The sequence below is a fragment of the Mchenga conophoros genome, linkage group LG19 (genome assembly GCF_057382185.1).
Source record: "Mchenga conophoros isolate Kocher_MC1m ecotype Shallow Benthic linkage group LG19, M_conophoros_male_GT1.1, whole genome shotgun sequence".
In the NCBI taxonomy this organism is placed as follows: domain Eukaryota; kingdom Metazoa; phylum Chordata; class Actinopteri; order Cichliformes; family Cichlidae; genus Mchenga; species Mchenga conophoros.
This window is the reverse complement of record NC_140544.1, coordinates 7,881,166-8,024,970: the sequence shown is the minus strand read 5'-3', so window position 1 is coordinate 8,024,970 and position 143,805 is coordinate 7,881,166. Positions and strand designations below refer to the sequence as shown.

The 143,805-nt window shown below is 40.2% G+C and overlaps 8 protein-coding genes across 15 annotated transcripts in view; 2 read left to right on the top strand and 6 right to left on the bottom strand.

Moving 5' to 3' along the window:
* The window catches only part of loxl3b (lysyl oxidase-like 3b), a 32,457-nt gene extending 31,959 nt beyond the window's left edge, over positions 1-498 (bottom strand). The window contains exon 1 of one of the 4 annotated variants that reach the window (XM_085257777.1): positions 29-498. The gene's annotated coding sequence lies outside the window, so the exon portion shown is untranslated. The remainder of the gene's footprint in view (positions 1-28) is intronic. The other 3 variants (XM_085257776.1, XM_085257778.1, XM_085257779.1) reach the window with 3 other exon arrangements.
* Positions 499-1,796: 1,298 nt separating this feature from the next.
* Positions 1,797-7,749, bottom strand: pank2 (pantothenate kinase 2). Its single transcript, XM_085257781.1, has 7 exons — positions 7,355-7,749; positions 6,472-6,824; positions 5,676-5,929; positions 4,728-4,904; positions 4,251-4,374; positions 3,548-3,673; positions 1,797-3,452 (listed from the first exon to the last, which is right to left on the bottom strand). The coding sequence occupies exons 1-7, from the start codon at positions 7,569-7,571 to the stop codon at positions 3,402-3,404; spliced, it is 1,302 nt and encodes a 433-aa protein (XP_085113907.1). The 5' UTR covers positions 7,572-7,749; the 3' UTR covers positions 1,797-3,401.
* A 661-nt stretch (positions 7,750-8,410) lies between these two features.
* mavs (mitochondrial antiviral signaling protein) lies at positions 8,411-17,646 on the bottom strand. The gene is made up of 5 exons (XM_085257780.1): positions 17,553-17,646; positions 14,841-14,963; positions 14,133-14,313; positions 12,326-13,059; positions 8,411-11,332 (listed from the first exon to the last, which is right to left on the bottom strand). Exons 2-5 carry the CDS (start codon positions 14,961-14,963, stop codon positions 10,712-10,714), a joined length of 1,659 nt encoding a protein of 552 aa, XP_085113906.1. The 5' UTR covers positions 17,553-17,646; the 3' UTR covers positions 8,411-10,711.
* A 17,204-nt stretch (positions 17,647-34,850) lies between these two features.
* Positions 34,851-38,941, bottom strand: LOC146551595 (G protein-coupled receptor 151). The gene has a single exon (XM_085257985.1). It carries the CDS (start codon positions 38,648-38,650, stop codon positions 37,517-37,519), a length of 1,134 nt encoding a protein of 377 aa, XP_085114111.1. The 5' UTR covers positions 38,651-38,941; the 3' UTR covers positions 34,851-37,516.
* A 27,680-nt stretch (positions 38,942-66,621) lies between these two features.
* On the top strand, positions 66,622-97,329 carry rab11fip5a (RAB11 family interacting protein 5a (class I)). Of its 2 annotated transcripts, none has more exons than XM_085256514.1 (6): positions 66,622-67,517; positions 82,757-83,268; positions 83,731-84,316; positions 89,271-91,433; positions 92,824-92,968; positions 94,375-97,329. In XM_085256514.1, the coding sequence occupies exons 1-6, from the start codon at positions 67,141-67,143 to the stop codon at positions 94,630-94,632; spliced, it is 4,041 nt and encodes a 1,346-aa protein (XP_085112640.1). In that variant the 5' UTR covers positions 66,622-67,140; the 3' UTR covers positions 94,633-97,329. The 2 variants fall into 2 exon arrangements, with proteins under 2 accessions (XP_085112640.1, XP_085112639.1); XM_085256513.1 differs by having other exon boundaries at positions 88,998-91,433.
* A 986-nt stretch (positions 97,330-98,315) lies between these two features.
* Positions 98,316-120,592, top strand: sfxn5a (sideroflexin 5a). The gene is made up of 14 exons (XM_085257189.1): positions 98,316-98,458; positions 101,333-101,401; positions 102,439-102,516; positions 103,253-103,279; positions 106,016-106,070; positions 106,577-106,602; positions 106,770-106,823; positions 107,295-107,351; positions 107,472-107,537; positions 108,829-108,919; positions 112,511-112,626; positions 112,854-112,939; positions 116,794-116,911; positions 118,833-120,592. The coding sequence occupies exons 1-14, from the start codon at positions 98,411-98,413 to the stop codon at positions 118,908-118,910; spliced, it is 969 nt and encodes a 322-aa protein (XP_085113315.1). The 5' UTR covers positions 98,316-98,410; the 3' UTR covers positions 118,911-120,592.
* A 1,664-nt stretch (positions 120,593-122,256) lies between these two features.
* emx1 (empty spiracles homeobox 1) lies at positions 122,257-132,048 on the bottom strand. 4 transcript variants are annotated; one of them, XM_085257190.1, is made up of 6 exons: positions 131,896-132,048; positions 131,587-131,717; positions 131,384-131,481; positions 127,573-127,924; positions 125,733-125,917; positions 122,257-123,420 (listed from the first exon to the last, which is right to left on the bottom strand). In XM_085257190.1, the coding sequence occupies exons 3-6, from the start codon at positions 131,462-131,464 to the stop codon at positions 123,253-123,255; spliced, it is 786 nt and encodes a 261-aa protein (XP_085113316.1). In that variant the 5' UTR covers positions 131,465-131,481; positions 131,587-131,717; positions 131,896-132,048; the 3' UTR covers positions 122,257-123,252. The 4 variants fall into 4 exon arrangements, with proteins under 4 accessions (XP_085113316.1, XP_085113317.1, XP_085113319.1 ...); XM_085257191.1 differs by lacking the exon at positions 131,587-131,717; XM_085257193.1 differs by lacking the exons at positions 131,384-131,481; positions 131,587-131,717 and having other exon boundaries at positions 127,573-127,986.
* Positions 132,049-135,249: 3,201 nt separating this feature from the next.
* Positions 135,250-136,251, bottom strand: noto (notochord homeobox). Its single transcript, XM_085257826.1, has 3 exons — positions 135,873-136,251; positions 135,579-135,766; positions 135,250-135,456 (listed from the first exon to the last, which is right to left on the bottom strand). The coding sequence occupies exons 1-3, from the start codon at positions 136,249-136,251 to the stop codon at positions 135,250-135,252; spliced, it is 774 nt and encodes a 257-aa protein (XP_085113952.1).
* Between the last annotated feature and the right edge of the window lie 7,554 nt (positions 136,252-143,805).

Below are 143,805 nucleotides of genomic sequence, written 5' to 3'. Positions count from 1 at the left end.
AATCTGACTAATCATGAAGTAGTCTTACCTTATAATGCCACGGCGGAAAGGTTACAGCGGGTCTATTGGAGAGAGGGAGATGTGTCCTGAAGTTTATTAACTGAACCCAAAGTCAGAGGAAGCATAAAATCCCAGTTCTTGTGCTAAATCGCCCCCTCCATCAGACACAGGTTTCATTTGTAGGGCAGTGGTCCACCTTCTTCAAACGTTGTTGTCCGTAAATTGGCAGCTGCCCTCACCCGAGGAGGAGGAGGAGGAGGAGGGTACGGGACTGAAGGGGGCTGGATTTTTTTTTTCCCCTGGAAAGACACAGACTCTTTCATGGATGGTTCTGTAACAGACTGTCTTGCCTTTCGTAACTTCAAAAAAAAAGAAAAGAAAAAAAATCACTTCGCCAATTTCACTCAGAGCCTACGTGTCTGTTAAAGCGCACAACGTGTCAGCTGCAGATTTACAACCGGGGTTAAAAATGTGCGACCACATCGACAGTTCCAGCTGTAATGCCTCTGCTAATGGTTTTTGCAATCCACTTGATGTTACCAGTAGTGCTGGCCAAGTAGTACTTGGTACATTAAATCCTCCTCCGATTATATCTTGAAAAGAAACTGACCAAACTGCATAGACTGTCTGTGCCAAATGGAATAAAGATACACTTTAAGATTTTATATCAACCAAGATGAGACAGACATTTCTGTCAAGTTAAAGGAGGCGGGTGCGTTTTGGTAGGTTTAAACCAGCCAAGACAAAAATAAATAAATAAACAAAATAAATTATGTATTAAATATTTTCAGTGGTAAATCACTAAAATACTGGAATTTGTTCTGTTGGAAATTTTGGTATCGATCCCCAGTATTGCTGATACCAACACTGATAGTTTTAACCTTTAAAAACAGCGTATGCAGTAGAGATTAGTAAGTCATGATTTATATGATGAATCAGCATAAATTCACACATTTTGGACACATTTTAATGACCACAAATTTATCACTGTGATTCTTTTTATTTTTACACAGCTTTCAGCTTTTCATGTATTTTGAACCTGGCATCTTTGGAGACCTGGAAAGTTGGTTAAATGTGCTATAAGATATACATAAAATAGCCGTGACAGTCAAGACAACAAATGTTCAGACATTTTTCAAAGTGCTTGTTTGAGGTGCATTTTTATTAGCAATCCCATACCAATGCGATCACTGGTATCGATTCTATCAATATTTTTGATCGATCTGCCCAGCTCTATAAAACATGCATTCACTTACCTGAGGGGAAGTTGTTCCTTAGTGCCACGCCAGTGACTCTTTAAAATTTTCTACACTTATTGTATCCCACTATTTGGCACTTGTCAGGTTAAGTAATAGAAAAACATAACATCCCACAAACGCAACTTATGCAAAGTCCCAGAAACAGCTAGAAGACCAACTAGCTTATAGAGCAACTAGATGTAGCTTATTGTTAGCTTAGCATGAACAGTAGAAAGCAAAAACCTGGCTATGGCCAAGCATGAAATTTACCCACAACCTCATTAGTTTTTAAGCTGTGCAACACACTATAGCATAATATACTGCAGTATAACAAGTGCCATTTTAAAGAGTAGCTGTTTAGTAGCCAAGCTAATCTGAATCTGTAAGCACATAATTTCCTTAAAGTAACCTGATTTTCATTATTCTGAAGTGGCTGGTTGAACCTTTTAGCTTAGCTACAAACTCAGCCATCTCCAAGTAAAAATACATTTTAAAAACGAACAACTTGTCATTTAAATATCCCCAAATGATATGTCCACGTGTAGTTAGAAACATGAAGAGTTTGCCAAGTTGGTATTTAATTAGGGAAATTCAATAAGAAACGTGACATTATTCTATTACAAAAAAAGTACAAAGTTTTCTTTGTATAAGCAAAAGGAGAGAGAGCTTGAAAAACACAAGTTTTAATTTTAAAAATCGCATGGCTGAATACTACTGTATTTGGTACAAAAACATGTGAGGCACTTCATTTAAAATCAGCTTAGTGTATCTACAACTTGCTCATAGATCTCTAATAACTGACACCTGAAAAACCGTGTCTGCAGCTATTTACCAAGTCGTCTCTTCACTGCTTAGATTAATTTTATTGACCCATAATCGATGGATGGACTGTTACTAAACAGAAAACAATAAAACCGGACGGATAATGAAATTCTAACAGTGTTTCAGTTTTCTCAGTTCAACTTTGATATAACCTTAATATTTATGTGAATGATGCCACGACTATTACCTGTACTTCACATGCTCATTCATCAATATTTGTCTAATCAATTGCTCTGATTTCTCTGTAGGAATAGACTGGTTCAAGAACAGTTGACACCCAGCAGTGCAGATATCCTAATACACAACACCGTTTTTGATTACCAGCACTGAAATCTCAACTGGGAAGAGCATTTTAAGAGTGCTATATCACTCTTCACTGAGGCAGAAATCATATAGAAATGTTATATAATCTATAACAGTAACAGATCTGCTTAAAATAGTGGCCTGAAATGTATTTTTCTTTTCTGTTAAATATTTTCATTTCAAATCCAACAGTGACATTGAAATGTTACATAATAAAACAGACAGAAAAGAAAAAACAAAAAGTAAATGGTTGTAATTTTTTGCAGTGTTAAAGCTTATCAAGGCCACCAGGTGGATGGGAGTTCCATCAGGTTAATAACAGAAACACTAAACTCAATTCATTATGAATTCATCATTTATTACATTACAGTTTTAGAGAGCAGTTACTAACTCCTAAGGTAAAGCTGATACTTTCTTTTTCTAAGAATAACCAGCAGTTGTTTCCATTCAAAACTGTAAAAAAGCTCAATTTTTCTAATGCCAGAGAAAGCATTTAAAATACATTGTGTCTGAAATTAAGTTGGTGATTTTATAGTCATTTTCTAAAATTTAAGCCACATCACACTGACGAATTATACTTTCATTACTTCTTCCATCCACCTGGTCCCACCTTGGGTAACATACAGTTAAAAATGATAGCAAATATTTGGACAAGAACCTGATACCCACTGAGGGGTAAAGAAAGTCAACATGACAGGACTGCCTGCTGAAAAGTACTTTTTAAATGAAGTGTTTCAGGCAACCCCGGTGAATTTCTTTGAGGTGCTTCAGACTAAACGTGGCTCATTTCTGCAGAGTCCTGCATACAATAACTGTCAGCTTTGCTGTGTACAACTTCATGGCAGGAAACCGGTTTATTTCATCTACTGACCAAAATAGCAGATGTGTAGAAAAACCTAGAAGTGAATTTCACCACTTAACAAACTTTACCAGCAACTGGTTGGTGGCTGGAATAACATCTCACACTGGAACTAACTGGTAACAGTCTAAAGTGCTAATGGTCTTTGCAGCAGATTGACAGGTACTTCTTTGGGTGGATTAGGACGGATGCAGAAGCTCTAACAGGGCTCCAACTGCACCAAAGTAACCCTAAAAACAGCAACAAATGGCACAAGGTGGCAGTTAGAAGTTAGAAGATACTATACATGTGGTCTTTGATGGGAGTAAGGGGTAAACTTACTAACCTCATGGCGAAGGAAGAGTGCCTTGAGCTGACCTTTAGACCAGTAGTCCATGGCATAAGCCAACAGCTTCATAGAGAGGGTGTTCACTCTTAGGAAGTTCCCAACAAACAACACAGTCTCGATGTTCTTTACAAAAAAAAAAAACAACAAGAATAGGAATGTAAACTATTAGTGCCTAAACAACTGATGAGAGACACCAGAGTTTTAGAATAACTGATATCACACTAGAAAAACAAGGGAAATAATGTAACTCATTCATAGCTCAAGGAAAGAAGATCCACAATGCAGTTTACCTCCTCTACGCCTTCATAGCCCTGTACAATGCTGCTTGATCAAGACGGCACAAGGCAGCACCGTAAAGAGGCTGAACGCAAAGAGGAAACAGACAGTAGGAACTGCAGGGGGCAGACTGTTCAACAGAGGAAGACAAAAAAACCTCCTCAAACCTTTTTATAGTTGTGCAACTGGGAACACAAATCCTAATTCCTTGCAGTCTCTGAATGAACAATGAGGTAGATGGTAGCATATATACTCTGTAAGTGTAGCTGATTTGATCATTTAGAGGCTACACAGCATCCTCCATCCATCTAGGTGGCTCACCTGACAGTTTTACATCATATATATCTGCAATCGCGGCATTAAGACTCACAGTGCAACAAATGCACACTTAAGGTGTGGCTGTTACATTGTCATCACTACTAACCTCATTCAGAGCACACATTCTGGTGATGGAGCCGATGTTATTGGTGATGGTGACCAGTGTTGCCCTGGCCAGGTCCTCTTTAGAAACAGACTCCCTCTTATCTTTAGACATCATGTTGCCGAAACTGCCAAAGCAAGGCAAGATTTATGTTTGGAAGGTCGCTCAATTTTAGAAGCTGAGCAATTATAATTCTGCCTTTGACGTACAGCAATACTGAACATCTTATAAACAACACCAAAGCGGACAGAATACGTCAAAGTACATTCGTTTTTAAGACAGATATAGCTAAACATTGAAAGCTGCAGTGATGGATCTGTAATTTAGAGCTTACTTTTTTACTAAATTTCAATTGTGAGATTCAAAATTAAGTAAACTTAGCACAGTCCTGGTTCCTTGAATCATCTACTTATGCTGGAACATATCACAAACAGGGTTGTGATATAAAGAATGAACAAAGGCAGCAGCTTTAAAACGCACCTTGAGGCCACAGCCCAGCCTGGCAGCCCAAACCTCTCATAGTCCCCTCCATAGATGTCTCGCACCAGCTTGTCCACACGCGTGCTCTCCCCCTGAGAAGCCATTTCTAAGGCTTCCTCAAATGTAGAGCAGCCGGTCAGCAGGCAACACAGGCCAAGGAAGGTCCCACCACCAAGGCTGTGAACACATGCAAAGTGACATGTAAGGCGTATGTAAATCAAGACATCTTAGAGTAAAATAAAGTGTTTAGGTTCTGAAATTACAGGGGAAAGACACGTCTATGCATTAGAGACTGCTCATTCAAATACATGAGTTCTTTCCCAGTACAGAGGACAGAGGGCCATTATGTGGAGAAAGAAACAAGCATTCATGAGTCCCTTTCAAAGCCAGCAGACAGAAAAACCACATGTGAAAACAAACTAGAGGGCAGACTACAAAGGATTTTTTTCTCCCTCTACCTAAAGAAAAAAAAAAAAGACTATAATTGACCATTTTAAATGTACGGACTAAATCCAGAACAAATGAATTATTTTTTGTCAAGAAAGCAGTTTGTAATGAAAGTGGAAGGTAACGGGAACGTCACACAAAGGCACCGACTCGACTGGACTGCACCTTCCTGAATCACATTAGTCTGGTGTCACAATGCTCTTCTCTAATTCATCTTCCTCTCTTAGGACCAAGGGCTGAAACTAAAAAAAAAGAAGGATGAAACGTAGGAAAACCCAGCCGGTGCCCATGCTAGTCATGGCCTTTTAGACCTCAAAAGTTGCACTTCACCTAACCTGTAATATCCAAACGTAACCCAAGATTATCAAATTACATTTAATACACAAGTTCGCTTTAAGGTTACTAAATGTAGGCGAATGCTATTTTCCACTTCACTCCTACTCACTTCCCAATAGCACAGAACCTGTTAAGCATCTCATCTGCCATCCAGCTCATCATTACCTGGTCCCAGTGACTCGTTTGTAGTTGTTCTCAGAGTAGACTGCCAGGATACTGACCCCAGACCCTATATTGACCAGCAGCAGAGGATAAGGATTCTCCAGTGTACATGGCTTCTGGACACAGTGGTCTGGGTCTGCAGGATTTTCAAAGTAGTAACACTCTGAGGGACCGCTAGACATCACCGAGTCGAGGTACAGCACCCCCCGAATCAAACAGTCCAGCTCATCCAGCTTGTGAAGCTCCAGGTCAGCCATCTTTGTTTTTCCCCCGAAAGGAGAGAGGGAAAAAAAAGAAGTGGGAGAAGGAGCAGAGATAACATCAGAAAAGTGATGTGGTCTGGAGAATACAGAAGCAGGAAAGTGGATGATGGGGAGGGGATAGGGACAAAGATCAGTGAGCAGGCATTTTTATTATAATATAATAAAAATAATTTAATTTGTCCAATTAAATCAGTTCATTGGAAAGTGAGTATGTGTGTGTGTACATGTTTGCTCAACTTCCAACACATTTGTGCTTAGATGAAGCCAAAAACAGTGCTACAGTTCATGGCTCATCTCATGATCTTTACTGACCCTAGACTGCCAGCCCCACCCAGCAGAAGTAGCATGTTCTCGGTCTCACCAATCTCTCCAGTGTTTCCAATGGATATTGTTTGCGCCGTCTCTATGCTCATCTCATTTGCCTGCCCCCCACCCCTCCTGATCGACCAAGGCAAATAGCTTTTATTCCAATCTATACCCAACGCCCTACAAGATAACCCCCCACCCCCCAAAACAGAGCACAACAGCAGACCCACCATACGGAAATCAGACTCAAACTTGTACGCCCCCCCTCCGGTGGCGCACAGGGTGGTGTGAAGGCTGGAGAAGTGCTTGTCGCGGCCCATCTGCAGGAAGGCTGGGAGGTCGTGCGTGGGAAAGCGAATAAAGTGCAGGTTGCCCTTCCTGCCGCACAGCGTCAGGTCCTGCAGCTCCAGGTGAACGTCCCTGATGCCAGTCTTGCCATAGGCGGTGTTGGAGGTCAGGTAGCGCCGGATGCTCTTCAGATTCTCCACCTCTTCTTGCTCCTCTTCCGCTGTGATGTCTTTGGGCTCAAAGTAAACGAGCTTCACCAGAGTGCCTCCGATGTCCATCCCAAACCAGGGGAATGCTACATTATGTGAGATAACACATGCAAAACTGATGTTCACCCTCGTTTTTGTAAATAAAAATATTTTGCACATTGATGAAAAATACATACATCTACAAATATAAAATATTTATGGTAAATGGCACATATAAAGCTGAGTTTTCAGCGTTCACCCAGATGATGGCAAAGCTGCTTCATCCATAGATGCAACAGTACAGTGTGTACCGCTAACGCCATCTTGTTGCAAAAAGGAAAAAAAAAAGATTCTGGCTATGTGCTGCCACTACAGCCCACCAATAATAAATACATCGGATGCCAAATTAGTCACACATTTGCTATAAACCAAGTACAGTGGAAGGCCAGTGCAAATATACATTTTTTTAATTTATGTGACCAACTGCGGGGTTTTCTTGCCAAACCTATATTATCAACAGCGACTGTCTTTAATGGGGAACGCCTCTGATTTTTTTTTTATTTTTTATTGTAGACATACAGCAGCCCCCTTTTCCCAGTAAATACACCAAGCCCACGCTGCCAACATTAACACATACGCGGCCTCGTTTTCTTCACAGAGTCGTGTCGATGCCTCGTCGCCGACTGGGAAGTCCGCCGGTCGGATGTGGCCCTTCCTGCGGTAGTGGCACTCTCACTGTTGGGCTCGTTTCTGAAATGAACGGGCATCTCCTTGTCGGACCGCGGCTGCTTCGAGGGCGTTTCGTTTTCGTCAATAATATCATCGTCGTCTCGCTGGTGGCCATTGAACGCCATTGAAATGACTAATTAGCTACATATAGGCTGACTGCTCGGTCAAATGAAACCAAATGATTTATGAGGACAATGAATTTTGAAGCTCAACGAGGTAGCTAATTAGGTAGCTAAGTAGCTAACAGTCCTTTGAAAAGGCTGGGCTACATGTCCTTTTTGTGTTCGCTGTCAAGACAGAGGTGGGCGGGGCTAACGTGTTAGTGAAGGACGCAACGACCAATCAAACGGCGACATTGACAGTCGGGAAAACGGTTTATAAAAAGAGGCTGATGTCACTTTTTTTCTTCATAGTATGAAAAACGTGATGTCTGGGAGTAGAAAATAGGTTAAATATACACAAGTCAAACTTTGTATTGTTCTGTTGTCTCTTATTCAAAACTCTTATTTAAATAGCGCAAATTAAAAAAATAGGAAAAAATAAACTTGAACTTTGAAAACTAAAGTAATATATAGAACAAATAACCGTAGTTTTAGTATTCAGTTATATTATAAAATATAAAATATAAAACTAAGACGAAACTAATAAAAAAATAAACTAAAACATTTAAACAACAGACTGAAAAAAGCAAACCAACTGAAACTAAGATGAAATAAAAACAAAGTCAAAACGAAAGGGAAAAAATTACAAATTACATAACTATCTTATATTACAGACACATTGACAGAAGCATAGTTTTAGAGGCATTACTAGTAACACAATTTCATGAAATACAGTAAATATAATGAGACAATCTGAATTTTATTTCATGGCCTATTATGCCTGATTATATGCAACTATTTCCTAAAGGAATTCAGTGGTTACAGTTTAAAAAACAAAAAATAAAACAAAACAAAAACATACATCTTTTCAGAAATTCAAGTTTATTGATGTGAATATAAATTTTAGGAACTTTTACATTTTTACAGATTACATAACCACATGAACTGTAATTATGTCATCACCTCAGCAGCTCAAAAAGGCTCTTAAAAAGTGCAAAAGATTTTCCTTAAAATTTCATTATTGACATAACTATGTACAATAAAACCTCTCAACTTACAGAACAAACCTAAACAGGTTTTTATTTAAAGGAGAAAAATCATCTATTGACGACTTAAATGTTGAATCAAACATTTGCACCATATAAGACAACCTTAGGATTAAATTGTGCCAATTGTTGCAAAAGTAGGTGCCAGTTGCAAAATATAGTTGACATTTTCTAACCGTAAAATAACATTGATTAAATTTAAACACACATTTAGATACATGAAAGCAGAAGAGGACACGTGTCAAACGCCATAGACAAACACCCAGGTTATGATACAACTATCACTGCCATGATACGAAAACACTTACCTGCTGTTTAAAAAAAAAAAAAATTATGCAGGGATTAGCTGACTGACTGCTTGATTGCTGAGTGTTTGTTTTTTTTTATGTTAACAGCACATCAATCTTTCTTAAAATAAGTAATTAGGTATCTATATAGGACTTGGAGAAGGCATTCGACCGTGTCCCTCGGGGTGTCCTGTGGGAGGTGCTGCGGGAGTATGGGGTGTCTGGCCCATTGCTACGGGCCATTCGATCCCTGTACAACCGTTGCAGGAGCTTGGTTCGCAATGCCAGCAGTAAGTCTGACTCGTTCCCGGTGGGTGATGGGCTCCGCCAGGGTTGCCCTTTGTCACCGATTTTGTTCATCATTTTTATGGACAGGATTTCTAGGCGCAGCCAAGTGGCGGAGGGCTTTCACTTTGGTGGCCTCAGAATCTCATCTCTGCTCTTCGCAGATGATGTGGTTCTGTTGGCTTCATCGGGTGAGGGCCTACAGCTCGCACTGGAACGGTTCGCAGCAGAGCGTGAAGCAGCGGGAATGAGGATCAGCACCTCCAAATCTGAGGCCATGGTTCTCAGCCGGAAAAGGGTGGAGTGCCCACTCCGGGTCGGGGACGAGTTCCTGCCCCAAGTGGAGGAGTTCAAGTATCTCGGGGTCTTGTTCGCGAGTGATGGGAGAAGGGAGCCGGAGATCGACAGACGGATTGGGGCTGCAGCTGCAGTGATGCGGGAGCTGCACCGGTCCGTCGTGGTGAAGAGGGAGCTGAGTGTAAAAGCGAAGCTCTCAATTTACCGGTCAATCTACGTCCCTACCCTCACCTATGGCCATGAGCTGTGGGTAGTGACCGAAAGAACGAGATCGCGGATACAAGCGGCAGGATTGAGCTTCCTCCGAAGGGTGGCTGGCCTCTCCCTTAGAGATAGGGTGAGAAGTTCGGCCATCCAGGAGGGGCTCAGAGTAGAGCCGCTGCTCCTCCACATCGAAAGGAGCCAGCTGAGGTGGTTCGGGCATCTGACAAGGATGCCCCCTGGGCGCCTCCTGGGTGAGGTGTTCCAGGCATGTCCCACCGGGAGTAGGCCCCGGGGCAGACCCAGGACACACTGGAGAGATTATATCTCTCGGCTGGCCTGGGAACGCCTTGGTGTTCCCCCGGATAAACTGGAGGAGGTGGCTGGGGAGAGGGAGGTCTGGGCCTCTCTGCTTAGGCTGCTACCCCCGCGACCCGGCCTCGGATAAAGCGGATGAAGATGGATGGTATCTATATAGCACATATATATATATAAATATTTACAAATAAATACATTTAAAGCCATATTTCCCCACTATGAATAGGGGAAAACAAAGAATTTACACTGTGGTGAACTACTGGTACTCCTGCCTCCACAGTCCCCAGCAAGCCAAACTCAGGTCCTTGATTCATTAACTCGTGCTGGATGACAGCCAACAGTCTTATCTAGCTTGTCAGAGAACATGCAAACAATGATTAATACACGCCTTTAAAAAAAACACACATTTGCATCGCACAAGTGCATAAATAACCTGAGATTGTAACCCAGTTCTATGAAGTGACCCGACTAGAATAGTAAGGGTAGACTTAGTTTTTGTTCCCTATAGTCAACCTCACTCAATAATAAAGACATAAAATGTCAAACTTAAGAGCAGAATGGTCATTAGTGACGTGATCAAAGGTCTGCAGAGCCAGCTGTAATTACTGTAGGTAATTATTAAACTGCTGCCTCATGCCAACCCATGGCAGTGATTTCATTAAGGCACCTAAAATCCTTTTCAAAAGCCTTAAAGTCTAATCTTCTCTTTCATTCCAGGTATTATATCCCCTTATTTGTTAAACCTCCACACCATCAGCATTGCACAGGCACCCACTCCTGCAGCGGCCAGAATGTACTTTGCGTTAGGTGATTGGCTGAGACAGGTCCACGGAGCTGAAGTATCTGCTAGCTCTTCTCCTGCTTTGAAGGTGGTGTTTAAACTCCCAGAATCAGCAGCAGCATGTGGGAATGACGGTGGTGCCGAGGAGATTTCTTTGGCCGTTTCACTATTGACGTCTAGGTTAGGGATAGATGGCTCACCGGACGCATGTATCACCAGCTCCTGTGTTTCAAAGCTTTGACACGGCGACTCAAACTGGTTCTCCTCAGGTTCGTTATGGTTGAGATTAGCGAAGCCGGTCTCCTGGCATGGCAGTGGCGTGACTGTAGTAACTGTGGAGTCGAAAGAGGACACGTCATCCGGTGGAGCTTCACTTATTTCCAGACGCTCAGTGTTGCCCGAGTAGGGCTGCGGCTCTGAGCTGGACGCGAGGATGGTAGGACTGGGTTGATTTTGCGGTTGGATGCTGACGAGTTGCCCTGGCTTGCTCAGACAAACATCATCATTAAGAGAGGCCTCCATCACTGGAGTACCAGGCCTGGGGGAGGCTTCAGCTGCAGTTTCAACAATCTGGGGGGGAAATTCATAACAGAGGTCAATTTTATTGCCAAACTGCAATTTTTCAATGTCCTAACTTTCAGGTATGTGTAAAAGCTTATAGGTTCGTTAAAAGCACCTATATGGAGGTCTGGTAATAACACTAATACATACTACTGTCAAAAATGCTAACTTAAGTTTCCATTAAATATATTACATGTCATACAGGAGAACTTTTATACCGGATTTTCTCACTTGTACACGTTTAATTGTATTCTAGAATATTTTCCTCTCTGACATTTTGAATGAACTCATCATTACCAAAAGTTTACAAATAAATGTGCAGGATGGGTTTTATGAAAAGATGCCTTGTGAAAGATTAGGCCTATAAGACTGCTAGAAATTGTTTTTGTGTGTGTGCCTTCCAGTTTTTTTGTATACCCTGCAGTAATGTGAGCATGTGGCTTAATGGCACACGTCCAGTGGTGTTATGCCCTTCCAGTGACTGTCAGCTGGAGACTTTTACTCGCCAGAAAATACAGTAATGTCCCAACAAAGGTCGAACTAGCAAGGCCCTTTAAAAAATTACACATTTTTCAACATACTTTTTAGGGTTCAAGGATATACACAATATACAGTAGTTGGATCATTAAAAAAAGTTACTTACTTACAAAAAGAAGAAAAGGCTACAATCGTACTACAATACTATTAGCAAAGGTTATTTTTGTATGTATTTGGAAACAATTGTAGCAACCCTTTGCATGTTCTCTGTCCACAGATTACTGTTCTTAGTATAATTAATTTAATGTAACTTTATATTTATAGAAATGAAATTTCTCTAGAAAAGAGAGAAAAAAAATGCCGAGTATACCACCCAAAGAAACCACAGAGGTAAAGCTTCTCATTTTGAACGAAATGCTGCCTAAGGTGGTTTAAGCACCAAGCTAAGTTAAGTGAATATCAGACAGCACTGTTGCAGGAGGTGCCATTATTCAAGTCTTAAAATGATCATATTTTAGTAATCACCTGTGTAGAAGGAGGCCCAGAAATCTCTTCAGGCTGTGAGACAGCATCAGGATTTTTGTTCAATGGAGGAGTGCTGTCCTGGACCGGAGGCTTCTCTGGGGTCCTTGTGTAGAAAGAGGGTCCATCAGTCACATCAGAGTTGATCTGGGCTTCAGGTGGACTCTCTGGCTCCTTGTTCTTTTTGGTAATCCTGCTTCTGAGAGGATCGGCTTCATGGTGTTCAGTTGGATGTGGTGGTGGAGGAGTGGTTTCCCTGTTGACAGTAATGGCACCATCTCCAGAGCCCACCTGAGCTCCAGCAGCAATATTTTGGATATCTGATTCAGAGTTTTCCTCTGGCTCCTTGCGAAAATTAATTCCTCTCTCTGTGGATGTCACCCGAATGCGTGTGGTCTTGGGGGAAGCAGGAGGTGTTGATGGAGGATGTGCCACTTCAATCTGTGTTGACTTTGGAGGCTCAGGGACAGGCTCAGGTGGGGAAACAACTTTGGGACCTGGGTCTGCAGCACTCTGGGGGGTTTGTGGCAGTGTTGGAATTTTCGGAGAGGGTGGGGCCTGGATAGCTGGCTCTGGGGGAGCTGGAGGAGCTGAAGGAGCTGCAGGAGCTACAGCTGGCAGAGCTAGAGCATCCCGACTGTTATCACCACTCTCTGGAATGGGCAGATGACCGGCAGATGGTGCCGGGTGGACGTGTGCCGTGACAACAGACGTTGGAGAGGAGCTGGGGTTGGAATCTAGGGCAAAGGAAACAGTTCTGCTATTTAAATCTCTCATGACATCCTATCAGTAAATCTCTGTGAAATCCTGAAGGACTACCTAAATGTGAAACTATACAGAAATGAATTTGTCATGAACTCTGCGATGCTGCATATACACATATATATACATTTTCATTTTAAAAATGAAAATGTATATATTTATTCTATATGCAACACGCTCTGCATAGTGTTCTTCAAAAAGGAATCCATTTAAATTGTAACAGTTTTCCAAGCAGTGTTTACAAATGATGAATCCAATTTACTTTAGTCTTGGATCTAAACAAACAGAGTAATGTTTGTTGTATAATAATGTATATATAATCACTTTTCTGAGCGACTGTAAACATGTTTGGGTTGAAACATATTTGCATTATCTGCACAAGCTGTTTATGTTTCGGAGAAGGTTGAGTTCAAACTGTCATTTCCAGCACGCTGAGTAATCCAACAAACCAGGACATAAAAAAAAAATAATAATCTGGTCTAGATTAGCAAAAACACAGGATGTATTACAGCATGTCATTACTTATTTGATAAAAATGGTGCCAACAATGGAGAAATTGCTTGTGAAAACATTTTGCAGAAATAACTTCTATTACTTTCTGTATGACTATCAGTCTCTCACATTGTTCTTCCACCCTTCTTCACAGCGTCACTTCAGTTTACTGCGGTTTGCAGGCATTCAACTTTTCAGTTTTCTACTTGTCAATAGGTGTTTTCACTGAAGAACTTCAGAAATGACTTTGAACCGTTCCCATACTGTTGGACAGGAACAGGATCATTGCTGATGTCTTTCCTCTGGGGAACTGGTTACATACCTGAATGCTTCAGATTTAAAAATGGCCTTTATCAACTGCTTTTGTAGAGGTTTTCACACTTGCTACTTAGTAATTCACACATTACCTCTGCTCTATAGCTTAGTTTTTGTTATATAAATACTGACAAGTGTGCTTTGTCATGTCAAAAGTGTGTACCAAGACTGTATCCGTTACTGCTTGCATAAACTTCAACACTATCATGTACGGTGCTGGGTAAATTATTTGGCAACTTACTGTTAACATCTGTTAGAGCGTTGTATTCTGCTCTGATGTCCGCTGCAATGGTTCTCTTCTCACATGCCTCAAGCGCCTCAATGAACTGCTCGGGCCAGTTTTCTCTTCTTTTCAGGCAGTCCAAAAGAAGCATCATGCCTTGATAATTCCCACTTGTCTCAGTTTTTGCCTCAATGACGTCCTAAGATTTGTTAAAAAATAGATCAAGTGAGAAAACAAACTCAGTTTAATAGATAACAGACAAATCATCAGTAGTTTAGTCTTTAAAATATGCCTTTACCAGTGCTAATGCCCTTTACTGTTCGGTTACCAATAAACAACCAACCAATCAACCACAAAGCTAATTTAATCAGTGACACTAGTGTGTTTACCAAAACAACAAATGTAATTTTTACAGTGAGAGTCGTGCAAGGAATAGCAAAATAGTTTGAGGCCTTTTTTGGGGTTGCCTAACTAACAAGGCTTGTACTGCTCAATGTGTTTCCATAGGAGCATTAAATAGTCATTAAAGACAGCAAATAATAGGTTGGTTTAAATGAACACTTTCTGATTTAAATAAAGAAATGCAGGCTACTGTATTTAAACACAGTTCACATGTAGCTATACAACATGGTAATATACAGAAAAGAAGGTATCAGACTGAGTATACTTGGGGTGCATCTAAACAGAACAACAAAATTCTTAGTCTGAGAGCTTTCTGAAACATACCCTGTCGTAAGCAGTCAGGCAAGGCAGATGCATCATTATTTCTCTCGGTTTCACCTTGGAAACGATGATTGCCATATTCCGCCGTATGTATCCATCGTACAGTTTGTCACCGGCGAACGACATCTGGAAAAGTCAAAGGGCAAAAATATTACAAATGTTTACTTTTGTTATCAACTCTCAGATTCTACAGCTATTTACAGCTGCACACCCAGATAAACACTTTACTACATTTCAAAATGTCAGATAACACCATTTTATATTTTATTTTTTTAGCCTCACAACAAATGATGTGTGAAAGTACCCTAAAAGTGAAACCATGAAACCGGATTGAAAAGCACAGTGAGGGGATTCTTTTCCAATGAAAGTGAAAGTGAAAGAGAAAATGCAAGCAAAGGGCAGCAAAGGAGGGAAATTGCTTTTCTTTCATTTAGAAACCTCTTTTTTCCTTTTAGTCTTGACAAAGCCAAAAATCACCTCCCAAAGGGAATAATACACTCGTAGTATCAAGGTTGCAGCCGCCTGGAGTAAGAAGAAAGAAAGCAGGCTCCACTAATCACTGATTAATCATCTGCAGGATTTAATACCTGACTTTCCAATGTGCAGTATTAAGCCCCTGTTCTAAAACACGGTTGCATATTTTTAGGGTCAAATGAAGGCTTGGGATCACTTATTTGTGTTGAATACACTTTAAGCCCTTTCATTTGTTTTTACCTAAACAGCTAGATTAGCATCTGCTATGAGGGGGGAGTCATTTTCACAGAATATCAGTGTCACTGCCAGAGATGGGCAGTAACGCGTTACTGTAATCTGATTACTTTTTTCGAGTAACGAGTAAAGTAAGGGATTACTATTGCAAAAACGGTAATTAGATTACCGTTACTTTCCCGTAGGAACGCTGCGTTACTGCGTTACTAAAACCGTGATTTTTTTGCGAGAATGTCTCATGACAGTGACGTAAGCGAGTGCGCTGTTAGTGACAACAGCTGTGTGCAGATCAACAATGGATCACATATCGATTGTGGGAGAGAGTATGAGCGTGCAGCGTTTAAAGCGTGGAAGTACTGACCTTACTTTGAGTTTGATTCCATAAAAAGTGACAAAAACATTAGTGTCCATCGTGCGTAGGAAGAAAACTTCCCTAAACTTCCAAACAAGCACCGAGTGCGCAACGACGTAATGGGAAACTCACAGAGAAACTCGCGGATTCTTCAACTGACCGCGGCACACCTGCACCAGGGTAAACCTCCGCCTACCGCAGTCCTGCTTTGCAGGTGAAAATAGAGCAACAGGACCGCTAGTCTTTGACTTTATTTATTTTCTGCTGTGTTTTACTTGCATCTATTTGAAAGAGTGAGTGTAAACACAAGAAATATTTTATTTTATGTGCTGGAATGTGCAGAAAATAGGTTTACATGTTAAACTAATTTATTCAAGTCAGAGAATGTTGCATATAATTAAATTTTTGCTTGATGCATAAAGTTAAAAGATTAAAACTAATAAAACAAGTTTTAAAAAGAGACTTTTCCATTTGATTACATTTTGTATGATGGATTATGTAGAAAAAGTAGAATTGGGCTGAAAGATCTATCGCTTTATCACCTCTTCAGGTTGTAAATCGTGTTTTTAAAAAGTAACTAAGTAATTAATTACTTTTGAAAATAAGTAATCAGTAAAGTAACGGGATTACTTTTTGTGGAAGTAATCGGTAATTAGTTACTGATTACTTTTTTCAAGTAACTTGACCAACACTGGTCACTGCTAGCTTTAAAAAAATAAAAAAAAAGATATGGGACTCTAAAGTTCTGAATAAATGTGGGACATCAGCAAAAGCAGTCTGCCTGTGGCTCAAAACGGAAGTGATGTCAGGGGGAGCAAACAAAGAGCAAAGTCTTCCTGGCTGTCTTAATAGCCCACAGAGGACATAGTTTACCTGACAGGTAGACAAAGTGTTGAACCTTAAGATTAAACAGGAAGAAGTTTTGAGAGTGTGCATTATTTCCAAGCTGGCGTCTAAGTATAAAGCGAGGAAAGATTGTAGATTAACAAGACAAGGAAGGACACAAAAATGCACCTTGACACAAGGACAGATTCTGAACAGCTGAGCCCAATGAATGACCTCTAATGTGGCAGGTCATTTCTTGCCAATATCCAAGTCTCAGGATCAAGTTTCATAGACAGTTCTGGTCCAGTAAGATATTACCACCGCAGCTATTTTAGTCCAATAAAAACTCTCAAGACAAAAAGAGGTCACAAGAAAGAAAGAAAGACATTGAGACGTTTGTTGGGTAATAACTGCTCCAACCCGTTTTGGAGGAAAACACCCAAAGAAGGTCAGGAAGGAGGAAATAGGGTGCACACAAACTACACGTACGACCGCGTGTCAGCTACTGCAATATCACGTTAAACTTTCAAATCTACTTTGGGGGTCAAACAATTCGCGACACGAAGTTTGCAAATAAATTTAAAAAGGCTACACAGCCACATCACACAGAAAGGACTGACACCTGCCTGTAAATGATCGAAACCTGTCTGAAATAACCGAGTATGTGCTAACTAAATGGAAATAACAGTCAACTGCTGCCAACAAGAAATTAGATAGACACGACACTCTCCAGCTAAAATGAATTGCTAACATTAGAGCTAAAACATCGTGTTGAGCAGCACGATTAATTTAGCTTCATAAATCGTAATGTTACATAATGTAGTGCTCACCTTTACTTTTTCGTGTCCCTGCAGCTCGTCACTCCCTTTCTACAGCAATTCCTGCACTCAGTAAAAACCTGCGTCCTCTTCGTCTTCTCACACACACATCTGCTCAGCGGTTTCCCCCCACGAGGGCTCCCTCCTGCTCTCCTATTGGAAAACAGCGCCATCAATCAAATATTGGGCCAATAGAAACTGCAATGAAGATGTAATGAAGGCGTGGCTTGCTTATACTTGACCCTAACCCTGACCTTTCTTCTGCTGTGATGGACGGCAGCCGTATTACATTGGATCTCGATTTCTGGTTTACATCTGTCCCTAATCCTTGATCCTAATCTGTGCACTCACTCACACACACACGCTGCTGTTTTCAATAGCATTTTAAAGCTGCTGCTGAATAGGGTCCAGCGTGTGGCAAGGAGAAAGCCATTGTTAACAGAAAACCATAAGAAGCCCCGTTTGCAGTATGCCATAAGCCATGTGGAAGAAGCTGCTCTGGTCAGACGAGACCAAAATGGAACTTTTTGGCCATAATGCAAATGCTATGTGTGGCAGAAAACTAACACTGCACATCACTCTGAACACACCATCCCCACTGTCAAATATGGTGGTGGCAGCATCATGCTCTCGGGGTGCTTCTCTTCAGCAGGGACAGGGAAGCTGGTCAGAGTTGATGGGAAGATGGATGGAGCCAAATACAGGGCAGTCTTGGAAGAAAACCTCTTGGAGTCTGCAAAAGACTTGAGACTGGGACAGAGCTCACCTTCCAGCAGGACAACGACCCTAAACATAAAGCCAGGGCAACAATGGAATGGTTTAAAACAAAACATATCCATGTGTTAGACTGGCCCAGTCAAAGTCCAGATCTAAATCCAATCGAGAATCTGTGGCAAGATCTGAAAACTGCTGTTCACAAACGCTGTCCATCTAATCTGACTGAGCTGGAGCTGTTTTGCAAAGAAGAATGGGCAAAGATTTCAGTCTGTAGATGTGCAAAGCTGGTAGAGACATACACTAAAAGACTGGCAGCTGTAACTGCAGCAAAAGGTGGTTCTACAAAGTATTGACTAAGGGGGCTGAATAATTACGCACACCCCACTTTGCAGTTATTTATTTGTAAAAAAAAAGTTTGGGATCATGTATGATTTTCGTTCCACTTCTCACGTGTGCACCACTTTGTGTTGGTCTTTCACGTGGAATTCCAATAACATTGATTCATGTTTGTGGCTGTAATGTGACAAAATGTGGAAAAGCTCAAGGGGGCCGAATACTTTTGCAAGCCACTGTACATATCAGAAATGGTCTCAGTGGAAGGGTGGCCTTCAAAAAGCCATTTTAAGGTAAGAAAACAGGGAGAGGCAGAGTTATTACAAATTACACAAGAACTGGACTGAAATTCAGTGGCAACAGATTTATGGAATGAATCAATATTGGATTTTTAAAAATTCAAATCATTGTCAGTGTGTATGCAGGAGGTTGGAGAGTGGTACAACAGTCAGCGTTGTACCATGTAAAACATGCTGGCGACTCTGTTATAGTTTGGGGCGGTATTTTAGTCAGTGGTGTTGGGGATCTTGCCAAAATTAATGGCATTTAATTACCACTGGATTTGGATCCACATACAATACTATCTTGAAAACATCCAACTGGCAACAATTTAATAAAAGCATACGATACAATAAAAACACAAGAGCATGAACCTCAGCATTACTGAAGCAGTGTGGGATCCTCTTGATAGAGAACAGAACAAAAGCAGCCAAAATCCAATGAAGAGCTTTGAATGCCCTTTAAGAAGCCCGGAGAAACATTTCTAAACACTCAAGCTCGTTAGAATTGCACAAACTCTGCTTTTGTCCTATTTTTCTAGAGGCTAAAGCTAAAGCGGAGAGAAAGCTTTCACTTGTTTTGCTACATGCAGGGCAATGAACTGCTGAAAGAGCTGCAGTTGCAATAATCCATTTTCTTGAGTGAGTTTGAAGTCCATTGTTGCACCTATACCTGCACTTTTATAGTTATATCTCAGCTAAATAAACTGTAGTTCTCACACTATTTTCACACCAAACTTAAGTTTGTCAAAGGATAATAAGAAAGTGAAAGCAGCAAACAGGTTTGTTAGAGTCATAAAAAATAAAACAGTTTTAGCACAGAAGAAGCAAAATCAAAGCAAGTCAAACTTAAATCTTGGCATATGCTTATTTTAAACCAGAAGGTGGAGCTAGTTGCTCACTCTCAGAGGCTTACTGCTTATTTAAGGTCCCGAGGGATGTGTTTAAAGATAAGGTCGCCCTTAGCGTGACAGTATCGTGTCATGAACATGTTTCTCTGTGTTAAAAACATTAAAAGTGATACAAATTACCGGAGGAATTTGAACATTTGTAACATTAACTAGTTTATAAGACACTTACTGCACTACAACAAAGGTTTTATAGTATAAATGTTTTAAAACTGCAGTAAGTGAAAGTACATTCCACAGATGATGCTTCATTGTAACTGCGCTCGCAGCTTTGAGTTGATATCTCTCAAAGTACGTGAGGAAAAAAAACGTTTCGTTGTCTTGGCACATTCATTTCCTGCAAATATATATTAACTTTTTTTCAGTTTTCCTTATTAAACTGCAACTACAGGAACTCCAGCTTTCTAATTTCACACATTACGATTAGTTTTCTCTCCACAGGGGGAATCATTACTCTGCCAGTGAAACACTATTCTATTGTCTTCCACTACTCTCAGGGGAACTTTGTCAAGTCTGGAGTCACAAATGTAATTTCTCTCAGCATGGGGTCAGAGGTCACACATTTATTTTAAAACCTGGAATAACAGTTTTTTGTTGTTGTTTTTGTATCCACTCGGGGGCAGTCGAAATAAACTGTGAACACGAGACAAGAAAAAGACTGAAAATATCTGCTTGTTACAATCAGAAGAATGAGAAATGTGTGTATAAAGAACCTTGAAGCTGCAATGACACATTTCACATTATCATTAGAAAATGGATTTCCTTCTGTTGTTTCTTCCTCCTCATTTACACTATATATAACCCAGGGTTATGGGTGGAAATATTCAATAAGTCAAATCCAAGTCAAATGTACAGATCATTCATTCCAAGCAGAAAATATAAAATTACAGTTTTGGAAAGTCCAGCTGAGAAAGCAATTATTATTTTTCTTTTGCAGAAACATTTGCAGATGTTCGTGGGATCACTGTCCTGTTGCATGGCCTCACATTTGACTCCAGAAGATGAGATTCTTACTTTGTACTAATCACTGTATGATTTGTGTAGCATCAGTGGGTGGAGCCAGCCTGTGATGTCTTTCAGTACATTCCTTTTAGATGTTTCTGCAAATGTGGTGGCGCTCTTTGTCTGTTCATCGCTATTTAAAGTGTTCGTTTTGAACTACTGGACTGTGAATGAAAAAACAGGTCACAGCCAGGCAATCCCAGGAGAGACAAAGAGAGGCTGAAACACAGTTGTGTTCAATCAGCTGGAGCATGAAGAAATCCAGATGTGTTGTATGAAATTGAGACAGGTTATTATTATAATTAGACAATACTCCTCCTCACTTTGGGCCTAGAGAGCATGGTTTAGCATGAAAAATATCTATGAAAGCAAATTGGATGTTTCATTCCTTTGTAATCCTTTTAATCCTCTGTTAATGACTCACAAATAATCTAAAGTAGTGAAAATCACCTCCTTAAAAGCCTAACTGTTTGGTAACATGTAGGATTATAATTGTGAAAAATCTGGTATTTACTGTAAGAAATTTACTGTTTTATTGGACAAACCCTCCGTAGCAGGAGGAGGACACAGAAAGGCAAATAAAGCCACAGTATGAGCCCAAGGCAACATCACCAGCCCATCACAGTTGAATAGGGGGGCAGCATGTACATCTAAATAAAAGAGAAGGACTGTACTCTTGTCACAGCCCCTTGGCTGTTAAAAAAAAACAAACACAAAGTACAGCATCTTGCATGACAGGCATGTTGAAAAGAATGGCTATGTCAGACTTCAGTCATTGAGACTGAAAAATGAAGCTAAAGCGAATGAAGCTGCAAATGACAACTTACTGCTCCAGCATGTCAACAATGAAGGTTCAAAATGTGTCATCAGAGACCAGAGGGTGAAATCACAGTGGCTCTGTCCATTTTACATGAAATATATGATTCCATGTAAAAAAAAAAAAAAAAAAAAAAATGGGGGCAATATACCCCCCACAAAAAAGCCCAAGAAGACAAAAATTCAAGTCATAACGTTAAAGGTTTCACAGAATTAACCTTTAAGGACCATTCCTGACTTCCTAAGCCTTGGAGATGATGAACCTGGGGTGAACCCTTGTGGCTCTGTGGAGCCATAATTAGACAACTGCAGGATTAGCCCCACATGGAAAAGAGCCAAGAAATCTGTGAACCAGGTTAATGACTACGGTTTCTTTTTTGTTCAAATACAGCTGCATCCTTCAGAGGGGACAAGGAAACAGGAAGGAGGCAGACGTGGCTTTTTGCTGAGAACTCCAACCTGATTATCCACTAAGTGGTTAGAGATTATGAATGCCTTAACCGTATGTGCTTCTGATCTGCATCCTGAAAAGCTCAGACATGCACTTACATCACCAGGGTCATAAGTTGGATCTCTGCTATAAAAGAGAGACATAAAGGCAAATTGTTACATAAACAAAAATGGTTATGCAGTTAGTTGGGGCAGAAAATGCCCCGGTGAAAAACTGATCCCCCTTAATAAAGCCACATGGACATTAAATCCTAGCCAAATCAACAATAGGAAAAAAAAGGAGCATAATGCGATCAGCAGATTTGTAAGCATTAGATAAATGTAATGTTGTAAAGGCCAAACTGTAGCCCTGCATGAAATGATTGGCTATGAGTCAGCGGACTAAAATCGTCATTACCTGGATCGTTAGGTTGAGTTCTGCTGACTGTAGGGAGCGCTGCAATCACAACTGAAATGTTTAATCAAACAAGCATGAAGGAATATAAAAGTAAATGTAAAAACTGTCAAATAAACTCTAATTTTCATGTTCTTCTTTTTTGTCCCTTTACAAACTGTTTTCTAAATTACTCCTGTTGGCCCAAATAATGAGCCATAAATCGTAGCTGTAATGAAAAAAATTGTTGTTGTTTTTTCATTTCTTAGGGTCTGGGGAGCATTACAGTGAACTTTACCACCCTGCTGCTTGTTTACTAAAATATAAATGTCCTGGGCAGTGTTTTTATTCTAGGATTAAATGAAAATCTGCTATTACCCTCAGAGATGTTGGAACTGCCTGCCAGATGTGATGCAACACTAGCCTCGTTTTAAAAGAGTCCTGTAAAGCCACTGATAAGGCTGATAAGGCTCTCTCTCCTTCTCTTTTTCAGATCGATAGATAGATCAAGGGTGTCAAACCTAAGGCCCGGGGGCCGGAACTGGTTCGGCAAATACTCCAATCCAGCCCAACTGGTTCAAAATATGATAAGGGGACTTTGGACTTTCAACTGTATTTTCATAGGTTTTGCAGCTTTTCCTACTAAAAAAGACCTGTCCAATCATATTCATATGAATTTAGTAATAAATAATTGGTTAAATGATAAAAAAACATAGGTCAAAAAAAAAAAAGGAAAAAGAAAAGAAGGAAAGCAAGCAAGAAACTTTCTGTGAATTAGAAAAGAAGTTTCTGGCCAGTAAGAAATCACATGTTTTTCTGTAATCATACACATTTATTACTTACAATTTCAATTCTTTATCATGTAGGAAAACTGTAATGAACAGTGCATCCTGTAACTATTCACAGCATTGTACTTGTTCCATATTTTGTCATGTCACAGCCTTTTTGTATTAAATTCATTTTTCACCTAAACATTCTATACACAGTACCCCATAATAACAAAGTGCAAAATGTTTACTTGAAATTCTCAAAAATGTATTAAAATTAAACTGACTAGAGTGATTGGACATGATTTGCAAAAGCACTCACATGTCTATATAAGGCACCATAGTTGACAATGCGTGTTAGAGCACAAGCCCAGCCATGAGGTCCAAGGAATGCTCTTTAGACCTCAGAGACAGGAATGCACTGAGAAACAGATCTGGGGGAAAACTTCTGCTGCACTGAGGATCCCAATAATGACCTCGTTGGCCTCCATGATCTGCAAATGGAAGACATTTACAACCACCTGGACTCTTACGTGGCAGCCTGGGCAACCTGAGGAATCAGGGTAGAATCAGGCTTCAATCAATCCACCAATTGGGCTTGTTTGGTATAGTGGCCAGTCCTCAATAAAAGGCATACGACAGCCAGCCACATGTTTGACAAAGGAACCCGCTTTGAATTTCTGCTAATAATGCCCTTTGTATGGATTGATAACATCTGAAGCGGGTGGGCAAAGGACACCTGAAAGCCTCTGAGACTACGGGAAACAAAATTCTCTGGGGTGATGAAACAAAGATTTACGTTTTTTTGCTTGAATGCCAAGTGTCACATCTGGAGTAAACCAGCCAGTGCTCATAACCTGGCATCACTACAGTGAAGCATGGTGAGGGCAGCATTATACTGGGGGGAAAAGTAATGCAGCAATGTACAGAGACATCCTATATGATAACGTGCTCCAGGACTTCAACGGGACAACAACCCCAAGCACACAGTCAAGATAACAAAAAAGTGGTTTGGGGAGCACTCTGTGAGCGCCCCGCCAGAGCCCAGACTTACATCTCATTTGTAACACTCAAGCATGAACAACATTTACTCTATGAAAAGGTCCCATATTTTACAATAATGATTACTTTGAGTGCATTAGATTAAGTAGTTTACATAGGTTTAAGCAGTAGTTAATTAGTAAAATCTTATAAAACATACACCCTTTAATTAACACAGGAGAAAAAAGAATTTACATAAAATGAGGGAATAATGCTGCACATATCTCTATCAAAACTGACTGACTGACAAAAAAAGGTCTGTTATTTGGTTTAGTATCCTAGGATGTTGAAAACCCCTAAAAATAAAGTGAATATAAAACCAAATGACCCAGGGGCAGACATTAGGAGACATGGTCTACTGCCAATGAATAAATTATGTGCAAGAGCACAAGCATACTGAAGAGCTTTAGAGGCTCATTTTTTTCCCTCTTCAACCTGTAACCTTTCTTTTCACTCAGGCAGACTAAAATGTCAAATTTGCCGGGGCGTTGGAGCCACAGGCGGCCTCTGCTTTACTGGTAAACACACAGATGACTAAAAGCAGGTTTCTTTTCACAACCACTCAAAGGTTAGACTGTTGACGCAACTGATGTGGGTTAATGGTGGTGCTGGTGACCACCTGACTATCCACATCCATCTCTACTAAGCTGTAATAATCTGTCAAGAAATTCTAATTATTATTTAAATATAAAAAGCATATATATACATCCTTGCATTTGAGTTTTGAAACTGTTTTTATTGTGCCACATTTTTATTTATTTGTTCTTTATCTTTTGCAATTCTCTATTTAGTCTTATTTAGTTTTGGCACAAGGGTTTAAATTTTTGTGTTGGACAGCTGCAAGCCCAGACTGTCTTCTTTCCCTTCAGATGCTCATATGGCTCAGCATCAGTGGCAGATGGTAGGATGGTAGCAAAATGGGGAGAGAGAGGGAGCTCTGGCATCAGGCAGTACCAACTCTTGGTCTAAGAGCTTGAACTGATACAGCTCAGGTCCATGATACTCCTCCGCTACCATAATTACTGCTTCAGGGGATACTACAGGAGAAGAGCAGAGACCTCAAAAGATGTGACAGAAGTTCCGTCTGATTATTTCTCTGGCCTGACGATTGCTGAGTAATTTGTGCCTCTACATTTAGATCTCTTCTCATACCCCCTAATAGTCACCATTTCATTGAATAACCAGAAACTACTTTGTAGCCAAAAGGATTTACACCCTAATGAACTTGACCGACCCTCCGTTTTTAATCCATAGGGTTTAATGTGATGTTGGTCAAACATTTGCAGCTATAAAGGCTTCAGCTCTTTTGGAAAGGCTTTCCACAAGGCTAAGGAGCGTTTATGTTTGACCGTTCTTCCAGAAATGCATTTGTGAGGACAGAGACTGATATTGGATGAGAAGACGTGATTCACAGTCTCCACTATAATCCATTCTAAATGTGTTCTACAGCTCTCTCCACAACAGCACAGATACAGGTCGGTTCTTTGAAGCAGGTGTTTATTGCTCGAGTCTTTCTCTGATACTTCTGTACTACAAAACACATTAGGAACATCACACAGTTCTCAGCATGTATGCACATGAAATAAAGCACAAGACAATTGTACCCAAAAAATAGCAAAATGCTTCATTCCCGCTTGATTTGCAAAGAGGCCATTAAACTTTGTCTGACTGAAAATGTAAACCTTTAATACAACATAGCAGAGCTGACCTGCAGTCCATGAGGGAGTGTCACGGTCTGCGGAGACCGAGTGAAGGTGTGTGTGGACCCAGGCGTGGACACAGGCAAGGAGACGGAAATAACTTTAAACAAGGGCGAGCCTTTTATTATGGCTGAATAACAGAAAAGAAAGCAAGGCAGTAAGGACAGGGGCGAAACTTAAACTGGAACCTAAACTGGGGAAACTAAAAACTGTGACGACTATGAACAAGACTGTGCTAGAACATGAAAGAATATGAAACACATACAAGAACAAGCAACATGAACATTACATGAAGGGTGGAACACAGACGACGCAACACTGACAAAGAGAAACACGGGACTTAAATACACTGAGGGATAACGGGGGGAATGAGACAGAAGGAGAGCACACCTGAGAGTAATCTGACAAGACCAAGAGGAAGCAAAACTTACAATTTTTTACTACTGATAGGACACAGACTTTCAAAGTAAAACAGGAAACAGAACAGAGGCAGACTTGACTAGGGGATACAGCTGACAGGGGAGACAGCGACCATGGAACAGAAACAGAAACCAAAAGACTAGAAAAGATAAACTGTGACAAAATCAAATTCAATAATGATACAAAACTCAAAACACTGCCAGTTCATTCTTGTGAGAAATATTAACCTACTTCTTAAAATTCCTTAATGGTGACAGAACTGTAACACATGAGTTTACAGTATATTCGTACAGCTTTTTGGGATGAGAGAAGAAAATGTCATTCCTGCATCGCTGTTCGCTGCATCGTTGTTTACAGATGCTTTGCCTAAGACTTTCTGCATGATCCTGAGATGATAGTATTAGGTAAGCACATGGTTTGCTGTTTTTTAAGACATAATGTAGTATTTGATGATGAGTCTAAATCTGACGTCGGTCATATGGTCTAGATGTCATGGTGCCTGGGTCATTAACCCAGTGCATTGAGTTTGTATGGGTTTATGATGTATTTCTGACATTTTAACCTGGTATTATTTCCCTGTGCGCCTTAGTTTAGTTATCCATGTCTCTAGCTCTTAGTTCTTTGTCTGATTTAGTTAGTTCCCTTTCATGTCCAGTCTGTCCCTGTCTCATCTGTGTCTATGTGTGTATGTTGTAGTGTTCGTGTTTGTCGCTTCTGTTTTGTTAGTCTCAGTCTCGTCTGCATTAAGCTCAATTTTGCTTCGTCTTTCTTGTCAAGCCTAATTTGTTCCTTCTGTGTTCCCCAGCTGTTTCCACTCTTATCACCCTACAGTGTATATATGTCTCAGTCTCCTATTGTCCATTGTCGTGATCTCCCTCTGTGTCTCCTGTTGGTTTGGAAGTTTCTGCTTTATTTTCTTGGTTAGTGTTTCCAACAATCTTCTCAGTACAGTCTTTGTATTTCAGTTCTTTGTGTTTTAAGGTTAGTCTTGTCTCAGAGTCCTGCACCTTGGGTCCTCACTCTGCTTGCCTCACACAACTTACTATGACACTAGAATTAATTTCCATCAAGAACAATTAAGCTATCTATAAATAAATCAGTGGCCTGTAACACTTAGCCCCATTTTGAGACGTGGTTTCACCCTTTGGTTTACTTCACCATTTAAAAGCTGATTACTCATAATGCATCTTCAATGAAGAAGGTAAGAAAAGTGTTGTCGTGACCACTGGTGGTTGACCAGGTTTTGTAAAGAAAATAAAAAGATCCATTAGCTGTTTGCCCACCTGCTCCTAAACAAGACAAACCTGTGGTTAGTCATCTATGCCAAACAGTTCCAGAGGAAACCATTTAGGACGAGTAAAATGGAAATTTTTGGTTAATGCACTTTAGAAGAAGTGGCAAATGCTAAGAAACAGCTGCTCTAACCAACTTATTTTTTTATAGAGGGGCTTTTTATCTTCAGTTTATACTCAAAAGATAAGAGAGGAAGCTCAATACAAGTGTCTTCTTCAGGAGGTGTCCTTTATGTTCCCAGCTGGAGGGCTGGAACCATGCCTTTTCTGTACTGGAGGATTTAATCTGTATCTTCACCTTACTCAAGGTTTTCATTTACGAAATACCAAAGCCTGGTATCCAAGGTTGGCAGACCTGTACAGCCATTTCCAAGACTTCCATTTTTATTTTTTTTTAAATGCACAAAATATGATGGCATGTTATTGTGTCTGCAGCGTTTCTCTGATTGAACTCATTTAGAAGCAGCTGTTGGATAAAAATGGGACACTTTCAGAGAAAAATGTCTAACATTCTGCTTATGCTGTGAGTCTGCAGCAGGAAGCGGCAGATGAGTGGGAAACAAGAGGAGGAAGGCTTTGCCCTTTAAAGAAATAAACAGGACAAACAGAACTTAATGATAGATCTATGGTCGCCATGGTGTCGTGGCGCTCATAGCAGGTAGTTAATTGGTGGCTGTTCTGTGTTGGCTGGGAGCTCGTGTCTTGGCTGTGGAAGCAGAGTTGGACAAAGCTCAGAAGGACACTGCACAGCTGGAAGACAGGAATATCCATCTGCTTTCTGATCTCAGGCAGAAAGTGAAAATCAGCTTGTGGACTCTTTAATGAATTTATCTCATTAAAATGTGTTCAGACAACAAATTAAAAATACAATCATATCATTATACAAGGCTGTACACATATTTTTTCTCCAAACAATAAGGATAGAGGAGAAATGCAAACAAAGTATATTCTAGCCCGGAACAAACCATAAAAGGTATGTAAAGAATTTGCTTCAAACTGATTCCTAAACCCACCTAAACTGAGAATGAGTGGGTTTTACTTCAAAGGTAAAACTTCCCAGTTAACCTTGATGTTACATCAGGTATATAGAAGCTACTTCCAGATCCTCCTTTACTCACAAAGGGTTGCCATTGCTGGTAGCGCTGCATATTTGATTTAGCAGGTTATCTTGACCTTCCTGATACAAGCACACAGGGATTTATATCTCCTCCTGATCTCTATCCAGGGACCTTTTGCATGTGTAAACCACTACAATATGGAGCCAAATGTTCAAGTCAATTGACTATGGAGCCACTGCAGTAGTGACAGAAACCAAAGCCTGCGAAGAATCGCTATGAGGCACGCTCAAAAGAAGCGAAGGATTCATCTAAGAGAAAAAAAGATGCAAGGTAATGTGTGTTTTAATCCAATGACTCTTATAAAACTGTAGATTTGTGTTAGCTATTAGCCATTTACAGTTAGCTTGTTGCTTTGCTGGTGGTCCGTCATGTTATTGTGTTTTATGAGGCATTTTTTGAGCTTTTGCAGTTTTTTTATTTTTCTGTTCTATTGTTATTAAACTTCCACTGTGTTTTGTGTGCTGTTGAAGCATTTGTCTATTTGCTAGCATTTCCAAAGTTGCAGTGCACTTGATGTCTCAGGGTCACCTGTTACAAATGGAGACTTTTCACCCAGGAAGCCATTCCCTGGGCATAACAGCAAAGGGAAATCTACACCTTGTTGTGTGTCTTTCCAAAGTGGAAATGCTCCATCAGAAACAAAGATGTTAAGCTAGGTTCCTTGGTAGTTAGAAGAAGCTCATGGTATGGAAGATGAGCAAGCAATTGTACTGAGGTTGACTGAAAGGCTAAAAGCTGAATTGCTATTCTGGATTTGACCATCATTACCAGGAGAACTAAAGTGAAAAAGTCCTTGTTAATGTAGAATCACTGTGGAAACCAGAGTATAGGAGCTTTGAGAACAATATGTGTACTATCCATGGACTATCCTACAGTCGCCTTGAGAGGTCAAAACACCAGTCATTAGGAAATTTGTATTGTGTACTTTCTACATCCTTTGTGTTTTATTCAACTTCTCTTGTGTTTTGTGTGCTTTTGCACTGTTTTTTTCTTTTTTATTTGCTGGTGTTTTCTTAGGTGGCAGAGCATTTGAGCTCTCAGATAATGAAAAAAAAGTAAAGCAAAAAGCATAAATACAATAAAATGACAGTTTTTTAAATAATTAAATATGACAAATTTTCTTTGAGACACATAACATTGTTGAACATTTCATCATCTTGTTACCAAGAGGATTTTTACGGATGTGTCTGTTTGTGACAGGCACCCTAATCACACTTGACACAACAATTATGAAACTGACACTTGCCAGAGACAGATGGACAGGTGCTCTGCAGCTGAGACTGTAGTTGCTGTCTAACCGTGAAATTCTGCCACAGATCTTAGCCAACAGGTCATCAGAGCGGGGCCTCAAGTAACGCTCTCTCATGACAGTCATGTCGACACAGTTGCTGCAGAAACATCGTGTGCCTCTGGATGATACTATAAAGCCACACACAGCAGTGCTTCCAGCATAACTGGAACTTTCACAACAGGTGCCAGGCAGCAACTCTGTAAACAAATTTCTGGACATGATCCTGTACAAAAGGAAAATTAGACTTCAGTCATTTAGATGCATTTTGCCAAGATGCTGCTAAACAGTGTGCACATTCAAAACACATCACATCAGGTCTAGTTTGGTATTTTTGGAATTAATGTACATTTCAAATGTCACTAAAGCTACATTACCTTAAGAATATTTAGCAAAGTAGCAAGCAACACTTTATTATTACTTTATTATTATGTCAATTAATCCTTCTTTTATAAAACTCATTCAGTCTCTTATATACAAATTCTTATTTTTTACTTTTTGTAATTTGTCAGAAGTTTCAATAAATACTACACTTTAAAACAAATGTATTTCAATTATTTCATAGTTCAGGCTTTAAAGCAGGGGTGGGCAACTCCAGGCCTCGAGAGCCGGTGTCCCTGCAGGTTTTAGATGTGTCCTTGAACCAACACAGCTGATTTAAATGGCTAAATTAGCTCCTCAACATGTCCTGAAGTTCACCAGAGGCCTGGGGCCCGTTCTTCGTACGTCGCTTACTACATCCAAAATCAAATGACACATCCAAGATCAAATCATCGCGCTAACCGTGAGCTCGCTAATCTGGTTCCCCGAACACACCTGCTGTTGACGATTACTACAGCTGGACGCAGGAATGTGACATCACTGGGTGTCGTAAAAGGGGCTATGCATCGATAGTAGAAACATTGATCGGCAACCCGCTGATTGGTCGGCGAAAATGTCCAAGGGGCGTGCTCGGTATTTTCCGGCAGCAGAGCAAGAACTCATGAGTGAGGGATTTCAGGAGTTTCAGAGTTTAATTAAAACGCAAGAGAACACTGCAAAGGCTGCAAAAGCAAGGAGAGAGGGCTGGCAGAAAGTTGCTGACAAATCAAACTCGTAGGTAATTTAATAATAATAATAATAATGGATTGGGTTTATATAGCGCTTTCCAAGGCACCCAAAGCGCTTTACGATACCACTATTCATTCACTCCCACATTCACACACTGGTGGAGGCAGCTACGGTTGTAGCCAGGCTGCCATATCGCGCCATCGGCCCCTCTGGCCAACACCAGTAGGCGGTAGGGTAGATCTATCATATGACACTATATTGTCCAATATCATATGGCATTATATTATATTATAATATGTTATATTATATCCCCTTTCACATTAGAGCCACAACAGGACCCACAAGAACATGGGAACAAGTAAAAGTGGAATACAGGAGTATTCTACAGAATGGTAATATTTATCTCTTAGATTGCTTTGCGTCTCTTGGCAAGGTAATACTGGCCTGTAATACTCTGTTAGTTTGTTCATAACAGCAACCAAGAAAAGGGCAGAGGACAAAAAGACAGGTGGTGGTCCTGCACCCCCTCGTCAACAAGTTGGTTAAGTAAATAATACCCTCACGGGAAAATCGATATCTCTCTATGAGCACACTGTCGCGCTGAGCTAAAGGATCCTGTCTGTCCCGCAATATACGCTGAATTCTGAGGACTCTCCTTATCAATCTTGCACCTTCCGCAATGGGTTGCTCGCGTATACGGACAGGACATGGCTGCGACAGGCTTCCCAAATCCACCTTCGCTTTTATAGCCGTGGTCTCTCATCTTGATTACACGAAGTAATTTACAATTACTACTCTGAAATATGAATTACATCTGTAATAATCACATACATGTAATAGAATGTTAATAGTTCATTTCCCTTTTTTAGGAAATGACCTGTATGTATCTGTGTGACATCAATAAAAGGATCAAGTGCTGCATTATCTTTAGTTACATTGATAATATTTATTTATGGTGAAACAGTGGAAAAATATCGCTGTTGCTTTCGTATAAATGAAGCGGACATACCTGCGTGGCCGCGATCTAATCCTGTTTACATAAAGTAAACCTGCTCCCGAGCAGGTTTACGCTTACGGCTCTGTTGCTATGACAGCAAGTCCCGGATGAGCTTCGGGGAACCGAACGATCCAGGATCACGCGAAATCGTCAACAATCTAATCCGGCTAACCTACTTAGCGAGGTACGAAGAACGGGCCCCTGGAATTGCCCACCCCTGCTTTAAAGGGATATTCCAACTTGTTATACTAAGAAAATAGTCTGTTTTGTGTTAGACTGCTCCCTCTTACTATTGCTTCTCTGTGCAGTGTTCACCTGCTGCATCACTGAGTGTGCTTGGTCCTCTGTATCAGCCCATCATAGCAGCTGTGCCATCAGTTGCAAGCCAATAGCACAAAAACAATAACATTTTTTTCCTGAGATGTCCTGCATAACCATGCTTTCTCACAGCATCACAACTCTGAAGCATGATGCTAAAAAAACATTTAGTGGAGCGAATAATTTTCCCCCCACTGGGGATATAAAAATAATTCAGCAGAGGCAAAGATATCTAGATCAGAGGGCAGGAAAAAGGTTTGATGTTGGTTTGTTTAGTCTCATCTTGAGTGGGCACTCCACTCAGGTTATCCTGTTCTAGGTGTTCAAACAAGCAGCAACTGATGGTGTCTGCAGTTAAGACCTAGCAGAGCATCTCAAGATACTGTGTTAGTTTGTCCAGTTATTTTTTAACATCTGAAAATGGGGCACTATGTATCAATTCCAAATGCAATACTGTGGTTAAACCCCTTAAATAAAAGCACAAAGCCTGCACTTCAATCCCATCTTGAATAATATAAAATCATTGAAGATGGGATTGAAGTGCAGAGGCAAAATGACAAATAATGCACCCAATTGTATTTTAAACTGGGTTGAAAATAATTGTTAATGACACTAATGACACTGTCTGTGTCATTGCTGTTTACTCCCAGATTGTTACGTTTGCTGTTCAAGCCTATAATTTTCAACCAAATAGAATTGGACATATGAATAGCGTATCAGGCACGGGTGCTGACATCCATGCTTTCCTGTGACAGATTGGCTAGTTCACTGAGCCACAGGGAAAAAATAAAACATGCACAATGGCCCCGGAGCTGCAGGTGAATTATTCATCCTATGCATGTGTCACACTTGTCAGTACTTTTACAATATTTTCAGGCCACTTATGCAAAAGGTTGCAAATTAGAACAAAAGAATTAAATAGGTCCATAGTGACCGATGTCAGGAATCGTATTTCAGAGGTTAAAAAAATCTGATAATAATCAACCTACCAATATTTATTTAGTCACCTTTTAGATGTAAACACATAACCTGTAAATGACTTATTAAAGCAGGATTCAAGAAGTGTAATGACTATGTGTGGTAGTTTCTTTGTGATAACCAAGAATCAGAGCTGCAAAAATGGAGTAGAAATCAGTGTGAAAAAGTGTTTCTGATTTCCTGGGTTTTTTTTTGTATGTTTGTCACACTAGAATGTTTCAAATGATCAAACAAATTTAAATAACACAAGTAAACATAAAATGCAGTTTCTACATGTAGATGTTTATTATCAAGGGGGAAAATACATGGCCCTGTGTGAAAAAGTGATTGTCCCTAAACCTAATAACATGTTGGTCCACACTTAGCTGCAACAACTGCAATCAAGCTTTTGTGATAACTGGCAATGAAGTTTTTTCAACTGTGTGGAGGAATTTTGTCACCCTCATCTTTGCAGAATTGTTGTAATTCATCCACATCGGAGAGTACTGCTGTATTGAGGTCATGCCACAGCATCTCAATCAGATTCAGGTCAGGAGCCTTTGACTAAGCCACTCCAAAGTCTTCATTTTGTTTTTCTTAAGCCATTCAGAGGTGGACTTGCTCGTATGTTTTGGATCATTGTCCTGCTGCAGAACCCAAGTGTGCTTTAGCTTGAGGCCGCGCAAATTCTCCTTCATGTTTTAGTAGATGCAGAATTCATGGTTCCATGTGCCACAGCAAGTCTATCAGGTCCTGAGGCAGTAAAACAAACAAAGAGTATCACACTACCACCATCATATTTTACTGTTAGTATGATGCTCCTTTCCTAAAATGCTGTGGTACTTTCAAACACACCTTACAAAAAGTTCAACTTTAACAGGCTCATCAAAACACAAAATGAGGGAACATATTTTGTAAGAATGGTGCTTCGTTCCCACTGTAGAGTTCCAGAGACTTGGAGTATCACTACCAAAGTACACTGAACCTGTTCTGGTATGTAGTGCCAGAAGACCTTACAGAGATGCTTCATGTTGGCTTTCCTTTCATTTAAAATGTGCTTGTTTGATTTTTTTTCCCTTTTAGAATAAATGTAAAAAAAAAAAAAGAGTTGGGTATAATTTTGACATATATTTATTTATGTGATCAGCCATTTTTAGCTACTTTACACTCAAACGGGGGATTATTGCATTTTTTCTTTATCACTTTGTTGATTCATAAAGATGAAAAAAGGGTCATTGAGTGTCCAGCTTATGCACTACTACTTTCTAAAAGTGAATGCTGCTTTCAGTGAAATATCATTATTCACTTGACCCAAATTATGCAGCTGGATTAGTTGTGAATTTAATATGGAGGAATGATCTATTTGTACAGAGCATGGCATGTCAAAACCTTTTGAATTAAATGGAGCGATTTGATGGTCGAATTGTATTTTATCAGTGATTAAGGTCGGGTGGGTGTTTCAGGGGGAAAAACGAAACAGAGCGATTCGTATTTGAGAAGGTTTTAATATCGATGATATGCATCACATGTACACAATCACAATTTGAATGTTCTGAGTATTTACACTGGCTTCATGTCTGTACAAATATCTGCTACATATTACAGTTTTTCTCAAATGCTAAAACACATTTCACAAACGTTACCACCAGGTCCCCCAATGTCCAAACACAACACCCTTCTCTAAAGCTACATAAACACAACCACACCTTCCCACTGCAAAACTCAAACTCCCACACCAAGAGAGCAGCTCGAAGCTGTCAAAACTGTAAACACTATACACAGCATTACACACTACAGCAAAACAATTGAAAACACAATGCTCAATTTGTGAGAAGGTTCTTTGTTTCATAACTGCCAATGCATATTTTAGAAGCTATACAGTAACGGATCGTCGTAGATCTCTGCAGAGGATTAGGCATTTAGATTTGTGAGTTTCATATGAGTAGTATAAATCTATAGAAAATCCTGCATGTACGTACACTACTGTAACACAACTCAATGCAAAAACAGAATCTATTGCACACAACAGTAATCTTGAAAACATGAACAGGGTGTGAAGTTTTTTTATTTACGTTACAGTTTTTCTCAAATGTTAAAACACAAAAGCCAATCCTGTAACCCAAATGACCAGTAGTCTAAACACATTTACTAAATGTAGCCACCATATTCCAGTACCATAAACACATGTCACATGAAGACACAATTCACAAAACACAACCCTCTGTACTCATAAATCTAAACACATTTTTCCTTGCTAAAACACATGTTGCAAAACAACTCTGCTCATATCCTCAAATGAAAGCCCATGTGATGCAAAATGCTTGCCACAGTCACCAATCTTTGAACACAGGGAACACACCTGGCGTCATTCACTACACACAATGACTCAAAATTGAAGACACTTGTTGCTAATGCTGTACCCACATGTAAAAGCAAGTTCAGAGTGCACAGTATGCTGAAGGTTCCAAACAAACACAATGGATGAAGGCAGAGTCAGGGGAAGAGGAATTTGATGCAGAGGAGGGAGAAGAGCTGGCCCTGGAAGAAGAGGAGCAGGCCAATGAGGAAGAGGAGTTCAAATGAGAGGAGGAAGAGGAGCGACCAACGAGGAAGAGGAGAAGGCCAACATGGGAGAGGAGAAGGTCCAGGAGGGAGAGCAAGACAACCTCGCACCATCATTACGGACGAGATGCGAGCAACAGCTCAGCGACATGATGCCGCACAGTGATTGTGGTGTGTGTGTGGTGTGAATAACGTAAATAAAAAAACTTCACACCCTGTTCATGTTTTCAAGATTACTGTTGTGTGCGATAGATTCTGTTTTTGCATTGAGTTGTGTTACAGTAGTGTACGTACATGCAGGATTTTCTATAGATTTATACTACTCATATGAAACTCACAAATCTAAATGCCTAATCCTCTGCAGAGATCTACGACGATCCGTTACTGTATAGTTTCTAAAATATGCATTGGCAGTTATGAAACAAAGAACCTTCTCACAAATTGAGCATTGTGTTTTCAATTGTTTTGCTGTAGTGTGTAATGCTGTGTATAGTGTTTACAGTTTTGACAGCTTCGAGCTGCTCTCTTGGTGTGGGAGTTTGAGTTTTGCAGTGGGAAGGTGTGGTTGTGTTTATGTAGCTTTAGAGAAGGGTGTTGTGTTTGGACATTGGGGGACCTGGTGGTAACGTTTGTGACATGTGTTTTAGCATTTGAGAAAAACTGTATTCACACCACACACACACCACAATCACTGTGCGGCATCATGTCGCTGAGCTGTTGCTCGCATCTCGTCCGTAATGATGGTGCGAGGTTGTCTTGCTCTCCCTCCTGGACCTTCTCCTCTCCCATGTTGGCCTTCTCCTCTTCCTCGTTGGTCGCTCCTCTTCCTCCTCTCATTTGAACTCCTCTTCCTCATTGGCCTGCTCCTCTTCTTCCAGGGCCAGCTCTTCTCCCTCCTCTGCATCAAATTCCTCTTCCCCTGACTCTGCCTTCATCCATTGTGTTTGTTTGGAACCTTCAGCATACTGTGCACTCTGAACTTGCTTTTACATGTGGGTACAGCATTAGCAACAAGTGTCTTCAATTTTGAGTCATTGTGTGTAGTGAATGACGCCAGGTGTGTTCCCTGTGTTCAAAGATTGGTGACTGTGGCAAGCATTTTGCATCACATGGGCTTTCATTTGAGGATATGAGCAGAGTTGTTTTGCAACATGTGTTTTAGCAAGGAAAAATGTGTTTAGATTTATGAGTACAGAGGGTTGTGTTTTGTGAATTGTGTCTTCATGTGACATGTGTTTATGGTACTGGAATATGGTGGCTACATTTAGTAAATGTGTTTAGACTACTGGTCATTTGGGTTACAGGATTGGCTTTTGTGTTTTAACATTTGAGAAAAACTGTAAACATGTCCTAAGTGACAGCGTATCAAAACTGCGGGCAAATAAAATAAATATTCAGATCAAAAGAACAGAAATATGCGTAACACCGAAACATACTGTTTGAGTTTATTTTACATCTAGTCAAGCTTACGATAGCAAACAGGCCACTACAGACTTTCAGCCAGGGTCTGCGTTGTGGGTCAAAAAACTAGCAACCAGTCCAGAACAAGCAGAAATATTCTGCTAAAAGGAAAAAAAAGATACTTCTGATTACAACATTTTCTCTTCTCTCTCCCATGGAACCGGGTCCTGGTCCTCTTCCACGTGTGTGTTTCTGCGCCCTGTCCAAAAGTGCTCCACATCTGGGAACGTCTTCTCGTTCCCTGGCGAGATCGCGTTGGTGACGGCGTTTTCCCCGACCTCTGCTCCGTTCCCCTCCGTTTTTGGACATTTTTTTCGGGGCACGCGCTTCTTGCTTCTGCAGGTCCCGATGAACCAGATGCTGATCAGTCCCTGACGCACATCGTCGTACATGGTCATCAAGATGACCGGGGACAAAGAGCTGCATGCGTAAAGGAGGACTTGCGCGAACATCATTAAACCCACGGGAGGCCTGGAGTAGCCGAGTCTGATCCAGGTGAATGTCCCCCACTCCGGCAGCAGCATGAGCCCGAGGGCGCCGCTCAGACACAACAAAACCAGGATAACTTTGCTCTGGTGCTGCGGTCTCGGTGCGTGGTTCACCGCAGTGTGCAGCGTTTTAGTGTAGTAGGCCACTGTGTAGATGACTGGCACAACAAAGGTTGCAGTCGGATAAATTTTGTAGAACAAACTCATGAAGTCAGACGCGCACGCTGGCATTTCGGAGACGCAAATATTGTCTCGGCCATACGGCAGCATGGAGGCAAACAGCATCTGAGGGATGGGAAACATCATGGACACTATCCAAATGAACGCCAGGGCTCCGTGAATCCACGTCGGGTTGTGCAGACCCCCCGTGGCGTTGCTGGGAATCAAAGTGTGTTTGGCTCTGGTGGTGAATGCGAGGATTAAAGTTTTTGCAACCACACACGAGTGCTGGAACCAGTCTGTGGTGCTGCACACAAAACTCCCCAAGGTCCAGGTCTGCTTATAGTAGGTGATGGCGCGCACGGGCGCGCACAATAACAGGATCACCAAATCCGTAGAAGCTAAAGAAGCGAGAAGTGCTTTTACCTCAGAGCCCTTTCCGTTCCTGAAGTCACGGATGAAAATGAGCAAAACGAGCAAATTCCCAACCGCTCCGGACACGCAGACACCGATCAAGAGGACAGGCATGGCTGTCCGGGTGTTCTCGCCTTGAAGAAGTTGAACTCCTCCAATGAAATCAAAAAAGGAGACATTTGATGGTCTTTCAGTATTCATCTCTCCCACCGTGACTTGAAAGTTTGCCTTCGTTAAAGTAACAAAACGTATTCAGCAAACTGTCCCGCAGACGCAAATCCTGGAAGCAGAGCAGTCGGAGGAGCTGTCCGGGGCAACGCAGTGCTGAAGCGCTTCTGACGGGGTCGTGAGCGCATCAGCGAGTGGGTGAGCGGGCAGGCAGGTAGGCTATTTCAAATGCTTCCATTTGGTATCGTCAAGCACTCACGTCACTTTAACAGTGTCGCTCCAGGCTGCAGCCAACCCAAAATGTGAGCGCAGCGGGACATGGTTTACATCCACAACCTCACAAACGTAGTCATGCAAGAGTAATCGTGCCATAATAAGCCTGCGCTACCGTAAATCCACCAATATATGCCTCAAATTTTCGAATTTTGCCAAGTGATATAAATATAGTTCAGTTTTAGGGGAGGGAAACTTGGGTCAACGTGGGGACCAAATTCGCAATTTTAGGACTTTAAAATTATATATAGTGTCACATTTTAATGTTATAGTTTATTTAGTGTAAAGGTAAGATTACAATAATAATAAAAATAAGTAAAAGCAAGATTGTGTGACTTTTGACATCAAATCACATAGTGAAGGCAGGGCTAAGGCATCTGTGAACCGTTGCTCATAGTGACCAAAAATGCCAACTTTAAAATTGTAAATTCTTCTTCCACTAATGCATTTATAATGTATGAACCCTATCTATCTATCTATCTATCTATCTATCTATCTATCTATCTATCTAAGAAGTATTTAAGAAAAACAGCATGAAATCAAAGAAAGAAAGTTTTTACATTCTGACATCCCATCACAACAGCTTGGAGGCAAACAGCATCTGAGAGATGGGAAACATCATGGACACTATCCAAATGAACGCCAGGGCTCTGTGAATCCACCAACCCATCTTGGTTCATGGTGATTCATGATGGTAGCAGAGTTCACTGTCTAACATAACAGCCCAAAAGCTCTTGTGCGGATCCAACTGAGTTTTGGCTCATATTGTTCTCATACCCATCAAATACCCACTTCACTGTCGTCCCTCACAGCATAATAAATCCACCTTTAGGTAAAAGATTTTGCCAACCTAAAAGATGGCTAGTTTTATTGTCATCACACTGTTCAAACTTTAAAATATCAATAATTGTCTAAATCTCTGCGGTGTAGCTGGCACATCATGGAAAGTCCATCTGCATTATTGTCACTTTAGATCTGTTTAGTTCACATAAATGCAGCGTTCTCCAATCAGCTGTTTCTACATGCAAAGTCCATAACATCAACTTTTAACACAGTAGAGTTTGAACATTTGTACATTTGCTTGGTGAATCATTTGAAAGTAAGAATCCAGTAAGAATCTCTTATTTAATTAGCTGTTCCTGAAACCAATCACATGTCACTCTTTCTAACTTAAATCCCTCCTTATAACTGAGCAGTTTTATTGATGTCCTTAGTTATGCTAAAAACTCCTATCAGTGACTGTGTGACATTTACTGTATTTAATGATCATCATGGCCCATACGCTTGCCTAACTCATTAGATAAGGTTAGTGTCAGGCCCACTTATAGTCTAGCCTGTGATATTTAAGCATCCCTAAAAGAAAGGGTAAACATCACACCTGATTTATTTTTTTGTAACCCATTCAAGTGTTAATAAATCATTCAAGAAGTATTAATAAGTTATTAAGTAGCAGTCTACTGTATATATAGATAAAAACACAACCGCCTTTAAAGCAAATAGAGTCAAATATATTATGTCCTGTTTAACCAGAGGCACCCATGTGGTGGTTCAATGATCCAACTATGAATGGAAGTGTAGCATTGAACTCATTATTCAGTGATGTTATCATTCTAATACGGTGAACTTCATGCACAAGTGCACTCGGCACACTGCGCCACAGAGTGAGGTCTGTTTACTTGACTTGAAGAGCATCCGGTTGGTGGAGAGAAGGGAGAGGGTGTTGGAGGTGTTGGAGGGGAGGAGCGGGGGGTGAATGTGTAGAGGTGAGGGTGCCTACTCAAATGCTGTCACCTCCTCTGAGAGGACCGGTTGCTAGGAGACCGGCACCACCATCACAGTATGGGGTTAGGAAGATGTAAGGCATCACGAAGTAGTGCGAGATGGATAGAGAGGCTTTAAAGCCACTCTGGAGCTTCAGATCTAATGAATGAATAGGTACAGCGGTGTAATTGCAGTGGGGGAAAAGGCTCCTGTGGTATTTAAAGGGATTATATAATAGCATGAGCAGGGGTGCAGCCCTCAAGGTGTGCAGTAATCAGGGATAATTGATATGTTATGGTGTGTGCAAGGCTGTGAATGCAAACAGATTTCAGCGCCCACTTGTTTCACCTCTGACAAACTGGAGCGGAACCACAGATAGTAGCACTGAGAAAAATAAATAGCAACAGTAACAATAAAATGGGAAAATAATACAGTTAGCACGCCAATGTTTGCAGTGGATATGACCTCAATTTTATTTCATATGCATGCTAAAATGAGCAACTTTGCACAAGTTTGTCAGAGGTTGACGGGAAAGTCAGCAGTTTTGAAGTTTCATTGTATTTGTTCATAAAGTGAGGAAGTACAGAATGTATTCAAAGGCAGAGAAAAAGTGGAATAAGTAGAAAGATAACAAAAGCAGACAAGAGTACTTTGAGGCTTGGTGCACGAGAGAGGTGGAAAAGGGAACGGTAAAGACATGAAGCTGGACACTAAGTTAAAAAGACTTGTGCTGATCGGCTGAAGAGAGATTGAGCTGGAGATGTGCAGCAGGTTACGGTGATTAAGAACAGAGCCTGTAATTTACTAACAAGTGAAGAGAGTGCAGGGAACATAGATGGAGTATTTTGAGGAGCTGATGAATGAAGAAAGTAAGAGGATGAATGGAGGACAGTTAGTGAATCATGAAGGTCAGGAGGATGTGAGAGCGTCTACAAAGAGTGGAAAGACAGCTGGTCAGGATGCCATAGGGAGATGTCCATGAGAGAGGGTAGTAGACTTTTTGACCAGATTGTTTAACAGGATACCTGAGGAATGGAGACGAAGTGTACTGTTACTGATTTTCAACAAAGCTGATGTGCAGAGTTGTAGTACAGAGTGATAAAGTTTGATGAGCCATGCAATGAAGATATGGCAGGATTGACGCTGGCTTCATGCTGAGAAAGTGCACTTGAGATGGGATGCTTGCTTTGAAAGAGTTGATGGAGGAGTAAGTAGAAAGAATATATGGAACGAGTTGCACTGTGTCTTTGTGTATCTATAAAAAATATATGATAGTGGTGCTGTACGAGGAAGTCAGGAGAGGCAGAGAAGCATGTGAGGTTGTTGCAGGAGGACAGTGGTTGACTCACATCAGGGTTGAACTTATGACCTTCTTTCTGTGAGGCAACAGTACTACCAACTGCACCACCGTACATAGCAAACAACTGCATTTACTTACATGGAAGTCAGCTCAAGTGTTATTATCAGCTGGATTATTGTCTGACTATCTCACTCCTGTCTGACTAGGCACTCACTTCTTTCATGGGTCTGCCATCAAAGGCACAAAGCCTGTCCCACGGTACACTTTGAATACATCTGTTTACATGATAAAGAAGTGAATGCAGAAATACTAAGTAAAGAAGAAGAAAAGAAGTAAATCCATTTATAAATTATGAAATCATAATTCATCATCTTAATGAAACTAAAAATTAAATAGCAAAGTCTGAAGTATTAATCTGTGTCCTACTTTTATAATGACTTAATGCCCCTTTCTCTTATTATTTTTGATGCATTTAGTCCCATAGTCATTTATGTCGTTTATTTTGGCAGTGTTGGTCCTCCAAAATTAAAAAAGGTGATGAATGTAAACATTGTAGCCTCTGGACCTTGGGCTCTAATTATGATCACTTTGAGCCAATAGTATTACTCTGACTGACTATAGACTCAGACAATGGCAAAAATAAGTCATCATTGCTGTTGTTCGTTTAGAATATTAATTTCATTTTTTCTTTCTTTCTGTTTTTCCTGCTGAGGTCATAAAATAGGATACAATTTTATCCTATTTTATGGACAGGGATCATCTCAGAGATGAAAGACTCTTTTTTCCCAGTTGTTTTATGCCTTCATGAATTACCATAATTGTAAACCTTTCTTTTATTTCTTTTTTTTTGGGGAAGGGTGGAAACCAGCTGAAGCTGAGATGCAAACAGAAAATTCCCAGTTTGCACCCACGACTCAGCCTAAATAGAATGTATTGTGTGAGGCTCAGATCTCTCAGCGTCCCCATGGATGAGCCGGAGACGGGCAGAATAAGAGTAAAAGGGAAGAGGAAAGAGAGGAGGGGGTGTACCTGAACAAAAACCCAGAGCCTAAATGAGCTCCAGTAATGTTCCCTTTGGAGATATTCCCGAGAAAAAACAAACGTGAAGTACTTTTTTGACCACAGGGATAATCTTTTCTAAAAAGCAGACCTTTCAATGACAACTGTCGGTTCGCAGATCCCTTGATGCAGAAAAGCTTTTACAGTATAAAAGAGAGCAAGTGCAGGTTTTTGTTATTGGTGTCATTCAGAAAGATCAAGGGTCTCCCTGGCAACGTAATTGATGTTATTACTCAGAAGTGGAGAAGCGAGTCGCAATTTGTTGTTAATCTTGCAACTGTTTTACATGAAAACTGACTCCTTTCAAGTCCCCCTCTTCCACCCCCCTCGCCCCCCCCAGCCATCAAACAGAGCGGATGGCTGCTGGCATCAGGTTGCTACTATATGGTGCCAAAATGGGGAGTTACCACGACAACCTGTAGATGGAAACCCCTTGACTTGCAAAGGTGAGAGTTGTCACGCTCTTTATCACTTTTAATTTGTCTGTATTAGCTGTATTAGCACAGGAAACAGCATCACCTTCATTACAGTTTTGTTCATTTGAAATCAGGTATAATTCCAAAGGGGGGTAAATGACTCCCTTTAGCAAAAGGGCAGCCTCCTGCCTGCAAAACAGCAAATAATTAATGTCAGGCTTTTTTATAGTGTGTGTGAGAGGGCGGGGGAGCGGATGGAGATGCAACCCACCCCCCGCACTCATAACCCCGCACTGCTTTGCTTTTCTTTTTCTTTTCTCTTTAATCACAAGCACATTTAAAAAAAGCCAAAACACTGCTACATAAATGCCTTGGAAACATGGCATTAACAGGTGCTGTGTACATTATGGGTTTGGTTGTTTGCATCAATTACCAACTTATGAAATATGTATCGTCTTCCTTTTTTAGTGCTTTTTAACCACCTGCTGTGGTTTCCTGCTGTCTGCTGCTACAACCGTTCGAGTGGCAGCTTATTAGAAAGCTCCACCGAACATAGGTGAACCTATATATATATATATATATATATATATAAACACCCAGCACGCCCCTGCGGGCGGTTTATCCGTCAAGCTCGGGTCCTCTACCAGAGGCCTGGGAGCTTGAGGGTCCTGCGCAGTATCTTAGCTGTTCCCAGGACTGCGCTCTTCTGGACAGAGATCTCCGATGTTGTTCCCGGGATCTGCTGGAGCCACTCGCCTTTTATATATATATATATATATATATATATATATATATATATATATATATATATTGTTTTCTAAATTTATGAATGAGTAGAGTGCAAACCTTTGTTTATTTGTGCCTATTTTCACCCCTCTTTTATGTTTATTTGTAATCATTTTGGGCTATAAGAGTTCCCATAATTGTCAAATTACTGTAAACGATGCCTTCTTAGTTCCAGTTACGTGAATCAGGAATTCTATGATAATGCACTTATCATAGAATTCCTTAGCTTCACCAGCCTCAGCATCCTTCAACAACCCATAATAGAAGCTCAAACACTTGTTGTGCCTCACGACAATCTACTGTTGTGATACTAATGGGTTTAATAGGCTTCTTAGTGATAAATAAGATACCAGGAGAAATACTGATGGGAGAATGCCACCATGTGGCAGAGGGAGGAAAACATTTTAAACATAGAATCAATGCCAGATATGTTGTTCAAGAAGTTATTTATTTTCAGTACATTGTAAGTTTTATTATTTGGTGTCTTGAAAGAATTGCAAAGATAAGGAATGTCTTCATGTGTAATTCTTCTTCTTCTTCTGTAACATTTTTAATAAAAGCAACACTTTAATTTAAATTGTTCACACGCTTTGTGCTTATTTAAAGATCTTGTTTCAGCCTCAAACTGCCAGTACCTGATATCAACGATAGATGGCAGCAGAGGATATTGTTTAAAAATCCACAGAAAAGCATTAAAGCCTCTGAGCCAATAGATGGAGGCTTCAGTGTGTAGGTTTTTTAAAGAGGGGCCGTGATTCAATTCCATCTGTTTCAATAGTCTCCAGGTGCTGCTTGTTGAATTAATTTAATGAATTCATCATGAGTAAGTGCACCGCCCCTAAAAATACAGAAGCTTTGGCAATTTGCTGGTCCGGGCCATTCAGGTGTGTATTACAGTTTTTCTCGATTGGTTTGGCTCATTTCTTGAAACCGAGATGACATTCTCAAAATAACATGGACAAATCTCCAAACCACCTTGCAATTGTTCACAACAGAATGTCATTTTTCATTGGTTTTATCAAATTGCAAATGCTTTAGTACATGTCTCAAGTGACTCTGTGCTTCTTTTCAAATGATTATGTACAAGTAGCTACAGTTAGCACAATGAGCCCACATTTAGCACATTTTCCAAATAAATAGATCTTGGCGATCTAAACTGATTAGTTGATTTTTCAGTGAAATGGTTACTCACTCCAAAACATATCAGCATGGTTTCATTGTGTAAGTCATCATATGCACAATTGTCTGTTCAACTGTCAAAATTAGTCAAACATATAATACCATGAAAGAATATCTTGGAACACTTGATAAAGTTATGACAGTACTTGACAATCAATCAGGTGAAATTAGAACTAACGAAGGAGCAGTTTCCCACATCTCAGATGACCAATCAAACAGGTTGTTTAGATACCTGACAGGTGTTGTCTATGATTATGACTGCTGCCAAAAGTATATAGACAGAGCTTGGCCCGGGGCCAGTTTCATTTGCAGTGTGAACATGGAAGCACCTCGCCAAGTACAACAGCAACTTCCTGCTCGAGGAAGAGGAGGAAGAAGAAGAGGAGGAGTGAGAATGCGTGGAGGAATAGGGGGAAGAGGCCGAGGAGCACGGAGGCACCATGATGTCCCAGATGAAATCCGGGCCACCCTTATTGACCACGTTATAAACCATCGCCTCACAATGGCAGAGGCAGGTCGCCGAGTGCAGCCTAATGTGCCTCAGTCTACAGTCTCCTCCATCATCCTAACCTTTCGCAGGGAAAACAGGTACAGAACTATGCTATTGAACTATTCAGTGTTGGTGTGTGTGTAGGCCTAGAGTACTGTAATATCTTCGTGTGCTGTTATATGATACTATAAAAATGACAAAGAAAAAAAAAATGGAGAAAATACTGTGAATAGTATTCCAGTCACTGTGCAGTGCATCACACTTTTAGTACCATACAACAGCAGTACAATTACATTGGTAACTCATTTCGTAACAAATTTACAGTGTTGACCTTTGACTTGTATGTCTAGGATTGGACGACAGCCTCAAGTGGGTGGCAGAAGAAAACTTCTAAATGAACAACAAGAACGAGAAATATGCAACGTGGTCATTGCAAATACTGCCATCACACTGAGACAGATTCGTGATGCAATCCTGCTAGACAATGTAATGTTCCAAAATATAAACTCTATCAGCATCTCCACAATAGAACGGGTATTGAAGAAACATCAGATGATCATGAAACAGATTTACAGGGTACCATTTGAGAGAAACTCTGACAGAGTGAAAGGGCTGCGGTACCAGTATGTGCATGTAAGTCAACTACTGGTTGTCTATCATTGTAACACTATTACAGTAAGACGTGGTTACCACTGTTTTTTTTGTTTTGCGTTATCCTTTTTACCTTCAGAATCCAGCTTTGTGTGACTAGAGCATTTTGCCTAGAAATTGTCTTCAGTTTTCCACTCCCTGTTTTTACAGTACTTTAGATCCTCCCTGCAGTATCTGTCTCTACTTCACTGATTAGATTTATTTCTATTCTATTGTAGAGAATAATGGCATTAGAAGGCAATGAAACCCCTCACATCCTAGTGTTCGTTGATGAAGCTGGCTTCAACCTGGCCAAAGGTCGAAGGCGTGGCCGTAACATCATTGGCCACCGAGCCACTGTGGATGTCCCAGGCCAGCGAGGAGCAAATATAACAATGTGTGCCGCTATATCAGAAAGAGGTGTGGCCACACACATTCCCAGTTTAGGGCCCTACAATACACAAAAGCTCCTCAATTTTTTGGACCACCTTTATACTGATCTGATCCCAGAGAATGAGAGAGGTGAAGAAGGACCTCAGCTACCACATTATGTCATTGTGTGGGATAATGTGAACTTCCACCGCGGCCCACGCATCAGAACCTGGTTCACCACCCATCCCCAGATGCTGATGGAGTTTCTTCCACCTTACTCTCCTTTTCTAAATCCAATTGAGGAGTTTTTTTCAGCTTGGAGGTGGAGGGTGTATGAGCATCAGGCTCAAGACCAGAGGGCCCTGCTGCATGCAATGGATGCTGCATGTGAGGACATCACAGGGGATCAATGTAGGGGATGGTTGAGACATTCACGCCGTTTCTTCCCTCGCTACAGTTTTTTTTGTTTTTTTTGTTTGTGTTTATGACTGTTCACATTTACAGAATCCTGTATATGTTTTCTTTTCACAGTATGTTCTCTAATGTTAACATTTCTTTGTACGAATAAAAATGTTTACAGTTTCCTTGAGTATGAGTGGTTTATTGGAGGCTGATTTTACTGTAAAATCTTTTAGTTTTATTCATAGTGGTATTCTGTTGCTAGACCTGTGCCTCAGTGACAAAACGTCTAAGCATTTTGACTTGCAGTGCTTAAACAATGCCAAAGGTATAATGCATTTTGGGGGCATTGACTATTTATATGAGAAGGATATTTAGTTTTGACACATGGATAAACTCTTTTGGGAGAGATATGAGCTTTTGCAGGGGATCCATGGTGTTGTGCTAAACCATCCAGGTTATTTTGACAAAAGCACTAAATGAATGCACATGTGCCAAGGCAATTGAGAAGGATCTGTGCTATTTTGACTGTACTGATCTTTTATATGGGAAAGGAATCTGCTTTTGAAGCATGGATGAAGAGTTTGGAGAAAGATGTTTGATTTTGCTAGTGAGCTATAATGTTGGGCAGAACTGTAAGACTGTTTGGCCAAATGACCTTATGGTTTTGAGAATGTCATCTTGGTTTCAAGAAATGAGCCAAACCAATCGAGTGAAACTGTAACACAATGAATAGGAGGAAAGAGATTACCAGTGAACTCAGAGAACCAATCAGTGCTCTGTTTTAATCTGGGAAGATTTCCATTTCAAAACAATCTGAAGTCCATCATTCTACAGTAAGAAAGATTATTCACGAGTGAAAACATTTAAGAGAGTTGTTTGAGGGTGACTGCAAATTCTGTTGGTCAAAGTTCAGCTCATGTAGTGCTTAAAGAATCTGCAATAATAATAATAATAATAATAATAATAATAGGAGTAGTAGTAGTAATAAAAGACTGGTTAACATGCAAAATGTTAAAGTTCATGTCAGTACAACAAGAAAAAGACTGCACAAGTAGTCAAAGTCAAAGTAAACTTTATTGTCATCTCTGCTACATAGAGTAAAGTACATAGAGAGACAAGACGACGAGGCTCCAGTTACATTCAGTGCAAAAGCAACAATAAATATAAGAAGAGTAACAAATAAATATACACTTTGAGACTAAGGTAAAAGGAATAAATGTACACTCAAGGTAAAAAGGATCAATAACAGCATGAGTGTTTTGGAAGAAACAGCTTAGGTTTGCAAAGTCCCACCTGAACAACAACAAAAAGACTTCTGGAACAAAGAACAGATGAGACCTAAGTGGAGAAATTTGGCCATAATGACCAGTACCACATTTGATGAAAACCAAACGACACATCAACACAAACACTCAATAACAACTGTCAAGCACAGTGCTGAGTTGATTGTGAATTATTATTTTTAGGGTCAAATATGAGGCCATCTGGGTATGCAACAGGAAGACGACCCTAAGCACACCAGCAAATCTACAGCAGACGGTCTGAGAAACATACGCACATGAAGTGTTCACACTGTTTTGCTGGGCAAGATGTTCTCTGGTTTATTTGGACTCAAACCCTCAAACATAACTCTATTTTTAGAAATACTAAAACACCAAATATATATTAATCTGCACTGTAGAGTTTATTTGTAGACAGGCAAAAACAAGAGCACACTGCTGTCAGTGCATTGCATTTCCTCTTGGTGAGAAGAGCCACAAAGAAGACTTACAATTTTACTTACAGTAACACCAAAATACACCCAGGCAGACTTTTATGTACATAACTAGAGACAATCTTGCAGCTGGGATTGCTGTTAATGTGCTGATGTTCTGACCCGTGAAAACTCAGTAGTACTAGATTATTACCAGGTGGAGAAACTGTAGCTGGTACTGCTTTCACTTTGTCACTTACCGACACCTTGGAACTCATTGGTGTTACTATCTTGAGTATTCGTCTACTTGATTGGTTTACATTCAGATTACACTAAGCACATTTTCCTTAATAATTAATTATTTGAATTAAAAAAAAACTTTTATATATTTCATTTACATATTAGTCAAAATTGTTGCTTCATATTTATAGGGACCAAGAATCTTTTTTTTTAGCGCAGAAACACATACACACCTGCTTCCATTACATCTGTTTCATGTGTTGGCTGATTAATAATTGGTTTCAATGTGTAATTTCAGCATGTTTTATGAAACATTTTAAAAAGAACGAAGGCCTGCATGTCAGAAAGTCATTGATATTAACATGCAGACGAAAACACACACACAGTCAGTCTGTTTAAAGTTAAAGTTTTTAATGCACGCAATAAGAAACCAAATGTGTTTTGCTTTTGGATGTCTGCTCGCTTTATTTAATCTAGATGACTTGTATGTTCTCGCCTTTATGCACACAAGGCCCCGCTAATCTTGTTCTCCATCGGCCCCTGTGCATAATGAAAAGGGGCTTATCGTGATGCTGGCCTCGGGGTGACGTCGACTTTCTCCATTTCCGCCACGAATAAGGTGAATGCCACTTAAACCACGTGACTGGCGGAAATCTCCCAGGACCCATAGGTGCCATTGCGGGCTGGAATGGGAACAATAACTCAGAGAGAATAAAATGAAGAGTTCAATTGGGAAGCGATTAAAATGAATAGAAGCTCTGACTAGATAAGACACATACCATTTCCTCATCTATTTAACATTCATTGAATTGAATAATCCGGTCTTATTATCGTAAATAGTCTGCATATTTACCCTGAATATGCTAATTTATGTTTGCTGCAAGCGCTCAGCGACTTAATAATTTTTTCATCAATATATGCATATCTCTGTCTTTCTCCTATAGCTATTTCTAAAGAGGAGTGGAGAGAGAAAGAGAGGGAGAGAGTCAGAGAGACCTAGAGACACAGCTCTATAGTGCTTGTTGTTTCTGTAACTTTCTTTTTTTTGCTCTTTGCCCAGGGCCAACCCAGTTACATTTCAATCAAAAGATTCATTGTAAAGTCATTATCCCAAACTAGGCCCCAATAATTGGCTGTCATTTTGCATAGTGGTGGCACTCTGGCTTTAGGGCGAATGAGTGCAGTCTTATCTTTCACTTTTAAGGAAAAATAATAGACAATTTATCATTAATCTTTTCCCGGAAATAATAACAAGTTAAATGTCATTCCCTGTGTCATGCCTTACAAATAAAATTATGTTGCTCTGGGCCTGGGCTGATCACTGACTGACCTATCCCCTTCACTGTGAAGGCAGCGCTGAAGTTCAGCATATGCACAGAAAACATCACCACAAATCCTCTGCAGGTAAATATATGCGCAATGTTGACAATAAACGGCATTTTTCTTGTTTTAGGCACCAAAGTGGGAACATGGCACTTACATATTAGCTGTTTTGAAGTTGCTTTCTTCTTAAAGGTACCATATTTAAATAAAACATCAATTTCTCTCACAGTCAGTTGTTGACTGAATGCTTTTTTTACCACCTCACTCATGACATGGGTGAAAACGTGTAAGTATCTACACTATATTTAAAAAAGACTACATATCAAGTGTTGCACTGCCAATTGGGAAATTTCTTTTGACTTTTGAAAACTGTCTGTGCATTCAGTCACCTCAAAGCGCTTTACATGGTAATGTAGACTCTACAATGATACATACAGAGAGAAACCCAACAATCATATGGCCTCCTATGAGCAAGCACTTTGGCGACAGTGGGAAGGAAAAACTCCCTTTTTAACAGGAAGAAACCTCCAGCAGAACCAGGCTCAGGGAGGGGCGGGGCCATCTGCTACACTGGGACTCTTTTACTACAAACATGTGGAACGTGCAGAATGTGGTTTAGCATTTAAAGCATTCATAAAAACTCACAGCATCTGTGTGGAAGCATATGTTGTTTCAAGGCCTGTATTCAACATCCAGCATCAATGGTGCCTTCACAGATGTGCGAGCTATCCCCGGCATGTGCGCTAATGAACCCACCCATGCATCATTAATGCTGGCCTTTCAGCCATGCATCAGTAATAAGCTGGCCTGTCCCTCCCGTCTTTAGCTTTAAAAATGCACATTTTGCTCAATCATACTGTTTTTGTTTTCCCATTGTGCCTCAGTCCATCTCAAATGAACTCAAGCCCAGAGAAGGAGGTGGCATGTTTTATATGTATATAACCAAAGTTCAAAGCAAAAAGGGTGGATTAACAGACACTGGTGGTTAAATATGTTTCTGTATCATCAGCAGTGATATAACATTTGAAAGATTTGTAATGACAGGACTCAGAGGATCATGTTATGCATTTGCCTTAATGGATCATGTAATGGAATGAGTTTTGAGATCAGATTACTTAATCATGATTTGTATTCACTGCTGTTTTGATTATTGTGCTTAGTAAAGGCTCAAAGCTGCAGGCCTCTGTGAGTGACCCTGTCCTCGGTCACCATCACCGGGGCCTCATCAGCAAACAATCTGAGATAAATGGCAGAGTGAAAGGTTGACATCAGCAGAGGACGTCACTCATTCCCATTCGTTTATCGGATTAGGCTGCTGTGGGAGGACGGGGGAGAATGACTCGTTTGGCATTCAGAGGCAACTGTGGCCCAAAGAAAGGCTGTTTGAACAGAGATCAATTATCAATCAGTCTACCGTCGAGGACCGGAGATTACCAGAGCTACACGAGCCATGTTGACAAATAACCTCGGAGATCTTGTCAATGAATGCAAACGGACAAACGTCTTTGGCTTTGACACTGGCCACTGCTGAAATTCAGATTAGAGTCCATCTCATCAGCAGATTGGAGCTCGTTATGTCTGCCCGATCCTCACGCATTATTTCGATTGTCGTGCAGCATTAACGCCGCGACTGGATCCTGCACAGGCAATCATGTCCTCGAAAGCTTACGGGTAACTTTCGCTTTGTCAGTAAATCACATTTTAAGTTAAAAACCATTAAGTGCATCCATATTTTTTCTAATTGTGTCATCATCGCACTAAAATAAGGAAAACAATCTCACTTAAAATGTGGCTTCTGCAGTAGTTGTACACTAAACTAGGCTAAAATAAACATGTTTTTGTGGTTCAGAGTGTGAGAGACTGGGAGTCAGATAACATAAATCAGATAATGCGAGTAATAACTAAACTCGTATATTAGTGTTTGTTTTGCACTTATGGAAATATAAATCATTTATTAGCTACAGATAGTGTGACGGAATTTGGTTTGTACAGATTTTTATTGTTTGTTTATTGAACGGTTCGGTGAACAGAGCCATCCCGCCTTAACATCAACCCAATTTTTTCCCCCAGTGCAATTAGTGCTCACCTAAGTATAATTCAGCAAGAGCCAGAAACAGAATCTACAGTTGTGCACACTGTGAACACAAAGTAAGGAGCAGCGGTTGCTACGGCATTGGTATCGTTACTGTCACTTTTACCTGGATACTCTTTATAATGATACACCAATGAGGCCTAACATTATGAGCACCTGACAAAACAGCCCTGACTCACTGAGGCATGGACTCCACTCGATTTTTTAAGAGGACAAGAGCGGCGAAGTCTATCGCGATAGTTTAATTTCTCTATCGAGTAAAAGTTATATCGCGATACATATCGTTATCGTTCTATGCCCAGCTCTAGAACCACCATTAACATTTTCACAATGCATGCTAGAGGAGCTTGCGTGTTAGGTTCAAATACATGAATTTCAACAACTGCAGGAAGTAAACATCAATAACAAAGAACATGCTTCACTTTTAGATTCATCAGATGCACGTCTGAAGCAGCCAATGTTTCATTTTCTCCTCTTTAACTATGAATGAGAACCTTCCTCAGCTTTATTGTGAAAAAATTCATCAGATTAGGTTAATTTGACCAAATGCTGCTGTTTGCTGATGCTAATGCTAATACCACGAATCAACTTCTCCGGCCCTTCTATGATGAAAGAGGGATTTGACATTGCTCCGAGTGCTGCTGTGCTTCACGGCTGCATCAATACCAGCAGTCAGTGTGTCTGTTTGGAGGGCAGGTTGAAGGTTACATGGGGCCCCAGAGAGCAAACAGGCCCCTGTAATCCTGACCTTCCTTGTCTCCCACAGCAGTCAGGAGTTGACCGTGACAGCTAAGAACCACGATGACTCCACGGGCACGTCTGGACGCCCTCAGAGACAAACTGCAGGACACAGGGAGGGCTCGCTCAAGCTCACAGACTTGTTGTGAATGAAACTGAATGTATACCAGTCGAATAGATTTTGACCAGTTTCTGTTACATATATGTTTTAAATGATCCTTATTTACCAGAATTACATGAAAATTTGACATCTAATTATATTAGTTAAAGTCAGTATTTTGGGCACAATTTGTTTTTAAGTGGTGCAAGTGGACCCAGTAAAGTCAAGATGTAGACTATTTTAAGGTCTGTACTGAGAAGTTGAGGAAACAGGAAAGAATAGGATTTATAACCTAAATATGAAGTTCCCTCCAACTTACAAACAATATTTAATTACATAAAATTACTCACTATACCTGCCCAGAAATAGGCACAGCTTCTGTGACAAATCTTCTTTACTCAGGATTCCATGAATGAAGGAGTCAGTGGAGTATGTTAGTGAAAGTACACCTCATGATTCAACAGCTCATAGAACCTTTCGCAGACATACATCATGTAATTATCTTTATCAGTCTCTCATATCACTGTGGAGGAATTTTGTCTATTCATCTTTAAAGCCTTGCTTCAGTTCATTCAGCTGGACATTTATTTATGCACAGCTCTCTTGAGGTCTTAAGGTTGGATTCTTTTCTTTGTGACCCATTCTGCTGAACTGTTGGACCTGTGCCTGGGTCCTGTGGCTAGAAAACAAGACCAAATCATTACCTCTCCACCACCATGCTTGACATTTAATATAAGGTTTGTGCTGTTATGCTGTGCTTGGTTTTTGGTCAAATGTGGCACTGTGCATTACAACAAAACATCTTCACTTTGGACCTGACCAAGAGGCGTTGTTCCAGAAGTCTTGTGGTTTCTTTAGATACAGTATTGCAAATCTAAGCTGTGCTGGCATGTTTTTTTTTAGAGTGGAGAGGCTTTTTCCTGACAATCCTTCGATACTACTTTCTAATTGCATTTCCCAAAATGTAACATTTAGCATACTAACTGAGGCTTGTAGAGTCTGAGATGTGACCATTGTGTTAAAAGACACCTGAATGCTGTAGACCAGCAAACTGCCAAAATCTCTCATGTAATAGAGCTGCTCACACGTGTTGATGATCAGTTAATCATGTGCATTTTGTTAAGAGCACCTGGCTGCTCCATACCCTCTTAACTCTTAAGATGCACTGCATCTGGACTCCAGTTTGTTGAGTAAGAATTGAAGCATCCTGGGCCAAGGCAGTATTACCTTAGCATGTTTTAGATGAAAAAAGAAACCAGTGCTTCCAGAAAAAAAACAATGGAAAACTTAAAAACATGCAAACTTCTGAACATCGACCCCTACGGACCTGTGGTAAGTGCCATATCTGGGTTTCAGTTCATGAAGTTCTGTCCTCTTGTGGCCAAAATAAAAAATAAAAATTATTTATAAATTTTAAATTATTTATAAATAAATAAATACACCATATTTTTTTCTTACCTGATTCAGGTTTGATACATTTTTCCTGAAAAATAAAGCAAGTAAAGCTAATTGCTTTGTGTAGCTGTTTTTAACCTGAGGAAAAACCACCAAGATAAAAACCATTTCTTCACATTTTATGGCTCCAAGATGAGAAAGCCAAAGATTTTTCTTTTAAACGTTCCTAAAGCAATCATTATTCCATAATCACAAAGAGTTCCCCGAAATCATCCTCTCTCTCCAAACATTTATCTCATACATACACACGTTCATGTTAAGTCCTCAGGAGGGTCACGCTGCTCTTCAGCCATCGTGACCTGCGGGGGGTCAACAAGAGCAGCTTTACAAATCGTGACTTCATAACAACACTGGGAGAAGGTCCTCATGGGAATTAACCCTACCCGGGCAACCCCAAACAGTAAATTACAGGGGGCTTACATGATTTCTGCATTCCCCGGGGACATCAAACAGTGAAACGGACTCCATTAAAATAACCCTGCTCACTCCACTTTAGATCTGCTCCTCTCTTTTGTTCCACTGTATTAGTTCAGTGTCTTAAAGACTGCAGGGAGGCTGCTCTGTGTCTGCTCCCTTTCTTTACACTCTCCTTCCTTCTTCTCTTTAGAAAACTCTTGCAAAGATCTTGCCTGACTCGCTTGATAGGAAAGGTTAAAAACTGCATCACTCGCAAACAAGGCTTTGTTTAGTTGTTTATGTGATTCACAAGCAATTTTCCGACAAAATGACAGAACAAAAGGTCCAATAGCTGCATATCTGAGCCTCCTGTAGCTTTGTTTTCATTTTTGTAATGTCTAAACTTCATATTTCCACCACGCAAACCGCTTGTTTGGTAAATTAGAGAGAACTCCCCCGTGCAATATAGGCTTAAATTTCGAATGATTAAAAATGGTATAGCCTCTCAGTAATTGTTTTGCCTGTGAACAATCAAGAAAGACTAGCATGGAAATATCAACTCCAAATTGGAAACTCGGTGAAACAAAAACAAAACAAGAAGAAGAAAAAAACCAGGTCTGATTATGAGACTTCATAAAAATGGAAAAGAGAGAGGACCGGAAGATCAGTGACCGTGACAGTTGCAGTAGCAATCAGGAGGAACAGGACGGGTTATAATATTACTAATATGAGGCACAGTGATATACTTCTAAAATGACAGTGTGCTACTCGCACAGTGAACAGCAGATGGGTAAGTGCTTTAGATTTGGCAGAGGAACTGTCAGTAGTTCCTGTGACAGATCAGGCAGTGTGACGCATTGTATAACATCAACATCTATGGATGGCATCCAACAATGAAAAAGCCATTTGTACTCTCACCAAACTGTAAGATTAAACTAAAGAATATGACCAAGAAGACTAGTTGATCTCAGGATCAACTAGTCTTTGAGAGCCTTAGAGAGGCTATACCATTTTTAATCATTCGAAATTTAAGCCTATATTGCACGGGGGAGTTCTCTCTAGTTGATCTCAGGATCAACTAGTCTTTGGTTAGATGAGACCAGGATATCTGTTTGGCTCGAGTCCACATTAAAACACCTCTGAGATGTTTTAAAGAGAAAGAAAAAACTGTCTGCTCACTGATCTCTGCAGAGATTGGTACAACACAACACAAATCCTCCACAGGTTTGACTCTGTCTTTAAATTATAAAATCAAAAAATTAAGCTAGAGGAGTTGGTTGGTACATTTAGATGCTTCTGTATTTCCCAAGGAGTGCGTGAATGTGCATATTTGATTTGGCAGAGTTTTTACAGTGAATCCCTTCCCCGGTGCAACCCTTCGGTTTGTCCAGGCCTGGAAGCAGCACATGGAGCACACTAACCTGTGACTTCATGAGGCTGGGTTTGTCTCCTCCCAGTCTCCAGCAGGGGCCTTTTGCACATAAGGCAAATGTGTTAACCACCAAAGCAGAAAAAGTACTAAAAAATTGGGATCTCAGATTTATTGCATGGGCCCTGCGTTCATCGGGTCCCTCCATTTCAAAAACATTAATCTTAACTGCCTTTCGACTGTCATAATGATTTACTGTGTGATTTGCACTGTTTGTTTCTACTTTTTAAATCCTTTCACAATCACGTAATGTAGCAGCTCTAAAAACTTAAAATGAATTCAAACAGCATGACAATGAAAATGAGCTCTGAAATATAATATTAAAATATAAATGACCAAATAAAATCCAAACTACAAACTAGAATCATACTCTGCACTCTAATGTACACACAGGAGCCCCTGACACAATTACAACAGTGGTTATTGTGCAAGTCTACATATTGTATATAGTGTGTTATTAATATGAGAGGTTTTATTAGAATTTATGTTTTTTAATAGTAACAAGTACCTGTAATTGGATCTGTGCAGCGTCATTAAATAAAGCTCGTTACTACATCTACAGATTTTCAGAACATGATGATGAAGTTTATTAAGTAAGATTAAACATGCAGCTCTACGTATATAAGTGGTTACCCACTGCTGACGTAAAAAGGGCGGCTTGCCCGTATTGACTTGGGAACAATAGCTTGTATGTCTGAGCATTTCTTTCTCAGCTCCTCATTGGAAGGAGCCCCCGCTGGGAGCAGATTAGCCCCTTCATGGGGGTTGTGATGCCCAGAGAGGAAGTATCAAAGGAGGACAAACACAAGGGCAAATCGTCCGACCGACACTTAATATTCACCACAGACAAGCAGAAAGCAGGAGAGGGATTCCTTCAAGCTGGAGGCTGAGATTTCCATGTCTGCTCGTCTTTGTTTCCCTCATTTTGAGCTCTGTTAACTGCGACTGAGATGATTACTGGTTGCCTATGGAGGCAGAAATGTATCAAGTAATAGTAAAAAAAGAGGGAAAATAACCTGTAAAATATGATTTATGTTATGTTACTGATCACACAATTTATGTCTGACTGTGTCTGTGCCTGCCTCTGAAGGAGATATATATATATATATATATATATATATATATATATATAGATAGATAGATAGATAGATAGATAGATAGATAGATAGATAGATAGATAGATATAGATATATATAGATAGATAGATATAGATATATAGATATAGCTTAGCCATAAAAATCATGAGACTTTAATAGCTAAGATATTATATATAGCCATTTCATTAATATAGAGTGAATATAAAACAAAGTTTTACAAAAATGATGTAACCAAATATATTTATTTTTTTAATTTCTAGTTTATTTTAATAGCTTTTAGGGAAAAATATCAGTAACACAGTACTTCTGTATGTATGTATTTCTTTATTTTGCGTGTTGTGGATGGATTTCATCACCAACAGATGGCGTCAAATCCAAACACATTTCGATAGAAGTGAAGTCTCTTCACGTTACATCTACACATTTGACCTTTTTGCGCTGATTTGAACATTGTCTGCATTGAACGCCTCACACGTTTTAAACATATAAACTCTTTTAATTTCATATATCTGTAGATTTATATGAAAAGTATATTTTTAGAAGTCTGAAAAACATACATTTAAAAGGGCTGTATTAACATTTATTTCCCTTTGTCAGCACATCCACTTCTATGTGTATAAACACATATAGTATAAATAAGTCCGTGATATGAATAATATGAATATGTGTGTGTGGTTCCTCTGACCTCCTCCTCAGTGCTGGGTGATTGACAGCTGCTGAGGTCAGTCCTCGGTTCTTTCCCACATGGCCCTCAGCCGCAGTTTAGCAGATAATTAAAATATAAATCGGACAAAGACCACTAAGTCTCTGGGTAAGCGTTACAAAGGGAGAGCCCACATCCCCAGAGCTGGTAAACCAACACCTTATTGCTGAGCCCACAAAGAAAAACACGCCGCTCTCCGCCAGCTGTTCACCGCAAGTGGTGTGCTGTGTTCACGGTCCAATCGTCCACAGGCAGCCGGAACCACGCTGCGTTCAGTCCGATGGGAAATATTACACATACTTCCTAATTTACATGATTTAAGAAAAATAAATCGCTGACAGTGACAGGATTTCTTGTTTTCCGGTTTAATTTAGATGAGATTTTTCTAGTAAATATTGTTGTTTTTGTTTTTAATCTTAATCGTGATTGGTCCAAATCCTGTAATAACAGTACGTAAAATAACATTATATAAAAATGAAAAATAAAAATGTTTTTGCGTGTTATTTGAATGGAGAAAAGGTATTTAAACTGAAATTTAAACTAAAGTCAAATCAGTTCAGCTAAAGATTCACTGGCTATGAATACTATGAACACTATGAATGCCTATGTGTATGCATCTTTACATTGTGTGCATCTGAGACACTAACAGCCCACTGAAATATTTGATTTAGCAACTCAAAGAATTATAAAATCACATCTTTATGCATTTTTTGTGATTCTTAAAAGTAAAAAAAAAAAAAAAAGCAACTTAAAAACTTAATTTTAAACTGCGTGAAAATATACCACATCATTCAAAGTTTTTTTAATTTGAAAATTTTTATCCAAATGTAAGATTTCAATTATGCGTGTGAGAGCGAGCACATGTCTTTTCTAAAAGATAACACTGAAATATGGACATTTAAAATATGAAAATGATGTGTTTTGTTTTTAAAATGAAGCAATTTAAAGTGCTTATTGGTGTATAGTTTTTATCTGCCATAAGGAAAGATTTATATATTTGAACACATCTTGTATTATTACAGTTTTGCTTTACTATATTACTGTTTGTGTATAGCTATGAACTGCTGGCAATATATAAATGTTTTACACTAAGCCTTTCTAGTAGCCTAACAGTCTTTCTAAGGACAGTTAAGATCAAATTTGAGCCTTTCTGCAATAAAAAGATATTTAAATTAAAAAAAAACAAACAGCTAACAGTAAAGTGTGCATAACTCACATGTATGGAAGGTCATTAAAGCTGACCTACTGCTTGTCTAAGGTCCTTTAACAAATTTAATGCATAGCTTCTAACTTTAAAAGGTGGGCTTTCAAACATTGTGCTGTTTCAACTAAGACTTGATGATTTTATGAATTATCAACTAAATTATTGAAAATTAGCATTTATAGAAAAAAAAATGAAAGGACTGATAATATTAAGAGGATTAACACTAAGAGTAGAAATCTTGTATTTAAATGTAAAGTTAAAATGAATTCATTTTTATAAATCTTGCAGGTTTTCTGTTATTTAATGAACTCCTGACTGAGCATAATGCAACGTGATAAGCATTTACAGGCAGTCACAGCTGTTTTGGGCCTTGTGTATATGGGTCAGTTCTAGGGTCACGTATGAGGACAGGAGTGTGGCATTTCATTACGTTTATGAGGGTGAGAAAGTGAGCCCTGATTAGGTTTCTAATTACTCACTTAAACTCTAAGTAGGCCATTTGCACTCTGGTGCTTGAACTGGATCCATCTCAGAGCTCGTCTATCTGTTTCTCTTGGCTCCACAGAAAGTACGTGTGTGTGTGTGTGTGTGTGTGTGGCAGCTGCTCACACTTATTGTCTTCTAGAGTGTGTGTTTATATGTGTGCGCGCATTCAACCCCAGCATTTTACACATGGATTAGTGGTGGTTATGTAACAGCTGTCGGTGTCAGGATCTGATATGAATCTGTGAGCCTGATCAGGGGATGATTGACAGCTCAGCTCCCAGAATAGATGAAGAATCTCTCTTTGATGAGGCCCTAAACTCAGAGTTGATCTCTTCACGGGGGCTTTTTAGAAAATCTCTGCCTCGTCTATGATTGGCAGGGATAACACCTTAATTAGCCAGATGACTTTGTCAAAACATTTTAGAGACTGTGAAATTCTGACTCTCATTTCAACATTTTATTTAAAAATAACAGATAATTTTTGTTGTTCCACAAGGTCTATCTTGTAGATTTTCTGCACTTTTGGATCATATCACAGTATTTTTACGAGCAGATGAAGTATGCACATCTATGCCATGTTTAATATTTAATCTTTATAACTTTCCTTCCATGTAACACGGCCACTGCAAACAGATGAAAGATTTTTTATCATTAACTAGTTGTTCAAGTCATATTTGCAGTGAAAGTGGGACACAGGAGTGCGCATTTGCAATGTGAAACATTGATTTTGTTTCAAATGTTAGCCATTTTATTTTTTATTTTGTTGTAAATCATCAAAAAATAATTATAATTAACATCCATGACATGCAGTGAGGGTCAAACATGGCAGTGGAGTCTCAATGATCAGCCTCGGTCAGCACGTGCAAGTAGGGCTCTGATATCCTTCTTCATATATGTGTATTACTGATCAGAACCCTTTGACAACAATGTGTGGGAGTGTCACTATCATGAGATAGACTGGGAATATGTCAAGCTCCAATGTTGGCAGGATCTTAGCTGCTTGGTTTTCCGAAATAAACAATGCCCTGCCTTCTAATGTCCCTTGATTGTGCAGCCATATTGTAGGAAATATAACTTAAAAATGCCTGAACCATTTTAGTAACGCATGAATCTCTGTGGTGTGCATTTTTGTGCATGTCTGAATGATCACATGCATCCCTGGGTGGATGACTTGATGTCCAACTAGGCCCACGTTGCTATAAAACAGGAGCATTAAGTCAAATTTCTTTCCAAATGAAGCCCCATAGAGGGCGCCATAGGATCCTATCTAAAACTCATCCTCACTGTTACCAAAGGTAAAGAGTAGTGTTTAAATATTAGAAAAACTTTAATAGAAAATGAACACTTGCCACTTGAATGAACTTATGTAGCAAAATAGACTGAATAAAATCAAAAGTAAAGTGGCCACAATGCAAACTTATGTTTCCTGCGTGTCATATATTTGGACTTATTTGTGATTGATGTTACATATGTGATGCATGATGAATTAAGTTATTTATAGTGGACATATTTGCATATCAAATTTGAATCTGTAACGCATCTACAGCTGTGAAGATACAGCGCAGAGCTGGAGAACACTACTTGAATAAATGTGGAGATGCATTCGCTGAAGTGGGAGTTGAGCAGATGAGGAAGATGGGAAGATAAGATGCTTGAGTTATTAGATTTGTCTTTTTAGTCACATTTCCAAATTGTTCATCAAAAGTTTCAGCCATGTGGGTGAAATTTCAGCGAGCCCTCAGAACTCATGCAAAGCGTGTCAGCCATTTCTGGTCATCCCCCGAGTTTTGATTTGCATGAATACAGGAAAAAGGATTTCACTCTTTTAATAGAGGTCATAGTAAGGTCGGATGTTTTTGCATGTTAGGAATTTTTAACACCTTAAGTAAAGACCCATTTAAACTACAGCAACCAGAACAGGTTTTAACCCACAGCATTAAGGCTGGTTTTCAGATGATGCTGTTGATTCTGAGTCTGCCCTCATTGGTTGTCGGACACACTAACAGAAATCTGGACTTTTACCAATCAAACCTGCTTTGTTACTCTGCCAGCATCACATCTTTACACAGCCAACAGTCCATTTTGGCAACGCTGAAATAGTTCTGAGACTTCCTCCAGAAAACTGCAATTTGCAAATTGTACCTGTTTTGAAGGAAGGTTCAGGGCTGAAGCAATCAGCATCATGGGCTCATCCGGTTAGAATAAGAAAAAGCAGCCATCTAATTCAGAATTATTCTCAGGGTTCTCCTTTTATTCTCAAATAAATAAGGCAAAGAAGGAACGAAACAAAGACACACATGGACTTCCTCAGCTGAAAGAAAACAGGAAAACAGATTTAAGTTACTCATTCCCTTAAACAATACATAAACTAAAACCCAAATAGAACCTCACCTCAGCTGCCGCCCCGTGTGGAAGTGAAGAAAGAGTGAGCCAAAAGTGAATGCAGTCCTTATATAATGTGTGACATATAATGTGTGACAGGTGATTGCAATTGAGGACAAGCACCATACCCAATCAAAGGTGAGAGAACTAAACAAGGTGCATCTGGTGAAGTGAGTGGGTGTGCTGGGATGTGCCAAAGGGTGGGTCTCTACAACAGTACCATTTATCAGAACTGTGTTTGCTCCATGTGTCATTTCTGTGGAGCAAAACGGGCGAAACTCTGAAACTATCATCTTCTAGTTACCCTAAAACGAATTCATTCCCAAATCTCATTAAAACCGCGGCTGATGAAATTGTATAAAACATCGCTGACACATTTCTGGTATCTAAAATAATGGGAACACAGTGGACAAAGCTATTTTTTTATGGCAATGACAAAGTGTGAGAGTCAAATCATTGTTTATATTTATTCATCACTCTGTTACATTCTTACATAAAGGCTAAGTGTTGAGAAAGTTTTGACAATTAAAGATAAGGAAGGGGGTAAGAGATTTTTGGCCAGAGGAAAGTGTTATCATGAAGTGGCCACCCCACAGCCTTTTGAACTTCTCCTTCTACTTCAGATTTCATGGTTACAAAGCTTTAAGTGGCCTGTGATCCCCCCCCACTGGTCACCACTTGACAGCCAGCCTGTTTACTCAGGCTTTTTACCTGAGTGGAAAATTTCAAGTGCTTCTGTCAAAATACCACCAACAAATCTCATCAGCAAAAGCAACATGTTACTGTGAGATGGCACATGCAGTAATATTTCATAACTGGGCAGCAGAAGACCAAAGGTTTGAACTAAAACCTGGATTCTGACTGGAAGACAAACTTCAAATTTGAGTTGAAAGTTTTTTCTTTTTGCTTTAAACACAAGATTGATACCATATCTAATCAAATATTAAGCTCATGTCCAGTCATTCTCTATTGGTTGCCCTCCAGTGACATCCAACCAAAATCTGTCAAGCATAATTTCAGTTTAGATTTTTTTTTTTTAACTCAAACGAGCTCTAACAGGTCCCAGCAAAAAGATCATGACCACCAGACAGATCCTGACAAACTGTTTGCAGTCATTCTGCGATCATCATAGTCTACATTTACTTTTTCAAGTGGCACTAAAAAATAGGCTGTAACACCTAAAGTTTTGTCTTTTTGCTGCCTGATCTGACTGAATTGGTGCTGAGGTACTTCAGTCTTAAGCTTACCTTGTAAAACACAATCTATCTTAACCCTGCAACAGCAATCAGGGTATAACAATCAGACACATGCAGCACTACTGTGAGCAGTAAATTTGCAAAAAGATGCTGGCTGTAGAAAAAAATGATGCAATTCAATTCAATTAAAATCAATTGATTATATATTCATATGTTTATGTACTTAATGTTGCATCATCCGTCATGTGCTAATCCCTACATTAGGTGAAATAGATTTTTTTGTAGGATGTGTCATACCTCCATATTTGAGCTTACTCATCATAATAGTGTCTCTAGGTCACAACTCCTGCACATTCATTCATATGACACCAGCCAGTTTTACATACTGTAGGAATGATCTCATACTGATCTATATGAGCTCTGAACCAGTGTCAATCTCAAAGGTGGCGAGGGTGAAATTGAGAGAGCTTCTTCTTCTATACAGTCCTGGACTTGTTTGTGGGATTACATAAAACTAAGAACCCAGATGCACTTTACATGAACAGATGACAGTTATGGAAGAAAAACTTTAAATTTACTTTGAGGATGAGCTTTTAGTGTGAAAATTGGAAGCTGGGGGCGATGTTAGGAAAAGACCACTTCTGACTGAGTTTGTGTTTATCGCAGAAAGAAAAAAAAATTGCAAATGATCGGTAACTGGCACACGAGTCCTGCACAGCAAATTCCACTCCTGTAATTGTGGCACACGCAGAAGAAAGAAAGACAGTAAGAGATGTGATGCTCCTCCCACTGTCTTGCAGGTTGTTCTGGCCTGTGCTTTCTAACACTTGCCTGGGAGGGTCATGAATTGGCTCACCTGGGCATTCCAAGCTATATGAGCTGGCCAAGATGTGCAATGTTGTGTTCTCAATTTCGTTCGACTTGGCATCAATCAACCTTGGCGTTTGTGTTTTGCTGGTTTATTTTTAGATAAATTATATTGGATTGACACTTACTTTGAGCCAGTCTGAGACGCTGGCTAGGAAGCAGAGGAGGCAGAAATAGTATAAAATGTTTAAGATAATTACTCTTAATTAAAATAAATGAACCTTTTGACTTCATCAGTAAAAAGATGTGATTGGCAGTAGATATTTCTAGACTTTCTTACATGCAAGTTATGGGCACTTCAGCACTACAGCATTAATGGGCATCAGCCACTCTCAGTCTCACATGTGACCCTGGGTCACATGGCGTTTTTCTCCACTGCAGGTCAAGTCAGTTCAGATGGACTGAAGCAGGCGAGTCAACAGGGAACAAGTCTTCTTCACAGTGACAGCTGCTAAGAGGCAAACGGGGGTCTGACTGGTGAAGAGAAAAGTGTGGAGGACGGGTAAGAGGACCACAAGTCTGCACAGGACAAAAGAAAACAGAACGAACTGGCATAAATGTGAAGCCGTAAACAGCAAACAGCCTGACAAATGACATGAGCAACCACAATCGGTTAAAACATGCCGTAAACATGAGGCAAGCTCTGACTGGGAACTCAGTAAGGGACGGTGCATCTCCTGTTACAGAGAGAAAGAATATACTGACATTTATGCCAAACTGTGTCATTAGAAAAAACAGCCTTCAAGAAGTGATAATCTGCGGTTGAGTTCTGGAAACATTAAATACGGTGAAACCATCATGTGACACAGGATGTGCCAATAATATCCGTGTAGTCACCTACATGCCAGTTGTTGTTGACTTAATGTCATGACCTTTGGCACTTTCGATGGGGGAAATCCTGCCTGCAGGACTGATTAAAACAACGTGGCTTTTATATTTTTTATCATTACAGATACCCAAAGGTCTTCTGTACAAGTACACAATGCTAATAGAAACACAATGTTATACTCTGTTTGTGAAAAACTAACCAAAGGTCTTCAGAAAACACTTGAACTCATAAGCTTGCCAGCTGATGTGTGAAGCTAAGTGTTAGCATACTGCTAACACAGTGGATGATCGGGAAGGCATGTAATTCTGCAGTTATTCGATCCAAATTCAGACAAAGTATTTGTAAATCATCATAAATGACTGACAATCTGCCCATTGTATGCATCAGTGATGGAAAACCAACCAGCGTGGATAAAGATACAGTCTAGAAGTGAATTACACTGAGATAAAAGTGATGGAAAAGTGGTCAAACAACAGTCAGCAAACTGATCTGTAAACCCTGAATGAAATTATTGGTCTCTACATCAATAAATTTTAACACTAAATGGGAGGCTTAAGTATCCACGACACAATCTGCTGAAAGATCTGATATTTAGGACTAATCCACTTCATTGTGTTCTATTGATAATAGAGCGACGCGATTGGTTGTAGGTCTCCTTAAAACTCAAAATACATGAACAACTGAAAGATGCTTTTTTGTATTAACAAATTATTGGTAAAGTAAACCTCAAAGTGATTGAGTGGTCATTAAAATGTGTTCAGAATTTTAAAATGAATGAAAATTCAGCTCATAAATGATAAATCATGACACACTGCTCTCCACTGCATATCATAATTGGAATCAGTAATACTGGCCCTGTATTTACTTGGTATCAGAGCAAAGCCAAGATTTCACACAGCACTAAAATTAAAATGCTAAAATTAAAGTGAAACTAACAAAAAACGAAAAAACTAAACTGAATTAAAAACAAAAAAGTTAAATTGAGCTCAAAATAATAATAACAAAAAAATAGGAAACTCTAATAACTCTGGTGTGCTGTGGTGGAGTTATGTTGGCACACGCTGTCACGGAAACTTCGTCTGGCTTTGTAGTTGTGCAGCTTGTAACTCAGACAAACAGGTTAAGGGCGGAGTGTTGTTGATGTGATGCTTGAATAATAGCTTTCACCCAGGGGATACATCGGGCCCTGCGTTACAGCCCAGGCACGTGTGTATGTGTGATTTCTCCGTGCATGCAGCCATGTGTCGAGTCGGCGCTGAACTTCCTCGTCCTGCATTAGAAGAAGGAGGATAGAGAGGCGTGACGTCGCTGGCCGCAGACAGGCCCGTGCGGCAGGGGGAGAGAGGCAGGGACGGACGCTGCTGCTGCCGCAGAGCAGACTGAAGAATCGCAGGAGCAGCCGGGCACGAAACAACCGGCAACCACGGCAACTTTGTAGAGACGCCAGACGGCCATAATGCGGCACCGCCCGCCGACGACCCCGGAGCTGATGTGACTGTGCACAACCAGAACCGGGAGGAAGCGGCGGACACCACCACCTCCCTTCGCTCTCTCTCTCTCGGTGTGTGCGCAGCCGGTCGGTTTGTCGTTCTGTCTGTCTGGAGGGAGGAGGTGGGGGGACGGACATGTCCTCGCTAAACGTACCGGAGGACCAGAAATGGGTACCGACACACGTCCAGGTGACGGTTCTGAGAGGCAGGGGCTTACGGGGCAAGGGCAAGCACGGCACCAGCGATGTGTACACCATCATCCAGCTCGGGAAGGAGAAGTACTCGACCGGCGTGGCGGAGAAGACGACCGAGCCGGAGTGGAAGGAGGAGTGCTCGTTCGAGCTGCAGCCCGGTGTGCTGGAGAGCGGCGGGCAGAGCGGATACCCGGCTGGGAGCTGCGAGCTAATCCTGACGGTGATGCACAGGGCGCTCATTGGGCTGGACGTGTTCCTCGGACAGGCTGTGATCCCTCTGGATAAAGTCTTTCTCGAAAGTAGATGCGTGAAAAACGAGTAAGTCCAACTGTCTCCGCTTGTAATAGTTGTGTGTGTGTTTTTAGTACGAGAACCTGCTACAGTGTGGCAAAAAAGCTGCGTGGATATGCTTTCACGTGTTGTTGTTTTATCTAATTTCCCATATCCCTTGAACCCGTCAAGGGTGTTTTTCTTGTCCAGTCCGCTTTTTGTCCCGTTTAACTCGCCACACAGTTTGTTGTTAGATACAAACACAGCTGTCAAATCTCTGGTGCTGCATCAGGGCCCTGCAGACACACCCTCCCTCCTCCCACAGACAGACCAAACTAACTCTTAGCAACCATCAGCGCACTCCCCACTGAGGCTCAAGGCTCCCCTACAACTTCTGCAAACCTCACATCCTCCACAATGTTTACATCATCAGCTGCTTGCGGTCGGTTCTTTAGAAAAGAAAAAACCCCACCAACAACAACTGTTGTTTCCCCATAGCTGAGGCATAGAGTAGAGCTGGATTAATGCTTGTCCCAAATCCAGGGATTAACCAACAGTTACATGATCCCAATAAAGCTTCAAGGTATTTTTAGCAATAACATGCTGTTTCACACAAGCCCCGCCCACTACAGCAGGAAGTTTGGTGATAAATCTTTGGAGGAATCTTTCCGTTTCTTTTTCATGGTAACAGAAATCTTCTTTTTTTTTTGTGCATCTCTCTAATGGTGCAAACAGGAGCTTTTCTTTTCTTTTTTTGTTGATAACACCTTTCAACACCTTCAGAGAATATCGAAATGTGTGACATTTGTAGGTTGAGTAATAATGGCACATAAGCAGTTAGCTGTTAGATAAAAAGGTGGGTTTTGCACTGATGGTTCAAAGGCACTTTTAGCAAAAGATCTGACATTTACAGGAAGGTTTTGGATACCTAAAGGTTTTCCTACTGCTTGCGTGTTCGTACCACTGCTCCAAAACTTGACGAGCTTCCCTTCTACTTTTCATCCACCAAACCAGGGTCAATAAAAAAGTAAGTCCAGTTGTTATATCTGACAGTAGCAATAAGTGCTACTCATAACTGGTACATGATCTTGCCCCATCATGCTGACACCACACTAAAAGATGTTATGTTTTGTCGTGTTGGCTAACAAAATGCCACATGAAGCAGTTTTTTTAAAAATCTTTTAAGTGACTGCCACCTGACCTAAGTGTGCTTTCAGTCAAACAGAGCCATGAATTTGAGACGAAAGGGGAGCAAGTCTCCTCCAGTCGGCCCTGTTGGAGCTGGTCAATTGAAGGTTAGAGCCAGCCTGTGATGATGATGATGTGTCAGCAGTTTGGTGCTGTGGTACATTCAGTGTCTTCACGTGGGATTCAGTGAATGTTCACTGGTTATTAGCAACACCAGCAGCTTTCAAAGCTTCCAGCTTCAATTCTCGTCTTTGCTACTGAAGAGAAAATATATGCTAGAAGGTTTGCAAAAGACCCCCCAAAACAAACATTTGAACACGACGATTTACAATAGTTGACTTTGATACATAAAAAAGCTTATAATTAGACATTTCTTCTTATTCTTCCAACACCAAAACACTATACCCAGCCAATGCGTGTATAATTTAAAGACAAGAAAGGCTACCTGTGGGCTGAAGGTATTCAGCATCTGCTCGCTCCCTGTTCTCTGAGTTTTGCTACACAATCAGATCCTGTATGTTCTGACTACTCTTGCATTAAATCATGGGAAATGTTCAAACAGGAACTTAGAACAAATAGAAAAGTTTGCTCATTTTAAAAAGATACTTCCAACTACTAGCTACTACTATAAGCCTCTGGTCGTATTAGGCCTTGTGAGGTTATTACAACAAACCCCCCTGAGTGTATTGGCTTTTCATTTTGTAGGATAATGGCTATTCTCATTCTGAGAAAAGTAGTATTTGTTTGCTGCATGTTAATGTGTTTTCTGCAGAACCTGTTGTATTTCTCAAGTGCACCAGTTTTTAAAGTTTGATTCAAACAAAAACTCTCATAAGAGCTTTGTCTAACAAATATGGAAGCTAGCGAAGTACAGATAAGCTAATAAGAGATTCACAGTACTGTGCAAAAGTCTTGAACTGCCTGTTATGTTTTATGAAATAGGTGCATTTTGAAATGTGCAAACATGCATGGAAATACAGTATATAAATCAAAAGCACAGTTTGTACAATTCTAAAAAGCTTGATAGTCAATATTTGGTATGACTTACTTACTTTAATTCTTCAACATAGTCTGAGTTCACTTAGGCAGCTTTCTTTAGGAAGTTCACCAGGCTTCTGGAAGGTCTTCCAAAGCTCTTCTTTAGATTTTAGCTGCCTTTTGTTTCATTCTGTCAAGATGATCCCACACTGGAGGCCAATCCATGACTGACAGTGTCCATTGTGTGTTTTTCTATCAAGGTATGCTTTTACTGTGTTGTCCATATGCTTGGAATCAATTCCATGCTTAAAAATGAAGCAGTAGCCAATCAGCTGCATTCAAAACCGATATTGCATGGTGCATTAAAATCTGACATTACTTTGCGTGTTCATATTTACATCAGTTTTTACAAGTTCTCCGACACCACTGACTGAGATGCAGCTTCAAACCATGACTAAGCCTCCACCGTGTTTTACAGATTCCTGTAGATGCTCACTGATGTGTCTCTCTCCTAACTCCCTTATACATATTAATGTACTAATATTAAGATTCGTCACTCTCTAGGACCTCTTGCCACTGCTTTTAAGCTCAGTTCTTGTGTACACTGGAATTCCTCTAACAGTAGATGGACCAACTGAAGAATATTGTTTTCAAATACTGTTCAAGATGGTTTTTCTTTTGTTTTTTAGGCTTACTACTTTTTCTTTTCGCCTCCACTTGTCTAGTTTCTGTTTCAAATTGCACACCATGCTGAGATATACAAAGTTTTCGGCTAATAGCTCGTTGGGAATCACCTTGTTGGTACAAAAATACTATTTTTCTTCAAGTCAAACTGTGTTATTGTTGACATGTTTTTCGTTTTCTTTTCTTTTTTTTTTTAGATGTACAGTGCTGTACACGCTAGTGATCATAACTAATGAACAACTTCAGTAGATTGTGTTTTGATAGAACCCTGTTAAATGTAGTAGCTACTTTTGGCAGCTCCCTCTTCACAAGGGGTCACCACAGCGGGACGCTCCGCATGCTTGATTTGGCAGAGCTTATGCCGAATGCCCTTCCGAATGCAACCCTAAAGTTCAAAACCAAATTGAACTGAACTGTTTGTCGAAACCAGAAAATAAAGTGTTACAGTGAAAATGGGACAAAACAGCTCAGTTTATTAATATTCAGTTTGAGTTGACAGTTGATGCTTGACACTTAACGTACCCCTCTCCATCATTACTGTGATCTTCTGCTTTGGAGAACATTTTGTCATCAGGTTGATCATTTTATGTAACTTTCCATTCATTGTATACATGGTTTGAATACATATACGATCATTAAGGTGACAATATTTAAATATTTTTAAGGAAAATGAACATGAGAAAGACGAGAAGTCTAGTTTGACATACACAATGCAAAATTGGTTTCCTCAAGTGTGCTGTTTGTGTTAGTTGAGTTTTTTTTGGATGGTGATCAAATCTAGAGGGAAACATAAATGATGGCAGTAAAATCTGATAATAAAAACATGATGAAAGTACGACTGATAGACGACTTACATAAGGTTAGAAAGAGAACCGGTAGCTTTTCAACTCACTCAACAACCATGAAACGAGATTAAAAGTGACCTTTCCTTTTAGACTGCCATGCAATTTAATGGGAAAACACAGAATAATGCAGTGACAACAGCCTTGTAATTATTTTAGCGGAGGTTAAGAAGCAAGGTGTGCATCTGTAACTTTACAGATTTTAATAGTTAGCCCTTTGGAAGAGTTTGAAGCATCACACTGTATATTTCTACCCCCCCAGCCACCCTATTTTCTGACTTTTATTGTCTGCAGGATTCATCATTTTCCATACAGTGTACTTCTGAATCAGCATGTTCCAGTCAGTGAGTGGAAATGAGGAATGAGCTTTAAATTTGGACGCATTTATATTGGACTGCATGAGTTAACTCTGCTCATTTGACTTGCCTTGTGATTCTGTTAAAAATGAATCGATAAACAACTTGTAATTCAACATTAACACAGGACTTCGCTTTGAGCTGAGCCTTTTGACTTAGATGGAGTCTTACTTGCCTTTTTAAAACCCAAGAATGCGAGAGGAAAAGTGTTGGTAATGAATTTAACCAAGTGTTTATCTTTAACATGAGTTGCAACCTCCGATACGTTTAACTGAGTAGCACAATTGTTACTTCAAGGAATATGTCATTAAACAATTTAGCTACATTATTGTGTCTGTAGGTCAGAAAGGTTGCGTTACTTGCTAGCTTCTGTTTCTCCAGGACTGGCTAGCTTAATGCTTTAATAAAAGTGTTATACCATATTTTTGTATGAAACCAATGAGGATGCTGCCAGTTTGTCTTGTATGTATGTGTCATCAAGTGCATGTATTGGTTTAATTTCTTTAAACAAGTCAGCTAAAACAAAAAGTCCCATAGTGACAATGTTTTCAACCTTATCATGTAGCTAATGTTAGCTTAAGCTAGTTATCTATTGCTAGCTTAACAAATTAAGAAAAGCTATCAAAATCAAGTGTTTACTGGTAGTAGAGTTTCAATATTAATTGCTCAAATATTCAAAAAGGTATCAAATTTGTTGAGGAGTACAAAATGACTAAGTTGGTGCTAAAACGGTGTTTAGTACCTTGACTTGTTCCTAATTCATGACAAAATAAATGGTAATGAATTTTTTTAAATACATCAAATATATCTAGTAACTGGTTTAAATGAGATTTTCACCTTTTATTTTAGTTTGAATATGCATGGCACTGAAAATATTGGAGTTTTGACTCATTGTAAGACTGCAAAATGATAAATCATGAATCTATTGTGAAAGTTGCCTACAGTGAAAACTGAGGCAATTTCAATCAATAAGCACTCTAGGTTCGGTAACTTTTTGTAGTAACAGAGAAGCTTTACACAAGTATGTAAGAGTATTAAAAACACAGTTTATATTCATAGTTAGCAATGAAAGAAGTAAGAAAACATATCAAATATGTTCCTCCTTCAGTAATTCTTTTCAAGAAACAAAGATAGAAGTGGATCTTCCTTCAAAAGAGTGACCACAGCATATTTGCATTTTGCATTACTGGTGTAGAGCAGATTACTGGAAAGGTGGGCGTTCGGTGAATTCCCCTACTGGGTCTGTCAGGAAGAAGCTACAAAGGCCCTGCCAGTGCAGCATGCATACCAGGGAACCCATGTTGTTAACAGAAAATTCATTTTGCCAGGCTTTTGCTGATTATCAGATTTGCCATATTCAGGTTTCCTTTATAATCAAGTTTCTTCCCAAGAGTATAAATGTCAGCTCTTTTATTCAGTTATTTATTTATTTATTCTTTGCTGCCTGCCAGTGATTCTTTACTGGTTCAGTGCTTCTTGTTGTGCTAAGATTATATATTTAGATTTGGTGCTTTACAACTTCTTCTTTGGTATCGGCTCTCTGTCACAGTTCCCTGCCCTGTTGTGTATGTGTAGGAAGAAAATCTGTGATGTTGTTTCAGGCCTGAGAGCTGAACATCTATTTGCTGAGTGAGGCAGGAAGATGGTGTGTTTATTTCTGTGTGTGAGAGAGAGAGATGTAGATCCAGAAAAATCCTCTGCTAAGAGCCAACAGACTTTCAGTAGCTACAAGCTGGAGAAAATCTAGTCTAATGGACATTAAAAGTTATATAACAGTGTGACCTGTTAAGTCACCCTAGATAATATAAATGTAGCATGGCTTTCTGGGAAAATTTTCCATGGAGATTTTTCAGACAATAATCTGTATAGATTATACAGATAGCCGAGTATGCAGGAGTCCACTGGTCGTTCGAGGGATATGTTCCTGAGTGATGGAGAGGCAGTGTGTGTCTACATCACAAAAATCTCATCAGACCATCTGGTTGTATTCAACAAAGCCAGAAAGTAAAGGAGAGGAGGCGCACATAGAGGATGACTGCTGTTTTGTTTGCTAATATTTTGTAGCAGGCCACAATTGCTAGATGAGTTTGACTTGCTTCCAGATCTAGGTCAGCTAACATTGCTGCCTTTTCGTGTATTTCTAGCTAGTCAAATAGCTAGCATGCTAATGTAAAGTTATTTTAAAGTGATGCCAGGTTAGCTCCTCTCTAGTATTAGCATTGTGCCATAGTGTGGCATATTGTATAATATCATCAGTATAGTGGTTACTAACAGTGCCAGTGAGGGGTACCTTTGGAGTTTGTATTTATAGCTAATGCTTGCTTTTTGTCAAGATTGAAGTGTAATCACTACTTTAAAATTAAAAATGCAAACATTCTTGCTTTTCCTTGATGACCAAATTACATTTGGAATCATGAGAAATCTCTTAAGTTTATTAGACTCTACGTAAGTCGATGAACAATCCCCTGATTTTAATTTTTTTTATGATGAAGGTAATGAGTAGTGATGTGATTAAACTAAGGTAATTTAAGGGGTTAGATAATGTGAGTTAATCTGTAGTGAATACCTCTTTGTTACTTGCAGAGCATCACTGGTGAGTTAAGTAGTCATTCAGGAGGGAAATACAATTTATTGAAAGATGATAGGGAAAAGTTATACATGCCCGATTGCTTAAGTTTCCCATTGAGTCCCCCGTCCTGAAAGTCTTAGCTCTGTTGCCTAATTTTCTTCTCATTTGCTTCTTTCTTACTCGGTACTTAGATATTTAATGGTAGTTGTTGTACATAAACCTTGGAAAGCTGGCAGACTCGAGCGTCACATTTCGGCTACTTTTCAGACTGAAACACTGGAACGCAGTGGTGGCAAGAATGTGGCAAACTTTGCGTTGCAAAAAATGTTCTTGGATGTCTTCTGGTGGCCTTGCATATTAGTGCCTGATTCTTGTAGATATAGCTTAAAACCTGATTACAATGTATTATTTGGCATAGCCTGCGTTAGTATTCTGTAATCTGCATTTATTTTTATTTTGCATTTTCTTTTATTGTGGATTCTTTTTTTCTGTCTGTTATTGCAGTCTATCTAGTTTTTATACAACGAGCATTCATGTCCAGGTTTATTTATCACTCATTTATCCCTAATATGTATCTGCGACTATGTGGTTTTAAAGAATTGGGAGGGAAGTTGGTCGGTAGGTTTTTCGCTCATAGCATCCAGATGTGGAATGTGGTTTGGGTCTCACAGCCTGTCTGCTTCTTCTGCTGAGGAAGCAGGAATCCAGGGCATATTACCAGTATTACCCACAGTATTCCTGAAGGGCTTGTTGGCCTAATTAATTCAGAAAGGTGTAATGGGAAGTGTTCAGTGTTGGTAACTCAAATGAACCACACTGCTTGCATCCTTTTTTATGCACTTGGATATGATATGGAGGTGATGGTCTGCTATCATTGTTGAAGACCACTGACTGCTGTATTTTTTTCACTATATCCTTTGTTTTGGCTGTAATTGTTCATTATTTTATGAATTTTCTGCTGAATCATTTCATCATTTTGGATAAAAAGTTGACCCTTTTCTTACCTTCCCCCCCCCCCCCCCCCCCCAACAGAAAATCCCTGCCAGCACTAGAGCCGAACATTGATGACGATTCCTAACAGAGTATTGTTAAAAAGAAAACCTTGTGTTTTTTGGGGTTTTTTTGGATTACGCTGTAATATAGCAGTTTGTAGTGTGTTGGAAATTTTGGTAAAGGTTTTTGTTTCAAAAATACTCTCATCTACTGAAGTCCTTGTGCGTTAGCATGAGCACAGCCCTCTAGAGCTGCTAGAAAAGCTGTTAGCTTCATTTCTAAATGTGACAGACTGTTCGAGAAGTGACAAAGTTTCTTCACTTGCTTGTGTTTTCTAAAGTTGTAGTGCAAGATGCACTCTGCACTCGTGTCCCTGGAGTGTACTCCCTGAAACTGAAACCCGTCTGATGCTTCTGCTAGATAAACGCAAAAAAAAGAGAAGAAGAGAGCGATACGACCTTAAATGCCAACATATTTGTTAAATCATGTGCTGCTAAGTTCCACAGCTCACACGCCCTTGGCAATGGTTTCATTTCACTCTTGTGTCTGGCCCCGATACCACAGAGGCTCACAGAGGCCGACTACACACTGGATGAAACGAGTTGATAGCCTACTTGTGTTGTAATTTCAGCTCTCGTCTGCTCCGAAGGGTGGTTTCTAGGGATTGACATATAGCCTGTAAGTTGAAGTCTGCAATAAGACAGCAGCTTCAGAGTGGGAACATCTTCCTGTCTGCTCTGTGGTAGATCAGGGAGATTGAGGAGATGGTGGTGTGTTGCTGGGATGGGGTGGAGTGTTGTGATTTCCTGTTTTCCCAAGATGGGGAAGCAGATGTGTAGTTATGCTCTGCAGCTCTGGAATGGCATTTTTCCCTCTCTTATGACAATTAAAAGCCTGTTTAGACTTCCACAAGTTCCCAAAAACAAGAAGAACATTTTCCATCTTTATTGTGTTTTCACTTAGTGCTTATAACGAAAACCGTGTTTGCACGATGGCCTTAGTGAACTATACAGTTTCTGTGTGGGATGATGCTTTTGGGAAACTGGCTCCTCTTCGGTAGCAGGCTGTGCTCTGCCTGAGTATGTGGGCTACAAAATGTAGGTTGCTGCTTTTGTCTCTCTTGCAGTTTCTGTATTTGGGCCTCTTGTGTGTTTTACTTGTTGTTCACATTTATTATTGTCAAGCTTAGTCATGCATCAGGCAAGAACAGGTGCACGTACAACGGAACTGTACGTGGCCTTTTAAGTATTTTGCAACTTCTTTATTTTTATATGACCAGTTAGAAATGTTATTTTGAGAAGACAAAGGCACAAAATGTTACCGTGTGCAGGTTTAGAGAAAGATGTACATATTTTTAATGAATTACAATCCCTGTAATGTTAGTGATGGTGGCTGTAGTACTAAGTATCCCTGAGGAAACCTTGCATAGCTTCCCTGGCCCTGTGTTTGGAATGTGAACCCCACCTCGGCTGACGTGCCAGGAGGAGGACCGATACTATTGTTGACACGTCGATGTGAAATTCGAAACCACACCTAACAGGCGTTTGAGACATATTATTAGTGACAGGAGAATGAGCCCACACAAAAAAATCTGTTTTGGCTCCAAACATTAAAAAGAAAATAGACAAGTTCAGAGCTGAGGAATTGACTTTGTTGACATGTTGCTCAATAATCCCTTAAAAGGATTTGTCTTAATGAAACGCGCCAATATAAATACCTTATCTGGATTAGACTAAATCAGCCTCAAACTCATCATTCAGCAAACGTAGAAACATAAGACCCAGGCTTATAGGCTGTATGTATTTGCTTCATTGGAGTGCTGCTCCCGCCTACGCCTTTTTCATGTGTGTGAATGATATCTGGTTCGTTAATGAAAACAACGTGCTCAAGTGGCAGATTTCCATTGTTGCCTCAGTTCTCTTGTTCTTGGGCCGTAAAAAGCATTCCTCTCTCCTTATACGCCGAGCTCCACCTGCTTATTAGTCGTGCCTCTTGGAGTTTGACTTTTAGAGTTGCTTTACTAATTGTTTTCAGTGACATTCTTCTTGGGTGTTACCATGTTTTCAGGGCTGAACTTGAGGTCAGAGGCAGGACGATGATGATTACATAACAGGCTGTGCAGTGAATTATATGACTTGTGTTATTTCTTCTCTGCAGCCTACTATTATGCCAGTGTTGTTGCCAGAAACGACTTTCCTGTCTCTGTTCCTCTGTAATCAAACAGAAGATTGGTTGAAGAGTAGGGATGGGTATTGATAAGATTTTCACGATTCCGATTCCATTTTCGATTCTGTTTAACAATTAGATTCTTTATCGATTCTCTTATCTTCTCTTTGAACAAGATAGAAATTTAGGAGTAACATGGCCTTACAAACCCAACAGTGAGATCTTAAGAGATCCACAGCCTACGGCTCTTCAATGGGGTGTCACAGGATCCCCAGGAAAAGAAATTGTAAATGTAAAATAATAAAATAAATATTCTTCTGTAGCAATAACAAAGTATAACAGAAATTCTTCTGTAGCAATTACACAAGAATATCCAGTAATGTCCCTGCCTACAATTAAACACATTCACTTACTGAAAATCGGGGGCATCTGCTGTGGCAAATGGGTGCAAGCCTTTTACCACAAACTGAGTCACTGCTCGGTGAGATTCGTCTATCCTGGCCTGAAAGGAGGCGCTACCGGTAGACTGCAGCGAGAACTGCCAGCATCTGAGCCAGACTCTGTCTGTCTCTCTCATCATGGTCACCTAAATGCACAGCAATGGCAGGTTTTGTAATAAGGCAGATCGCGCTAACATAATATGCACTGTTAGTTGATTATTTACCTGCCGCATTAACGGGAGAGAACGTACAAACGTTACCGCTGCTGCTGGGTTGAGATTCACGAGTCCGGAGCGGAATTAAAATCACGACATTCATTTAAGGTCATCGTGTGTTTTGTGAGCAAATGCTTTTGGATATTCGTAGTGTTTCCTCCCTTAAATGAAATCTCTACTTTGCAAGTATTGCAAGTTGCCCTGTTGTCATCCGTTCTCGTAAAGTATAACCAAACTTTTGAGCGTTTGAGCCGCTTATGCGCCGTGTTTCCTGCCAGGTAAATGATGCTCTGCAACGTGGTGACGTCATTCGGGGCGACTGGAATCGATAAGGGAATCGTTTGCAAAAATGGCAAACAACTCCAAGGAATTGAAACAGTGGGAACCGGTTCTCAACAAGAACCGGTTTTTGATACCCATCCCTATTGAAGAGAAGAGAGTTTGGTATTCTGATTAGATTTAGATGATTTCATGTTGGGTTCATGAGTCTGTCAGTCCTACTCCATAGTCTTTTTTTTCTCCATTATATTGTGTCTTCAATATAATGTTACATTTTGACCAGGTGCTGTAGTCAAAATGTAGGCATTTAAAACACTTATTTATGCTTTAATTACTAGCTCTAAATCTTAAATATCTTTTTTTAATGTCAGTTTTTCAACATTTTGGTCTAAAACTAAATCCTCTCCAGTCTTGCTTCTTGGACTGATGGAGCTTGGTAAGCTGGCAAATGCTAATTTGTCTCATAAGTATGTGTTTATCTCATAGGTTAAGCATTTTTTGCCTATTGGCGTTAAGCGAAGATAACAACCCTGACTGTTGAATGTGTTATTAATGTCTTGTAGTGCTGTGCACGTTGTTCTCTAAATAGAAACAAGCCCCCCACAAAGTTTTCATTCTTGGCCTCTGCAGCTTTTTTATTAGCAGCATACATGTGCAGCACATATTTACACTCTTGGGTCATCTAAGATTTCAGCAGCAAGTAATCTAAACCACTCTGCAATCAGAATCAGAATACTTCATTAATCCCTAGGAAAATGACAACAAGGTGATTCAAAGTGCTTTACAGAGACATTAAAGAACAAAAACAAATAAAAAGCATGATTTAAAATTGATTAAAAAAAAACAGTAGATAAAATCAGTAGTTAAAATGTATGTTTTGAAATTTAAGCTTAACAGTGTGGATTTGGTGTTTTGTTCAAATGCAGGTAGAAGAGTCTTCAACCTGGATTTAAATAAACTGAGTGCTTCAGCTGATCTGAGGCTTTCTGGGAGTTTGTTCCAGATATAAGGAGCATAAAAGCTGAATGCAGCTTCTCCGTGTCTGGTTCTGACTCTGGGAACTGATAAAAAACCGGATCCAGATGACCTGAGGGATCTGGAAGGTTCATACTGGGTCAGGAGGTCACTGACGAGAATAATCCATGCTATTTTAACATTATAGCTTATACTTTAGAATGTAATTCAATTGATACTTAAACTGTACATTTATATCTACAGGGAGTGCAGAATTATTAGGCAAGTTGTATTTTTGAGGAATAATTTTATTATTGAACAACAACCATGTTCTCAATGAACCCAAAAAACTCATTAATATCAAAGCTGAATGTTTTTGGAAGTAGTTTTTAGTTTGTTTTTAGTTTTAGCTATTTTAGGGGGATATCTGTGTGTGCAGGTGACTATTACTGTGCATAATTATTAGGCAACTTAACAAAAAACAAATATATACCCATTTCAATTATTTATTTTTACCAGTGAAACCAATATAACATCTCCACATTCACAAATATACATTTCTGACATTCAAAAACAAAACAAAAACAAATCAGCGACCAATATAGCCACCTTTCTTTGCAAGGACACTCAAAAGCCTGCCATCCATGGATTCTGTCAGTGTTTTGATCTGTTCACCATCAACATTGCGTGCAGCAGCAACCACAGCCTCCCAGACACTGTTCAGAGAGGTGTACTGTTTTCCCTCCTTGTAAATCTCACATTTGATGATGGACCACAGGTTCTCAATGGGGTTCAGATCAGGTGAACAAGGAGGCCGTGTCATTAGTTTTTCTTCTTTTATACCCTTTCTTGCCACCCACGCTGTGGAGTACTTGGACACGTGTGATGGAGCATTGTCCTGCATGAAAATCATGTTTTTCTTGAAGGATGCAGACTTCTTCCTGTACCACTGCTTGAAGAAGGTGTCTTCCAGAAACTGGCAGTAGGACTGGGAGTTGAGCTTGACTCCATCCTCAACCCGGAAAGGCCCCACAAGCTCATCTTTGATGATACCAGCCCAAACCAGTACTCCACCTCCACCTTGCTGGCGTCTGAGTCGGACTGGAGCTCTCTGCCCTTTACCAATCCAGCCACGGGCCCATCCATCTGGCCCATCAAGACTCACTCTCATTTCATCAGTCCATAAAACCTTAGAAAAACCAGTCTTGAGATATTTCTTGGCCCAGTCTTGACGTTTCAGCTTGTGTGTCTTGTTCAGTGGTGGTCGTCTTTCAGCCTTTCTTACCTTGGCCATGTCTCTGAGTATTGCACACCTTGTGCTTTTGGGCACTCCAGTGATGTTGCAGCTCTGAAATATGGCCAAACTGGTGGCAAGTGGCATCTTGGCAGCTGCACGCTTGACTTTTCTCAGTTCATGGGCAGTTATTTTGCGCCTTGGTTTGTCCACACGCTTCTTGCGACCCTGTTGACTATTTTGAATGAAACGCTTGATTGTTCGATGAAGCTTTGCAATTTTGAGACTGCTGCATCCCTCTGCAAGATATCTCACTATTTTTGACTTTTCTGAGCCTGTCAAGTCCTTCTTTTGACCCATTTTGCCAAAGGAAAGGAAGTTGTCTAATAATTATGCACACCTGATATAGGGTGTTGATGTCATTAGACCACACCCCTTCTCATTACAGAGTTGCACATCACCTAATATGCTTAATTGGTAGTAGGCTTTCGAGCCTATACAGCTTGGAGTAAGACAACATGCATGAAGAGGATGATGTGGACAAAATACTCATTTGCCTAATAATTCTGCACTCCCTGCACATGATGTTAGCATGACAACATGCTAAACCTGTGCCACAATGTTGCAACAATGCAGCAACACCCGTGTTAATTTTCAACTTCAGTGTTTCTGCAGAGTCACAGTGGAGGTTTAGAGAAAAAAGGAAGGGATCCCGTGGGGGAGAAATAAAAAGCTTTCTGGTTTCTAAGAAGGCGAATGTGTGAGGTTCCTTTCTCATACACGAGTGGGGTAGTCCCCGTTTTCTTTCATGTTGGAGCTTTCATGTTTTGCCTTTGATTCTTAAACCTCTGTTCTTGTAACTTTCCTCAGTTGCACATTTGAGTTTCCAGTGCACGACATTTAGATTTTCTTGTTTACTCAACAGAACATTTGTAGTTGATCATGAAGCAATTTCGACAACCTTATTAACATCCTGTTTTGTCATTTGTGCAATAAGAAGTTTCACAACCATTTAATGCAATCAGAAAATTACATGTAAGCACACTTGATTTAGTTAATGACCGTTATTTAACGTCTCAGATAAACTGTATTGAAGAATTCATTGCAGGAAATATTTCGTTTAAAAAGGCTCAAATTTATATACTATATCACAACACCAGCTTAAGTTGTCTGAATATTTCAAAAGATATAAAAATAGTTGTTTACTTGACAAAGAAAGTATTTTTGTCTCTCCAAATGGAGCTTGAATATAGTGTGGATACCCTGCTTTATATCTATGGATGTCTGTACTCTTTCTCAGAACAATGGTGAATGTTCACTTTGGTTACGTATTTGCCCCTCAGCTTCGTAATGCACATATGAATAAAGAGACGATGCGGTGGAGGTGTGAGGTTTATAATAATGTGGCCACCCAGTAGCACAGGAAGTGAAAAATCTATAAGCAGATACCCGTTTGAGGCCTGTTTGTTTGTCTTCCTGACAGAGCTGACAACTTCCCGTTGGCAGCATATTTATGCTAACTGGGGAATTTTTCTCACTCATTTAATTTTTTTTAAACCAGTCACTACAGATCAGATGAGACTTTCCTATGAGTCACAGTGCAGTGAACTTGGTGGCACCGTTCCACACACTTTTCAGGCCTTCATATTCATGTGGGGCGCTCAGTGTTACATCAGAAGTGAGCATTGTTTTACTTCATTGTTCTTGCTTACCGGCCCTGACAACAAAAACAAGGGGCCTCCCGCAGGGTATTGTGGTATGTCAGGACGCACAGCTGTTTGGTATTAGTAGGTCGCAGATACTCACACACCCTGTTACCCTGTGCGAGGACAGATTAGCCCCATTCATGATCACAATACAGTCATTCACACTGCTTCATGGCTGCACGCAGCGGCGAACTAATTGTTAATGTGATTCGTCACAAAAGCACTTTGAGTTGTTGTTACTATAGTAAGAAGAGTAATCAACACCAGAACATTTCAGCTCTGTGTTTGGATTTTTATTGACAGCGAAAAAAGATGCACCTGTGCATTTTTCAATATGATGCATAATATATTTTCTCAGGAGGTTGTTCTGGATTTGGTCAGCTGTCAGATCCGTGACGAGCACCTGGAACCACAGGTGCACAAAATAGTTCCTCGCACTCTGCAGCTCTTTTCCGGGCACGCACAGAAGCCCGGTTTAAGTATCAAATAACATGAAGCTATAAAAAATAAGCCTTTGCTGATAGTCAGAACACACATACTTTAAGATGATATGAACTAGTGAAAAGCAGCACATTTGAATATGCTATAATACAGCTTCTTTTCACTTCTTTTCACACGCCTTTTCACTGGAGAGTGATAGTGTTTGTGTGTTAATCATGCAAATGGATTCTTTTCTGTTGCAGGTGGTACAGGCTCAACTCGAAGACTGGGAAGAAGGAGAAGGAACGGGGAGACATTCAAGTCACCATCCAGTTCACCCGCGACAACCTGACAGCTAGCATGTACGACCTTGTCATCAAAGATAAAAGCGCCTCCACCTTCGGCAAGCTGAAGGAGCGCATGAAAGGCAAGAGGAGATCCAGCGACGAGGACTCCTCTTCGGCCGTCCTGCCGAGTGGGTATGGCTCTTTGTACCGCATGCGCCAAAGACTTCCTAGCGACGGAGGCGGAGAGGAGGATTATGAGGACGACGAAGGGGGCGAGGTCCGGAGGAGCAAGATGAGAACTTTCTTTTTGAGGGGAAAGTTGCGAAAATCGTCCGACACTCGGTCCAGCACGTCCCTGGGCTCGGAGAGCAGCGAGTCATCGTCACGGGGTGGGAGCCTCAGTCCCACGGCCGGTATCAGCGTGGTGGTGTCCGATCTCTCTAACTCGCCCAGTAACAGCAGCAACCTGACAGCAGATAACAGCCCAGGTGAGCTTGTTGTCACTTTAGTATCAAAGTGAAATATTCTTCTTGTATGATAATGTCTAGAACATGGATTTGTTAGCTGTTGTGTTTCAACCAAAGGAACAGAAATATTTGTTAGCAAGAGTTTTCGAGGTTATTCTGTAAATGTCACAGACTTTAAGTTAAAGTTATACATGTGGAAGTTCTATTTCTTGATAGTTGTGCTCCCTGAAATCTCATCTACACTGAGAGCAGGGTTTAAAAAGCTGCACTACGAAGCACAGTTTCTAGAAAAGATTCTGCAATCGTGGGTAAATTTTCATTGACACCTTTGTCTGCCAGAAACACTGATCAGCTCTGTTTTGAAAGACATTGTCAGGAAAATGTCAAGAAGGCTTTACCAGCTGAAGTTTAATCGAGTAAAGTCATATGTTTTCCTCTGTTCTCAATTTTCTTCCATTCCCTCCTCCTCGCCACGATTTGCAGAGCACACAGCAAACACGTCGCCCAAGTCTTCGTCTCTCAAATGCGAGTTTGGTGATGAGGCCGGTGAGATCACCATTGCAGTGCCTCAGCCCACTGTTTGCATCAACGGAAGCCATTCTTACAACGTGCAGCCCCAGGCCCCAGGCTCAGGAAAACCTGCAGGTTCTTTAGGCCTGGGACTGTTGCAGAAGTCTATGCCTCTCTCCGTGTCTCTACAGAACCTCAGTCAGCAGGCCTCCATAGATCTCCCTAAAGGTGGTGTGGGAGATGGGCGCCGCTGGTCCTTTGACAAGCCCGGCGAGGAGGAAAAAGCAGCCATAGCTGCGGCTCTGGAGAAAAGCGGCCCGATGCTGGGTGAAAACGAGGAGCGCCTGGGACAGGCTGCTCCGACAGAAGCCACGTCATGGTCCTTTGCTTCCACAGTGGAGGCGGGGGACCTCCAGGGGAAAAAGCAGAGGAGGAACTTTTTCTCTCATGCGGGGAAGGGACAGAGTCAGCCCAAGGATGAGTGCGAGCGGGCCCATGCTGCAACTGACGAGAAACAAAGGGGATGGTTTGGATCAAAGGACTCGCAGAGCAAACCCAGGTGAGATACACACTGATCACAGAGAAGACGTCCGACCAGTTTAAACCTTTGGTGCAAATATTATTTGAATGAAGGTCAAAAGCAACCAAAAACAAAGTGCCTGCTGAGAGTTTGTACCTGCACATTTAGACTTCCAGTATCATTACTCACAAAGTGAGGTGCGTAATTGCATGTGACCCGTATACGTTTTATCTTACTTTAGCAATCATAAGGGCATCAAAGAATGTTTTTGATGTGTAAGATGATATTTTGGCAGCAGAGCAGAATGCAAATGCGTGTTCGAGTAACAGAAAGTGTTATAGCGGTGTTACCCTAGTATTACTAGATAAAATCTTTAAATGTGCATTTTATTTCAAGATCAATGATCTTGAAATGAATTTCTAAATGAATCTCTGCACAAAATTTTCTCTAGCCTCTCTAGTGCAGGTTGCCAGATACAGCCAGTGAGTACAGGCCACTGCCACCAGACATGGCAACCAAGCTACGACAGAGGCTAGCAGTGACAGGTTTTGACAAACAGTTTTGAGTAGCAGTGAAACAGACTTCCTTCCTGGCTCTAAATTAGCACTCAATTTCCTGTGGAGCACCTCATTTGGCGTGACATTGCACGATATCTGTTGTCTACCACTATTTGCTTAAACCGATGACGCTCACAGTGCAGCAAAAGCGTAACTTAAACCCATTCTCAGGAGGGTTAAATGACGGCGTAGATGTTTACTTCCTGTGCACCAGCATCACAGCTAGAAATTGCTTCCAGCTTTGCACATATCCCTCCTGGTTTCAGTCTCTGGTTACAGCAGGTATCTGCAGTGCAGATGGAGGAGGAGAGCTGCTCTTGTGAAATTAGCTCTGTCAACTTTCAACCTTGTGCACGCTGTAATATGCTTCAGTAATAATGTTCATTTCATTGGAAAGATGATGATGTGAGCTGGGAAAAAGAAATCATTCTTCTATTACAGGTTGTGTGTGTGTGTTTATGGGCAGGGAGAAAGTGGGGGAAGAAAACCTCGTCTTATTTTATATCCACTTCTAACACAAGTGCATACAGTGGGGCAAAAAAGTATTTAGTCAGCCACCGATTGTGCAAGTTCCCCCACTTAAAATGATGACAGAGGTCAGTAATTTGCACCAGAGGTACACTTCAACTGTGAGAGACAGAATGTGGAAAAAAAAAATCCATGAATCCACATGGTAGGATTTGTAAAGAATTTATTCGTAAATCAGGGTGGAAAATAAGTATTTGGTCAATAACAAAAATACAACTCAATACTTTGTAACATAACCTTTGTTGGCAATAACAGAGGTCAAACGTTTACTATAGGTCTTTACCAGGTTTGCACACACAGTAGCTGGTATTTTGGCCCATACCTCCATGCAGATCTTCTCGAGAGCAGTGATGTTTTGGGGCTGTCGCCGAGCAACACGGACTTTCAACTCCCGCCACAGATTTTCTATGGGGTTGAGGTCTGGAGACTGGCTAGGCCACTCCAGGACTTTCAAATGCTTCTTACGGATCCACTCCTTTGTTGCCCGGGCGGTGTGTTTTGGATCATTGTCATGTTGGAAGACCCAGCCTCGTTTCATCTTCAAAGTTCTCACTGATGGAAGGAGGTTTTGGCTCAAAATCTCACGATACATGGCCCCATTCATTCTGTCCTTAACACGGATCAGTCGTCCTGTCCCCTTGGCAGAAAAACAGCCCCATAGCATGATGTTTCCACCCCCATGCTTCACAGTAGGTATGGTGTTCTTGGGATGCAACTCAGTATTCTTCTTCCTCCAAACACGACGAGTTGAGTTTATACCAAAAAGTTCTACTTTGGTTTCATCTGACCACATGACATTCTCCCAATCCTCTGCTGTATCATCCATGTGCTCTCTGGCAAACTTCAGACGGGCCTGGACATGCACTGGCTTCAGCAGCGGAACACGTCTGGCACTGCGGGATTTGATTCCCTGCCGTTGTAGTATGTTACTGATGGTGACCTTTGTTACTTTGGTCCCAGCTCTCTGCAGGTCATTCACCAGGTCCCCCCGTGTGGTTCTGGGATCTTTGCTCACCGTTCTCATGATCATTTTGACCCCACGGGATGAGATCCTGCGTGGAGCCCCAGATCGAGGGAGATTATCAGTGGTCTTGTATGTCTTCCATTTTCTGATGATTGCTCCCACAGTTGATTTTTTTCACACCAAGCTGCTTGCCTATTGTAGATTCACTCTTCCCAGTCTGGTGCAGGTCTACAATACTTTTCCTGGTGTCCTTCGAAAGCTCTTTGGTCTTGGCCATGGCGGAGTTTGGAGTCTGACTGTTTGAGGCTGTGGACAGGTGTCTTTTATACAGATGATGAGTTCAAACAGGTGCCATTCATACAGGTAACGAGTGGGGGACTGAAAAGCTTCTTACAGAAGACGTTACAGGTCTGTGAGAGCCAGAGATTTTCCTTGTTTGAGGTGACCAAATACTTATTTTCCACCCTAATTTACGAATAAATTCTTTACAAATCCTACCATGTGGATTCATGGATTTTTTTTTTTTTTCACATTCTGTCTCTCACAGTTGAAGTGTACCTCTGGTGCAAATTACTGACCTCTGTCATCATTTTAAGTGGGGGAACTTGCACAATCGGTGGCTGACTAAATACTTTTTTGCCCCACTGTATTTAAGTGGGTAATTTATTTTGGGGGTGTCACAGGCCTTACTGCACTTTCTGCACTGCTGTCGGTGGTAAATAGTAGTAAATACATTATTAATCTTTCATTCAGGTCTCCCAAAACTCATGATTTAAATTTTTTAAATCAATTTACTTAACCAAGGTGGGGGGGAAAAAAATAAGTCGATGTCGTAATATTTTCATACACAGAGTGTAAACAAAATATTGGCCAGATAAGCACCTGCTCGTAGAAGTAAGGGGTCAGCTATTCTGGACCATAGTACACACAGGGCCTTTCTGCTGCCTCTGTAACTATACATTTTCTCAGCCTACGCACCCACATGCTTTTAGATACTGGAGTTGAGAAAGGTGCCAAGTTGGTGCAGTTAGCGCTAAGCAATGACTACGCCTAGCTGCGTCAACGTTTCTCGCAAATTATTACATGAAGGGCCAATGAAAACAGAGAAGAGACGGCCATTAATGTTTTAGATGCAAAGTGTTTTGGATGGAAGACGTGAAGACACGTGCATGCATATGACTGATGTCAACAATTAAAAAGTAATATCTGTTTTTTAATTCAGCTTTTTCAATTAAAGTCTTCAATGAAGTGTACCTGGAACTGAAGGTCTTACTTACCGTATTTTTCGGACCATAAGGCACACCGGATTATAAGGCGCATTAAACGCCTTATAATGTTTGCTATGTAACTTTGCACTGTCCACTGCTGTAACAAAACAAATTTCCCACGTGTGGGACTAATAAAGGTTATCTTATCTTACATTAATGACTAACCTCGTATTGTGGATAGATTATCTCAGTCGTTCTCCTGACTGAAGTTTGGTCCGTTTCCATCTTTCCATGCGATTGCATTTGTCAAAAACACACTAACTTTTATCGAGTGGAAAAAGGTTAGCATTCATCCTCCAGTGTTTATGTTATGCTAAAATAGCTGTGTCGCTAGCGATCACGTAGCACAGCATTATATACCAGCTAGCCCAACTTCAGTAACCCTACAAACGTCACTGCTGTTTAGTTTTCTATCTTTATTTATGTTGCAAGTGATAGCAGAGCAGAGCAGAGTGATAGTTTACATTTTTTTCCAGAAATCTCTCAGTCAGAAAATGGTATATCATGTTTAGGTAAGCAAAAGGAGTGAGCTAACTTCCTGCTAACATTCTGCTAACTTCTAACCCTGTTAAATTTAATAAATCCTGTTTTCATGGATGCCAGGATGTTAAACTTAATTGTTACACCTGGTAAAGCAGCAACGCTGATCATTTTATTAAAGATGAAAGAATTTAGGCAGTTTTTAACTCTCGGTGTGCCTCAGTGTTTGTTTGACTATAGAACCTGAAGTAAACGGATCTTTGGACCCAGATTACTCCGCGAGGCTCCCTGACTATGGTAGCCATAATGCTCCGACAATCCATCAAGCGGTGTGGCTTGGTAGCTTACCATACATAAGGCGCACCGGATTATAAGGCACACTGCCGATTTTTAAGAAAATTAAAGGATTTTAAGTGCACCTTATAGTGCGGAAAATACGGTAACAAACATGCTTTTTTAAAGGTTTTTATAGATTTTTATAGTAGATGATTACAGCAGTTGGACATTCCCAATATGATTCTCTCAATTTCTTAATGCTATCATGCACTGTTAGAGGTTGTGATTACCAACCTCTTTGCAACTCTACTTCTAGAATACTATTTTTAAAGTGAGTCATGGTTTTTTTTTTTTTTTTTCATGTTTTTGTTTTTTGGCATTATGTTTGCTTTGCTGCAGCTTTTTGATGTGTGTTGCTGGCTTCAAATTGTGTGTGCAAACTCTTCCACTTCAGTTTATACACTAATTAGTAGTGGTTTTAAAGAATAAAGGGGACTGCAGCTTCGACTGATTTGATTCATGTGAGCACTCTGTACAAGTATGTTCTTTAAATCGTGATTTGAGACAGAAAAGCCCTCTTCAGCGTGCGGTTATTCTGTGTGAATGATCCAAACTAATCAAGAGGACTGTGTGCCTTCCTTTCACAGCCTGGTGGTCTCACCTAAATTAGAACCCAGCACTGATCCCCACTTACCACCTCTTCCACCTAGTCACCACCTTCTGGGTCCCCTTGTAGAGCATACCTCCATGGTTCCAAACCTGCACCATACTAACCCTTTCTGCCACTCACCGACCTCACCACCCCCTATATCACAATCCAACCCTTTCTTTTCTCTAATCCAGCACAACCCTTTCTATGAAGACATGATAACCACTCAGCAACTTAAACCTACACCGCCTCCTCTGCCCTATCTTTCCAGTTCCCGGCCCCCTATAGCTCAACTCTTTCCACAGCCGAGTAACTCTAACTCTGTCCTCACCCACGGCAACTCAGCTGCCGAGGAATCCATCACTGATGCTGATGCAAGCAGCACAGAGGTCACGAAAGCTGGGATGAGAGGACTTCCTCTAACTCTCGTGGAAGGAAAGAAACCGTTACTCAAGAAGTCATCCAACCCTTTTATGTCTGTTAGCAGTGTGGAACCGGATTCAGAGTGGGACGAATCCTTTGAAGCATTTGCAGCTGGCAGGCTGCAGTCTCCTGAGGATCTCTCCACAGGCTGCAAAACGCAGCAAAAACCACCCAGCGACCATCTGCTGGAACACTGCAATAATAAAGCCGATCGAAACACAAATGTGACTGATGCACTGCATTATCATCAGCTAGCCAGCCAAGTGACCAACACTAACATGCATTACCATAACACTTTCCCACAATTCCTTGAAACAATCCCAGAACACAGAAGTTTTGAGCACAATGATGTAACTTTAAATACTTCCACTAACTCTCTGAAACTGAACACTTGCTCTGAAACTAATCAGGACACCAGCGCTACCAGTGAAATACCCGACACGAACATGAGTCGAGCTCCTTGCCGCACCCCGTCTGTACAACTCAGCAGCAGCTCTCCAGATCCTAGTTCTTCAGGTCTCGGCAGTTCAGCAGAAGAGGATTTTCTGTCATGTGTTTCCTCTTATTCTGATAAAGTCTCTGCATCCTCATTTGAAGACACTGAAAGCAACATCTTTGGGTCAACGGATGTAAAAAATAAAAGGGGCTCAGAATCTGAAGATGACACTACTTACAGGTCAAATGATCTATCTTTAGTTGATGTTGTTCAGCAAACTGTTATTGAGCCTAAGGATAGCGGAAAGGTAGACTTGAGTGGTTCAGCAGGGTCTTTGGCACCACAGCCCACAGTACTTGGGCATCCACATCCATCAATCACAGAGGAGATAGGAACTGATGGTGCAGATGCTGAAACACGTAACAATTCTAATATTGTATACCCTGACTTGTTGCCTGAACTCTCTAAACCACAACTAAAGTCCATCATCTTTTCACAGTCGGACAATGTAGGGCAAGAAAGAAACATAAATGATTTAAAGGTCTCTATAGAGGATTTTTCTAAAGATTTAAATGATGGCTCTAAAGACAATAATATAAAAGTGAGGAATCCTGCAACTCCAGATCAAGAAAGATCCTCCACACTACCATCATTACACATCACAACCTCCTCCCCTGATGTCAAGCAGGCTTCATTGGTTGAACCCTTTGAGAGGGCTCATTTAGCAGGCCAGGATGTTAGCCCCAATTCTCATGTGCCATTTAGCAGCCTTGGTGATTTACTCAACATCAGTCAGATTGCAAACAGTCCTAGCCAAGACTTTGATGACACTCAGTTGCACAGACGGATATCTGATCAGAGCTCCAGCAGCTTTCTCCAAAGTCTGAATGTCAGTATTGACTCACAGGATTACCAAACCTGCGTGTCTCACTCTTCCTCCAAAAGTTCCAGCGTCTCTGAGCCAAATGAGACGATGCAGCTGAAGGATGTTAAAACAACTGCAGATGCTGCGTTGGGCTTAATGGATTCTACAAATGCATCCAAGTTATCTAATGGGGAAATCGGGGAAACTGACAAATCTGAAGCATCTCCCCAAGCTGCTCAGGACAAGACGACGACTCTTGAGCCAACCTTCCCAATAGGAGACTTGCAATCATTCCCTGCAGCACAGCCGGACTCTTTTATGAGCTGTAATCTGAAGAGTGCTGGTGAGGTCTCGGATGCTACGTCCTCGATATGCGCTCCTACACAGAATGTTACACTACACCGCTCCCAGTCTGAGGGCACACTGGCAACTCCCTTCGACGAGCTCCTCCTACCCTCTTTTGGTAGTGATCCTGGCGGGGTACAGGGTTCCACCTCGTCTCAGCCAGGCCCCGACCTTCCCTCTCTGATTTCCTTTGCTCCTTCTCTTGCTCCTGAAAGTATTTGCTCCCCTGTAGCGCTTCCTGCCTTCTCTCCCTTTGCCAACGCTTCAGCGAGGTTACCGCCCAGCTCAACGCAAGCCACAGCACCAATGCCACTGCAACAGGAGGCAGAGCAGCAGCAGCAGCAGGCAGCCACTCAGCAGAACAGGTGAGGTTGCACATGCTCAGTGCTTGGTGACGAGGTGAAGAGGAAGGACTACTTGCAGAAATTTCTATCCTGTCATCTCTTTGGTCTCCTTCTGGCGCTCTGCTTCCGCCTGCTTTTCTTCTGCGCCAACTGCACATCCTGTCTCATCCCTGTGGTGTGATCTTCCCTTTTTGCTTCACTTTGTTAAAACACACACACAACAACATTGGTGTTAACAAAACTCTTCTGTAGGTGTCTTTCATGTGTCCTGGCTGTGGTAACGGGAGGGGAAAAAAAGCCTCAGGCCAATTAGCAGTTATTATTTTGCCCCATTTCCTACCACACACCTCCAACTCCCTTTCGAATACACACACTCACACGCCCAACGCACACAAACACTCACATACCTCCCCTTTCCCCACAGGGCCAGCTAGAGTTCTCACACAGCCATCCTCATTTGCCAAAATCTCAAGCAAAAAACAGGCTTTTTTTTGCAAGACACAAAAGGTGTTGTTTTGTCACTGGTAGCATTTCCTTTCCACCTCCGGGTAATAACATATTTAATACAATTCTACATGATTGATTACACCAGTGCATGCAATTAAGTCTCTCGGTTTTTAAGGTCTTTTCAATTTTCACCATTACTTCTTTTAATAAGACATCTTACACCTGTCTAACCTCCTCTGGTCTTAATCACTTAAAGCAAGGAGTCCTTAAGCACCTGATGTCACCCTGGAGGTCCACAGGCCAATCTGTTGCGTTTAAATAACAGCTTAACCTGCAATACCTGGAATAAAGAAAGATTTGTTGCTGATTGAGAGCATGAAAGTTCAGCAAGTCGACTCAGATTTCCTATGAATGCAGGTCAACTGTAGAGTTTCAGAAGATCCTTTAAGCTGACTCAAATAGAGGGCTAGTTTTTGGCTGTTTGTTGCCCTGCATGCAAATCAGTGTAACAAAGCAGCAAGACGGTTTTCTTGTCTCTGTTCGTTACAGTAGTAAAATGCACTATTGTCAGCCTATAGCTCCTCACAGCCACCATGTGGCTGATGTGAGTCCTTTTTTTTAAGCTACGGACTGATTGGGTTTCTTGCATTAGTTTATTAAGAAGATGTTTGGGGCTGAAGTGCTAGAATCCAGTATTACACTTATATTGTAGAATCCTGGGTTATTATTAATGTAGCTGCGATCATCATTTCACATGCAGAAATAGTCCTGATGTATATTGTTGAAGCATAGTTGGCTTTTTTTTTAAGTTAAATATATCCAAGAGTTGTGGAACTCCAGTATGGCAACCGGGTTTTTCACCTAACCTCAACTGAAAAAAAACTTCATATAAAATATAAGAGTCAGAGTGCGGTGTTGTATCAAGTGTGGTGGTGTGACTGTGTGTATGTCTTGTCACATCCAGCCCCCACCCAGTGAAGCCCCTGCCCACTGCCATGCAGGCTGAGGAGAAGCGGTCAGTGCTGGCCACAGGCCTGGAGAAGCTAAAGTCCACCATCCACCACGGAAGGAGCAGCCAGCTGACGGAGCAGGAGGGCGAAAGGAAGAAGGTACAGTGTTTGAAAAAAATCGAAAAAAATTGAAATAAACTACTAACATAAAATAAAATGGCTTACGTTATAAGAATTGTACTTTGTAGTAACAGAAGATTTTATAAGAGTTCTGAGCTCTCCCAGCGAGACAAACGCATTCAGCTTTAGTGTCCTCTGAAAGTTATTCCATGAACACAGTGCAAAATAAGAGAACCAGGTCCTACTACCTTAAAAACACATAACAGCAAAAAACTCAGTGCCCTAATGAGGAGATATTTAAAGTAGTGAAGATCATAGTAGCTTTTTGTAATGTTAAGTAAATAAAGAGATAAAAAGGGGGGCGCTTATTCAGTACGGATTTGTTAATATAGTTATACCAGTGACGTTGTCTAGACCACAAAATACATGGGAATGTGTACTGGACAATGAATTTGATATGAAATACAAATAACTGTGATACACGAAGTCTAGAACAAATAATAGAATCATAATGAAAACCTTTAAAAACATATTATGTCCGAGTGTTTTCCTGAGTGCTAAATTTAAAAAAGGCCCTATTCTGATAATAGAAAAACCAGTGTGTACACAATATGATGTTAAAGAAAAGTCTATCATCCAGCAAGACACATGTGTATTTGTAGGATTACCCTTTTTACACTAAGTCTTCTCCTAGCGTATGAATACCGAGATTATTTGAGATCTGGGATATTTCATTAGTCTGTCCATCTGTGTTTTTTTTTTTTTTTTTTCCACTAATCCAGTTTAAGGTTGGGAGACGGGGGTAGGGGTGGAGTGTCTATGAAAAGGGCTAACAGACAGAAAAAAGGCTTTCATGCTCCCATTCACATTTACAGGCAGCTTAGAATAACCAGGATGTCTTTGGAGTGTGGGAGGAAGCCCTAGCACTCAGAGAAAAACCTCAAGGAGAACCTGAACACGGAAGCGCCCCAACCAATAAGTGGATTCAAACGCAGGACCTTCTTGCTGTGAGGCAGTATAGTCCTAGCCACTGTCGAGATCTGGGAGTGAACAGCATAGGTTTTGTTTCCTTAGTATTAAGAAGCAACTTCAAACCAGGCAATGATGGCTGCAGCAGTTCAAAAGCAGTCTGGATCTCCTAAATGGCCTGACTTAGAGAAGAGCTAACTGAGTAGGGTATTATATCATCTGTATAAAGGTGCAGTTCAGGAACAGGCATGTCCTTCGCAATATTCTTTATAAAAATAGGGGGGGAAAAAGCAGGGCCTGTAGTTGAACCTTGAGAAACTTGTTTTGAAATCTCCAGGAAGCTTTACTTCCTTTCTACAAGGTAGCTATGTAACGCCTGAATCTCATTCTGTAATGAGTGCAATGAAAAGACACAAGGCTGTACCTGTTAAATTAATATTTCTTTCTTGTCCTTTTTTTTTCCTTTTTGTCTTAAGTCACTGACAGAAGGAGCGGGGTCATACTACCACCTGACCCACAGCGAACTGGTCAACCTGCTGGTGCAACGCGAGGCGGAGCTGGAGAGGCAGAAGGCGGAGTATGAACGTCAGAAACTTTTGCTGGCCAAGCGGGAGACGGAGCTGAAGAAACTGAAGCCGCAGGTCAAAGATTTGGAGGACTACATTGACACACTGCTGGTGCGCATCATGGAGCAGAAGCCCACCCTCCTGCAAGTGCGCTCCAAATTCAAGTGACGAATTCAGGCGGGGGGTAGAGGGTTTGCAGTTCACGTTGCATCTGTTCACTCTAACCTCCACAACAGCTCTTTAGTCTTTTCACTGCTATGCTGTCTTTTTTGATACAAATATTTAGGCACTGAGAGATGTCGAGGCGACGTTTTCCAGCTGGCATGCTTTACTGTACTGAAACCCGTCCTCGGTGAAGGGTTTGGTCTGAGTGGTTTTATGAATGTAGCGCGTCCTCAGGTTGTTTTCAGGTTCACAAAGCCAGATGGTGGGTTTAAAAAACCCAGATGCTTCAATTTTGGGATCTTGATTGTAAAACAATTAATTTTCCTTCTCACCTCACCTGTCACTTCTATCACCTTATCACAAAAGAGAGAAAATTGTAGGGTTTCAGTCCACATGACGTTTATCCGACTATATCCTCACTCGAGATGAAACGACACCAACACTTCCTCGTGAGTGTTGCAGCTTTGTAGCTTGAGCAGAGCAACCTGAAGAGACATACTGGTGGTTTTGCATATTTAGTCCATCAGTTGTTGGCCTTTTTTCAGCATGCAGTCAAGTAGTAGATTGATTCCCCTCTTTCAAGGCAGACATTGTTTCAGCTATTTTTGGCATGAAAATCAAAGCCTCTCAAGACACGATCGATCAGGGTGAGCATTTTGTTGTCTTGTTACATGTCATAGTAGCTCAGAAAATGTCGCCATTTTATGGAGTGCAATGAGATGTTGCTAGCTCAATTGCCAGTTCAAAAGCCAAAAATGACATAAAGAGACTAAAAATCCTGACATTTGAAGGAAAACCACATTGAGTATTTGCAGCAGTATCTCCTGTTGCGTGTTGAGCAGTTCACTGGGCAATCCCCTAACCTAGTTTCTCCTGCATTGTCTGGAGTTCATGTGTAAAACTTGTGAAAGTTTATGTTGGATTTGGCTTTTTTGGGCCCTGTGTATAGAGTCAGAATGAAGCGCCAACAGCAGCCGCTGCAGTACGCAATGGAAACACCGCTAACAAATAACAAAGGCACCATAACATTTCCTCCAACAGAGGGAAAGTTTCAAGTCTCTGCAAGTTGAGACCTGATTGAAATGATCTCAAAAGTCTGGCTATCTGGAAGGAAGGAAGAAATCTTCAAATAGAAATCATGCAAAGTGAACTAAAAAGGCAAATTCATGATAAAAATGTGCAAAACCACTGATATGTTTCTTTTGGTATGGCTTTCTGCAACGTTTGAGTCGTGCCACTATTTCCAGAGTGTGTGTCTGTGCGTGTTTGGTTTTGGATTAAGACTCTACTAATGTTCCCTGATAAGTACCGAGTGCTCTGACTCGTGTTTGAAACTACAAACCAAATGAGCAGATTTCAGCCTTTGTCACGTGGACATTACTAGGAACTGATTGTAGCCTTTGAATGTTCAAAAGTGTTCTTAGCCAGCAAGTGAATGGTGTTTTCTTCTTTTTCTTTCACCCATTTATTTGCTTGTTCCGTCCTCTTTTTTTTTTTTCCTCTTTTCTTCTTTCTGTTCTTTGGGCATGTTATGCTCAGCCACATAAGCTAACTGATTCTAGCATGGGTCACGGTGTTATCAGGTGAAGACAGTATCACTCAGTATCCAGTCAGTATCAGGATCAGCCATCCCAGCTATTTGATCTCATGCTTCTGCCTTCCCACGTGTGCGTTCTCGACACCACGTTAAGAAGAAGATGCCTGCGACATGCTGGTACTTGACTTCCCTCCCTCAGTGTCTTGGGTGTCACATATGCTTCTGCTCAAGCACACATATCGCTACAGCTTTCAGGTGTTACAAAGGGATATATACCGCGTTCTACAGCATATATGCCGTATTGAAATGCCAAATGCTGCCTTATTTTTGTTTTTTGGTGTTCATTGAGAATCGAGCACTTCGTTTGAACTTGTCGGGGCCCGAGGCAGGTTTTGAGAAAGAAAAGCCATCTGTTCACTGATATTTTTCTGTTCTCTCAGTTTTTTTTCTAATGCTTTGTTTTGATATTGTTTAGGTCACTGCTGCACAAAAGTACAATGTATGCATAACAATAGAAAATGAGTAGAAACAGTGATTTCCTGTGAAATGCCAAAAATAAAGTGTGTACATATTTATTTAAAAAGAAGCCTTGAAACGTAATCTATGGAGCAGAGTGATACACCATAAAGTATTCTGATAGGATGCCACTTTTAACAGCATTTGTGGATGTTCTTGCACTACTTAACTGTCAGAATAAAACTGTACCTGTCTGTCTGGTATCGGTATAGTTAGATCTTCTTTACACCGTACTGCACTTTCTAATCGCTCCGTGATTTAAGCACTCGGCCTACTTTTAACGTCACGACAGATAACTAGCCAGTGAGCTCAAAGCATACACGAGCATACACAAGCATCCGGACCTATCCCGTCGTCTCAGTCCTGCTGTGCGATTGCGAAATCGAGTTGCATAGATGACTGTAGAGACTGCACATTACGTGTGACTCGGCACATCCTCTTTCACGTCTTCCATTTTACAGAGGTTTTGTTTTGTTTTTTGGTTTTTTTTGCATTTCAGTTTAAACTGATTGTATTTTTCTCCTCAACTGTGTAGCTGGTGGAATGTGCTTGAGGTAGTATGTAAGATTGGAAAGTTTACAATCCGTGATGCAATTCTGTTTCACAAATTTTGTATATTTAATAAAGAATATTTTGTGTTTCTTGCTCACCGTATGTTTTCTGGTAATTATTTCTTTCCATATTTCCACTGATTGTTTAAAAAAACTCAGAATCTTTCACTCTGGGTTTTTTCTTACAATTTTGCATCCAATTCCAAGCTGCTAAAACAGCAGAGTTCTAGATGTTCCTGACATTCAGGTAGTTCTTTAACTAGTTTGACTCTTTTAGATTGAGCATATTCTTCAAAGTAGTAACTGAATAAAATGTGATATATTAAAACAAGCGATCTTGCTATGTCATGTTGAACGCTGTCTTTTGGGAACCTTTCACCGACAGTGACTGGGCTCATATTATACACGATTTCACCCATTTGTCATGCCTTTATTAGTTCCACCTTCTTAAAACACTGAAAAGATGGAGCTGAAATCTTATTGGAGATTTCACAATACCTCTCGTAGCCTTTACACCAGAACACTGAAGTCATTAGTGTTCTACACTATTAACAATAACATTTTTTTATATCCTTTTTGAATCTTTTCCTGCAGTTTTATTATCCTTTGTACATGCTCTCACACACCTCCAGGACTGATATTCTTCTGAATACTGCATAGTCACCAGCAATTTTAAGCATGCATAATTTCTAAAAACCACGTGTGTCATGACATCATATACTTTGAACTCAAATTTACAAACCAAACCCAACTCCTGCTGGGTTACCCTGTTGCACATTTGTATAATGCAAGCTGCTACTGTTTGCTCCTCAGAACCACCACTAGGGGGTATGTTATCCTCTATAAGCTCAAGCAACCTCGCACTCACCAAGAGCATTTCTCTTTTTAACCGTTGTACTCCAAACCCAGTGCAGGTCTTTCGACATTAACCTCCCGTTTTAAAAGAGGCGAAAACAATGCAAGCTCTTCTGGGAAATGTAGTTATCCTGTAAAGGGGTTAAAGCCACGTCCTGTCAGAGCGAAGCAGACCGGAAAAACTACATTTCCAACAGTGCAACTTGGCCAGCTGACTGTTTGACGGCAGTCCCACAGCTGTAAAAGTTAGTTGGAGGGTGAGAAAGAAATAAACATTTAATAATCTCAGAGAAGAAGAGGGCTGGCGGTGATTTGAAGCGGCATGTCTGAATATCCGCCCTTCCAGTATGGCAAGTCTCGTTTCGACCAGGTACTTGCAGTTTTTATCTGATCATAAACAGATACACTTGTAACAAAATATATTTTTTGGACATAATTTGCGTGGCAAACAGACCACACCCACTCACCGTGTCAGCGTGTTTATGCGTGTGTGTGGTTAGATGCGCTGTCCCGCAGGCGGATTCTTAAACCCATATCAGGACCATTATACCATATCATATCTTATTGCGCTTTTGAAATGAAAGTCATACCATAACTTTAGGTGAAGCCTTGTGACTTTTAAAGCTGTATCCGAAAGGCTTTAGGTGAAGTTGGGCATTGAACGCATCACAAGAGCAAAGGTAAACTTGTAAAAATCTGTAATATGCAGCTGGTCCATAAATGTTTGGACAGCGACGCAGCTTTTTGTAGTTTAGCCTCTGCACACCACCTCTTGACTTAAAATCAAGATGTGATTAAGGTCAAGGCTTCCAGCTTCTATTCAAGGGGTTTAAAAATAACTGTTCAGTGGTTGGTGTCAATCATTGTACAGGTGAAACCAAGATGAATTTGTACTACAGTGTGCAGGGAGGGAAAGTATGAAGAAGAAGATAAACATGCCTCATTATCTGTCAATCAGGGTGGAGGCAATGTTATGGCACGGTCATGTATGCTTGCCAGAGGAACCGGGTCACTAGTGTTTACTGATGACATGACTGCTGATAAAAGTAGCAGGATGAAATGTGAAGTATACAGGGATATACTCTGTGCTCCGATTCGGCACAAATGCTGCAAAACTGATCAGAAAGCGATTTACAGTGCAGAAAATCATCGAAAGCAGCGAGTCAGAGACACTGAATATTTTTCAATGATTCTAGACTTCAGAAAGTCACTGACTGCAAAGGATTTTCATCCAAGTATTAAAAACAGTCATTTTATTTCAAATTATGTTGATCCAACAAGCTTTTAGCTCCTGAAAAATATCTGTAATTGTTAAATAGTTCCTTGATTGCTTGATTTTAAATCCACTGTGGAGGCACACAGAGCTAAAACTGCAAAATACTGTGTTGTTGTTCAAATGCTTTTTGACCCTCACTGTATGTGCTAACAGAAAATATGCAGGTCAGCTGTTATCATACAGGTATCCCATGAGATATGCTTTTATTCCATCTTATGTTAGCCTTTTATATTTCAACCCTAGTGCCCTCAAAAGCGAATACACACAAGCCTGCACCTTCGAGGCTCTTTCAGAGAAATGTTTATTACTTTATCAGTTTGAACTGTACGACCTTCTTTTGGTGTCTGACTTCTTATATGCCTCATTTAGATGAATGAGACAAATGTCATAAACGGCTCTCTATATGGGGTATAGCGGTTCAGCACCACAAGCCACATGTAACAAAAACCATCGCCCAGGTGAATCAGTTAAGTTTTAACAGAAAATGAAGATTTATTGTGTAATACACTTTTTAGTCTGCTATAAATATACATTTACATCAATTTGTGGTATTTTTGTACACAAATATATTGAGTCAGTAAAAATGAAAAAGAAGAACATAAGACATAAGATGTATACACTCACCAACCTCTTTATTAGGTACACCTGTCCAACTGCTGGTCAACACAAATATGTGATTAGCCCACATGCATTTTGCCATGTAGGCATGTTCTCTGCTCATAAACTAATTTTCTGAATGAGGATGAACGGTGATTTGAGTGCCAGGTGAGCTGGTCTGAGTATTTTAGAAAGTACTGGTTTGCTGGGAATTTTCTGTAGGGTTTACGACAATGTCCTGAAAAAGACCAAAGCTTAATCTCTTGTTCCAGAGGATGGTTATTTGTTTTGGTAGCTCTAATTTCTGTGCTTTCATAGTTTTTTAACCATCACTGAGGTGATTTGCATTTAACTCCAACTCTATTGGTCTAAGTTGGGGAGGTCTCCATCTGTACTCCGGTATAACGGTATGGCATGAACTGTGGAAAAATTGAATTTCCAGCATTCCCTATTTTGATCCTGTGAAATTATTACATGGAGATATTTTTTTGAATTTTCTTTTATTAAAACTGTTAAGTTTACTCCATTGAAAGTGGAATTTCAGACGAAGCTGAAATGTGGAAACCAACTCAAAAGGCTGCGTCTTCATAAATCAGGATCTGATACAACATAATGATAAGATTAAGCCCCTGTTACCCTTCCAGTAAAGCTGAGACAAGTCTGTTCCACTCGAGTATCGACTCAAACTGGTCAAACTGGAGTGGCACTGGTGGGTAATTGAATGTACCAGATTTAACAACTTTTCCCCTGTGCCATGTTTGTACAAACCATCCATATGCTCAGGAAGTCACGAGGCACAGCAGTGAGTCAGATACCAGATTTTCATCCAAATTAGCAGTTAGTGTAATTAAACTCCAGTTAGGGAGGGATAGGAGGCTTTCGAGGCTGCGTGGCACGTTGCTGATTCCCCTAAATTATTCCTTATGCTCGGTTATGAATAAATTCTTGAAAGGTATTTCTGGCACAGTCGTTATTAGAATTAATTGCAAAACGGTGTGAGTAGTTTTGGGTGTGCAAAAGATGCAGATAGGAAACAGTTTGTCTCTGGCATTAATGAGGAGGCTCCACCTGGCGTGTTTAAACAGCTGGCGAGCGGTAATATTGCTGTTTACTGGGCGACAGCTGGAATCTCCATGGCTCTCGATTCATAATCATGATTTGGCTGCATATAATTGATCAACAATTTATATGCAGACTGGGTGGAAAGTTGGACTTTCTGAACTTATACATTCCAGATCAGGATTTTTCCACTGATTATATATTTAAAGTTGCATCTGCAGTTTAATGTTTGGTCTTTAAATAAAAAAAACAATATTGCTAACAATTGCTTTGTATATGAATGAATGAATGTGCATTTCGTTTGTCTCTCAGAACACGTTTTTTGGCCGGTTCAGGCACTTCTTGGACGTGATTGACCCCAGCACGCTCTTTGTGACAGAGGTAAACAAACCTTTGGATTTGTTACATGGATCACATGCGTGGGTTGCTTATTTACCAAGTTAGCCACAGTATCACAATATCTGCATACAAATGACATTAAACTCCATCAGATGATCTGTGATGGTGATCTTTAGAGAAGTCAGGTTTTATATAACCGCAGTGGTTTCCTAGCTGGGCTAAAACGGCAGCACAATAATCTTGTGGGATTCAACATTAGCCAAAATTTACTGAAGGAGGTGTTGAATTAAAGGAAGAAAACCTCAAAGGTATAATTAAAATGAAGGATTCTCAGCTACTGCCAGCAAATGTGCCACCTTTAGGTTACAGGATATTCTCTGTAAATGTTAGGCTGCTCTGCTCATTGCAACATTTCCACAGTTCTTGGTTGTGTTGTGGTAATTTTGCTCATGGAGCCATCACAGCTCTAGTGCTCTGGGTAATGAAGCTGTTAGTGGGTTCTTTGGTGACACTAATAGCTGCAGTACCTCCCGGGATGTGATGAGGTGTGGACATATGGGGCTGCTGGGAGGGGTGGAAAGTGCATATGCTTAGACACTCACCCACACCCACACTGATACACATGACACCTTGCTGGGCCAGGCATCGCCTCAACTTGCCCCTAATTCAGACAGTGGAACAGGGACAGCCCTGATTTGCCTTCGGTCGCACGCACACATGACCTCCTGTGCATACAGTAAAAAAAAAAGAAAAAAGTGCACGGCTAACACTGACACGCACAATTACAGAAACGTGAACACACATACACACACAGATGGCGAGCTCATTAGAACAAATTGGTCCTCATGACCTTGTATTTTCCTCCATATTAGACAATGATCACACCACAGTAAGCTCCTCATTACCTTTTAGGGAACTCATTTGTCACATGAAAATCATCACGGAGGTTTTAGTAAAACATAATTATCACACATTGAGGCCTATAGCAGGAGGGCAAATACACATCTAAGCTGACATAGAGGCGAGAGTGGCCAGACTTGGTTTCACATTTTATTGACTCTCATGTTCCGTCACATCAGAAACGGCTGCGGGAGTGCGTCGAGCTGCTTGACCATTTCAAGCAAGGAACTCTGCCTCTGGGAGTGACGAATGCTCAGGTAAATATGCGTCAGCTTGAGTTGAAAACTCACATCAACATCAGTTTGTGAGAATTCAGCATCTGAAACGCTGCAAACCTTTCTGAAAAGCCTCTTCTATGCAGTCTGACATGTGTCTCCTGCCCTTGAGTGGATTATCTGTGCACTGCAGGCACTAACCGGCCTTTGAGTGCTAAATCAAAAATAGCTGCTTTAATGTTTGTGCCAGGGAAATATTTATGGTATGAACGAAGTTTATATTGTTGCAACATTTTAATAATTAGTTTTTATTTACACCGTTGAAGCAACTTATTCGTTATTAGTTGTACAGTAATTTCTCTGTGAAGCAGACTCTGTGAATATACTTAACCTTCTATTTTATCTAAGGAGGTATTTACAGTCAATATTTTTAATTGTTTAAACGTTCAGATGAAATATTTAAATTTGAAATATCTGTTCTTTTCAAGTCTACTGCTTTTGCAATAGCTGATGTACTACAAACAATTTTAATTGTAAAAATAAACCAAATTTAGTCTTTTTAATTAATTTAATTTCAACAATATTATTAACCGTACAGTCCTGTTAATAATTGCAAAATATAATAATTGAAATTTCATCATTTTTTAATGTAATTTTTTATTTAATTTTCTTTTACATATTAAATTTGTAAACTATATTGTAGACAGACAAACTATCCCCCTTAAACACAGAAGCATTGAAAGACTTTCTACTTTTTCTTATTTATTTTACTTTACAGCTTTGGCAAGCCCAGAAAATAAAGCAGGTAAGATTTCTCTGTTTTTGCTTACTTTGTCTATTAAGAGAAGCAGATGAAATACGATCCATCTCTATATAATGTCATTATTGGGTCCAATCTAAGTGAAACACTCCAAAAAAAAGTAACGTCATTCGAAGCGGGTAAGGTTTGACTGGTGTTACGTGCTTATACCGCAAATATACCAAAGAGTGTACAAAAACAACATTAAAAAAGGCTTCCATGTTGAAGTAACTACATTAAAATTAGACACTGAAGCAGGCGAGCGGTTTTACCTCCAGTGTTAATTAGCTGGAAGTGCCAGCTCTGCAAGACGGCTGACAGTCGTTGAACTACAGGTGCAGCCGGTTAAAGTGGGAGAAAATTATTTAAAGTTTTAATATCTATTTACAAACTGCCAACGTCCAACACTGCCAGAGATTTATATGTTTGATATTTATGCCTCACCTAAATAAAACTTAATTAATGTAATGAATTGATGAATTATTTAATGAATGTATTTTTAAGTGCAATGTCTGCACTGTGAAATTAGTTTTGTACTTTGTTTGGCATTTCTTTAATTTAGATGCTGTTTAAATCTTATGACTTCCCACGTCCACCTTATTCATTTATAAAATGTGCATTTTCATTGGAAAATTAAAAATTAAAAGCTGTTACATCTCAGTTTTTGCTCATATTGAACTCGACACTAAAATGTGTATTTAAGGATCTAATCAAACACTCTAAATACAGATGAACCATAAGTATCCTCTCATCTTTAGAACTAATTTTCTAAACCACGGATGGGATGCAGTGGACTTTACGTTAAAGTATGTATCTTGTCGACATAAACTTGTCTTTGGGTCAGGTTTAATGTGTGTATAAAGGGTTGTTCAGACAAATCTTAAGTAAGTAACTCTTCTTTTATCATTATGGTTGCTATTGCTTCCATTTCATGTGTAGGATATGCAGTTCAGTCTACATAAACAATTTCACACTCTGCAGGAATGAAACCAAATCCGGCTCAAACTGGGCTCCATATGAACACTGAAGGCTGGCTTACGTCCAGGTTTGTTTTTGTATGAGAACATGAAACAGTTGGTGCTCTTGCAGGGTTTCAGGGTTGTCAACTGCCAAAACTCCCCAAAACCGACCTATCCTTCAGCATGGTGCTTGCCTTATTTATGTGCTTCTAAGGTTTATACTCTTTCTGAGTGTTAAAGACCTAGAACTCTTTGTGTAGTTTGTTAGATCATTATAGTTTAAACTAGTCTCCAGATTTTTCTTACTGCATCCCAAGTTCATTCAAGACTAAGAGGAAAATCTATATTCAGCCATGATAGTGGTATATCTATCACATGTACGTATGTGGTCTTTCACAAGTCGAAGCTTGGCTCCATGAGCCTGAGGAAGCAGTGTAATCGCTTTCGTTCTTTTCCAATCTGCAGATTTGATCAGTGTTAAGGCAGTGGGGGAAAGACACATCATCTGTCTTATCTACTTTGTAACAGTGGGAATAGCAAACTGACGGGATAATGTCTGGTGTAATTGCTTGAATATTTGTGTAGAATTGACAAAAAACACCCCACAATCCTTCTAAAATCATTTAAAAGTAAATGGGCTTTCTAAAGTTAGCCTCCTATTTGTCTAGAAATACCTGCCATAATTCCTTTTGGCTGCTTCTGTCTCTTTATGTCATCCAAGATTCACTCAGTGACACTGGAATCGTGGCTCTATGGTGGCCTTACCTAATGTTGCCGGTCCTTCCTGTGGTTCTTTATCACTTTGACCGTCTGGTTAAGTTGTTGTAATGTTGTAGAACGAATCTGAAACTGATCAAATGCTTTCTTGTGTGGTAGATGAGAAGGTAAACCTTGAAAATGCCTCGTACCTTAGTCTAGCTGAAAAGACTGCTGTTAAAATTTGCTCCCTGTTTCGGGGGAGTTAATTAAGCCATTGGATGTGGTTGCAACCAGTTCGTACATTCAGCTGACAGTGTGTGCAGGCAGTCTGCAGGATAAATTTCATTCACTAGACATCCCTTAACTGTCCATGAAAACTGCCTGGTTCAACTTTACTTTGTGTTTTAATATAAATTAGAAGATGATAGCATGCTAACATGCTAAAAACGATAGCTCTCGCTACCCAAACCATAACAGAAATTAGATTTGTTGTAAATATTGCGTTAAGTGTTAGGGTTGGGTTTCTACGGCACCCCACAATTGGTAATGACACTGGTGTTTCGTACTTTTATGCATCAGCATATTGTTATTCCAAGTATTTTACATTAGCATTAGCATCTTTAGCTTCTTAAAGGGAGCTTTTTCTGTGGTGAATACTTTTGGCTTGCTTTAAAGCGTTATACTGTATCCGACAACTCAGTCACTATTTTTCTTTTACTTGTGAAGATAACAACTTTTGTTGAATTTTGTTAAATTACTGCAAACATGTCAAACTGTTATATTTGTCAAAGGAGTAAGGTTATTTTTCAAAAGCTCCCCAAGTGCAATGCATTGTTCCTGAAATATGATTAAATGAGTGATGTAAATAAATAAGTCGATTAGCAATAACTGGTTAATCTATTGATTTGAAACCATTTTCTCAGTGGTTTTTATATATTCAAGTTAATATTAAATACCCTGAGCAGTAACTTTCTTTTAGTTATTTTCACAGCAGTGCTCTCTTTATAAGTCATATGAACTGACTTAACCCAAATCATTCGGTGCTCATTACTGTCTGATTGTTATCATTATGCACTTATTACAGGCCATCATCCACCCCGACACAGGGGAGAAGATCCTCATGCCTTTTCGGATGTCAGGTAGCGTATCTAAGAGTGGAAACTTTGGAGTGGAGGGGAATCTCGGGGCTTTTAAGTGGTCCAATACGGAGGCGTCTTCACCTTAGAGACTGTCATGGCTCAACAGGGCTCTTCAGGTTGTCTCAGGCCTGGAAAAGGTCACGCTCAGCTGGGCGCTGATTAAAACCTCTCTGCTGTGCTGACAGAGATCTACTTGGGGTTTGTGAAGAAGCAAATGCTAGCACTTTGGTTCAGTTTGAAAGCACCCTTTTTGTAGGATGACCGTAGTGGAAGTGAGAACAAAGAAAAGAAGGAAAGGACAGAAGCAATTAACATGTAATTACCAACATACCACATGAATGTCAGACCAATAGGAACTGGCCTCGTGATCCAAAGTTAGAAAGAAGAGAACAGTGTTTTTTGAAGGGCTTGGACATTTCTGCACAAAAGAATAGATTTATAGTAAATCTGAGAAAAAGGGTAGAGGCGAAATTGTAAGAGTGGTAATACTGATCATCTTTTACCAGGTTTTATCCCGTTTGGCACACCAGTGGTAAGAGTGGTTTTCATAAACTCTGTTTTTCCAAAGCACACACTCATACAATACCAATGCTACAAATAATGATAATTTATTGATTTTCCTTTATGAAATCTTTCTTTCTTTCTTTCTTTCTTTCTTTCTTTCTTTCTTTCTTTCTTTCTTTCTTTCTTTCTTTGCAGGTTGTTGGCCTCCTTCTCCCTAATCAAACACTTGCATCTACCGTCTTCTGGCAGGTATTTCCTCGAAATTCATCTCTGGCGTAGTTTGGTTTTCTAAATTACTTCACTTTGTAAACATGGCACATATGCTGTAGGTAGTGCCTCAAGAAAAACAATGAATGAGCAAGTGTTGACTATGATGTGATTTTGTTTTGATAAAACTAAGAATGATCAGTTGTAAAGCTGCGGGATTAATGGAAAATGCTTTAAAAAAGCAGAAACAATAATGAATAGAATAAATTAAGAATTAATTATAAGAAATCCGGGTGGTGTGAGACAGAGGCTGCCACTGTTTAAATAACGGAGTCTCTTCTGTCACTGATTCTGCTCGTATGCTTGATAGAGCCAGTGGCTGAGCCTGTAGGTTAAGATGCTTCTTTTAGCTGATTTTAAATGCACAGGAGAATCACCTTAAATGAAACTTATTATTATCGCAGTTTATTACATCTTACTATACTTTTCACTTTCCTCTCCTTTGTACGGCAGTGGTTGAACCAAAGTCACAATGCCTGTGTTAACTACAGCAACCGCAATGCCTCCAAGGTACTGTACCTGCATGGCATCCCAGCTGGCCCATTACTACACACATTACAAATGCCTTTTTCTGTTGCTCAGCTAAAGTGCTTTTATAATGTTGTCTCCTCTTGTTTTCTGCCACTTTAGCCAGCTCCAGCTTCCAAGTTCCTGCTGGGATACCTTGGGGCGGTTACCAGTGCAGTGTCCATTGCTGTAAGTCCCAGCAAATCTTGTGTTGACTGATAAAGGAAAAACCAAAAAAGTAAAGCCTTCAACCTTGGCATGAGTGTTGATGTTGCATAGTTTTTCTACCAAAACAGTGCAACTTCCCTGCTGGCAACAAATGTTTGGAACACCACAAACCCAACAACCAGCTGATCCAAGTAATGTAAATGAGAAATCCATGATTTGTTGTGGACTAAAGACTCATTAACAACTATTTGCGGGATCTGTGTATGTGCTGTGTCTGAAAAAAATCTCTGATTATATCGGCCATTATAAAGGACTTTGAAAATCACCAAATAGTAGTATTAGTCTCATTCGACATCTAAGGATCCATCAGGTTAACTGATAATTCACTGAAACTAGGAACAATGTATAGAAGCAGGTCTTTGTAATCCCTTCATTACCCACAGATGGGGAAAAAAATGTTCAATAAGCCTTCTTTTTTTTTGCAGATTATTTATTAATTTGTCTGTTACATACACTAAACGAAGGGTTCCTGTAACCACCTTGATAACAGAAGAAAATATTGGTAATCTGGGCTTCTGTGCAGTTTCAGCATGTGGTCTTTCACCGCATTACTTCTTCAGTTAAACACCAAATATCCAAAATGGCAAAATTTCAAATAAGGCGGATATCAACATAACTATAAAAAAAGCAGACTTCATAATATCCCAATCACTTAAACGTCTCTTCTTACCTCTATGTCACCACAGAATAAAATGTCATAGGGGCGTAATACCCGTTCACACACCTGCCTGACACAACCCTTAGTGTGGACAAGGAGCTCCAACCAAGCCAATTACTGGTCCTGCTGGGTGTTCATCCGGCTGATGCCCTCAGGCTTGACAATGGCAGCAAGCACAGAAAGAAATTGCGGGGTGTCTGGAGTTTGGTACGACATCCCTGGAGGGGGGCAGGCACGCTCCAATTAAACGTCCGCTCTGGTGACGACCCCCCGCAGGGCTAGAGGGAGCTGGAGGATGAAGTGGCGTGGTGGTGTGTTATTTGAGCGAATATAGCCTTTTGAATGCACCAATCTGAAATGTTAAAACACTGCAAAGTTACGTTCATCAAATGTTTAAACACATTGCCCATAATTTTAGTCCACTTTCTCCCAGTGATCCTTTTTCTGATGCTTGTATGTTTAAGCCTGGTGGTAGCTGTTCTCGTGCTCTGCTCATCCACTTTGAAAGAAAGAGCTCTGAATTCCAAATTTTCTGTGCTGGCTTTTCACACACACAGTGTCTGATCATATCATCTGTGTCTGGTTTATCTTCAGGTTGGGTTAAACGTTTTAATCCAGAGAGCGAGCCGCTTCAGCCCAACCACCAGGCTTTTGGTGCAGAGGTTCATCCCCTTCCCAGCAGTGGGTAAGTTAAATAAAAATGTAAAAAGTCAGGTGAGCTTCTCGTGGGACAGAGAAGGGTTAAGCCCTGGATGGACATTTAAAGTAAATGTCATAGCTTAGATATTTTTTAGTAATAGTAATAAAACAATTGGGGGTTTTATAGAAACAAATGAAACGCCTTTGGCTAACAGCTCTGCAATAATTGCTATTAAAAGGTATATTTAAAAAAACGCACACACAAGCTGATTGTTTTCTTTTCCTTGCTCTTGATATATTATACCTTTTTATTTAAGCTGTTTTCTGATCACAATAATTCCCTGTATGAAAGCTAAATAGAGCTATTTTTGTCTCACGCCGCTCCCCTCCGCCCGCTCTCCTCTCTGCAGGCTTACCGTCGCGTTGACAGCCGGCTTTGTGTGTGCAGCCACAAAGCTGATTTTCATGCCACTCTCCCGCAAACACAATCACACCCAGGGGTATAGACCCGTGTCCCAGAATGCCCCGGGCTGCTGGCTCATAATTAAATTGTTTGCTTGCCCCCCCCCCCTTTCCTTACCATGGCGGTTCTTCTAATTAAATCAACAGGTTTCTACAGCGCAGCCTTTGCCTGGTAATTGGCTGCTTGTTAGAACTCTGCTGCCGCAAACAAATTGGATAATTACCCTTAAAGTGGCGTCTATGTCAAGGCCTCATTTACCTGATTTCTGTTTGTTCATTGTTGTTCCTGTTGTTGTTTTGCTAGGCCAATATAAGAGGTAATTAAAATGGCTAATTGAAGCGAACGAAAGCAAAGGGCCGTTTGAATTTTCGCCCATTTGATTTTGTTTGCTTACTTAAGGCTAGATTTATTTGTAATAACCTAATCAAGCGGCGGCCTGTCATTCAATTAGATTATGAAGACCTTAACTGGAGGGAAAGCCACGCTGGCAGAAATTTAGGGGGTTAATTATTTGTTGTCTTATTTGTCATTATTTGTGATATTTAGAAAGTAATTATGTACAAAAAATTCTTGGATGTATTTCTGTGAGTGTACCACCAGTTATGAGATGATGATTAAAATGTACACAAATGTAATTATTTTAAATAATTACAAATGACAGGCAGATATTTCAACATTAAGCTGTGCAGATTTTGCATTTTATCAATTTAATTTAGTAATTACTTTGATGCTTTTATTTATGTGTTTAAGAGTTTCTATTTAACTGTAGTGTTTGTTCCTGTTTGTTCCTCGCCACAACCCTGTCTGTCCCTTTTTATTATTAACTGGTCTGGGTAAAAAAATCCCTTATAGGTAAAAAGAGTTATTTGCTCAGTCAATTGAATTCCCCTCACAAAGCGACCTGGCAGCCCTGCGGCCTTTAGTAGAGATAACTCTGAACGCTGTTGTCTTAAATTAAAAAGGCTCGGGGCAGCACCACTAAACTCTCTAAAATGAGTTTGTCTTATTCCTATTAGAGTCAAGAAGAAAGGTTAATCTATATTAACATACATTTGTGTTCATTTTAGTTTTCGTGAATAATCAGAGGGAAGCAACGCCGCTGTTTGTCAACCTGCCAGCCTCTCTGTGATCTGACTGTTGTGTGTGTCAGAGTCTCGCAGAGGCACGGCTTCAGTTTTCTGAACGCTGACACAATGACATGGCAATAATGTTCTTCATTTGAGGAGTGAGAAGAGTAAACAGGAGTTCAGTGTCTTCCACAGGGACACTCAGCGGTGGTAATTGGCAGTTTGGAGTTTTCATAACAATGTCAGTTCAGCCTGTTAGCTTCTTTTACAAGAGATGATTTTCCTTACAGGAGGGAACAAGGGCAAAAGCGATTTCTTAAGCTGTGGTGTTTTCTGACCTAATTGCATATCCTGATGTGTTAAAATGGACTGTAGATCAATGATAGGCTGCTCATCTAACATTATTGTGTAACCAAAAATGTGCAAATAACATGCAGTTGTAGATATTTAATGTAAATATGCAAACAGAAATTATTTATCTGTATTATAGGTCTAGTGCCAATCCTTGAGTTAATGTAGTTAATAGGTTATTTCATTTGAAAGAATAGTCTTGTGCAAGTCTTGAGCCATGCTTCATTTCTTTATATCTTTTAAAATGAATTATCTTGAGTAATAGGTGATTACCAGAGAGTCAACAGCTTGGCCTATTGCAGCGTGGCGTGCAGTGTGACTTCAAAAAATTTGAGGAAACTGTGACAGGCCTAAAAAATGTCTACAGCTGATTAACAGTATCTGAAAATTATATCCTTAAGAAATAGGAAAAAATCCAGCAAAGGGTTCACACGGGACCTGAGTGATACAGCCAACGCGTCAGCTGATCCATGTGTCAGTGAAAGAAGGGTGGCTGTCATTGTTCTTATGGAAAGTAAACAAGGAGAACAGGCTGAAGTATGACAAACTGAACAAGAACTGGACTGAAAGTTGGTGGCAACAGGCTTTATGGAGTGATGAAAGCAATTTTTAAGTCTGATTCAAGTCATTGTCAGTGTGGACGGAGGAGATTGAGAGAAAAGTACAACAGTGAGTGTCTGTAGCCATCTGTGAAGCACGGCGGAGGCTCTGCCAAGCTTTGGGGCTACAGTCAGTGGGGAGAGTGCCTAAGAGAGTTCAGCCTGTGTTGGAGAATAAATGAGGTCACACCAAATACTGACTTTTAAATGTCATTAGAATTGTACAAACTCTGTTTTTGCCTAATATACTGTATTTCTGTGTATATTTGCACATGTTTGCATGTACACACTGCAGTTATTTCCTATTTTTCTAGCAAAAAGGAAACAAATAAGTGATGACTCGAGCCTTATATGATATAATTTTAAAGAAACATTATGTACGGGTATTACAAGTTTCTTTTTTTAATCAATCTGTGTGTTAAAGTATTATTATTTCTTGTTGGCAGCTGAGTGTCCTTGCAGTTTTACTGCCTTGCTGCCAGTTCTATAGTTAGTTTTATGCTGATTCTTACATTACAACATTTTGGACAAATGATGATTTTTCACTTCATGATAAAAAGTTAAAGGCTCATCAAAGTTATTGTAGCGCATCAGGGTCTGTAGTAAATTTAATGTCAGTCCAGATTTTTAAATATATTTCACAAGAAAACAAAAGGTCACGCTCGTAGAAATCCAAGAGGAAAAGTCAGCGCCACAGGTTAGTCACTCTGAATTTCATCAAAGTGGTGGACCCAGCCATGTGACCCATTGACTGATATTACCATCCTTAGAGCCAAGATGCTTCATTATTTTTGAGCAAATATTTAATAATCACAGGACACTGATGTGGAGTTTACATCTTGAAAAAGAATATGTGCAACTTCTGAATCCATCCATGCAGTTCAGAACAAACAAAGTTTAGTCCTTCATCCTTATAGGACTTATAAGAGGAAATCAAACCTCCCTTTTCCAGTGGGCGTCTTCATAGAAAACCTGTTTATCAGTTAGTAGACTGATTACTTTTAAGGCTGTCAAAACGGTGCTTTAAAAAAAAAACCTTTTCTATCTCTGTCCATAACATCACGATTTCCTCATTCCAAATATGACTGTATGTTACATTCCTAGTGGCAGTGGCACGTTTCCCTTTGATCTTAAAAAACTTTCTTCTGTCTTCACAGCGAGTGCAAATGTCTGCAACGTGGTGCTCATGAGACACTCTGAGCTGTCAGAGGGCATCAGCGTGCTCGACAACAACGGCAACGTGGTGGGAACATCAAGAGTAGCTGCCAGGCATGTATGTCCTCAGCTCTGAAAATTAAATGGATCATGTTATTGGTATTGCTGTTTAGCAACATATGCACTATAATGCTTTTAAATAGCAAACAATTTAAAGTTTAAGTGTTTTGCTTTCACACGTCAGTATTCGTGCATTTAAACACTTAAATGATTGCATTGTTTCCCAGATTCAAAGCAAATTTATTTGTATTTTTTAATATTCCTGGTTTATGTTTTTTTATGCAGGCTCTCTTGGAGACGGCCCTGACCAGAGTAGTCATGCCCATGCCAATCCTGGTGCTTCCTCCCCTGATCATGTCTGCACTGGAAAAGTAAGAAACACTTCTCAACTTAGTTTAGCCATTGTGTGTTTCCACCTGTTCAGCTGCTGTTTAACACAAGACACCCTGCAGAAGTTCAAATCCAGCATCAGAATTGTTAAGAGAAGTGATTCTTGATGATGCAGAGGCCACTCCGAGTATTTCAGAAACAGCTGATCTGCTGCCATTTCAGTGCCAAACAATTCCTGCTACAGCTTTCGGATGGTAGGATCCCACCTGCCTTATATAAATGTTTCAGGCTGGTGGTGGTGTAATGGTATTTGGGGTGTTTTCTTGGCAGACTTGTTTAAAAGCCACAGCCTACACAGCAGTATTGCTGATGACCTTCCCATTCCCAGGATCCAGGAGGATAACCCAAAGCTCAAATCATCTCAGACTGGCTTCTTGAATATGAATGGGATATTTGCATTTCGGACATGCAGCTGCCTAATCTGCAGCACCTGTGTGATGCTGTCATGTCAATATGTCTGGAATGTTTCCAGCGTCTTGTTGAATCTCTGCCATGAAGAATTAAGACCATTCTGAAGGCAAAACGGGAACCAACCCGATACTAGCACCGATTGGTGCACCTAATAAAGCTATCCTGTGAATGTATCGGACGACTGAAGGCAGAAAGATGTTGATGCCGTTTAGATGTTTGGATTTTCTGATTCCTTATCGTCTGTCTTAAAGTGTGCTGTTGAGATCCATCGCTTTTATATCCACAAAAACAGGATAACAGTAGAAGAACCACACTGTTCCTGATCAAATAAAGAATTCCCTGCAATGTCTTTCAAATGAAAATATAATCTTGACTTTCAATGGAGACTGATCTCTTCCTTTCACTGGAAAGTTGACTCCTCTGGCTTTTTATGCTATTAATTGTAGATTGTGTCTGTTGGAACTGCTGATGTTGACCTCTGTTGTCTGTACGAGTAGTGAGGTTGTGCTCTGCACTTTAAATGCATTCCTTAATATGATTTCATTTTGATATGAATAGTTTTTTTAGGAAAAGAAGAACAAACAGCCAGTGTTTGCAGCAGGAAAATAACTAATTTAATTAAGTCTTAATGGAGAGAATCACTGTCTTTATCAAACTCCATAAACTATTTTTTAAAGAGGCTGATTATGCTGTTATGGCGGTAATGAAGGAGGTGAAAGTTTCATGAGTTAGAATAATTCAAGGATCCAGCTGTCTTCTAATTAAATTACCACAAATTAATTATAAAGCCGTCCAATTTTTGTTCAAGAAAAGAATATTTGCGATTCTCTCGTTATCTACTCGGCTGTTGTTTAATACTGATTCGATACTGCACATCAGCTCTACTGGTTCAGCGTTGTGTGCGATGACGGTAACGGTGCTTTAATGACAAAGGGTGTTTATGCAGATGCCCGTTGATCGATGGCGCGACTGTGCCTGTGGTGCAGCGAGGAATGCAGCGGTCTCTGCAGATCCTTGACAGCACTTGTCTAGACCTCTCAGAGTGGGCGGGCTCAGTCGGTGGGGCCGACTGCCCAGGTGTGTTTGGGATTCCTGGCAGCTGAATGACTGAACCGTGAGCGAGAGAGAAAGCAGCGGTGGGGTGAGCGTAGATCTCCGAGGGTTGGCTGCAGCGCTGCTCAGCCGTCCTCCACATCAGCTCGCCTTCACTGGCTCTCAATGGAGCGAGAACAAGGGGATGGAGACACGTCCCCGGGCGGCCCCTCAGTGATGGATTACACTGCTGAGAACAGATACACGGGGAGTGACTGCAGGTTCTGGCCTTCATGTGCTTCAGTAGCTGTGAGGGGGTGCAGTGAATTCTGGGCTTTCATCTGTTTATTTATTTAAGTCCCAGACTACATTAATCTGCAATGGGAATTTCCATTTGCTGTAAGATACCCAGGTTACCTGATTCAGAGTCAGGTTTACTGCTTCAGCATTTAAATTCTAAGTCAGGTGTTATTTATAACAATTTAATAATATAAATGATAGTATATTTCCTGCAGTAGCGAGACTGTTTAGATAAACACAATGGTCAAAACTGGCCATGTTAAGGCTCTTTCATATTGAAATATGACACCAAAGATATATTGCTAAAAATAGACATGCTCACCATTATTTTTTCCTTTTTTTGTAACATTTGTGAAAAGTCTGTATTACACAACCCCTCTTGACACATGTTTGCACGCTTCTTTCTGCTCTAACTGGCCAACATGTCAAAATAAATCAAATGATGGCTCGGCAGAAGCGAACGAGTGAATAAAAATGAACCGTTTCGCTGTCAGGAATTCATTTTTAATAAATGGGAACACATTTGGGCACATTTTGGGCAAACTCTAGGACACTTGTATAATAAAAATAAACAATATAAATATGATATCCTAGATTTAGTAATTTAGAAATTGTTTCTGTTAGTCCACATTAAAGGGGAAAAACAGTTGTAGTTGATTATGTGTTAATTTCTGATGCTTTTATTTGCTGTTTCATTTCACAGTAATGCACTTAGTTATAAGTAGAACGACTAACAATATTAAATTTGATTATGATGCTGCTTTTTATTTTTTTCCTCCATCATCATCTAGTGCTGTGTTTCGCCACAGGTCAGCAGGGGATAGTCTAACAGCCAGTTTGATCATGGTAACAGGGAGACACAGGTCCATGTAAACAGTTCAACCTGGGTAAGACCTTGACCAAAATATGGCCACTAGCCAGGTTGTAGTCAGATCCCGTGAATGCAGTATTACATTAAATGATATCACTGATTTTGGTTGGTTTCAGGTTTTTCACCTGACCAAAAAGGGGTTTTAAATTTTGCACATGAGCCCGAATCCAAGTTCCTGTCACGTCTCACATACCTTGCAACTTTTCTCCCGTTGACTTTTTTTGTTAAAAATGCAGTTTTCCACGTGTGTGTGTGTGTGTGTGTGTGTGTGTGTGTGTGTGTGTGTGTGTGTGTGTGCGTGTGTGTGTGCACGGAGCCTAATTAAACCATGGCAGCCATATGTGTTAATGAGCTCTCTCATTAGGCAGTAGCTCTCCTCGTTAGGGGGAGAGGCGTCGCTAGCGGTGGAGAGACAGAGCGGCTCTTTCTCAAGCTCCTGCTGAGCTTCGCTGTCCCGCTCAATGTAGAGGGGGATTATCCTAGTGGAGGGTTAGCGAGGAGAGAGAGGAGAAACATATTTCATTCGTTTGATTTATTAAATGCCCTTAAAAAAATTAACATGCATTTGTTTTCTTTAGCTCATGGGAATACACTTTTGAAACCTTTTGCAAAATGTTAGCAAAGGATCATGCGGTTCAGTTTTAACTGCATAAATGGTGATTAAAGGCTTGTTTAAGCTAAACATGTGTAACGACGGAGTGGACAGCTGATAGTGTGTGTGAAATCAAAATGTTTTGATCTGCTCACCTGCTGATCCACGTGAGTTTTATCAGGTCCTGACAAATGACTTTCTTGCCGGGGTTTATTTAGCTTAACTGCACTGAATTAACTTCGGTGATGAATGGTGTGGAAAAGTAGCCTGCCTAGTGCTGCATAGGTCTTGTGCTGACTGGCACCTGAACAGAGTTGGAGACTCCGTCAATGTCTTGGGTGTTTGTCATGTTCCTTTCTTAAGCACATTTTGCTGGGACCCTGGCCAGAACCTAAAGTTTTCAACAGAAGATTATAAATATAATAAGATGATCCAGCTTTTATTCACCTTTATTTTAAAATGTGTAGCTGGTTGGTCCCTAAACACTCATAGCATATGTGTGTTTGTTGACTATATATGCAGCCCAGGCTATGTTGCACTGTGTTGTGTGTGAGAACCTGTTGCTTTTGCCCATGGTCTGGGTGTATGGCTGACAACTGACTTGTTTCTTCTTCTCTGTTTCCCGTCAGGCTCCCTCTCCTGCAGAGACAAAAGAGGCTCGTCCTGCCTGTCCACAGTCTCGTGTGTCTCGCTGCCTTCAGCCTGGCTCTGCCGCTTGCCATCAGTTTGTTTCCACAGATGTCGCAGGTACTTCATGCCCAATTCTTTTTCTCTTAAGGAGCATGCAGTTGGAGACATAATTATTTGATCCCCTGCTAAATTTGTAAGTTTGAAGTGAAGTGAACAGGCTAATCTTTATGGTCGTTTTATTTTAATTGAGAGAGACGAACTATCAACCAGAGTCACTTGCTTGTTGCCTTGGGGGTATGTTTTGAGGTCTGATGGAAGATCCATCCATGACCCAATTTAATTTTAGTGTTCTGGCCGAGAGAAGGAGGTTCTCAGGCAAGATATCACGGTACTGAGGAAGCCGTCTTCTAAACTACGCAGAAAAATAGCCCCAAAGCATAAGATAAGATGAGATAGAACTTTATTAATCCCTCGGGTGGGTTCCTCTGGGAAATTCGATCGATAATTCGATAATGTTTCCACCTTGACTGTGGGGATGATGTTCTTTGGGTCATACTCTGCATTTCTCTTCCTCCAAAGATTTTTGGAACTGTGTTATCAATGGTGTTCTTGGTGACCGTGGTCCCAACTGCCTTCAGATCATTAACAACCTCCTCCGGTGTAGTTTTGTGCTGATCCACCACCGTTCTCATCATCATCCTCACCCTATGAGCCAAGATCTTGCATGGAGCTCCAAACCGAGACTCACTGATGGTCATTTTATATTTCTTCCTTTGATTTTCTCTCTCTGCATTAAAATGAAAATACCATAAAAAAGACAGTTCATTTATTTTGAAGTGAGCATACTTACAAGTTCATCAGGAGATCAAATAATCATTTCCCCCGCTGTAATTTTTCAACATTGAATAAAACAGAACAGACTTAAGCAGGGCTTTATATTGGGTCTTCTAAAATTGCAGATATGCTGGATGTGTGTTCGAGCATATGTGTCTAAATTATGAATGTTTGAGTCTCTGCGGTGGCACAGTTTTTGTTCTCCTGCCTAATGCTCGGTTGCTCATGCTCAGTCCTGAGATTTTGTTCATTGCAAACACAGAGCTGCAAATGTAAAGCCTCAGGTTGAATGATGATGTCGGTGACCAGCGTCTCCTGACCTCTCCAGTATTTCCCATTGAGCTGTGCAGCAGCGCTGTCCTAATGAGGCGCCGCCCTCTGAGACTCAACCTGCTCTGTTATGATCTGCCCAGAGCCACCATTGCCTTTATTCACCGCCACTGATGCCATCCAGACTAGCGGGCTGAGATCTAACTTTAGCCTTATTGCCTCAGTATGTATCATTCTACTCATTAAACGGCAATGGCACAATTATGTTTTTCCACTCCATCTCCCTCTCTCTTTGTCTCCTCTCTGCCAAATGACTTGCTGACACAAGCCAACCAGCTCTGGCTTTAAAATGTTTAGGATTTAATTACCACTTGAAATAGCTCAGACAGCCATATGGCAAAAAACTTCAGACATATGTGCCGCCAACAGTCCTGTGAAAAGCTGCCTCCAGTTCCACAGAGGGGCCTGTTTTTTTTTCTTCTCACAAGTCCTTTTTGCACTTTCACAAGGATAGCAGATGAAAAAAAAAAGGGAAAAAAAAAAGATCTCCCCAAAAAGCAACATGAATGCCCCACTCTCTTGGACCCCCCGCCTACTCAATTTGTCCCACTTCCCCATTTCACACCTACCAAGATGTCTGATTAGGATTCTGCCTCCAACTCCAACAGCCATCTGTCTCTGGTTCAAATATTAGGTGATGCAAACCTCAAATTAGACTTTAATCTGGCAAATTGGCTCTTTTTGCACATTAGCAGTAAATACAGAACATTTAAAGCCTTTGAGAATTACAGTCAGTTTCCAGTCTCTATGCAGCGGTTCGTGTCGGTGATATACGGTTGCATATACTGCATCGAAGCTGTTATATCTGACGATTTGTGCGAAATATTTCCATTTGCACTACTGACCTTTTCTGTCCTGCTTTGGTTTCCCACAGATCAGTGTAGATCAGCTGGAGCCAGAGATCGCCATGGCAACCGACTGTAAGATTGTGACATACAATAAAGGACTTTGAGTGATCGCTACCAAAACTGAAATGTGAAGAAAGGACGCGCAGCCCGTCGTGGCTCGAGCCGCCCCGACGCTGCCAGGGAATTAATTGTGTCAAATTTGGCTGCTGCTGCAGTGGCTTTAGCACACGTTTGGACAACAACAGCTGATACGAAGAATCAGCAGCAACAGTGATAAGAAAATATGTATCACAACACGAGGAGACAAAGCCAAACAAGTGCATTTTGAGGGTAACAGCCCAGTTAGGTTGATTAATTAGGTTAACAAAACCCATAAGCTTGCTTGGTTCCTTGAGGCTTTTCCCACAACGAGCAGACCGCTAACCATAGATCAAAGATGGGCAAATTAAAATGTCTGGACAAATAAATGTGTAAACTGTGAATGAAATGAAGATACAAATGCTTCCCGCCTTTTTTTTTTGTTTTTGACCCTTCAATATGAGTCAGTACCTTCCTGTGACCCAAGGCGATGTATGTCTATAACCTGGAAGTATTTCAATCAACGTGGAAATAAGAAAGCAGCCAAGATCAATCTTTTTGAATCTGAATGATTATTTTTGCTCTCTTGGGGTGCTGTGACTCACGTTCGCAACTACTGATTTATGTATTTTTAAAGTAGCTTTGCTGTGAATTGCGTTTCTCTGGTGTCTGCACAACAAATATATACACAGCCTGATTGTGTTTGTTTAAGTTTCCTTGGATCTCAATGAGCCAAGTGTTCCCTGTGACCACTATCAGCTTTAAATTCCTCCAGTGAAAGAGTGACTCAGTTTCTAACCACAATGGCAAATAATAAAAAAGTTGCAGTTTTGGTTCAGAGTGAAAACCAGAACATTATAATTAAGCAAATATTGCAAAAGCATAAATAAATACACAATTGTGACATTTTATTTCCAAATTGTTTCTTTTATTAGTCTTATAACCAGAGACTTCTCTCTCGCTCTCTCTCTTTGTGTACATATTCATGCTCGATTTATCTAAACATTCTCAAAGTATTAAGATGGTTTGCTGTGATGTGTGTGATTAGTATGTTTGCCCGGTTGCTGAGGGAACACAGCACAGTAGGCTGCACTCCAGCGTAATTCAACAAGAAGCCACATGCAGGATCAGTGGAGGTTGCTGGGTGTGAGTTATGGCACACAACCAGGGTGAGATGAATAAATGGAAACAAAACCCCATTCATAACGACGCACATCTCTCACCAAGTTATTGTCATCAGATTTAGTTCTGGCCTGTTAACTGTAATGTCATCTGATGTTACAAAGCACCATGTTGTAGCTTTTGAGCTAGTAATTTAAATTGTAACCCACAGTGGATTTATCAGCATCTGTCTGATTAATCCAGAGGGGGGTGTGGTTGGGTATCAATTGTGTGTCTCTTGTAGGTGAGTATATGAAACCTTTGAGGAAGATTATAAACTGGTAATCAAAAGGTATTGTTTTTTTGTTTTTTTTAACAGAACTTGAACGATATTGATATTTGTTGGCTGATATTTGCATATCATAAAGCTGTGGAAAACATATGTTGCAGAAAATGTCATTAATTTTTATTATTATTATTTTTTTAAGAAGGCCACAATTCATTAAAATCATGCGATTTGAGAAATTGTGCCATAATTTGTCCAGCAGAGTGGCTCCACCGCCATAGCTTATCCAACAGCTGAGACGTTTATAATGCAGGATCAAGGCGTCCCATCACCGGAAGCTGCTTACTAGCTTTGTAATATCTCACTGAAATTCAGTAAATTAATTTTTTTAATTTAACATTAAAATAAAAACAATAAAATAGCCATAAAATAACAAAAATAAAAATTGCTTAACGTGGTTACAGTGATATATTGCATTTATTTATTTCTAATTACATCTATGTTGAATATTATTTTTCAGCCAGCAAATGTTTTTCAGCGTCATCTCTAAAGGTGCTGTGGGTTGTGCCCTATAATTTCAGTTTTTCAGCTATACTTTGAGCTCCGTGTAAATGCTACCAGGGCATAGTTAGCAGCATTCTTTCAGTAATTAGACGTGTAATTCTGTGTGTGCGTTGCACTGCATGATTTATCACTCAACGAGGAATTTTAAAGCCAGTGTAATTTGTACGTTTTACTGAGAAAACAGAAAGCTGCAATCATCCCCCAGAAAGCAAGTAATGAGAAAATCCTGATTAAACCCACAGTGATTCGGTCGAGTTTTCTAACACCTTTGCAGCAACAACAGCAGCAGCAGCTCCTAAACCTACACGTCTGGAGAGACACTTGTTATTCACGCTGTTTTCCTGCTCTCATCCTAAACTCTCCCCTCTGCTGACTAAGGCGACACGAGACCGGGCGTTTAGGGAGATGAGCTTGATTTTTGCCTTTAATTGTTTTCCTAACAGACGACTTAGAGGTGCAGCTCGCGTTAATTGCGCTGACCTTATAGCTAATCAAGATGTGATTGGGCTTAAGCAACCGTCAAGACAGCTTTTAGTGTCAGTGAGCTACTGTACTGTTTAAAAATAAGCCCATTTGATTGTGTTTGTTTAGATGATTGGAAACCATCAATGTCTCTTACAATGTATTTGCACCTGCAGTGAGTATAGGATATCCTGGAACTCAAAACAAAACATATGGCCCCTTTACACCTCCAGATGTCTGATGTATTGTGCACTGCTGTTAAAAAAAAACAAGAAAAAAGTGAGCACTACTGCAGTGCATTTTACTCGTACGTCTCCGTGCCTCTTAGCTTACAAAACAAGTCATCAGGGTCAGCCGTCAGGGCTCATCTCTAAAGCCTCGGGGTCATTAGGCAGAGGCTCCTTCCGTTTCCTTTGACAGGTGATTACTGTGGCAGTTGGTGAAAAGGCTTCTGCACAATGCCAACTACTTTCCCTCCTTTTTTTCCCAGGAGTTTCAACCTCTGGATGGGAATGATTTCTGTGCTATTTCTGCTGGAATTCAGAGGAAATACAGACTGATGGCTAACACACCTGACACCTGTGCAGCTGTCCGGCAACATTCCTGACACATCAATCTCAAAGAGAAACCACCTTAACGGGATGTTGGATTGCACCACCCACCTAAGCTTGCTGCAGCTTACAGCAAAAAGAACAGTAAAATTCTTCATTTGTGCTCCAGTATTGCCGGGTTGTCATTCCCATCACTTGCATGCATCTTGAGTTTGAAAGTAAGACGTAATAAATCAAATCTGCAACTGCAATGGCTGTAAAGAAATGTAATCTTGCAGTATCTGAAGTTTAAAAAGAAAACACTTGAGTTACACACACACACACACACACACACACACACACACACACACACACACACACACACACACACACACACACACACACACACACACACACACACACACCGTATCCCATCAGAGAAATAATTTTTACTTTTATTTCTAAAACATCTTTCTGTAATTACACGTTCCGCTCGCACAACTGTGTTCTGGTCATATTACGTTTTTGTACTACACACAGTGCTGGATGAAATCTGCACACATTCACGATCACAAATGTGCCATGGCAGAAGAAGCACGAAGCTGTGAACTTGTACTATGCAGCTCAAGTTAACCCGAACACCAGAGGTCTCTGCAGCTTCTCATCTGTCCCAGAGTCATGCACAGCTGGCCAAGAGTCACATTACTGTGAAGAATCTTCATTAGGAAGTGTAACAAAGAGCCAAGACGGCTTTGAAGGCGTGAAAGTGGGAATAAAATCATGCAGGGTCTTTGAATCTTCTTTAGATGCGTGCTCCTTTACGTAATTTTTTTTGTTTGTTTGTTTGTTTCTCCCCAGTTTTTGTTCTTCCGGTCTGGCACCGAGTGCGTCCTCCGACTCACCGGGTGGATTCGTAGTGTGGATCACCTCCTTCTTGTAAGTGAGGAGAAATTTAAATTAACTTGGTACACAGGTGGTGGAGTAGGGCGAGCGATGAAGTGTTAATGACCTAAGCAAGTGGTAACACCCCCCCCCCAACAAAACAAACAAAAAACACGTAACCTTCACTGGTCTATGTACAATTTAAAAAAACAAAACAACAAAAACACCATGGTAGAGGGTGTCATGTCTCTTCATGTTTGGCTGTCACACAACCAAAATGATCAAACGATGTCAGAATCTCTTCTCATCCAGAGACAATCAGAGGAGATTTCATTAAATAAGATGCCCCCCACCCCTCCCAGTGTCACAGAGTATAGCACCTTGATGAAGAGATGAGCAGTGATCACATATTAAGTCCTCGAGTCTTCCTCTAATGTGTCTAATTATACTTAATAATATTACATAATAAATAGTATTGGTCCTCTGATGCGTCACAAGCAGACGCAGGGGTAGGGCAGCATTGTCAGAGGCTGGACCGCAGATTTAGTCCTCTGAGGTCACGTCAATGTCCTCGGAGCTGGTCTGCTTAGTGGCGATGCGCCATCTGTTGATGTGGTGGTTCCCCTTCTTCTTCTGCTGGCTGTCTGGTCCCTCCTCCTCCAGCTTCTGTCGCTTGTACTTGGTCCTCCTGTTCTGGAACCACACCTTCACCTGGATAGAGAAAAGCACTCAGTGTGTGACCCGAGAAAAAGGAAAAGACTTAACGAACATCTGTTTAGATGCACATTTTGAGTTTCCCAACGCACAAGCAGCTAATAAGATAAATGATGGCCATGTTGTGGTTTTGTTGATCTAATAAAGGCACAATAATTACTCCTTAAGAAGCTCCTTTCTCTCTTTCTTTATGGTACTACAAAGTATGTGCTTTGGCAAACTGTGTTTCTGACTTGTATTGTTGAAATGCAGTAAGGGAAATAAAATAAAGCAACGCAGTTTATTCTGTTTAGCAAGCGAGAGGGAAAACAGAAATGCACATAAAGACTTAATGACTAAGGATGGCATAAAATGCGTGAAATATCAAGCTTAAAAGCTTCCAGACAGTTGCTGCTGTGACCTTGTAATATGAACCTGTCTGACTAACCCGTATGTAGTCAGAGTACTACACACTCACACTTACATTACTTTTCTTTAATCTTTACTTTGCTCGGCTTTGGGGTAATTTTTTTTTCAGAGCAAACGCTTAAAGATCCTTGGTACAGTGCAGTAATTTGTGAATGACCTGTTTAGCTAAAGGGGTGGAGGGTGAGCTGCATTATATACGTTATAGTATATTACAGTATTTCGTGCTTATTTCATGACCACAGTGACTTGATTAATCGTATCCAAATTTTCTAACTTTAAGATAAACTGATGACATGGGCCTTGCTATCACCCATGTAGATGCTATCGTTTAATCTTGCTGATCCAATAAAGTGAGTTTATTAGTATTCGTTTGACAGTCTTTAAAATTTGCATAATTCAATTGCTGCTTAATTGCAAGCCGCCTTATTGACTGACACAAACCAGAAACTTGCAAGCAGAATATATTCACACTGCTGACTGAGGAAATATCTTTTAATCTTACCTATTAGGCAGCCTAATTGACACCCACAGAGTGTGGACTCATTAAACTTAAGCATCAATAATATTTACCACAGCTTACGGTAGAGCATACATGAGTGAAATCCTTTTGAGAGACTCTTTGCAAAATGTGGGTCAGGTAAATGTTAAAAAAATGCAAGTGCACAGGCCTACAGATATGTCATGTAAGATAAATTCAGTTAATTATTGTTAATTTAAATTTCTAACGTATCAATTATTGAAATTAGAATAACAAGAAGAAAATATTTGTATATTTATCATCTCTGTCTCTGAAACATAGTGATCAAGTCAGGAACTTTTTTCATTTTGGACTTTAATTTTCTGTTTTTCATTATGTTAACAGGTTCACAAGAACTGTTTTTTCTTTCTGCCACTTAAATATATATTTAAAAAGTTTGAAAATACTTATATCAAAGTGCTTGATGCATCCGTATCAAGAGTGCTGTAATGCTCCATTTGAAGGATCATTCAAACTATCAGTAGGCTTCAGCTTGTCCAGAATGCAGCAGAGTCCTTATAAATACGCAGAAATTTGAACATATTAAAGTCTCCCAGCTCAGCACAGAATCATCGTTAAAATCCTATTAATTCAGAAAGCTCCAAATGGTTTGGCCCCGCAATAAATCTCTGACTTGCTCCCTGTCGATTAAACCTCTCAGGTCATCAGGTGCAGATCTTTTAACTGTTCCCAGAATTAGATCAAAGTGTGCTGAGAATGCTCTCAGCTACCCGGGTCCTGTTCTTAGGAACAAGCTGCCCTGAGGTCAGTCAGAGCTCTGTCCACAATCAAAGACAAACTTCAAACTTTATCATTCTCGCAGCTCTGCACTTAATAACAGTGTGTGTTACCTTGTACGTGTGTGTTGTGTTTTATATCTTTGTAAAGATTGTTTTGTTATTTTTACTGCCTGAAGGCACAGTAGACCTACATGGGTTTTATGTTTTTATCTTTCATGTTAAACACATTGAGTTTACACATAAAATGTGCTATACAAATAAAATTGCCATAAACTATTACAATTGAATCTAGTTTTCTGCAATACAGTGCATTCATTCAAATAAATGTATTCTAACAACTAAACAGACGAGTAAAAGCCTATAATATAACATATAAAGAATTGTTGGCTACGTAAGAAAATAAATATAAATTATTTTTATAAATTATTTTTTTTATTATTCTTTTGTTGCTGTCCGTTTTAATGTCGTTGCTTGGGCTTTAAAATATTGGGGCTATTTTAGCTGTAGCTATGTGTGGATAACGTTATAGAAGTATCCAGAACTAGCCAGATGCTAGTAATAGTTTATTAGCAGTAATAGTATTGACGACAAAAGTAAGCGACGTTAGCAATTAATTTAAACAAGCAAGCGTTAGCTTAACCTACCTGCGTTTCAGATAAACTCAGGCTGTTGGCCAGTTGTTTCCTCTCGGCTCCGACCACATAGTGGTTCTTCTCGAAGGCTCTTTCCAGCCGGAGGAGCTGGGAGGGAGAGAAGGCCGTCCGGATGCGTTTGGGTTTTCTCGCGAAAGGGCCGTGGAGGAGCAGGCTGTCCTGGGACACGTCGTTACCTGACAGCGAAGTCAACGAAACGGTAACGTCAGTCATGGAAAAAGTTCATTCTTATTTTATTTTCCCGAGAAAAAAAACAAAACAAGTTATAATGGTTCACTTATTACTGTTTTTGTTAATAAAATAGAATTGACATTTGGAAAAAAAAAGAAGCGTATTAATACAAAAGTACGATAACAAAATGCTGTTTTGCGCAATCGTGCTATTTATTAGGCCCGTTTGAACGTGGCATTGTAAACTGTCCAACCTGATAAAAAAACACAATAAATTCATTTTCTGGTAAACTCATTAAAGACAGTTTTGCCCTATAACGCAGTTTTAGGCTGAATGACTTTACGCACATTTTAAAAATAAATAAATCGTGACAAAAATCAGGATCAGACATTTATAGTTAAATAAGAAAGTACATGGCTACACATTCGGAATAGAGTCATAAAATAGCACATCATAACACATCGTAATATATAAAAAATATTTATGTGACTACAGCTAAATATATTAAATGCGTCTTTAAAAGTTATTGTCTTTAGTCTGATCTATTTTGCATTTTTTAGGGTATAAATATTTTTCAGAATTTTTTTTATGGTCAATATTTCTCAGAGTGATTTTTTGGTGCAAACTGTTTTATTTAAAATAAATGTTTGGGTTTTTGTTTGTTGGGGTTTTTTTACATTTACAAATTCTGTTAAATTCCCCATATTACCCAATTACATCCAATAAGGCTAATGTATGTATTAATTAGCCTATGGTATAATTATGATACAGATATTTGATTTATTTAGTTGTTTTTGTTTTGTTTTTAAATTAAGGGGCCCTTTATGCGTTTGCAACATTGCTTTTTCCCCCCAAAATGACATTTTCTGTCCAGACAATTACGTAATTAAAAATGATTGAATGAATAAAAAGATGTAGATTATCTTTCATGTCTTACTAATAACAGGTCTTAGTGCTGTATAGTTATTGGAGGGTAGGTGTGGCTGAGGTTTGTCACCACTAGCTGTGTTCAAAGCCTCTCTGCATCAGATTTGTATTCCGCATCCCTCCCCTCACGATGAAATTATTATGGTAGATTTGATCTATTTTGCCTCTGTGGACTGGCTTTTGTGCAAGATTTTTTAATTAAATGAAAAAAAAAAACTGTAGCCTCACCTAAGGCGAATTTTATTTTATGTGGGGAAAAAACACAACACGGCTGCTTATCTTTTCCTCCTGTGGTTTTCCGAGAGTAGCTGCAGGGCAAACGAGAGTGGGAAACGTGAGAGGAGCCCAACAAGCCTGCTGCAAGCTGTCAGTGGTCTTGTGGATTGTGATATCTGCGGCTACAGTTTATTGTTCGACTAAAAATGCTTTTGAAATCTACAGTCATATTGTTGAAAAAAATCCCACACAAAGATATTTAGTTTACTATGGAAACCACGTGTTATGCACACACTTATTTTATTAGTTTAATCACCTCCACCTACTTTATTCACCATTTTACGCACAGAATAACGCATTGTTTAATTCTAGACTAAGAATTCTGGCCTTTATAGCCCAACAGTGGACCTCAAAATACGCACACATCTGCAAATCTTTAAGCGAAGTAATAATTAAAAAAACTTTTATTAGTATTATTATTATATTATTATGTTTTGCATTCGCATTTTTCGCGTACCTTGAAATCTGTGTCCAAAAAATCTGTTACGTAACACCCAGGGGTAAAAGTTGAGCGGGTCTCGGTGTTGCGTCCCAAAGAAGTGCGGATGCTGTAGGTGGGATCCTCCGAGCTGGTGAGGAGCCACGGTGAGTGAGGGGTGGTTCATCGTCTCCGGGAACACCAGGTCCGGGCTCTGGTAGAGGGACCTGGCCGGTGGTGGAGCCTGGTAACTGTTCATTAAGGCATCTGTCGTCGGGTTGGAGTAACTTAAAGCCGTCGGGCGGATGGGATCCTCTGCCGTTAGAGGGTTCTCTTTAGCGACCAGAGACTCTATCGTGAAGCAGCGCTTGCCTGCAGACGAAAACATCATCTCTCGGTAGAAAGGGAAACCAAAAAGAACGCGATCAGCCTTTATTATTTTCCTTCCTCTTGCTGTAAAGGGAAAAAAAAGAAGCCCACTCTCAGAGAAGCATCATGGCCAAAGATGGTGGGGGTGTTAGGGGAGGGTGGGTGAAGGGTTTGTCTACACGAGCTCTAAGATGCTGCTAGAAAACTCAACAGTGCTGCAAATTGTCCTGATTCACCGAGCCCGTGCGCGCTCGGAGGGTTTCTGCGCGCAAATGCGCACCAAGAAAAGCGCCCGAAACCTTCCATGTGGCTTGACGTTGCGCGGAAAGAGGGAGCTGATTGGACCAGAGCACCTGCCAATAGGTCTCCTCAAGTACCTGCTTTGTAGATCACACAAGACCGGGCAGCTTAGTTACAGGGGCACGCTGAGAAAAACTAGCATGCTCCAATTAATGGGTCATTGCATGTCGCGTTCAGCTTTAATGTCAAGTTTTTCTACAGGAGGGGGAAAAAACTAGTCCGCCTGCGGGAGTGAGAAGGTCCCACTCGTCCCACAGCAGATTCATCCAGTTCAGGAATTCTCATAGTGTCAGTATTTGACTGACGCTCGTTAAGAAGTTTTGTTTTGTTGGTTTTTCACCGAGACACTTTGGATCTTTCACCTTTAACTTAACGTTTAGGCTCTCTTTCAACTCTCATTACAAACACACGCACACACAAGAGCAAAATTAGATTTATATTATGAGATTTATGTGCCTCTCAGAATAAGACAATACAAAGTTTTATCTTCAAATACCGCTTATTTTTCTTTTATTGAGGTTATTATTATTAATTATTATTACTACAGTCGAAACTCCACGTCTGTCTTTCATGTTTTTATGTGATCTTCATAATATATTTTTAAAACAAACAAACCCGACAACAACAACATGAATCAGTGAAGAATGCTGATTCTGGTGAGTCAGACTCCCTGCAGCAGAGCATCCTTTCTCTCTACAAAGTGAGGTGTCCCGCTGATTGTTTTGTTTTGTTTTTTAAATCAAATTTTCCGTGGATTTAAAATGTTTCTCAATCGGTGCAATAATAAGTGCACGTTCGACTTAACAGCTCCGGTTAAAAAAAGGAGAAAAGGCGAGAAATAATATTTGTTACAGGTGTTTTTTTAATTTTAGTTTAGAGGTTTTTTTCTGTTTAAAATTTAAATTCGTCAAGCAAACGTTTTTAAATTTGGTCGAATCAGATCGAAGCATCTTTCAGGTCACAACGTGTATTTGTATTTTTTAATGGTGTGCTCGCGTTTTTATGTTAAAAATTAAGCTCATTTATCATTATTATTATTATTATTACTTTTTATTGTAAGCACATAACGGCGTCATTAATTCGCCTCGTGTTTTTTTTTATATATATTTTTAAGAAAACGTCTGTGAGTTTGTCCTCTGTGAGGACAGTTTAGCAGGAGAAAGTCTGTTTGTCATTACTAGAGCTGCTCCCTCGGCGCTCAGCTTCCATTGCGCGCTAACCAAGTTAATAATTATCCTCTTAATATGCTCCTTCGCGTTGGGGTTGCATTAGAAAATCATTACCGATGGAAATTATGAGGTAAAACAAGCTGTTGATTAGGCTTTTAGAGCTAAAGGCTCCTAAAGACAGCAATCGGTTCTGGGAATGGGTCATTGTTCGAAAAGCTTAATATGGGGCTGTTCCTTGAACACTTCCATTTCTTTTAGTTATAGTAATTACACGGTGAGGATTGTGGCGACGCATAAATGCTATTCAGTTATTTTAACATTCATTCTTGGTGGATCATAAATTCCTAATACAGTTTGCCAGGAAATCATCCACATCTGTGGCATAACTATAAGTGTCTATTGAAAGGTCTGCCGCGAAATAGCTGTAAAATTAAACCCTGGAGTTTTTTTTAACTCTTTAAATTTAACCTTCACAAGTATTTTAGTCGTATAGGTCAGCGGTAAGTTCCACAAGCCTATAGTGGTAGAGAATGGAGAGATAAGAGGAACAAGGAAACAGCGCCGATGAATACACCGCCTTTACAGGGAAACGTTTCAGGAATCAGTCACGCAGCTCAGTTCTCTATCTAAACAGTCCAAACGGAGCATCAGAAGCAGGAACTTGAAGGATGGCTGAGTGGGTTAAAAATGCCGCCTTGAGTTTAATGATGAAACCCTGTGGGCCTCTACGCGCTGACCCTGATCGCGGCTGGTTAATAGATGATCAAATCGCTCTGCTGTAACAAAAAACAAAGGAAAGCGCTCTAACCTTGTTCCGTACCTGTTGCTGATTTCACCCCCGAGGCCCCCTTATTACTCAGTCTGACCAAAGTGATCTTCAAGAATAGTGCACTGACTGTTTTAATGGATTTGTTTCCTTAAAGCTTTTATAGTGACATTTCAATGTAGCAGCTGCAACAATCTGAAACCTTTTCGAGATCTTAATTCTCATTTAGTGCATTAAGAATCAAATAAAACGAGATAAATGACAACTCTTTAAAGCACCCAACACACGTATGAATATGTCCAGTGTGACCGGAGGAAAAAAAAAAATCGTTGCACATTTTGTGTATTAAGAAAACCCAGAAGAGAGATCGGAGATGTTCCAAGATGCAGGTAGCCTGCAGGAGCTAGAAATAACCGGATGGAAGAGTGGGGGGAAAAAACGCTTACGGTAAACCCTAAACAGCCTGCTTTTATCCATAACTTAAAATAAATTTTTATCTTATAATTTTAAATGTTAATCAACTGATATGAAGTTGACAACAACAGCAACAACAAAAGCAACAACAACAACAAAATTAATAATAATAATAATAATAATAATAATAATACATTTTAAACTGTTCAGTTCCTCACAGTCAAAAAAGGAAACAACTGTGAGGAGTGACGGCAGTTTAGATTAGTGCTGTCCTCTAGTGGCGGAAGATTGAAACGCTCTTACAGCTCCCTGAAAAACACCGACTTCTATGTCAATGCTGCCATCTAGCGGTTGAGGTGAGGAACCGTAAGGTTGTAAGGATTTTGAGTTTATCCGCGGAGATCAAAGGGAAGTTGTGACCTCAGCGGTTCCAGGTTGGCGAGGGGCTTCACGAGGGCTTGTAAGTTGGAAAACAAGAAGTTTAAGTTTTAACTGATGCATATTATTTTTTAAATGAAACTTAATGAAATTACTTGTGAATTAAAAGGAAATAACTAAATAAATATTGGGATATTCAGCTTTTGGGGCTGTGTGACAAAGATCAGCGCCGTGTGTTGTCTGCTCGTTCTCCCCTAACGCTGATCAAAGCCATGAGATCAAATCAGTCCGCAGACCGCCTCGGTCCCTTCCTCCGTTCATTAATAAACTAATTAGCCATTTTGTTTCGCATTAGCGTTGTGTGTTCAGCTAATCTCTTCCACTTAAATACTTGGGAAATTTCACCCCATTATAACGAGATGAGAAAAGTAGCACGTCTCTGCGTTTGTGGCACCTGCATAAGAAGTGCGGTCGTTCGGCCACCTGTACGGGCCCCGCTCTTCCACCGGCTCCCCTCCTCAGCATAAACAAACATCCCACTTTGAACAAGGCCTGGGGAAAAAATAATGGGATGGGAAATGCATTAGTGTTAAGATTATATGTTTGAAATCTCAGTTTGGGACGTCAGATACAATACAATTAAAATATGACACTTAATTGATGAAAGGTTTTGCTGTCGAACGTAAAAGTTGCACAGTCGGTATCCGGCGGTCTTTCTGTTTTAGCCTGCAGCTTGTTTAATGGCGTCCTCCGTCTCTGTATACAACGTTAACAGGAACTGCTGTTTCCTGGCAAAGAAAAGAAGCAGTTTGTTCTCCGAGCATGAGCCCCTCTTGTCCGTGCCCGTGTCAGAAGTCAATGTGCATCTCAAATGCGAGCCTTTCACGTCGAGACAAAACCCTGCCTCTACTTCAAACGCTTGTAATGAAAGCTAATGACTATTAGATGGAGTAGAGTGGCCCTTACCTCTGCAAATAAAATGCAAAGAGGGATTCCCCCCCTTTACGATCGCCTGCTCTAAAACGCATGTTGGTTAAAGCGTGAGTGCGCTCTCCATTGAGGCTGCAGCTCGTTGAATTCCATGAGAACTTTCACACCTCCTCAAAGCTGCATTACAATCTGAAGGCGAAGAAGAACTCATGGGAGTCATGTGACGAACTGTATTTAAATTTTTTGGTGGGGAGAAACTCAGTAGCCAATTAATTAGGTACACCAGACAATATAAAACAGCTAGTATAAAACAGGCCTCACTGGTGCAAATAAGGATCATCATTGCCACTAATAATCCTCAAAAAAAGTGAGTTCAATATACTACTACTACTAATAATACTAATAATAATTATTATAATAATTATAATAATGCTTTGGCCTTTGATCTGTTCTTGAGGCCAAGAAAGCGACTTCGAGACATCAGCTTCAACATCAAGAAACTCAGATCAGACCCAAATTGACTAATTCATTCTTCAAATTAGGATTTAGTTGCAATTAATTATTCACTGAAACCCTAATATTGATTCTCCCAACATTTTGAGCTTTGAGCAAAGTTAATAGCTTGAAATGTGCACGCTCTAAACACTAAACCCAGCAAAGAGTGGTCTTTTCTCTTGAGCGAGTTATCAAAACAGTTGCTGATGAGTTGTTTCAGATTAACACAGCCCAACAAAGGCACATTGAAGAGACCCGTGTGGATAGACCAAAATTGCCCACTGTGTTTGTGTCGCCAAGACAAATTGTGTAATGTGCTGAAATGCAAAGCTCACGAGAGCAGATGAGAGCGACCGGTCAAGAGACAAGTGAAGATGTTACAGTTTCCTTTCAGAAAAGCCTTCAATTCGGACCCTGCAGAGAGTCTTAAGAAGCACAGTCAGCGCTGGCAAGCATCCAGCCGTTAAGGTGCCCTGTGCTAATTGAGACGATGAGCCCGGTGACCCCCACCGCCCCTCCCCTGGACTCTCTCAGTTTTCCCAGGCCTCTAGCTGCTTCTTTCTGTTCCTCAATGGGATTACGTGGAGCTGTGGACAGAGAAGAGGAGAAGGGGGCTCTGATTCCCGGCTGATCACATCAGAAACGGCTCTCTGTGGTTTTACACAAATTCTGCTCCTTCAGCGGTGCTTAAGCCATGATCAGGCCAAACGGGGGCACCAAGAGAGAGCAGGCAGGGGGTGGCGGACAAGAGACAGTGAAAGAGATCAGCTCTGTTAGCGTTTATTAAACTCTTCTCTTTGATACGGTGACCAGCTGTCTTCTCCTTGTCTCCTTGCACTCTGATATTTAAATTGACAGTTAAATTGATCGGCAGAAAAAGAAATATCTGACTTGATTTTGTTGAACTTTTTGTAGTGAATTAGTCAGCTTGAGTGGCCTGTTGGTCAGAAACATATAGTATATTGCATGGGAAAGGAAACCTTTATTCTAAAATACATTTTGCACGCAGAAACAAGTGTATCTGCATCTGGAGTTGTTCTGTTGATTGAATATGATTGTGTGACTTGTGTGTGCTTTTTTCTTCCAAATGTCATGTTTGTGTAATTGTTCTTTGCCTCGGGTAAAATAACGTGAGCATAGAAACTAAATTATAAATTTAAATCATCACTTTCAGCAACCAAATTTGTTACCATAGAAGCAAAGAAGCCTAACCCTTCATATAATTAGTTACATCAGGGGTATCAAACATAAGGCCTGGGGGCCCAACTTGGCCCAGCGAAGACTCCACGCTTGTGAAGGAGTGCATAGCTTTAGCTAGGAACTTTTTTTTAGCTGTATTTTTATAGGTTTTCCAGCTTTTCCCGTTGGTAAAGACAACCTTCCCACTGGTATTCACACTATACCAAAGTAATTCAATAAAAGATAAACAATTAAATGACAGAAACATTCCAGGTCACATAAAAAAGGGGAAAAAAGAAAAGAAAACCTCCCCAGACATTTTTCAGAGAAATAATAAAAACATTATATTTTAGAATTACAGGACAGTCTGGGCAATGAACTACCAAGACTTTTTCTTTCATTTTACTCATTTACCTTGTAATTTCACTTGGCCAACCCATTGAAGATCAAAGTAGCTGTATGTGACCTAGAACTAAAATCTATTTGACATCCCTGACTTGTACCTTCTGTTGTCCCTGTGACGATGCATTTGTTAACATGAAATGTGTCATCATATGTTTTTAAGATTATAGAGGTAGACGCTGTGTGTTCCCATCAGCCTTCTTTGTTTAATGTGACCGAGTTTCAGTTGACCACCCCAATTACCTGCTCTGATGGACACATATCCTTTCTACGTGCCGTCTTCTCTTCTGTTTTATCCCTCGTGTCTGCCAGGCAGACAGCATGAGTCCCTTTCGTTTCAATAGAGCAGAGACAGGACACCTGCTGGCGGTGGGTGGGCATGTGGAAGCCCAGTCCACTGAGAAACAGTGAGAACGGTCGTATTGACCATTTAAACAGATTAAACAGTGAGACCCAGCTCTCTTGCTCCGAGACACAGTGACCCCTACCACCCTGGGTTACAGATATCCCAGCTAATCCCTGAGCTGGTTATTTATTTGCTTAGCTTAAACCAGAGGGTAACCTAGACTTTACATTGGATCGAACCTGGAAGGAAATATCTCCCATCATCCTCAGACTTGGCAGAGTGAGATGAGAGGGAAATGAGCAAAGTCCAGAAAGACACAAGAATGACCTGCTTAGGACACATTAAAGATGAACATTGCTCCATGTAGCAAAGATGAAAGTTCATTTATTTGTTAAATAAAACTCTGAAATATCTAAATGATGCCTCTGAAAACAGGATTTCAAGTCTTTCTCTAAAACACCAAGTGAACCAGATTTGAAGTTAATATGCCATGTATTTTTTTAACCCCTCAAACATGAATTCATTTGCTTCTTCATAACTGTGTGATCACATTTCACTGACGATGAATAATGAACCCCAGCAAACATCCAGCAAATTCACTCAAACTATTAAAAATTCAGATTTGAAGAACATGATGTAACATGTCTCTGCTTCCCAAACAAACTTTAAGCTGCTGAGTTTGCTGCTGTTGCCTTAAACTTCTAAAAATCTCTCTAATTGGATATAAAGGAATGAACAGGACAGGTTTTGCATTCATTTCATAAAATATATTTTCTTAATATTTCAGATATACAAAAACAAACTCATCAAAAGGGCAATAAATGTAGACAATTAAATAAAAAACTATAAATCTATTAAATATTTTTAGTTGGAGACTATTAGCCTCTTTTCTCAGATATATATATGTACATATATATATATATAAAAAAGTCCTCTTTTTTATTGTAGTCAAAGGTCCGGTGGTTGGTTCAGCAGTGCTCATTGGAGTCGTCAGATACGTCAATATCCACATCCGAATCGGAGAACTCTTCATCCTCATCGCCCTCATCTCCGTTCCCTTGAGATCCGGGGCTTTTCGGTGGAGCAGCCAGGCCCAGTTTGGCCAGTTTGGCCTGCTGCTGTTCCAGACTCTGTTTGCGCCACTTGATGCGTCTGTTCTGAAACCAGACTTTGACCTATGGGGTAAAAAAAAAGAAAGAAGACACTTAGAAATCGTACTTTTACCTTAAGACGACTAAGTTGTTGAGATGTCTGAAAGAATACCTAAACTATGTGTTTTTCGGTAAGATTTTATTACCTGAGCTTCGGTGAGCTGCAGAGAAGACGCTAGGAGGAATCTCTCCGATCCGACCATGTACTGCTGCCGGGCGAACTCTTTCTCCAGGCGGGATAGCTGCTCGCTGGTGAAGCTGGTGCGCATCCTCTTTGACTTCCCACCTTTCGTTTTGAGCGAATGTAGCCCCACGTTGATTTTGGGCATTGCAGCTGCAGAACAGATGAAACATATAATCACACACACTGCCGCGTAAAGGTCTCCGTTTCTACAGACAAACTACTTTTCGGATGTTTTTGTTTGTTTGTTTGTTTTTACCTTGAGCGTAAAGTGCGCCTCGACACGATGGCTGGTAGGTGAAAGGTGAGTAACAGTAGACGGAATATCCAGGTTGCGTGTGGATCGCTGAGTGTAACACGTTGGGTGAGGAGTAGACCCACGGAGCTGGTCCTATCGGTAAGCCTACGTGTCCGGTAAAAGGCAGAGATGGTGCTGCTGGCTCGTATTTTACTCCGCACTTAGCAGGACTCGTGCGGCCGCTGGTTGTGTCCTCGGGTTTGGCGAGCAAAGCCTCAATAGTAAAAGATTTCCCACTGGGTGGTTTCGACTCGCACTGCCCTCCCTGGTAGTGCAGGTGCAGCGACGCAGGTGCGCAATTACGCACGGAGTATCCATAAGCTCCGATCGGTACCTGCATGCTGACGGTTGTTTAAAATTAGTTTATGAAGGTCTCTGCTGAAAAAAAAGTTGCTTCTCCAAGTCCAGCAGGAAGGTGAATGCTGCTCCTCTGCGGAGTGTCTCAATTTATAGTCCAGAGGCGCACGGAGGTGTCAACAGCCCCCCGCCAGCCCTTTGTCTTTCTAAGTAGCAGATGAGAGGCGAACATCCCGACAAGGTATCCAATTAATTGCTGGAGTAATACAAGCTGGGATTGTCAAACATCCTAACCCTTTGAATGAGCAGCCTTTTGAAGAGGGCTGGGGGGGCTGGGACTCAAGAGATTTGCTAGAGTACAAATTCTTGCATGGATCTTAAGTCCAAATGTAATCATTACCGCTGGGAAAGCCTTGATGTTACCAAATCATCTTATTTTTGTGTCCTTTAAGTTCAGGCTGGTCGACAGATGCTTTAAGCACTTGATAATTGGAAACCTTCTTTAAGCTACAGAGAAAGGGAATGTTGTGTTGCTTTCTGTTTTTGTATCCTGTATTCTGAATTCCACGCTAAGATACGTGTTTGCAGTTGTAAATCAAGCACTGCATCTGTGTGTTAACAGTTTGTGATGCGTTTCCTGTATAAAACGAATGCACTCTATTCCCAAAGTGTTTATTTTAGCAGCAACGGTGTGGTTCTTGAAACTGAATAACAGCCCTGCGTAATTGAGGCGTCAAATTCAGCGGGTGAGCGCAGCGCTGCAGGTTTTACCAAACTGCAACTCCGCTAATCTCAATTACTCCGTTAATCCACATGCTGATCTGTCCCGTCCTTTAGCTCCTCAGAGAAGGCAAGGCTTTGGTTGATTCCTCAAACAATCTAAAGTTGCTCTGAATCTGAGCCCTAAATCTGAGGTCGGGTTGGTTTATGGTCTAAAAATACTAAATGTGGAGTATTATCATATTAGTATTATTGAGAGTGTGGGGAGTGAGTTGGAGGGTGGGGTGGGCTGCTTTTAACTATGTAAAGCACTTTGTGCTACATTTTCTCTGTATGAAAAGTGCTTTATAAATAAAGATTGATTGATTGATTGATTGATCACTGCACAGCTATTTTGCATACATTTATTTTATTTTATTTTATTTAAAAAAAAAACTTGTTAGGTTTTTTCTTTCTTTTTTGTTTAAGGGGGTGATTTTACACTAACTCTAGGACAAAAAAACTTCCTCTCTTTCAACCCGGATTATTGCCAGCTCTGCAAACTTTCCAGGCTCATTTCCATCATTTGGACGTGGCAGAGAGCGCCTCCCGAGCCTTAAGTAACTGTTAAAACACATTTAAACACCGAAGCGAAACGCTCATTCCCTTTGACCTCCGTTCGATCTGTTTATTCTCTTTGGCTGACACTAGAATGTCTAATGAAGAGGGCAAACACAGACTTTCTCGAGTCGGCCTGAACAATAAAGGATCCTTCTTCTGATGCCTATACGACCGGACCACCCACCCCATGACCGGTGTTTACTGGCGTGTACTGCGGAAAACCTCTGCCCCGACGAGTCCTTTAATTCACATTTAGTCTTGAAAAGGAAAAGCTTTAAGTTGGTGCGCAAATGTAAGCCATTTCAGAGTTAAAACAGCGTTGGAAATTATTTGTCGACTAAGGCCTTATTTTCTGACGCAGAGAAAAGGACTATTGTAGTGTCAAAAAATTATCAAAAGAAGGGAAAAATACATAAATTATTAACTTCACATTCTTCCTGTGAGGCCAAGACAATTAATAAGCAAATACAAAAATAGTCTAGGTCTATATAAGAGACATTTAGATCCAAAAGTTATGTTATAATATGTTAATTTGTATATTTCAAGGATTCTTTTCTGTTAAGATGGACAAAAGTGGAATATAGAACATAAATACATTCTTTGATGGATTCACATTGAGCTGTGGGGACTGGTGATGGACATTTCCTGCATTTTCTGGACAATTTAGGCTAAAAAAGAGAATTGAATAAATTCCATTTTAAGTCTGAACTATGTTTAATATATTTCTTTTTCATTTTCAGCCAAATCCTCCAATATTTCAGCTGTAAATATTTAATCTAATAACATTACTTCATCTTCAACAACACTCTTTTTCTTTATATTGAGAGTTAACCTGAAATAAAAACCCTCTCTGGGTCAAGGTAGTCACAGAGCATGCTTGTGTATTGGAGCCAGACAGGGAATACACGCGCCTTTGTCCAGGGGAGTTCCCTTTTCATAGTCATGGCTCGAGAGAAGAAAGACAACTAAGGGCTGCTCTCTAATAGCTCCGTGGGCCACCCTTCCCAAATGAGGCTCTCAGCAGAAGCTTGAAACTCATCAGCATCACTTAGTCATTCAGCATCTGGCTGCATGTAGTGATGGCTCATGTTTCTCTCGCCTCTTGGTATTTGTTTTACTTCTGTGAGTGATGCAAAACTCTACCAAGATAAAGGGGTCATACAGTAAAATCAACCCTCCACACACACTTGGTGAACAACCAAAACTCCATCTAATTAACATGATGCATAAATGGTAAATGGCCTGTATTTGTATAGCGCTTTACACATCCAGTCATCCACCCATTCACACACACATTCACACACAATCTTAAAATTTCATAGAAAGTGAAACATTTTCATGCATCAGAGTTTTAAAGGCAGTTTGTGGAATATGAGAGATCCATTAGCTGCTCTGACAGATGCCATTAATGTTATGTTAATACAACCAACAAGCATGAAAAAAATCACAGTAGTCTGTCAATGATGGGTGGCATTTAGATTCTCATTTTATTTGTGATTCAGTCAGTTGTGAAAGTTTACCCAAGGAGCAGTCACAAACATAGACAATAAAGGTGCTGTTTTTAATCAAAAAATAAAAAACACAAGAGCTGTCAGCAGAAATGAACCTCACATTCTCACATTTGGTATACAATCAAGTTGTGTAATAAATACTTGTATGAAAGATAATTCACCTACAGTTTAAGTAGCATGAAATAAAATAAAACAATCAATTAAAAGTTCCAACAAAACACGGCAACTGGAGATGTAAGCCTACTCTTGCCTACATGCTTCTGATTTCCTGTTTTACTTTCAGTTACAAGTTACTGCGAGGTTTTCAGGATCAAAGCCGTCATTTTAAAACAATGGATGTCAGAAATATTACTCCAGCTCATGGGCACATGACAGAGGAGTGAGAGCTATACAACTCTGTTTAGCTCTGTGCACATGCAGCTGAATGAGACAAAAGCAAAGAGAAACACTATCATCATCATCATCATCATTACCACTGCACTGAAAGGGATCTTTTTCTCACCTGCTCGACATATTTAACATACACTGTAATCTCAGTCTTTCCTGTCTCCACACATTCCCCACTAATGACTTTATGAAGCTACTTACTAAACGATCAAGAACGACTTGTTTCTATCACTTTGCCACTGGGAGTCATTAGGTATTACAGGGGCCTGCTGGGCTCTGGCCCTCAACTTGACTATGAATGAGAGTCCAGTGAATGGGCAGGTATGCCGTCTGACTCCAATACACATTCAGGGACTGCTGTGGGCTGTGACTGTAGTTGGTCAATGAAGAACCTCACACGCCCTAAAGATGAAACCATAACATGAGACTGTTTTTCAAAATTGTTACTTTCTAAGTGTTTTTTTTTTTAAATTTCTTAAAAAAGCGAGTTGACCTGCTAGAAGTGGACAGCTTTAAAATCAGCTTCAGTGCTTGAACCCCCTGGGTTACTGTTTAAGGAAGTGTGAACAGGCAGGACACAGAAATATTGAGATATATTAACAAAAAACAACAAAACACCAGTGCATATCATTCTCTGTCTCTGTATGGTGACTTCTAATAAATACTGTCGATAGCTTAATAATTGTTCTATATTTCTTTAGAAATAAGTCAGATCTTGTCACAACATGTCTCAAGACTTTCATGATAAGTCTGAGGGGGGGGGGGGTGTCACAGGCTATTAAATTGCAAATGAGTCTTTGAATGTAAAAGACTTTATACCCGTGTCATCAACCATTAGTTTCAGATAAAAATCTTTCAATCACATATAAATAACATTTATGATTAGCCCTGGGGAAACTTTCTTATATATATTTGGTTATTTTGGCGTTTTACTAGCCCAAATCATTAACTTGAATATATTTACCTGTAATCATACAGCAGGTCATTTAAAAGCAGTTATAAACTGGCTGTCTAGAATGTATGTGAACATACATGTGTTTAATTTTGCTCTATAACAGCGGTCCCCAACCCTCGGACCGGTACCGGTCCGTGAGTCGTTTGGTACCAGGCCGCGAGAGTTGAGGCTCAGGTGTGAAATGTATAGTTTTCAGGGTTTTTATCGGTTTTCAGCGTTATTTTGTTATCATTTTTATCGTTAACTCGTTTTTCCTGGGTCTTTTCACGTGTGTTATGAATAAATTTTCTTTTTTTCGGTACAGGTACTAGTTTTATTTTATTGTATTTATCCGGTCCATGAAAATATTGTCGGGCATAAACCGGTCCGTGGCGCAAACAAGGTTGGAGACCGCTGCTCTATAAGACCTGATCTCATTAAAAGAGCTGGAGAGAAATAAAAATCGGTATAAAAGCGATGTTTTGTATTCCTCTAATGAACAAAATAATTACAGTATTGGAAATAGCTTCTTTTGCATGTGACTATGTATATTCTGTGTGTTTTCCATTTATATGTGTGGCGGCAGAAACAGCCTCACTGCAGCTCTGTCCTTCAGTGTCGACACCGGAGCTGTGAACTGACTGCATGAGCTGCTTTCTGCCACCATTCACTTAAATAATCGTCTATACTGTCAACTTAATGAAGGATTAACTTTCTTGCTGAGGAGTTTCTGTTCACTGGCTTTACAGGCACCGCAGCATCAGTGTATTCAAGCTGTCAGACACAGACAAGCCACTACTGGGCCAAAGAAAGAGTCTGTTAATCGCTGATTTCAGCAGAGCAAAATCCAAAATAAAGAGCCAATTCCCTCGGTAACTTTTAAAAAATAAGGATTTCAATAAGTCATTTGATAGAGAAAAGTGGTGATGGTGAGACACAATAAAAACAGCACTTCAATATTTAGATAGGATAGCCTTTTCAGCCATGCTAGCAGCTTAGCTATCATATCTGTCAGCTACAGAAATATATATATATTATATAGTTCTGTCCTCAGTCAACAAACCCCCAGTGTCTTTCCTTCAGGACCGCTATAAGGTGGACATTTGTGGTTTTAGTGGATCGTTTTTTAAAAGATGCTGCTTGCCATTAAATTGATGTCCCGTTCTATGGATTTCTGATAAGTTTCATGATCTAACAGCTAATCATCTGACCCCAGATTACATTTAACAAAACTTAATTTTGTTCCTAATTTACTTTATGACCACATAATGACCTACAGAAATGAAAGTCCCATTAGCAAAACTTGTGTTTAGAACACAATTCAGTGTAAATTCAGCAAGCTAACAAGCTAAACCTAGCAAACATAATAGCAAGGTGTAGCCCAACATTACGCTTCAACCATGTATTCCAGCTGTGCACATTTTCCCTTACTTACAGGAATTCATGCTGCTGCTGCAGCTGCTGACCTTATAAAGTATTTATTGTTGCATACAATGTAAAAAAAATTGCACCATGAACTGAGACACTTGCTGTACGTGAAGCCTGTGCAGATAATTGTGGGTGCAAATCTGCCTGGTCTATTAGAACTGATTTCCATCATGCATGGTTCTGGCACACTGATGTGGTCAAATATATGTGCAGCCATTGTAAGCGACAAGCTTTGGTAGTGCTTCATATTACTGGTTACTTTCAGTACCTAAAAATGCTTACCAGTAGGCACAGACAAGAGGTAACAGCTAGTGCTTTAATAGGAAAAACAAATTATACTATAAGTATATTTCATGTATAAACAATGTGATTGCATTTTTTGGGGGAAATGGGCTGTAAAGTCCTCCAGATACTGTGTTTTTCAAGTGGCGCTAGTTTCCAAAAAAGATTTCAGAAGTAATAAATAAATAAAAAGAAAAGTACAAAAAAAATTGAATTAATTTCAGAGGCTTTGATTATCTCAATTTATTTAAAATTAAGGGTTGGATTAGTTAGTTCAAGACAATTTGTTCTTTTGCTTTTTAATATTATAATTGATTATTTGTTTAACATTCAGTTTATTCTGTTCAAAAGTCGACGTTAATTAAAACATTGGTCAATTAAAAATGTTGCAGTCTAATTTACTCATCACTTACTTTAATGCTGACAATTGTTACCCAATTATTCTCCCGTGCCTACATTTATCCCCTGAAAACATGCACATGTGTGCATTTTTTCTAATTATTACTCATGGTATAACATTGTCCAGACATGCTCTGTAAGGACACGAGGAGGAAACGGTCACCAAAGGAGCTGTGTGAGGCTAAAAGCAGTGGATCCCTCACCAGCTGGGCTACAAAGAGCACAGGTCACAATAACACATGTACCAGTTGTTGCATTGCAGAGGTATTCAAGTATAAAAACAATAATAAACACAATATTTTGGTTCTATAACATTTTTCTATCATTACTTTATCATGGATTAGGTGCAAGAGTTGTTAAGTGTGGATAACTGAATAACAGTTTAATGCAATAGCAAACTGTGCCTTGTTCTCAGATGGACAGCAAGTGGAGAGTGATGGATGAGATGAGGAGATGGAAGGAGGAAGAGCGTTTTTTTAAATCTCTTGCCTGATGGTTCCAAGTACTGTCACCAATCTTTGCATTTTATTATTATCTCATAACACTTGTTTAATCAGCTACCATCTCTCCTATGAACCTTTTACAGTCTACAGTCTCAGATCAGCACAGCCCTGCCCACCAGCACTATCAGCAGCAGGAGCAGCAGCAACCCCTCCACAGCAACCTTGTACCCATCAGGTAAAACATAGGCTACGTTTGCTTTGCATTGTCCCCACCTGATGACAGTGATATAATATGATGTGAGTCCATATTAGATTCTTGATGAATGTGTGTTGTTGTTAGTCAGCCTGGTTCTGTGTGGCCCTTTTTAACTTTGAGCACCTTCAAACATCTCTGCATGGCTCTGACCACTGCAGTGGATTTTAAATGAAAAAAAAAAAAGATGTGATTGAAATACCAGCTTTCAGCTTTAATTCAAGGGTTTTTCCAAAAAAAAATACTTTTTCTAGAAGTTGTACCCATTTGTGCACATAGTCTCCATTTTCAGAGACCTGATTAGATCTTGTGAAGTTCTTTTTCTTTAGGATGGAAATGATTCTGTCATCATGCACTTTAGTTGTTTTTCACGATCTTTCAAGCCTTTGGTGTTTCTGAGATGGTCATTCATTCTTTTAAGAATTTACCAGATTGCTGATTTGTCCACTCCTAACGTTTTTTCTGTATGTGATGGCTTTAAATTGCCTATTTGTGCCCTGTAGTAAAAATTACAACCAAAAGCTGCAAAATGCAAAATCAACACCTTGAATTTTGATATTATGTTTGCATCATTTGCCATGTAATAACAAGGGAACAGGTCTCACACAGCCATGAAACTGTTTGTCAACTTTCAAATTCA

Coding starts and splice junctions, on each gene's coding strand:
- pank2 (XM_085257781.1), bottom strand. CDS start 7,571: ATGGCGTTCAATGGCCACCAGCGAGACGACGATGATATTATTGACGAA. Junction 6,825..7,354: donor TGTGAAGAAAACGAGGCCGC/GTATGTGTTAAT, acceptor CACATAATGTAG/CATTCCCCTGGTTTGGGATG. Junction 4,905..5,675: donor AAACGAGTCACTGGGACCAG/GTAATGATGAGC, acceptor ATGTGTTCACAG/CCTTGGTGGTGGGACCTTCC.
- mavs (XM_085257780.1), bottom strand. CDS start 14,963: ATGTCGTTCGCCGGTGACAAACTGTACGATGGATACATACGGCGGAAT. Junction 13,060..14,132: donor CGCTCTAACAGATGTTAACA/GTAAGTTGCCAA, acceptor CCTTTGCCCTAG/ATTCCAACCCCAGCTCCTCT. Junction 11,333..12,325: donor CTGGGCCTCCTTCTACACAG/GTGATTACTAAA, acceptor TTTCCCCCCCAG/ATTGTTGAAACTGCAGCTGA.
- LOC146551595 (XM_085257985.1), bottom strand. CDS start 38,650: ATGAATACTGAAAGACCATCAAATGTCTCCTTTTTTGATTTCATTGGA.
- rab11fip5a (XM_085256513.1), top strand. CDS start 67,141: ATGTCCTCGCTAAACGTACCGGAGGACCAGAAATGGGTACCGACACAC. Junction 83,269..83,730: donor GACAGCAGATAACAGCCCAG/GTGAGCTTGTTG, acceptor CACGATTTGCAG/AGCACACAGCAAACACGTCG. Junction 91,434..92,823: donor GCAGCCACTCAGCAGAACAG/GTGAGGTTGCAC, acceptor TGTCACATCCAG/CCCCCACCCAGTGAAGCCCC.
- sfxn5a (XM_085257189.1), top strand. CDS start 98,411: ATGTCTGAATATCCGCCCTTCCAGTATGGCAAGTCTCGTTTCGACCAG. Junction 112,627..112,853: donor CAAGAGTAGCTGCCAGGCAT/GTATGTCCTCAG, acceptor TTTTTTATGCAG/GCTCTCTTGGAGACGGCCCT. Junction 116,912..118,832: donor TGTTTCCACAGATGTCGCAG/GTACTTCATGCC, acceptor GGTTTCCCACAG/ATCAGTGTAGATCAGCTGGA.
- emx1 (XM_085257190.1), bottom strand. CDS start 131,464: ATGTTTGTTTATGCTGAGGAGGGGAGCCGGTGGAAGAGCGGGGCCCGT. Junction 127,925..131,383: donor CGACCGCACTTCTTATGCAG/GTGCCACAAACG, acceptor TTCTACCGAGAG/ATGATGTTTTCGTCTGCAGG. Junction 125,918..127,572: donor TTTTGGACACAGATTTCAAG/GTACGCGAAAAA, acceptor CTTCGCTGTCAG/GTAACGACGTGTCCCAGGAC.
- noto (XM_085257826.1), bottom strand. CDS start 136,251: ATGCAGGTACCGATCGGAGCTTATGGATACTCCGTGCGTAATTGCGCA. Junction 135,767..135,872: donor AGGCGCACTTTACGCTCAAG/GTAAAAACAAAC, acceptor TCTGTTCTGCAG/CTGCAATGCCCAAAATCAAC. Junction 135,457..135,578: donor TGCAGCTCACCGAAGCTCAG/GTAATAAAATCT, acceptor TTTACCCCATAG/GTCAAAGTCTGGTTTCAGAA.